The following is a 115,991-nucleotide window of genomic DNA, read 5'->3' as shown; positions in this document are numbered from 1 at the left end:
CTTTTTTGTACTTGTTTTTTTTTTCTGGTGTCCATTAGACAAGTGCATCGCACATCGCTAAAAGGGTGCTTTCAAGCCTGCTCTACGCATTGTGTGACGCACTCGAATGTAAATGCGTGATTTAACCAACCGCTCGTACTATTGAAGATAGGGTTGAGTCACGCTGACAAAACACATAGGGACCACGCAGGTTCGAGCAGAGTAAAAATACCTGCAGGACAAGGCGCACTAATTAAGAAGAATGCATATTTGAACTGTGAGGCCATGTCAATGAAAGAGAACTCACTGTTGTGTTCACATTATCACAGAGAGAGGGGCAATAGAGGTTATTGAGAAGCAGGCCGGTACGCATGCGTAAAATTTTTCACCTGTTACTCACGTTAAACATGACAACAGTGCGCGAGGAACAGAGACCTAGGAAGAAGGACACGCATCATTGTTTGTGTGTCCTTTGTTCTTGCCGTTCCTCGCGCTGTTTTTATTTTTCCTATGATTTACTAATATGCTGAGGTTTATACCCGTCATGGCTGTTAGTCTAGTCACCATTGTAAAATAACTCTTGCAAAAAAAAAAAAATCAGGATAGAACAGGGGTGTTCACGACGAAAACGGTGTCGCGTGAACTTTAACGGCAGGTGCTGTTCTAAGTCTCCAGTAGCCACTACACTCTTACAAGAATTTGATGAGGGCCTTTGAATGATCAGACCAACGACGTAAGTGACCAAGAATGCAATAGAACTTTTATAGCGAACAATTTACGCAAAAACTCTTAGCGTGCACGTGCCACAGAGATTGGGCAAGCTCCATTACTCACCAAGGGCCTACTAAAAATGAAAAAAGAGAAGGTGCAGTTCAAAAAAAAAAAAAAAATCAGTTCCCACGCTTCGGTGTCTCACCGGGTAACAACGGTGAAAGATATTCGAGGAAGATAGCCTAGTGACTATGAGATAGGCTATCTAGGCCTGAACTAGATGATTCTTGCCGTAAAACATCCTTTCTTCTATTTTACTCTGTGTCGCCTACCACGTGTCACCACCGCGCATACATAGTGTAAGCGTGGTTTATTGTTCTTTTAAATAAACTTCATTTGCGAGTTTAGCGCTGGTCCTGTGCCCTCTTTTTATCGTCCTTCGTTTAGTAACGTGTTCTTTAATTAAAAAGAACAGTAAAAGCTTATAAAGAATGTAAGATAACACACGCAGCGCTGACTTTCAACAACGATTAATTGCGAGTATGTATGGAAACATTCATTATGTGTTATGAACATGACCATGTTTCCACACTTTGTAGTGAAAGCTTGTACCGTCTATTGTGATTAACGCCATACTAAACACAATGAAACGGTCATTGCACTCCTCCATGATGGAGATAATGAGAAGCACAGCGTGTAGCATGTGAAATAAACACTGCGATAAACCCAAGCCAAACGTATGTGTAACGTCATTAAGAAACACAAACATTTATTGAACCATCGCGATTAAACCACGGATCAACACGGGGGCCACACGCTTCGGCTTTGCTGGCTAACAATCCATACAGATAGCTTGCGCGGTAACTTCTTTTGGCCACCAAGTCTTCTAATGAAAAGCATCAGAAAGCATTGTTGCCTTCCTCGCGACAGGTGTAACCGGCAAAGCATGTTTGTGGACGCCCCGGCAAAAGCGCCGGCTTGCACCGGCACCGCAATAATGGATAGGAACATCCGCATTTATGCAAGAGCTTTCACAGGACTCACTCACTGGTAAATGTTACCCGGTTGCGGGTAACATTAATAACTTCAATTTCTGCGGCACGTATACACAAAACTGAGGAACCGGCTCTGAATAGGATTCTTTCAACAGCGGCCATCTCAAGTAGCTGCGACGCACAGGCCACTGAACTCCGTGTTCAACAAAAATAAGCCTTCGCCGCCGACTCGAACGCCGACATCAACGCAATAGTCCCACGCAACACCTCACCTCTTGCATCGGCACAGAAAGCTGTGAGCGAAGGGCCGAATGCTCTATACTGTCTCTTTATTTGATTCTTTGATTTGCTTTCCGTGTTACAGCCTTGTATAGCGCTGTATTCCTAGGTGAACTTTCTTAAACTTCTAGTCCACTCTAGTTTTAGCCCATCATTGCATGGCATCCCATACTTGGCACATAACGATTAACGTATTTCATTGCGGGTGCAAGCTACCCAGTAGAGAATGTATAGCAGCGGTAGTAGAAAACATTTTTATTATGAAAGTGTTTTATGCTGGGGCCCACCAAGACTTCGGTGACGTAATTCCGTCACGGAAATGACGTCGAAAAAATGACATGATCAGATGGCAAATGAAAAACCTGGCAAGGAAAAAAGCTCCATTACCGTGAGAAAAAGAACTAGAAGAAAAAGTTCCGCCGCCGGCAATCGAACCCACGACCACTCGGTACACGACAGCAGAGGCCGGGCACGGTATCCAGTGCGCCACGGTCACACACCCTGGAGGCTTTACAAACGCGCCCTTTATACCTCACACATTCCTCTCTCAGTGCTCTTTTTCGGTGGAGTGGTGTCGTCGTATAGGAGCGGCAAAGTTAAGTAATGCATTCACATTCGGTGCGTTTCCAGTTGGAGAAGTGAATATTGTCACACTGCGAGGGTGGCAACTTTAGCCCCAGCCTCGGTCTCGTTCATAGTATCCATCCGTATTAAATATGGCTCTGCAACGGGCGCTTTTCCAGGGTGTTGGCCTGCCTCGCCTGGCTGTAACACCACGTTCCCCGCTTACGCTCGCTCCAAGAAAAATGGCGGCTGGGCAGACACGACGCGCGTTGCGTTTCCCTCTGTGGTGTTCAATAAATCATTGACGTGCGGTGAGACCAAGTTCTGCGTCCAATTAGCGACGCTCTTCTGGCTGTCGCACCGCTCTCTCAGATTACGCTCTCAACGTCAACTACTACAACTACTACAAAGGTTTGTTTATTCATTGATCATTAGTCGTCAAAATGGAGATGTGCCACCAAGTGTCAACGTGGGTGCATCCACCCCAAACGGTGCTATAGCTGCCAAACACCTGTAGACATTGTGTGTCAGTGAACATTCAACTACCTCTGTAAAGACACGTTTAACTTTCGTGTTATAGCGATTTCTATGACGGAGGGATCAACCATGCTTTTCTGTTTAGTTTTGCATGGGAATTGCCAGAGGGTGGCGCCCTCAGTCTACGGCCTCATTTGCTGCTGCGATCCGGCTGGCGTGGTCGAACAGTCGTCGCTGGTCATCCAGGGCTGTACGGACACTGCCAGAGTTATTCCCATAGTTATGCACACTTAATATAAAAAAAAAAAACGTGCTGCCATCTCTGGAGCAGTATGAAAAACAGATGTGAAATGATTTCACACTGCACGTGCAAGCTGGGCATGCGAACAATAGCGATTGCTATTTTTTTTCTCGCAACCCTTTTTTTTAAACAGCGGATATGTTTAAGCCGACCATTAGTCCGCGCAGAGCAAACAGGAAACTATCATCATCAACAACCGACACGCGCTCTCTTCGTCCTCTTCTTCATCTTCTGCTTCGCTCCCAGAACGCGTGCGCCGATTTGTCCGGCGTGGGATGCAATAACTATGATGAGAGAAAGAACGAATACAGAGAGAGAGAGAGAGAGATGTAGAAAGGAAGACATAGAAACGAATATAGAGCAAAAAAGGCAAAAAAGACAGAAAATCATAGAAAAACAGAAAGATATACACACAGAAAGAAAGATATAGAAAGAAACAGACAAAAGAAAATATTTAAAAAATATAGAGCAAGACAGAAAAAGAAAGAAATATAAAGATAGAGATACAAATAAATAGTGAGAGAAAGACAAAAATAGAAATAAACAAAGACAGAGAAGTGAGTAGAGAAAGGAAGAAAGAAAAGAGAGAGAAAGAAAGAAAGACAGAAAGAAAGAAAGAAAGAAAGAAAGAAAGAAAGAAAGAAAGAAAGAAAGAAAGAAAGAAAGAAAGAAAGAAAGAAAGAAAGAAAGAGGAAAATAAATAGAAACAACGCAGGCCGCCCAGTTCCGCACTTCCTTCAGGATTGGCAGCACTATATCAAAGCTGCCTTAATTTTTTAAAAAAATTGTCAAGACGGGAATTCGCTACGTTGTCTACGGCAGTCTATTTGTCTGTCAAAACTTCAGGGACACTGCCTATATAGAGGTCCTCCTCATTGCCTTCCAATCGCATTTATTTGTTTGCCGGTCTGAGTGGCCTTTACCGTTCCAAAGCCACTTCAGGTATAAAAGACGCTGTAGGGTAGGGCGCCCGATAATTACAATGACCTGGGGTTCTCAGCCTGGACTGACAGAATGTGTTGAGGAGCCTGCACCACTAATGTATCGCAGGTAGCCTGGACTGACAGTAGACAACACTTGGGCCTCTCGTATTTCACATCTATCGAAATGCATCCACAGCGGTCCGGAGTAAACCCGCTTCTTTAGGGTCAACCGACGAATACCGCAAGCACTAAGCTATCGCGGCGGCTCAAGCTCATTTATTATATCGTCGTCGAAAAGAAATCGAACCTATGTGATGTAGCAATAAGTAAAACAAAAATGATTATGACAGGCAGAGACAAGCTCTGTTGTGTATGTCGTTTATACTTCGCGATGTGACCCTTAGAGTAGAAGTATGCCAACTAGGCCATGCTGCCACCCTTTTAAGTCATAAAACCGAAAGTAATTTCTTTCTTTCACTCATATCCGGATTATACAAATTTTCTGTCATTTGAATGAATTCCACAACCAACCGTGTTTGGAGCATTTTGTCTCACCGTTTAAATTGCGAGCGCTGACATAACGGGCTAGACGACAGTACTTAGGTCATTAAGAAAATAATCATGATTTGAATAGGAGACAATGCGTTAACAAAACAGAATCCGGCACCTTGATCTGAAAACAAGATGCATAACCCCCCGCCTTAGCACACCCTCCTTTACAGCATATACACATATGTTCTTGATACAACGATATCGAATATACGCCGAGAAGAGAATGTCCTTGTTTTTGCTATCCAACTAACTTTTGGCTCACACCCGCTGCGAAGATTAACCAATATATTAGTTAAATATTGCATGATATGAACCGTTACTATTTGCTTTCTCTTGTCCCGTTCTCTTTCCGAGAATATACATTTTTTCAGATAAAAGCACGGCAAATAAAATAACACAAAAAGAACGGACAGGGACCCACAACATAGAGATAAAGCGCTGCGTCGCTTTTCTGTCTTGTCGCAAAGCATAGAAGCAAAGCATAGAAGCCGGCAGTTGAACGACTCTTAGCGAGGCCTTATTCATCGGCGCATATGATATTGGTGTGCCGGTTTCCTGCTTTTTATTATCTATGTTTCAGGGCTCTGTGTTCAGCTCAATGTGTGAGTATCACGTCTATTTATTTGCCTGTTCTCGCAAAAGTTCTCTACTTCAAGTAAGTTGGTTTGGCGTTTGTGCCACAATTATGCCCCTCGCTATTACAAGTCGCAGGCGACCAACGAGTCCTGCACCGAAGTGGACGCAGGTATACTATGTTCGTGGGATTTCCAGGGGCAGGTTGACGTGAAAAAGCTTGGCATCGGAGCTACGCACGAGAGCCTTTAAAGCCGCAGGAAACCGCGAGAAATTGGCGATGCAGCCGTCTAGCGATGGTCGGCCCCAGCAGGTTGAATCGGTGATTATCGGCAATATTTACGCAAAGTCATGATACAGCTCAATGAGCGCGAATAGTGGCGCATGTAACACCGGTACGGCACCCAAATTGCCACTGGTTGTGACGTCTCGTCACGTGCGCCCCTGGTTGAACCTCCAGGGGCGCACTCCAGGGGCAGGGGCAGAGGGGGGGGGGGGGGGGGGGGGGGAACGGCAACACATGCTTCCGCACGGGCGCTCCCATTGTTGCGTGAGGAAGAGGGCAGAACCGCTATGCCACGCAACCCTCGCTCTCGGAAGCTTGTGTTATGAGGGAGTTCGTTTCCCGCGCAAGCTCTCGTGTGCGTTCTAACTTCGCCTTAGTAATCGCTATAAAGAAAAAAAGTTGATGTGCAATAAACTGAACTCGAACGAAACAACGTTGTCTTCGTCAAATTTCGAAACTGAAAAGCAGAGTATTTCCCACGGGACTAAACCTGCACCTCCTAGACAGCTGGGGTGCTATTCTGGACATTGTCAAATTCCGCCATTGATCAACAGTGGTTCGCTAATTGGTCTGCTACGTACGGCCTCCGCGATTGGCTTGAAATGCGGCCATTAGGAAATCTGGCAATATGGCGGAATTTGATGGTGTCCAGGATAGCAACCATGGCGCCACCCCATACTTGCGCATTTCGACGATTGCGCCGATACGGAAATACACACCGACGCAAGCCGCGTAGGACTCGGGGCCGTCCTTGTGCAAAAGACTGACGGGCTTGAAAGGGTAATCAGTAATGCTAGCCGGTCACTATCCAAGGCAGAAGCCAACTATTCCACAACAGAAAGGGAATGCCTTGCCATCATCTGGGCTACGTCAATGTTTCGCCCCTACCTCTATGGCAGGCCCTTCAAAGTTGTCAGTGACCATCACGCCTTATGTTGGCTAGCTAACTTGAAGGACCCTTCAGGTCGTCTCGCACGATGGATTCTGAGGCTTCAAGAATTCGACATTACCGTCGGGTACGAGTCCGGACAAAAGCACTCTGACGCCGACTGCCTCTCTCGTGCCCCCTTCGACGCGCCGCCGCAAGACGGCGATGACGACTGCTTCCTCGGAACTATAAGTGCCGACGACTTCGCCGAAAGGCAACGAGCCGACGCGGAACTGGGGGGCCTTATGAAGTACCTGGAGTGCAAGACCGCCGTTGTTCCGAAGGTATTCGAGCGAGGACTGCCGTCGTTTTTCTTACGGAACGGCGTTCTCCTGAAAAAGAACTTCTCGCCACTTCGAACGGACTACCTTCTTGTCGTACCCTCATTGCGACCAGAAGTCCTCCAGGCCCTACACGACGACCCGACGGCTGGAAACCTCGGTGTTTCCCGCACGCTCGCCAGAATACAGGAAAAATACTACTGGCCACGCCTTGCTGCCGACGTCGCCCACTACGTCAAGACTTGCTGAGATTGCCAGCGACGGAAGACACCGCCGACTAAGCCAGCGGGACTTCTGCAGCCAATCGAACCACCTCACTGGCCGTTCCAGCATATCGGGATGGACCTACTGGGGCCGTTCCCGACGTCGACTTCCGGCAACAAGTGGATCGTCGTAGCGATTGACTACCTCACCCGCTACGCCGAGACAAAGGCCTTGCCCAAAGGCAGTGCCGCCGAGGTAGCCAAGTTCTTCGTGGAGATCATCGTCTTGCGTCATGGCGCCCCAGAGGTCCTAATCACAGACAGAGATACCGCCTTTACTGCGGACCTAACTCAGGCGATCTTGAAGTACAGCGAGACGAGCCACCGCCGCACCACCGCCTACCACCCGCAGACCAATGGCCTCACCGAGCGTCTAAATAAGGTCATCGCCGACATACCCGCCATGTACAGAGCCGTCCACTTCTACCCTGAACACCGCACCGTGCGGCCGGCGCTCCGCGGAGCGCCTCTGCCGGGCGCTTCGGAAACTAGCGCGCAAGCGCAATGACAGCTGTAGGCGGGGCCTTCGCCGCGTCGTCTGCTGGAGCGCGGCCGTTCGACCGAATTGCGCCTGCTTTGCGGTGAAGCAAGCATCACCCTTGTTATATGCGCACGCGAATTGAGAATTTGGTGCGGTTCTCGAGAAGCGCAGAGACTGGCTTTTTTGCAAGCGATCGTACAAGTAACAAACCTCGGCCCATACATGAGCAAAACTTTCAAGCGGCGCTGGCACTGCCACAACTGAGTGATTCGGCGGAACAGAAAGAATATCCCGCAGCTCACACGACTTTTTTTGATCAGCGCAATGTTGAGCGCCGCAAAATTGGTGATGAATATATCGTGTAAGTTCTGACATAACATCTTGGAATGTTTGAAAATTTTGATTAGTTACTAACCTGTAAACAAAAGAATGTGACTTGTCCGTTAATCTTAGAAAACTGATATTATAGCATTTATGCGTTACTAATAGCGCTGCTTTCATGTGCTAGCGAATTTAACTCGCCAATATTCCACCCTATTCACTGCCTACCGGCAGCCGTGTTTCTTCGTGCTATTGATGCATAGAAATTAAGAAACGTTCTAATCAAGTTTTCAGCAGAACTCGTACGGGGCAATCAGTGCACCAAACAAGCGCCGATGACAAATTTTTACTGCTGTGAGCAGGTGCAGAATAAAGCTTCATTCCTTTTTTGTCTCTGGGCGACACAAGGCCCGCTTATCGCTTCATATCTTTCTTGACTCGAAACGTTGCTTTGCACTTTGCTTTGCATCACGATGCTTTCACCAAAATTTTGACGTCACCGCGTTCGTCATGCCGTACTTCGTAATGTAAATTGCGGTACAAGTAGCCTTATGTTATGAAAGCGGAGTGCACTGGCCTGCTACTTACGAAGCGTTGCGCGTGACCCCTGTCTTCCTCCCTCTCGCGTTTAGTAGGCTTAGGTGCTGCGCCCGATTGGCCGCCTTGTTGGCCGCTGTTTCGTCACCGGCCTCTCGTGGCGCAGGACAACAGCAGCTAAAAACTCGGGCCACCGCGCATTCACAACTCTTGAAGGAGTCCTTAGATGTGCTCGTATCTTTATTGTCGATAGCCATGCCATGCCTTTCCGTACATGCACTTGTTCCCTTTGTGTGCAGTGTGGTTTTCTGTGCTCATACAAAGGCTGTTCCGGAACGTCTATTCCCGGCCTTTAAAATTACTGGAACATGAATCGGTGCTCTCCGTCGGAGGCGCCATGCGCGTTTTTTTATGCGCGTTGTTGCGATATACATTCGAACTGCCTTTCTGCTGCGATACCCAAAGCATGGAATTACCCGACTCAGTCAACTTCCTTTGATGTTCCCACTGTTCATGGGCACTCGAAAAACGCAGTTTCCGACACGCATGACGCTATGTAGAAAGCAGGAGTGAAAAACCGCCCTCACGTGAGTTGTAGAAAAATGCTTTGTGCGTGCGTTCCACTGTGGCTACAGGAGAGACCTCATCAATGTACATGCATTTTGTTTTTCAGGTCGTGCAGTAGGCAGCATGAGGAAAGTCCAGTGGCACTTTCTTGATCGCGAGGTTGAACATAAGGTAATCCCACGTCAACAAGGGTTTAATGTTTGCAATACGCAAAACTACTGAAATCGCTAGTTTAGAAAATGGCTCAGGTTGAGATGAAGTCTGTCAGGTTGCGCGGGCCATTTATTTTGTGGATGTTTGTTTATGCGTGTATGTGCGTTCGCAGAGGAAGGCGTTGGATTTGAAGAAAGAGTCGCAAGATATGTCGCTTCCAACGCTCTTGAAGCCATCTATGACGTCGATAAGTGGGCGGTATTACATTAGCACTAATATATTTTCGGACAATAAAGAAAAGACCAGCCTAAACAGAAAATATTCTCTCAAGATAGCTTCTTACAGGTAAGATCACCGTTATCTTACGCATAGAAGTGGCACATGCTCTATAATAATATGTCTGGGGTTTAACGTCCCAAAACCACGAGATGATTATGAGAGACGCCGTAGTGGAGGGCTCCGGAAATTTCAACCACCTGGGGTTCTTCAACGTGCACATAAATCTAAGTACACGGGCCTCAAACACTATCGCGTCCATCGAAAATGCAGCCGCGGCGGGCGGGATGCAATCCCGAGACTTTCGGGTCAGCAGTCGAGCGCCATAACCACTAGACCACCGTGGCGGGGCAGCTTAATAAGCTAAACACTCTAAGGTATATTCGGCTGGTACACAGCACGTGCAGAAGGAGCGGGGAGGGTTTGAGTATTTCGCATGCCGCTATCCCATGTATTCCTATGACAGCGTGGCCTGCGAACCTTTGGCCACCCCTGTATTTCCAAATAATGTGAACGCGCACGCTTCAAAGCTAACCGCAGCTGCTCCCTTGCAACTTTACGCGGTTCAGCTGGGGATTATTCCAGGCAAGAACGCGAGGCACAGCAGACAAGGAACGCGCGAATGGTTCTACAGGGTAACCATTTCTATGGATGCCCCCTGCGAGTGTTTCGTATGTGGCAGGTTATAGGCTGCGTCACGAAGCGGGAATGAGAGCAGTGTTCAAGTGTGAGGCACAGTTGTATTTTGTACAGCGATGTTCTGTGGCGGGGCGTGCGCTGTGTCAAAAGTCCTTCCGGAATGTGGACCAGAAGTCGCAGCTCTCCCGGCCGGCATTCATCTGGCTCGTCTCGGGACATGCGAAGGCCTTTGTGAAGTGCTGGGAGTTGCGCAGTGGGTTGTTGATGCTGCGAGACAGGCACGAATAATACCGCATTGCAAACTTAGCATGGCGCTCTAATAAGGACACGATTGCTGTAATCGAGATTGCTACCGAGCTACTATTTTACGGAATTATGCTTTGCAGTCGTAACTAAGCATTATACGTTAAACTATTCCCTTCAAGTATGCTAAAGATAATGCCAACCTTCTAGCATAGCAACGACTTATTTGCAAGCACCGTAAAGATTATCATAAGTCACCATCCTGCTACGAGCGTAAAAAACACTTTTGGTGAAGATTGCACATGAAGCTTTGCAATCATATACGCTTATCTACGAGGCAACATTAAAAAAAATATCCACAAAAGCAGATACTCTGTTTAGACAATTCGCAAACTGTAGTATCCATAGTTTGATCAAGAAAAGGTGCACTGAATAAATATTGTTAGGTGTTTTGACTTACGGGAAGACATGTATTCCCATGACACTTGTGTGATTTTCATTTCAGTATCCATTACTCGTATAATAGTTCTATTTAAAGGGTATAGGTTAAAAGTGACTACTCGTTGGATGTTGGTTTTGTCTGATTACGAGTACAAGAAGGGAAGTGCACGCTGGTCATATTTCTCAGAAAGAGACAGTGCCACATCGTATGCATTGTATGCGTTTGCATTACGTTCTCATTAAAGTATGTATCTATTTCAACACCGTGTGTGTCTCACAAAGATATACGTTTGAAATATGCGCACTTGCCGCTTATGTTGTAAGCATCGCCTGGATGTATTGAAATTCCCTAAAGAGATGCCGTCTTACAGATAAATACATTGTTTCCTTTTTTTATCACTGGGTCTTATTCCACGCCCGTAACCAGCTGACTTGACGACAACACAGCACAGGTGCTACTCTACAGGCTGACGTTGAGTTACCGTAACTATTCATTTAGGAAGCAGAGTTGGGCAGTTATTTCAGTTATTTTGTCTTGGTCAATCCTACTTTCTTTAGGCGATCGTGAGCACGTTCAGTATATACATGGTCACGTGGTTCAAGTTAGCGCTGAGAAACGGTCGCTAAGGTAGATATAAATAAAATAATCTGTAGCATTACAGCCAAGATGCCACAGTTTCTCCTCTTCTTGGACAGTGAATAATTCAGGGCACAGAAACACGACGCAAACTGGGCGAGCCAGCAGTCAGACTGACGCTGCCTGTCCTAGTTCCGGCGAACTGAGATTGCAGTGGCGCTCGTCATCGGAGCGATAAAACGAATGAGACATGCAAAGCTTCCGAGGGAAGTGTACCTGCGCACTTCGAGCCCTACCCGACAATGTTGCTCGCAACACCTTGCCTACCGGGTATAGGGCTGTGTTTAGGTAGCACTTTACATCAGACCGATTCAGATTGCAGGGAAACTTCCTCGGCCCGAGCCGCTAGCGTGTACAGGGCGATGGAAAGAAACGCAAACACTGCGGCACCTACGTTCTCTACCGTTTCGCATTTCTTTTCAAACGGTTGTAGCCTGGATGATGATAAAAAAGCCACAAGAGTCATCCGTGATACAATCAAGTGCCACTCTAGCATCGTCTTATTGCCACCAAGGTGAGATCGCACTGAAAACAGCGCACCCCGCTGTTCGCGTTTCTTTCCATCCCTCTGTAGATGAGCCCGGCGGGTAAATTCTAACCAGACAAGTACCCAGAGCTCTACAAGCCCACGTGGCTTAAGAGGGTAGGGATGTCCAAAATGCTTTTTTTAAGCAATAACCTCGTCATAATTATTCCTCTTTAAGACGATCACGTTTGCTCATGCGCGTGTTTCAAGAAGCAGATTTGTGATCGCACAGATTATCGGGCTACTGCGCAGGAGGACAGTCTTCATCGCACTCTCAGTCGCGCACCGTGGCATCAGCCAGGCAGACTTCCGCTGTCTTACAAAGTTGTTTGCGGCAATGCACGCAATGAAGCCGCAATTTGTAAAACAGCACGAAAAACTCGAGCTATCAGAATGTCATACCAGTGAAGGAGTGTATGAAAGCGTGCTAGTTAAGCGCATGCGCGTAGATGCCGGGATGTCAGAATCATCTCAATCTAAGTAAGTTATACAAGGGGTGCTGACGATACTACATCATTTCTTGTATGCAAGGCCATGTTTTAGCTCACACAACTCCCCTTCCCTAGCCCGCTTTAGTGAAGGTTGGTGATCGATAAACGTTCAATAGTGTCCTGGCCTGCTGTATTTACTTGAATCTAATCAGCACTGGTTAGCAGTTGATAATACGTGGTAGTGATCGATAAGTTTGGCCGAATGATAATGCTGCCTACTGGCAGGCTAGCGCTACCATTCCTTGGCTAAACTATTACTAGCGTAGGAGAAACATGATAAGTGTTGGTTAATGTTGACTAGGACTGGTTAATTTATGTCATCCACTGTTATTAAGGCCACGTTACCTGATTTCATTCCAAGTAAAACGATGCTAGTGCGCAATATACGGAGACAAAAATCAAGTTGGCTTTGTCCGAATTTAGTTACAACTGTTTTCCACTTTCATCACACTGTCCCATAATGTACATCGAGCGAGAAACTGATAGACCGTGACAGATCGCGCATCAGCACAGAAAGAGCAGTGACATCGTCTTACCGGTACTTGTTGGGGCTGAAGGTACCGTTGTTGATGAGCTCGTCCACTGCCTCGCGCGTTGTCTTCTCGCAGAAAGACTGGAATTGAAAACAAAGGATAACATAGTTTCAAGTATTTGACAGTTCCTGTGAAAATACATTCATACAGTCGCTCATGCGATAAAAGTATTCGACTTTCGGCAATGTGGATTAACATCGCGTTGTCACTCCCGAGCTCTGGTTTTAGCGGCATGGTATTTTGTGCTTGGAAATAGGAGATGACATCGGTAGATCAGAAGATATACAGTTCCATTTCCATCATTATGTTATAAGCTGCCTTAATGTATTGTGTGCTACGTCAGCAAGATACTTTACTACAGCAAGATACTTTATTAGAGGCGCTCACACGCTATTCAGAAACATAGTTTGCAGCTCACCTCTGCCAAGGAGTAGAAGAAAAGCTGGTCTGAGGATACGTGGTGCAGACCCTGCAGCCTGTAGTCTGGGAAGGGGTAGGCCTTCTCGTAGATGAGTTTCCTGAAGAACTGCAAGCAAGTCGAAAGTGGTCGGGGACATTATTATATTTTATTTTATTTTTCGATATTTCAGAGACAGTTACAAAACCTGTTTGACCATGGGAACGAGCGAGCGAGTAATATAGCGGGGAAACAAAATGTCCTAAAATGCGTACATTTCATGTACAGCGAGGCAAGAAACAGTGTATACAGTACACAAGAAAAAAAAAAAAACGATACGTTTAATACATTTGATACCAATAAAATATAATATTCGGAAAAGAAAACAATTTGAGAAATCATTTGAGCATATAGGGCACAATGGAAACAAACGGCATGACACATGCAAGGGAGCAACGCAACTGGTTATCGACTGAAGAGTAGCTGTTAAGATCACCTTTTCCTTTTAAGATGCCCTTCATGCATGCACTAAGTGCGTGTGTACATCCTTGCAATTTCTTTAGTAATATCGCGCGAGTTTTGACCCCTGGACGTTGCAGCGCCTAATATAGGCGAGAAGTAACGAGATTTCCTACACGATGCACGCGTGCAAAGGGCACACTCGTGCGCGAGCGCCGTCCGCTACGGTCTTCAGGTGCATACGCGCAATCAGCGCTATCCGTGCAATAATGTGTGCAGGAAGCCGGTGTGACGCTGATCGTCATATTTCCAATCTCGTTGCTTCTTGGCGACCTGTGGGACTACCCCAACCTGGGGTCGACGCTCGTGCGATATTAAAATTTTTGCAAGCATGTACAGGGTCTTCCACTCTTGGTACGAACACGGCGAAGCGTGACTGCGCTCCGCGGGGCGCCAGCGCTCGCGGTGCGGCCGCGCATCGAAGCTAATCAGCGCAGGCGCACCGGGGCTTGGAGGCGGTGCTTCGTTTAGATTGAAAAGCGTGGGAACGCGCCTTGCCTGCTTTGCTGTGAAGAAAACTTCTGCATCTGCGTTTCTGTAGCCGCCGAGAAAACCGCGAACGCTTTGCGGGAAAGCGCGCTTGGCGCACTGCAGCGTGTTGTGTAATTGCAGCGTTTTGACAACTGAGCGGTCCGTCTTTTCAGTAGCATAACAGCAGTTCAATGCCTACATTACTGCAAACTTCTGAGGAAAGCTTTCGCTTCGTCTGGGGTGTTTAAATTCACGGTGCGGCTTTGTGATTGAGACACCCGGATTTCCGGAGAGTGAAACCCGATGATCTTTAACGTGCACTGAAATTACGTGCGCGCGGGAGTTCTTGCATTTCGACTGCATTGAAACACGGTACCTCCTGCCAGGATAAAACTTCGGTTTCTCCACTCATTACAGCCGAGGGCTAACCACTGAGCCACCTAAGCGAGGCATTCTGTGGACTTGACTACATGTATCGAGGTTCACGGAGCAAATACCTATTCTTTGCGTGCTTGCAGCTGGTAAGGCCATGCGCCAGGGCTCTTTTTGCTAAGTCGGCGTAATAAAATCCTCAGTCTAATGCAAAGGCGCTGGCGGATCGCGCTTCATGCGACTTTGAATGAGACCGCCGACCTCATGGAAATAAACAACGCACCACGTAAATATAAAAAATAGGAAGTTTTCAGTTTACAATGTAAATGCACATGTTTTCTTACATATGCGAAGCATTGCTTGCAATATTAAGCACGCTCAATGACAAAACATTTCGCCGGAAGCTCCTGCCATCACAACAAAAACGTAATCCTATTGTTGGAATGAATTATAATGGGTAATCCAATCAAGACAGAAGTTCAACGGAACATGCAGGCTTGAACTGTTAAGAAATTTTTAAACAGGGAGTATCACTGGAGCCAACGTTTGCACAAGTGGCTTGTCTTTTTTGGGTGTCAAGGCTTCCTTTGCGTCCCCATGCCTTGATGAGGAAAAGTCCGCTCGTCGAAACGTTGTCTCTACCTGCATTCGATGTTCAACGATTTCTCACCATTTATAATGGGTTAGTCATTCTAGTGGTCTCAGCTGAAAGCTCTTCGCCAACACAGCTCTTTGGGGACAGGCGAAATGTAGCTCAATGCATGAAACAAGCGTAAAGAAGGTTAAGGACAACAAACATTTTGTTGCTAATACGACCACTGAAACTGCAGGGTTGCGTGGTCGCTTACTTTCGCGTGTGGGGTGCTTTTCCCGAAGTTTGCAATGATCAGGCCAATAGACGTGAAGACCAAGGTCGCGGAATAAAAATGCAGCCAATATTACTAAATCTTCGTCGACGCAAAATGCAAGAACTCCCGTGCGCACGTAATTTCAGTGCACGTTGAAGATCACCGGGTTTCACTCTCCGGAAATTCCGGGTGTCTCAATCGCAAAGCCGTACCGTGAACATCCTAGACGAAGCGAAACCACTCCTCAGAAGTTTGCAGTAATGTATGCAATGAACTGCTGTTATGCTACAGAAAAGACGGACCGCTCAGTTGTCAAACGCTGCAATTACAAAACACGCTGCAGTGCGCCAAGCGCGCTTTCCCGCAAAGCGTTCGCGGTCGCTACAAAAACGCAGATACAGAAGTTTTCTTCATAGTAAAGCCGTCAAGGCGCGTTCCCGCGCTTTTCAAACGAAAGGAAGCACCGCCTCCAAGCCCCGGTGCGCCTGCGCTGATTAGCTTCGATGCGCGGCCGCACCGCGAGCGCTGGTGCCCCGCGGAGCGCTGCCACGCTGCGCCGTGTTCGTATCAAAAGTGGACGTGAACACATTCGAGTGATTTTAGGGCAACGAATTTAATTTTTTGAAGGTGCGCAGAAATAATGGTTTCATACATTTGCTTAATTCGCTCTGGTATTCCCCCGTTCATCGGAGCTCCAGATTCGCACGAGGCATATCTCGAGATCTTACGCATAACGTAGATATCCTGGCGTGATAGAACATTCTCACAATTTGAAGTCATGCACACACTGGATTCTGTTAGGGGCCATCACCGCCCATCATCATTCTCATCGTCAAGATCGTCAACGGTGGAACTGTCGTTCGCCAGAGGGCAGCATCAAGCTACAGACCTAGCCAATAAGCGGTTATCGGAAGGAAAGCGTCATAGCTGAGGCAAATTTCTTCCTGGTCAACATGCAGTGTTCTTAAAGATTGCACCATCTCCCGCTGAAGGGAACCATGTGTGGATGCGAAGCAGTGGGGAGATGGTTCGCTTGAGCGGGAGATGGTATAACTTTTTCAGGAGCTGGCGCGCCAGGTTCTTAAGCGGGGCCGAAGTCCCGCGCCGTAAACTGCATCCATCCATTCAAAGCGTCGTGGAACGCGAAGAGGAAAGCTACGCGCGTGGTCTGTTCCCTCTAACCTGGCCGTTATTTCTCACATGGCGAGCGGGGAACGCGGTCGAAAGGCGCTACAGGGGAGGAGAGAGGGGGAGGGGACGCGCATGCGCTGGCGCTCATTGCGGCATTGCGCAGGAGAGAATGAGGCATGCGAGAGGGGGGGGGGGGGCGTAGGAGACTAGAGGAAAGAGAGTAGGCGCATGCGCAGTGGAGCGCAGACGACACCGCCAGACGCAGCCCCGAGCAAAAGCTGCTTCGCATCTAAAATCCTTGAGCGCTCTCAGTACCGCTATGCTATCTCGTTTACTTACTAAGTATGGCTTCACGAGTGAGATCGCAAAAAGGCGAGATGCACCTGTCGTTATTGCGTTCTACAGTAGAGTGACACATACAAAAATTATGTTGGAAAGCAAGCTTACCCTTAAAAGCGGCGTCACGATGGCGACGTCAATCATGTCTTCATCGATAGTTGCGTTGGCGTTCAGCTGCGAGAAATGAGATGCACAGTGAGGATGCCTTGAGATGTAGAGCAATAATACTAGACAATTCCAGACAACATTATTGTACTTACCCTCCCCAATTAGCAGTTAAGGCTTATCTTACAATATTCCCGTGCATACGCAGAGTTCAGAATATTTTGATACATTAAACTTATTTTCATTCTCTTTTCTACAGATGCGAGTGACGGGGCCCCAAGCGCCATGGGTATTTTCCAATGGCGCGTGTCATAACAACAATAGAATTTACAGAGAGAACTTGATTTCACGTAAACTAAGGCTTACTAAATAATAGTCATCGTCTGTTTATGCAAAGAAAATGGCTGAAATAAATTAGCAAATGGATGAAATAGATTATTACTCAAAGCTTTGTGACTGTCTAATACACGCTGAGGACACCTACGAGACGGTGTGCATTGGGCGAAAGCATGTGAGAAAAACCAATATATTACCATTGAAAAGCAGTATTCACAGAGTACAAGGAGCGGCAACATAGATATATGTCTTTTTAAATTTTATAGAAATAGCTTGCCGTAGTTAGCAGCATCCTGAACATTGAAATTGGTTTGTTGAAGAAGCTGGCGCTGTAAATATCGTAAATTGAATAGAATGATCAAAAGAATTGAAGCGGTTGAACTTGGTTAAACCACGTTTGTCAAGCGAAAGCTCGGTTTTGCTCGCTTCGGGAAAGAACAAGACCGTTGGTTAGCAGAGATTTGGCTTAATTGCATGCCCTGGTTGAGCTAATGTCGACGAGAAGTCCACACGTTTCAACTACACTGCGGGACAAAGCAGCCAAGGTGTTGCACTACAAGAAACGCTACACTACAACGCGTTGTCGCTACCCAAAAAGTAATCATGAAGGCATCAAGCACACATCGCTTGCTGTGTTCTTGTTGAGGATTTTCGGACGCATTTCTGGAAACATCTGGCATGCATATCCACGTGACATTTTTTCTGACCTTGAGACGGCTTTCAGGGACCCTCTTGCTGGTGTACTGCTTGAAGACGCACTGCTTGTTTGCCATGAGCCTCTGCCGGGTGTAGTAGCCCATCCAGTCTTCACGCGCGTGTTCGGAGTCGATGTAGCCGCCTGGGCGAAGGGAAACAAAGGAATATACATAACAAAATATGGAAGATTGTTTATTTTGACTACCGTTTCATGCGCTACGTATTGTGCAATCTGTCAGTGTGGTACGAAACCAACTTTTATAGAAATAATGACGCGAAGAGAACAGTATGTAGACAGGAGCCACGGGATTATTTTCTGCGCGCCCAGGACCAGAATAATGCTCTACTTAGGTGCGATAACACATTCCTAAACACTGCGGTGTGGTCAGTGGGTTAAGAAATAGCAAGCTGTAGCCGGCACTATGTGTCACCGTACCACGGGTGCACTCCTTTTTTTTTTTGTCTCGGCTCGAAGTGGAACGATTCACTGCTCTACCTTGAATGGCAGTACCTCAAGCCCTACCGTTTACTACAGGGCGCCGCAGTAAGCCTGAAATTGAACTACCGCTGTGCTCTTTAATTGTTCCTCGAAGTTTAATTAAATGAGCTTCAGATGGAACGGCCCTAGCGTTCCTTTTCACTATAGCGTATATTGTCACGTGGTAGTGACGGTGAACAGGGAGGCGGTCGCAATGGTAAAGACGAAACCTTTAGTAAAGACGAAACTTGTGCGCAGAAAAGCAAGTTGCACTCACTGTACAATCAAGCAACACTGGGAATAGACTGATAACAGGCAGGGTAATTGTCGGTTGTCCATAATCTGATCATTGGCGGAACGCATCGTCTTTTATGTATGAATGATCGAAAATTCTAGCGTTATCGCTGGGGCTCGCGTTAAATCGAAAATAAGCTCGACTACGCGTATCCTGCGCTCCATCGTATCATAATAGTCTAATTAAAATAATGGAAATGTTTCGCAAACATTGCGGTGTGACCTGCGCCAAGCGGTGGTAACAGTTCTTGTGGGCGAAGCCCGATCATATAAAAAATTAAGAAATAAGCGCACGTGCAAATATGGTACTCAGTCGTGCTCACATAAGCATTGGTGTAGATTTCCAAGCGACCGTTACAAACGCGAATTGTGTATTTTTTCTTTCCTGCCTCTTGCGGCAGAAAAACGTGTATATGTTTGGTGACCATTGATTACTTGATTCACTCCATATGCGCGATTCAATGGAGGACTGCTATATGGGGACGCAATGAATACGCGTTATCTAGTATCATCTGATGTTCTAACAGGGAAACAGAAAAAAAATGTGTTGATTTTGTCCAACCGCTGCATACCTCGAAGTGACGAAGAAAAAAAAAAAGAACAGAACACGCTGAATATCACTCCTCAGCAGATATCCTAGTAAATATATCGTCAGGTTTTCTGTTAGAGAACAGGGGAATGAGGAATGACTTGCTCACCTCTTTCGTCGATTGCTTTAAGTAGGTTCCTACCAATTCTGTAGCCGCTCTTTACCAAGTCCAAAATCCTGAAAAACGAAAAGTATTACAGGTGCCATTCGCGTAGCTGGATATTCGCGGTTGATCAGAAGTAGGAAAAAATGCTTCTGTGCAACTAAAAAGAAACATTTTATAGAACGCGTAACGCAACTTCGTAAAAACGGACATTGACTCAAGAAACAGGTGAGTGTCATCTAGTGTGAAACTCTTTGATACACTGTTCGTTAGTTCAACACAATGAACTTTGCATTAAGCGACCACACAAAAAGAAAAGTAGCCGTCTCAATTCATGTACGCCAATTTTGCAGACAGAAGGCTGAAATTATCTAGAGTTCTTTCAAGCTCGACTGTCTAAAATAATGCAGGATAGTGATGACGTTAACGGGAGCAACGACAAATCTGGTTACTGTGTTTTATGTCCTTCTGAGGGTCATTGCGCTTTGCGCCATAGAATATAGAACAAACATGGAAATATCAATGAGTGCGTTATTTTCCTTTCTTGACGAGCCATATGCCAATGCACGCGATGGAAAACAGAGGTGCAATAGCATGTTGCAATCCCGTTTAAAGATAACGGCGATTGGGCTTTCCAGCCAATTTACCTCAATGGGCAAGAACACGAAGCCGCGCCCAAAACGACAATTTTCCACGAATATAGTCTGACCATGTGTTCATATTAGTTAATGCTGGTGAATGCATGAGTGAGCATTCCAAAATTGTCGATGATAAATGACCTTTTCAAAGGCTATTTGAAAAAGGACCAGTTGCTTACAGACGGTTGTCCCTTGCGTACATGGGTCCGTGAAACGCGCCATGGGAAATGTCTGAAAGATATAAAAAAGCGTTGTGTGTGAAAAAAAGAAAGAAAACGCAAGAGCGTGCGCAAGCACAGTACACATACACAAACAAACGCAAACAAGAGCACACAAGCACTAACAGGCACACACATCTCATACACTCCTTAGCCTAACAGGATTATAGCGGATGTCGAGTTGGAGACGCTTAGTGCACATTTCTCAACGCGAAAGGCTTAGGTTAACCGCTCCTGGAAGAAAATTGCTATGCCGTGTAAGTTACCCATCTCGTCCTCAGTATGCGGGAGAAGAACTGGAGTCCATGGCTAAACAGGTACGTGAAAGGATCTTAGTAGCCCCTATTCCCAAAAACATGAGCCCACAATACCACAAAGGTCGTAGAAGCGCTCGAGCTCGCAAGTTACAGCGGCAATTCGGGGCAAATCCTGACACGGTGTACACAGATGTCGCCCGATGCGGCACCAACAAGTACGCCCTTGCAGTCGTAGGAGCGGCCGCAAGTCAAGGGCTTCTGACATGCGCCACTACTCGAGCTGCGTCCGCGAATACCGCAGAAGCTTCAGCAATCGCGCTAGCTATTAAAACTAAGAATATCTTGGGACAATCATCACTTATTCTTACCGATTCCAAGGTCGCATGTAGACTCTTTCTCACCGGGAAACTACCACACAGCACCATTCACCTATTAGGACCCGACCTAACGCAGGACCATGCGATCATCTGGTGCCCGGGTCACGCAGGACTCGATGGCAATGAGAGAGCGGACGGCGCAGCTCGTGCTTTTATCAACCGAGCGGCCGACCACTCCGACGAAAGCCCTTTCTTACCGCGAGACATCCTTGAGCACCAACGGCTTGAGCGACGACAGTACAGTCCACCCCACCCTGATCTATCCGGGCGGGACTCTTACGACTGGCGCCGTATACAAACACATACATATCCGAACCTTTCTTTGAAACATGCCATTCACCCCACAATGTACAGCGATAGCTGTCCGTGGTGCGGAGGCAGGCCCACTCTCGCCCACATAACGTGGGATTGCCAGAACAGGCCACCCGAAATTAACTCGCCGCAAATAGCCGGCAAAATTTCCGGAAGGGCAAAATTTCTGGCGTCTCTCATAATCATATCGTGATTTTGGGAGGTTAAACCTGATCAATTATTATATTAGATCGGAAAGCTGATAAGCAAAAAATAAAGTGAATGAGCTGCATTAGTGATGTAAAGAATATCGCAATATTCGTAAATTTTTGTCAACAAGCGACTACGTTCTGACAACACAATCGTTCGCGGCAAAAAAAAAATGACGTTGATATTTAGATTACGTGCTGTCCGCTCTTCTTCACTTGTGCCCGGGTCATTCAACTCTATTTTCCTTATGAGAAATGTACTTGTCTGCTAGGCATTTTGTGCTGGTCGCGCGACACATTCTTCCAATATTTTTACGATAATTGTACTTTTCTGGTAGGCATATCGTATTCGCCGCACTAGAGAGTCCAAAGCAAGTGTGCCACATTGGGTATTGTTAGTGAAAATACATTCCGTTACTCTCGGCAATTTGTTACTTGTAGTAACATAGTTACTATAGTAACCTAGTTTCTACAACTAGTCACATATTTATTAACATAGTTGTAGTAACATAGATACTTGTAGTACCCGCATCGGCGATCTAGTGGTTATGGGGCTCGACTGCTGTCGTGAAGGTCGCGGGATCGAATCCCGGCCGCGGAAGCCGGATTTTGATGGAGGCGAAATGCTAGAGGCCCGTGTACTCAGATTTAGGTGCACGTTAAAAAACCCAGGCGACCGACATATCCGGAGCCCTCTATTACGGCGTCCCTCATACCATATCGTGGTTTTGGGACGCGAAAACCTTAACGATTGTTACTGTCATTAGTTGCTTGTAGTACTTACACAAAGAATTTAGGTCGTAGTGGTACGTGCTGTAGATGTCGAAGATCGACCCTGTGTACCTGCAAACATGCGCGGAAGGCAATGTTAGGAAAGCTGAAAACAGGTGTGATGAAATTAGACATAAACGCAAGGAATAGACAGAGCCGCTGGCAACCAATTTTTCTTGTACAGACATTATTTTTTGAAGTGATATGATAGTCTGTAAGGCTACGAGTGTTTAAGCATTGTCTGTGCGCAATTTCTCTGCACGAAAGATCTGATAACAGGAACGGCCCCACATGTTTCATAACATTTGCTTCGGCATTGTGGACAGTAACAAGGTCACCGGCAAAACCCCGTTGCCTCTTTAGATTTTTGAAATGACTTAGAAAAAATTTCGCACGAACCCGCTTGACATCTTTATTGTTCATAATTGTAAGCCGACACCTTATGTACCCACATGTCGACGTAGATAAATCTCCGAGCTTAATTTAGCGAAGGAACAAGTTCTCTATGAAACTTTTCAACAGAGCTTCTTTCTGAGCGACCAAGGACACGTGACCAACAAATGTTGCCGTAAGACACCGGTACGTAGAACGGCATACGCAATCGCGACTTACGCAATGTCGAGCTCACGACCGTTTTTGCCAATGGAGAAGTAGTTGTTCCAGTAATGCTTTGTCATCTGGTAGATTCCTGGCACCGGAGCGTTGACATTTATTTTTGTTTCCTGTAAAATTTTTGGACACATCGCGTTTGTGAAATGTAATATGCTTAGAATAACAGAGAGCTGAGCTAGTTGGTACGCATTCATTCTAAAAAGAGACAGGGCGTGCAAACACGGACACAAGAAAGAGATCAGGACGTTGTGCGTCTCTTCAGTTGTTAGTCGGCGTTTGTGGTGTCCTGATCTCTTTCTTGTGTCCGTGTTTGCACGCCCTGTCTCTTTTTAGAAGTAATATGCTTCTCACCACGCGTTGGGTTACCAACCTGACCGCCGTAGAGCTTGAGTAGTGGATCTGTCATGGTGGCGTTAATGAAAAACAGCTGCAGCCGCACATCCTTCAGCTGGAATAGGAAAGAAATGTACGAGATTCTCAGGCTCTTCACGCGAGACTGTGAGCGATAATAGTTGCAGTATAAATACGGATATATTTTGCAAGTGATCAGCCTTAACTATTCACGTCTAGGTTACCTGAGTGCCTATGTCTGTCTCGCAGTCTCTGCGAGCGTCTTCAAAGGGAGGGACGGCGACTTGGACTCCTCACAATTCGTGAACTGCCTTCGCAAATGATATGTCTATCGCATAAATTGGCTGGACTTCTCTCTTACATCGAGCTCGAGCATGAAAACTTTTCGGGAATACAAGCCCTGCTTTTCTTTTTCAAGTGACTCTACGACGCGTTTTGCCTTGCATGTTTTTGGCGCTGTGCGTGCTTGCGTGCGTGTATTTCCATATAGGTGCTGTGTGTGCGAGCCTGCGTGCTTGCGCGCATCATAAATGAGTATGTTACGAATGAGCTATGCAGATTTGTTTTGTTCAACTTTCTCCGTGATTGAACCTTGAGTATTAGTACAATATTCGGCTTTGAAGTAATGGACAGTGCCACTAGCAGCCGAGATATTTGATCGTGGTAAGGATGCGCTAACAGAAATGACAGACATCTAATAGACTACATACATAACCTGACCATGCGCTACATGGAACCACCAACCACCTCGTACCCCTTAAGCTTCATCGTAAGTCTCGACGGCGCTACAGGTATATCTAGCATTGTATAAGAGCTATAGTGGGCTTAGCTCATTCTTTCGCTACGCATATAAGGTAATTTCTTATCGAGTGAAGAATGTTTCCTAGCTAGGCTAGTTGTTTTGGTTGATCTCAGAATTTTGCAGCCCTAACAAGTGAACAGATCACATGAACACAGGACGAGCAGCCGTCCCGCTGTCTTCGTGCCATCTGTTTCTTTCTCTTTTGTTGTTAAAGCGTCAAAGTGTTTATTTTGTAAAATACTTATTTTATGTGAAGGTTCAGTATGTCCGAAGAATAATAACGAAATGCATCATTAACCAACCTTGCGGTAAGCCTCGACTCTGGCGTCCGCAGTAGTCAGGTAGCTGTATGCGTACGAGTAGTCCACGCTTTCGTAGATCTTCCGGTACACGTTGAAGAATTTGATCCAAAGCTGCAACATATAAACAACGCCAATCATTACAAGACACGACGTATTATTGTCAAATGTATGGCATACATTACGTAGATGGTTTCGTCGGGGAGTACTAACGTGAAGTGATGTCAGAAAAAGACGACCAGCGATGATGTGAAAGCGAAAAAAAAACAGAAAAAAGCGACGATGTCTTTACAACTCTTTCGTCCTGCACTTTAGTGCACTGGTATTTGTTTAACTTTTCTTGAAATATGAAAAAGAAAGTTTATTATTTCGCGATCCATTAACGCCAATGAAAATATGGCCTTTTAACACCCCAGGCAGGAACAGCTTCCTCTACTGCGTTTTTCTCATGAAAACAGATTTGTGGCGGTATGCGTCGATGAGCGTCACACAATATCGCCTATGTGAGAAAATTTTGCGTGTTTCCTAATGCATCTGCTCTTGCGACACCGTGAAGCGTGTCGATGTATATAATTTGGTAACGCTCAAAAAGTGCTACTCGCGAAAAAAGAAATAACGGGGCACATTCTGCGTGTTGAGCGACACATTTCGCGCTCTTCATTTGCAGTACACCGATACTACATGTCAAGCTATGAAAGCCTCAAATGCAACAGACAAAATAGAGCTGGCGGTGCTTTCGAAGTTAATCAATAGGCGTAAAGTAGCCGACATAAGAAAGTATAATATGGAGAGAATTGAGCATGCTCTAAAGAACGGAAGAAGCCTCAAAGCTATGAAGACAAAACTGTGCATAGGCAAAAATCAGATGTATGCAATAAGGGACAAGGAAGGCAAGGTCACAAACAATATGGATAGAATAGTTGAGGTAGCGGAAGAGTTCTACAGGGATCTGTACAGCAGCCAAGGCATTCAGGATGATAACGTAAGAAGAAGTAATAGCGCAGAGGAATCTGACATCCCACCAGTATTGACAGGAGAAGTAAAGAAAGCCCTAAAGGGAATGCAAAGAGGCAAAGCAGCTGGTGAGGATCAGGTAACATCAGACCTGTTGAAAGACGGTGGAGAGATTATGTTAGAGAAACTGGCCACCCTGTATACGAAGTGCCTCTCGACGGGGAGGATACCAGAATCTTGGAAGAATGCCAACATCATCTTGATCCATAAGAAAGGGGACGTCAAGGACCTGAAAAATTACAGGCCCATAAGCTTACTGTCCGTTGTCTGCAAGCTATTTACAAAAGTAATTGCTAACATAATTAATACAACATTAGAGTTCAATCAACCAAGGGACCAGGCAGGATTTCGTACAGGATTCTCAACAATAGACCATATTCATACTATCAATCAGGTGATAGAGAAATGCGCGGAATACAACCAACCCCTATACATAGCCTTCATAGATTACGAGAAGGCATTTGATTCGGTGGAGACATCAGCAGTCATGCAGGCACTGCGGAATCAAGGCATCGACGAAGCCTATATAAACATAATGGAAGAAATCTACAGCAGATCCACAGCCACTATAGTCCTCCATAAAGAAAGCGACAGAATCCCAATAAAGAAGGGCGTACGGCAGGGAGACACGATCTCTCCAATGTTATTCACCGCGTGTTTACAGGAGGTTTTCAGGGCCCTAGATTGGGAAGAGTTAGGGATAAGAGTTAATGGAGAGTATCTCAGTAACCTACGATTCGCTGACGACATTGCATTGATGAGTAACGCGGGAGACGAATTGCAGCTCATGATTACTGAACTGGATACGGAAAGTAGAAGAGTAGGTCTGAAAATTAATATGCATAAAACTAAAGTAATGTGGAACAATCTTGGCAGAGAACATCGCTTTGCGATAGGTGGCGAGACACTGGAAGTTGTAAAGGAGTACGTCTACTTAGGACAGGTAGTAACCGCGGAGCCGAACCATGAGAGTGAAATAACTAGAAGAATAAGGATGGGTTGGGGCTCATTCGGCAAGCATTATCAAATCATGAATGGTAATCTACCACTATCCCTCAAGAGGAAGGTATATAACAGCTGCATCATACCGGTACTTACCTACGGAGCAGAAACCTGGATACTTACAAAGAGGGTTCAACTTAAATTGAGGACGACGCAGCGAGTGATGGAAAGGAAAATGATAGGTGTAACCTTAAGAGACAGGAAGAGAGCAGAGTGGGTCAGGGAAGAAACGGGGGTTAAGGACATCATAGTTGAAATCAAGAAGAAGAAATGGATATGGGCCGGGCACGTAGCACGTCGGCAGGATAACCGGTGGTCATTAAGGGTGACTGACTGGATTCCAAGAGATGGCAAACGCGTGAGGGGGAGACAGAAAATTAGGTGGGTAGATGAGATTAAGAAGTTTGCAGGTATTACGTGGCAGCAGAAAGCACAGGACCGGGTTGATTGGCGGAACATGGGAGAGGCCTTTGCCCTGCAGTGGGCGTAGACAGGCTGATGATGATGATGATGATGATGATACTACATGTACCAGCCGGACTTCAGAAGAGACGCAGTTTGGAATAAAGTGCAAAATGAATCAGACTTATTTTAAATTAAATAGTGCGTACACAGTGCAAATCACGAGTGGCTGGATGTAGCTGAGACACACTGCGGTCGCTGTGAATTAACGCGTCCAGGAAAGGTTGTTCACACGTGCGTCCAAAATGTCCTATTCTACAAGCTGTCAATATAATCTATTGTAGTGCCATCTACAAGCTCTGAATCGTAAGGGGTTTCCTGCGTAAGAAGCCGATTGCTTTTCGACCAAAAACGAACGTAAACATGAGCCACACGTAACCTCCACCTAGTTCAATTATATTCTTGAATCTAATTGACTTAATCTTAGCTAAGAATGGTTCAATACGTATGATGACTAATCCACTGAAGAAGCTTCATTTTCTGTACTTCGCAAAGGCACTTCCAACTTCCTTTGTCAGTACGAAAAGCTCACGCCGAAATTTTTTACCCGCAAGACAACAAAACTTATCTTCGTGTAGAGCGGAGCAATGTAACCCGCTGTGTGCAGATGCTCTTATTTCACACCTTCTTGGCACGCTTGCTATATACAGTACTTTTGGAGGGAGATTTGGATCGCGGAAAAGGAATAGAGAAGAGACAGACAGCAAAGTTCCAACTGCTATCTAATTACCGGGCTAGGCCGATACAGATAGAGACGACGATGACTATCGCGTAAATTAAACGGCGCAAAAGTCAGTTGAAGCCATACAGCGCCATGAATCAAATAGGGTATTGTGAAAGCTATGACCCCATTAATGGGTATTGGCAAGCGTAAGGTGGCTGCCACACGGGTGTAAAACTGTGTGGTCTACAAGTGCGTACAATAGGCAAACTATTTAAATTACGATCATGATTGGAGGAGTGGGCTATGAATATAAACAATTTATTAGGCTAGTAATACTAAACTTTGGTAACCAAACTGCCAAAGGATGTCAGTGTTCTAAGGCACTACTGTCTCACCAGGACCTGTGCATGTAAGATTCCGGAGGCTCGTGCCTAAAGATAATGTAGCGTCCCTCCCTAGCACCATCTGTAGCTACAAATTCCATGTGTGAATATCTTGCGAAAGAGAACCATCTCCTTAGTTTCTATAATAAAACAACATGTTATGAACCAAATAAAGTTGCTGTATGAACTGCAATGCGTTTTGCGTATGCTTCAAGGGCATACTTGTTTCTTTCACGTGGTTAATTGTTGGCCTCAGAGACACGCTTTTTTCTTTCAAATTCAAACTATCGACACTGCATCAACACCGCCTCCACACATCTACTACAAGCACTAGGTCCACCAGTGTGTAGGCAACTGTGCATGCTGAATGTGTCGCCTACCCTTAGTTCTGCGGAGGATTGTCTCAGTTTGTCGAACTATTGTTAATGGTAGCCAATTTCCTAAAAGTGGCTTAATTATACGAAGCTAATGAGGCGGTTCAGGTTTATTTTTTTATTTTGTGCAAAGGAGACATTGAAATGCTCGCTATACAAACGTGCCTTCTGTACAATCACTGACAAGTGCAACGTGAACAAGCAATTACAATGTATAACAGCTTTTGCGTGCGATAACCCGAGAGTACTATCTTGCCCCGCCAATTAAGTGGCCACCAGACATAGTTTAGACGCCACAAAAACCATGGAAGCTAATATCATGCCGAAGTTACGCGTGCTGGTGAAAAACAAAAAAGAACGCACGCAGGACGAGCGCGAGCTAATGCGTCACAGCTCGACACTTGAAGCGCACTGCTCAAACATACAGCAGGACGCACGAAACCAACGAACAGGTACACACAAGACGAGCGCGAACTAATTGTCGCAGATGTTACTTATTTCTGTTTGAACAGCGCGCTCCTTTCGCAAACGCGGCCGCTGCAGCGAGCGAAGCGAAGCACCCCACCGGCCGCCCCTTCTTTCCTCAATATAAGCGCACGAAAGCGACCACGCCCTGTAGGACGAAGAGCAACGGCATTCGCAGGAGCGGGGCGACGATCTTTAAAGCGCGCCACACGCTTCTCTACCACACGTGCGCACATCGCGCCATCTATGTGGCAACTAAGAAAGCATGCTGAAGTACATGGTGTATATAAATAGCTCGCCGTTAGCAGGCTGAAAGACTGTGCTGTCGTAGCCTAACGTCTAACGCGGCGGGCTGCAAAGCGAGAGGTCGCCCGTTCGATTTCGCGCGTCGGAAAGTATTTCTGAATTATTTTTCTTTGTGGATTTTCTCTATATATGCACACCTATATATATACTGTGAATGACGGCGACGGGGCCGCACATTTTCCAGCCGAGACTGTCCATATAATTGCTATCGCAATAATAGAAGAACAAACGCGTTTTAGCTATAGCCCTATTTTACTCGTATTTGAATTCTCCGTGCCCGTACGACAAACCTAAGCGTCGAATTGCCTAAGAAGGTTTATTAAACGCTCACAACCCGCGTACCTTGTCACCCTTGAGGCCGAACTTCTTCTTGATCCACATGTGGTAGATCCAGGACGCGGCTGTGGGCATGCTCTTCTCGGCGTAGCGCAAGCAGAGGCGCCACCGCTCCGGCTCCGTCTTGTAGCCGAGATGGTAGCGGTAGAACAGCGTCTTCACGTGCTTCTCGTGAGTCCGGTAGAGCAGGCCGAGGCGCAGCAGCACGCGATATCCCAGGTAGTTGTAGATGACGTCCCTGCAACGTGGCTCCTTTTATACCCGCCGAATATTTCTAAAAAAATTTATACGATGAACGCCAGTAGTTCGAGAGAGCCCGTTGGTTAGACGCAACCGTCATGCGAACTCAATGACTGTTTCACTCAAGGAAAACATAACGGCAATTATTTTTATTTTCAATTAAAGTGGGATAATTACGAGATGAACAGAAGATTAATGTGGACAACAGCAAATTGCTGCTGGTGGGACCCGAACGCACAACCTTCGAATTACACGTACGATGCACTACCAATTATGCTACGATGGTGGCCATACCGGGTCACGTTTTCTGCGTATTTATGTATGTGTGAACTTGGGAGTGTCTGCTGGCGACTGCTAGCCGCGATGTTGACGAATGTCGAACTTTTTTTTTTGCTAGGCGGCATCATGTAACAAGACACGGGACCTGGCTAATTCGGCGTCTAGCTAGACACTGATCCCAGTGTAGTTTGATGCGTAGTCAAATACGGTGTGCCAATTGAACGCCGTATTGCAGGCGGAAATTTCGATAAGATTGATAGCACATTCAGTCCTACTGAAAAAGAACGAATACATGAAAGGGTGCGGGGTTAATTATATATTGTTTTGGGTACAGAGGGAAGCCTATACATACGTCGGCAAGAATATTGACGTTCGCTCAGTCTCACTCAAGAAATAATTTTTGCTCTGAAGGCTCACTCAGACTAACGCTCACAAAATTTTCCTCAATCGGACTCACTCGGACTCAAACTCACAAACATATTACTCAGCCGAACTCACTCAGACTCACGCTTTGACCCGAGTCTGCGTGTGCCTGAGTGAGTGTACTCAGTCCGTTAGCGTAAAATTAGCTTTTTCGATCATGGCGTCAATGCACTTTTACGTCAATATCTCCCATAACCTGTGCCCTAAAATAGGCCTTTTGATCATGTAGCTTCAAATACGAGTTATCAGTGGTTACAGTCCAGTAAGGACATTTTTACAAAATATGTGACTCACACGAAATATTTTCATCAAGAACTGCCCGTGAAATAGTTTGCGGGGGTAAATTCACGACCACCACCCCCCACCCCCCCACCCCCAAATTCACGCCTCTCATCAATAAATACTTAGGTGGCGCATGAACGCTAGTGCATTCAGATATGCATGAATAGACCTGAGTGTAAACGTAAGCCGATATAAGGCTGATGGTAATGCTGAAGATGAGTAGGTAGGACCACAGGTCGGCAATAAAAGGTGGAACTCACTCAGACTCACTCAAGAAATATTTTTTGCGCTTAGGGCTCACTCAGACTAAAACTCACCAATATTTTCCTCAACCGGACTCAGACTCACAAAAATATTACTCACCCAGGCTCACTTAGACTCAGGCTCACGGCCAGATCTGAGTCTGAGTGAGTCGACTCATGAGTGAGTTTGCCGACCTGTGACATTGCTGCTTTTACTTATTCGATAATGTGCATCATGGTATACATATAGCTCTGTGCAAATACGCACATAAATGAAAGTGGAATGCGCTGCTTTCCTTTAGGTTGGGTTGTCAGTCGGCTAAGCCGCAGGAGTCCTCTAGAATATTTCCTACTATTGCTGTTGTCCACTTAACAGGCCTGCTCAAGCGGCTTGACAATAGGTCGGCGAAGTCACTCGTGAGTCGACTCACTCAGACTCACTAATACTCGTATCGAACCGTGAGCCTGAGTGAGTCCGCGTGAGTAAAATCTTGGCGCGCTTGAGTGCGAGTGAGTCCGGCTGACGAAAATTTTGGTGAGTGAGAGTCCGAGTGAGGCCTAATAATACAAATATTATCTCGGATTTAGCGTCCCAAAATCGGGATATGATTATGAGGGACGCCGTAGTGGAGGGCTCGGGAAATTTCGATCACCTGGGGTACTTTAACGTGCACCTAAATCTAAGTACATGGGCCTCAAACAATTTCGCCTCCATCGAAAATGCAGCCGCCGCGGCCGGGATTCGATCCCGTGACGTTCGGGTCAGCAGTCGAGTGCCATATACACTAGACCACTGTGGCGGTGCGAGTGAGCCCTAAGCGCCAAGTGTATTTCTTGAGTGAGTCTCAGTGCGCTCCACTTTTTTGCCGACGTACGGGCTTGACATCTTATGAACTTCTGTATTTGCTATAATTGTAGCCACACGGGAAAAAGGACAGCATAATGTTTCACTATCCAACTCATTCGTAGACGTAAATCAAGCCTTTTTAGAAGAATACGACAGCTGCAACTACCAATATATTGGTAGATGGGAAGGGACTTTCGAGGGCTTGTTTCTTTGTTTGACACAACCTTTATAAAAACCAGCAGATATTCATTAACTGCTGGTTTTCATTAAGAATTTTGGTTACTGTAACAATAAGAATTTTGGTTACTGTAACAGAGTACGACAGCCTTAAATTAATGTTAGAACGACACACTGATCGCCTTTCCAATATTCCAACCGAGAGAAAATGAAAGACAGTGATGTGATGAAAAAAAAACGAACTGAAAAAGAAAGACAGAGCGACAAGCGCAGTGCTTTAAGGAACTTCAAAATGGTAGTTAAGCGGCGGTGGCCACACCGACTGTTGTGTGGCCTATTCTCGGTGTCCTGTTTTAGGAAGTTTAGCAAACTTCCTAAAAGAAAAGCTTTTGGGAAGTTTCCTTGACTAGGTGATAATGTCCTCGATTTTATACTGCAGCGCAGTTAACAGGTTTTTGCAATATACATATTTCACTACGTAGATTTGCCACCATATTGCCATTTTTATAGAAAACAAGTGACGTATAGAAGGAAGAGGCATATATTTTTGTGATATTGTAATTGTCATTATCAGCTTATTCTAAAAATACGAAAAAAGACATTAGCTTTATTTCGCACCATGAAATAGGTGCTGTGCGAAGCGTTACGAGAGAGACGATTGACGAGCCTTCTTTCAAATATTACCAGCCGTCGTAGCTTAGCGTGAAAGATATAGCGTCGCCAAGCTCTAGAACGCGGGTTCGAGTCCCAACCACAGTGACCGCATTTCTATGAAAACAAATGATAAGAACCCCACTGCAATTGTAATGAAGTGAACGTCAAAGAACTCAGCTCGTCAGAATCAATCGGGAGCTGAGATTGTTGTTCGCTAGTGCAAAGGGTCTAAATGTGGACACAAAAGGGGAGAAACGCGAACGTTCAACTCGGGAATAGGAGAGAAGGAACCATCCATATAAGCATCACATATATGAAACAAAAACTGCAACAGAAGCGATTACGCATGGGTATCACGGAAGGCCTAACAGAGATACGACATTTGTTTTTATGCTTACATTCACATGCTCACAATGACTGGTGGATAGTAAATGACTAAAAACCTATCTCTCAGGATCCTGCATACGTTCTTTTTCAGCTCGCGTGTTGCTGCCAGCTCGGACGTGAAATTTGTGTCCTCCTTTGCAAAAGCGAACAAGAAACTCAACAGAAACCAACTAGCACAACTTATCATTCTTACTAAGGGCTCTTCAACTACGTTGTGACCTATAATCGCACCGGGGTCTAGGAACGTAAATACTCCGCAATTTCTTTAAGGCTTACTTGGACTGCTTCTGCAAGAACCGGGCCAAGCCGGAAACGTATTTCACGTTGCCGACGAGAATTTTCGTCTGTGGACCGATGCTTGTGGATGATCCTTCGAATACGGTCTTGAGAAATGTCATCCAATTCCACTGCAGGAAAAATAAAGAATGAAAATGTTCAGTGCAGCTGTATCAGCCGTACTGTAATGGAAAACGATATATCTGAAGCTCTAATATACAGTGGCAACGCGTCATTGATCACGAGCTCGCGACAGAACAATAAACTTAAGTCCTGCCATGGGTGTTTCCAAATGTTTGCTTTCTTACTGCCACTTTTAGCAACCGAAAATTCCAATGCCTAAGCCGCTTGCGTACCAAATAGGGTATGAAAACAATTGTAAACATAACAGTACGCATATTATTGCACGCCTTTTTCGTTCAGATGGCAGTAAAGTTCACAGTAAAAAAATTGAAGCTCACTCAGACTCACTCAATATATCTTGCTCTGAGGGCTCTCTAGGACTCACCAAAATTTTCCTCAACCGGACTCACTCAGACTCACTAAACGTTTTCTCAACCGGACTCACTCCGACTCAAAACTCACCAACATATTGCTCAGCCGGACTCACTCAGACAGACTCACCGCCTGACCTGAGTCTGAGTGAATCCGTTAGCGTAAAGTTAGCATTTGCAATCATGGTGTCAACGCTCTTTAACGCCAATATCACATAAATCGGTGCTCTGCCATACGCCTTTTGATCTCGTATATTCAAGTACGACCTATCAGTGGTTTCAATCCAGTAAGGACAATTTTATGAAATACATGGCGCACACGAGATATTTTTATCACGAAATTCCCGTGAAAGAGCTTGTGGGATGAAGTAATGGCATCCCCCCCCCCCACCCCAAATCACGCCTCTGATTGATCAATGTTGAGGTGGCGCACGAACGCTAGAGCGCTGAAGTATGTGTGAATATACTTGGGTATAAACGTAAGCCGATATATAAAGCTGTTAGTACTACTGAAGATGAGTAGATAGGCCGATAAGTCAGCAATAAAAGGTGGAGCTCACTCAGACTGACTCAAGAAATACATTTTGCCCTGAGGGCTCACTCGTTCTCAGACTCACCAAAGCTTTCTTCAACAGGACTCACTAAGATTCACTAAACTTTTCTCAACTGGACCCACTCGGACTCAGGCTCGCCAAAATATTACTCACCCGGACTCACTCGGACTCACGGCCCGATCAGAGTCTGAGTGAGCCGACTCATGAGTGAGTTTGCCGACAAACGACAACAACATATGTTTAACATTCGCAGTTAGGACAAAATACCACAAAATGACCAATACTACACAAAGGAATTCTAGGGAGCGGCGCCTTCAAGAATAATTCTTGATACAGCGGTGGAAATTCATTCACATCTGAAAGTGTTACAACTTAATCGGGAGGCATGCTTATTTTACAAATTCCCTGTTTTAAATAGCTTTATTTAGAGCAATAGTGAAAAGTGGCACTTCAGCAGGAATTTAGTGTTATGTCCTCGTCCTGATGAACTCAATACATGCTCACTTCCACCCACATGGTTTATTAGCGGGCACGCGAATAAAGACCTAATGCTTACAATTTATTGCAACGAGGTGTTTCGCAAATTTCAGCACAATTTGTAATTCTGAAAATCAATACATGCGTGCTTCCAGCGCATCCATGTAGGAGACACAAACAATATATTAAATAAACACGAAAAAAAAACGCTCGTAGCTTGCACACGTGTGTCCTCGTTCTCTTAGCGCTACACATACTGTGGGAAGCCTTCGTTAGCAGTATGAGCGGCCGACTAACTTGTGAAAACACCCATTTACAGTCGCCAGCTGCAGGGCCTTCTTACTTGTGGGGGGCGGGGCGTGCTGATGTAACACTTGTAATTCGTTCAAGTGCATACGCTTGGAAATTTTCTTGTGCTGAGAACATAATACCCTCGTGAAATACACGCGTCCTGTATAACCATAATTTCAATATAAACATGGTTTATCCCATTAAATTACTTATCTGTTGCCATAACATAAACATACTATATGACTGGATAATGTATAAACACACACGTGTGTTTTCCATGCGGCACTAGCATGCGTTATCGTACAGAGAAGTGCATCAGGATGACAACACTACGCAATGCGATGACTAACAACAAGCACACTTACGTAAAACGAGTTGTCAAGGTCTTTCAGCTTCAGCACTTTTTTGTCGTAGTACATGCCAGCGCGGTGACCTTCAGCGTACCTCAGCCTCTGCAAAAAGGCAAGAAAATATGAGCGACGAAGGCGGGCTAGCGTTCCACAGGTGGCTAAACTATTTTGAGTTACCACGAGCGCAGACGCACTTGGGAAACGAGCCATCTTCGCGCCGTACTAGGATGTTTTTGTTGAACAGACTTCGAGTAATATTATCGTTTGTAACGTGTTTCCAACTTAATAATCATTAGGGATAGAAATAGAATCGAAATAGAATCGAATAATAACTAATCGAAGAATTCAATTCGACTGTCGAATAGCTAGTATTCGAAGTTTCGATTAATTCGATAGGACAAAGGCCAATGATGAAACTTTGTTAGGGTGGGGTGGCTAAAACTAATGCTACCGACCTTACAAAAGGCCTTTCGTTAAAACTTCACCGATATGCTTGTTCAAAAGCGAGCGCATGTTTATTTTCAAGGAGATTATGTCACTTCCGCAAGTAAAAAAAAGAAAAAAAAAACACGAGAAAACTGTGAAGCCCTTCACAACTTCGCTTCCCTAAACGAAGGCACGGACTTCTTCCTTAGTTCAGTCGCGAATGTCGCAAGCGCCCTAAAACGTCCCTACTTTGGCCCGCGAAACCCTCGGTGATTGGCTTCACATGTGAAAACCTGTTCACGTGGTGCAGTCGCCACTGCCGTTCCACACCGCTCGTTCAGAAACTCCCATGCTTTCGAAGCGCAGTTAAAACGCTGCTGTGAACGGGCGACCGAAGATGTTTGGCCCCTAGCGAGGCCCGTAGCCACGGGAAGGGGGGGGGGGGGGTCCAGGGGCCCGGGCTCCTCCTCGAAGTTTTGGTGAAGTAGGTGTTTTTACCAAAAATAAATAATGAAAATAGGTGTTTTTCTCAAATAGCCCAGGTTTTCAGCAAGTGCCCCCAACCCTCCCCCCCCCCCAAAAAAAAAAAAAAAAATTCCTGGCTACAGGCCTGCCCCAAGCACTCATGACCATGAAGCACAACATTACCGTTGTCAGATGAGCCGTACTGCGCGACCATAGCGGGAAAAAAACTGGCTGCCGTACCCAACTCTGCTAGCCAAGTCTTGACCTGAAACAAGGTCATGTGGAGTAGCTAGTGTTTCTGTATGACAATTTGTAGTCATTCGGTAGCAGTCACTCACCGCGTTATGTGCTTGAGGGAACGAGCAGCTTTAATTTCTTAGTTCTTTCTCCGAATTTTCAATAAAATATTTTGTATTCTATATTCGATTAGATATTACAAACGTTTGTCCCCTATTCCGCACTATTCGATTCGAATTCGATTCCAAATGAAATTTTACTATTCGCACACCCGTAATAATAATATCTAGTGATTTAGGTGCTAAAACCTCGATATCATTATGAAGCGCACCGTAGTGGGAGGCCCCAGAAATTTCGACCATCTGGCGTACTTTTATGTGAACACGGGCCTCTGCCATTTCACCTCCACCGAAATGCGACCGCCACGACCGGGATCAAACCTATGACCTTCGGGTCAGCAGCCGAACACCGTAGGTGTTCGGCTGCTGACCCGAAGGTGAGCACCATAGGCATAAGCGTGCGCAGGGTTCCCCGTTAAGGGGGGGGGGGGGGGGGGGGCGAAGGTTCGTCGCAGCGCCCCCCTCCCGATTATGTCAATGTATGCGGCTGCCTTTGCGCCCCTCTTCTCGCCCCCCCTACAATGTATAGGGCTGACTTTGCGCCCCCCCCCCTTTCTCACCCCCTTGCTCCCCCCCCTGCGCACGCCTATGACCATAGGTGAAGGAGGCGTGTTTTTGTTCTGGTTTTTGCCTTTTGCCTTGCCGACGATGCGCATGCGCGGGAATTAGTCGAGCGTCAAGTTTAGATATATTTTCTGTTCAAGCAATAAATCTTTCAGTTGTGAGTGTGCGCTTTGTGTCGTCGGTTCCTCCCTTCTTATGTCCTTTTTCCCGTAGTGAGCCTTTTTGCTTTAAGATATGAACCGTAACAACTGTACCACCGCGGTGGACTGTTTACCACTTATTATAATCTGGAAGACAAAGACTACAAAATTCCTATATGCGCTCATGCAAACATGTCGCACAAATCAAGAATTGTAATTTAACAGGTGGACTAACCTAAGCGCCGACACCTATAAGCGCAATCGACTGCGGCAGAATATTTGGGATTAAACAAACCTAGAGCAATACGAATAGCATGCGCTTAATGTGTAATAAAATCCATAAGCCAAAAGACGAGCGAGTCGGCCAGCGTCACTCTTATCTGAGCCGCACGCACCTTTATGAGTTCAATGTCGAAGGCCTGAATGTTGTCGCACAGTGTGTCCCATTGGTCATTCGTCGGTACGATACCATACACGGACAGCATGGCGTCACAGACACTTTGTCGAAGCCAATTTGAAGATTCCGTGGTCGAGAGAATGAACTTGGGTAGCGCCGTTGTCTCTGGTTCGTCCAACTGAAAGGAAAGAAACAATAAATAAGAAGAGGTGGCTCGCTCAAATATGCGCGTTTCCTCAGCACACACACTAGAAGGTTAGTTTGTCTCGTAACGTACAGTAGAACAGAATAAGTGCTATTTTAGCGTTTTGGTGGACACGCCGATGACTGTACACCGGTCGTTCAACTGCTCTTAGACCCTAAATGTCCAATAAACGCCAAGTGACATCAACTAAAAAAAAAGCACGTGCGCTGCATCAATTGTCAAAGCAGGTATACACCACAATAAAGCTACCCTCAAATGAGGGTAACGACCCTCACGTGGGGGGTAGCAATATGACTAAATAAATAAATAAAACGTGGCTGTCACCTAAAACATGTTCTGTCACAATAAAACTTTCAACCTTGGAGGAACACACGTGAGCTTCAAGCCTAAGCTCACCGAGAATAGGAATATCTATTTAAAAGGAAACTAAAGTGATGAAACGAATAGATCTATATTGATAAACTCTACTCTGAGAACTCTTAATGTTGTTAATTTCACCATCATGAGTTCATTAACAGAGTGAAAAATCAAGGTCACATATTCATTTCCAAATTTCGCGGCGAGATCCCGCACGAGACGTCACGGACTTCAACGTGTATTTTTCGTATTTTGGTGACATTGGCCCCACTAAATTTTCTGAAACTTGCTATGTTAAGTCTATGGGCCCCTCAGAGGACAATGTATGTTATTTTTACTGATTATGATCTACGTAGGACCTAAAAGATGCCGTCAAAACATATGACGTCACGAGGTTTGGTGAGGGAATTTCAAGGTGGCGTCGCCACCTGCATTTCCTTCTTGCACGTTTTCTTGCTTTTCAGTCATCTCGGGGCAAGCATGAAGATGATTTTGGTATTGTGAAAGAGTAATTTACTGATATAAAAAGAATCTTTCTTCTCTTTAGTGTCCCTTTAATGCATCGCTAACAGCAGAGGTCGTTATTCTAAAAGCAACAGCACTGCATTTCTACTGAAGCATGCACTGCATACTACAATTCGTCGGAGCCATTGCGCAGTTATTTTTCAGCCAGAGATCGATGAACAGTGTCCAAAGAGCCTATGTAACATGCAACAGTTTAAATACTTGCTTTTCAACGCATAATTTTATTATTTGATTTTGCATTTGCACGTAATTGGTTGTTTCTCTCAAAACACCAGTCTTTTCCTTTCAAGATATCACTTAAAAAAGGGTATTATGTTGCACTAATCGACAATTTTATATCTCTCGATGACTGATTAATACTGGCCCCTTTGCTGCTCGTCATTCAACTACTTGCAATATTATCGGTTGCATCTTTCGCTCATTGTTCTTGCAGCCGGCTGGCAGTGAGACAAGTATGCGAACGTACCTGACAAATTAAGCAAACAAACGCACTGCGAGATTTATTGAATATTACTGTAAAATGAACGACGTAATTAGAACTACCAGAAATAGGACCCACAAAAAAAATGTTCAAATATATCTAAAAACGACGTGAAAACATCACTTCACTCATTTCCGCAAGTTCACCTTCTCATTGAACAAGATCCCACAGCTGCTAGTTCAGTTTGCCTCTTCAATCGTCAATTACCCGGGCAATTACAAACGATATGTGATGATGCAATTAGGAAGACGAGTGCGGTGCTTCGCGCAGCATTTGGGAAAACACTCCAAGTGCGTGTTTCATGTACTCACGTAGATGATGACCTTAGAGTAGTCATTGGGGTCTACTCTCATCTGGACTTTGACAAGCGGGAAAAGGCCGAAGTTCTTGGCCAGCTTAGCGGCGATCACGGAGATCTTAGGGTCGCCTTCAGGGTCTAGTGACGGAAAGTGCTCCAGTCCCAGGATGCGTGGCATCTTTTTGATGTCCTCCATGCTGCTGTTGCGTTCTGCGGCGAAGATTGCACACGATGAAAACTTTGATCTTAAGCAATATTTCACGCCTAAAGGTCGGCTATGATCTGGGCAAAATAAAAACAAAGGACCAAACTGCGGCCAGGAGCAAAAACAAATAAATAATAAAGGTTCTGCGGCACGTTACAAACACTGCATCGCTTGAAGGCGAAAGCCTGCTATACACTTTTGTAATGCATTAGGTTGTGCAATAGAAGACCACTATACTTGCGAATATGTACGTGCTCAGTCGATTGTATTCCCCCTCCCCCTCCCTCCTGCCGCTCAAGCTTTCTGCACCCTATGTGGTGTTGCGCTGCCTCCGTGATCAGCCCACATTTGACCAAATGATTTCGTCATATGACGTCATGGTAACATTTATCCACACATTTCGACGTTCTTTGACGTCATGATCATGGCACACGCTGACGTCACACCATGACGTCATGAGTAACGTAGGTCACGCGTGTTTTTTACGACTTCAGTCACCTGCCGTGGGTCACTCAAAGGGCCGGGAAACGAGACAGTTAAGGCTTTGGCCTTAACAAACTGCGTCACCATATTACTACAAACACCGGCCTCGGGAAACGTTAAAACAGGTAATGAAGGCGCTAGAAGCAGCAACAGCGTGCAGCAAAGAAAAAACCCCCAAAAACATTCATTTATGTGTTTGCTACAAAGAGAAAGCACTATTTACGCAAGGTATTTGCCTGTGCAGTGGCTTGTATTTGGGTGCTGTATGGAAATGTATATGTACACATACATTTCCATACAGCACCCAAATTAAGGTCCAATTCCCAGCATGGAGGAAGAAAACAGTTAGTAGGGCGCCTTACACAATGCGAAAGAAAGAAAGAAAGAAAGAAAGAAAGAAAGAAAGAAAGAAAGAAAGAAAGAAAGAAAGAAAGAAAGAAAGAAAGAAAGAAAGAAAGAAAGAAAGTAGTACGAGGCACTCGCACACAAAGCTTCCCTTGCCCCCATTTTCCCGACAGGACGAGGGTTCCTTAATATTATAATGAGGCACCGTCCGACCAATATTCATACAAAAAAGTCACAGTTTCACCGCAAGGGCGAAGCAATAAATGCGATAGCAACAAATTGCAACGTTATAGGAAGTGAGGCTGGCAGCTAAATCTTTAGGATCCGATCTCGCGTGACTCTACAAAACGCTGGTGTGAGAGGATAGCGCCGCTCCAGGGAGTGATGCTCTTGCCGCACAGTCTCCTCGTGCTGAGAGCGCAGCACGTAGACGGGTGTACTGGCCGCCCGCTGACGGCTGCCGAGATAGCACGCGCGCAAGCGATTGCGACCGCACCCTTACAATCGAAGTTCTAAGTTGCTGCTCGAGCGAACCCCCTCCCTCCTCTCCCTTCGCGTCTTTTGATTCTCGTTCAAGACGGGTGGGGCGTTTCCTCTCTACTTTGATGGCAGGCCTCCCGAGCAGGATTATGTTATCGCATGCGCCTTGCGAGCGACGGAAATGGGCCGGCTTGTTTGATCGCTGCTTCCGCCGCGTTCATCGCCCCCCGTTCGCGCGCTCTTACCCGCGGTAGAACATACGATGCGCGGGGGGGGGGGGGGGCGATGTTACCAACTTGAACTTTATACTGCATGTGACGGCGACGGCAAAAACCCGCCGAGGGTGTCCATACAATTCCTATCCCGATAAAAGGAGCCCAATAGCAGTAGCAGAGATGTAATTCAATAGTAGCGCCGTGTCTGGTCTTCTTTTTTTGCGTTCACTTGTTCGCGCCACATAGGTTATCAGATATGCGCAGCAACTGACCGGTCCCTTCATACCAGATGTACGTTTCCGCTGTGATAATTAGCTCGAGGTGACGATCTCGCCTCATTTGGTGGAAGCAACGCTTTGGAAGAAGATGGAATAAGAAACCTAGCGCCTAAACAAAATGTGCGTCCCAGCGTTTTCCCTTACCTGCGTTCTGACATGCTGCGAAGATTGCCTCGAACTTCCGGACAGGAATGTGAGTCATTTGGTTCATGATCTGTCCTTGCTCCGTGATCGAAGCTGAAATACGGGAGAAGCACCGTTAAAGGATACTGAACGCTTTGTATTTATTCCCCAGCAATGTCATTCGAAGACGTTTTATCATATTTGTATACCTGGAGAAAATGTTCGTGCTGGTCTCAAGATTCCCAGCGCGCGTGCTTGCAGTTAATATACATATAGCGAGAATGGTGTCTAGGTAGAAGTATACTACATGCACATTCCTAAATCTTGTGCTGACTATGCTATTACTGTGGCCGTGATATTACCTATCAAACGACCTTGTCTCTAGGTGTTGCGGGGCAACACTAGAAGACATGACAGTTTCATGCCTAGGCAGTCGCCTCTTTATGTGCTGCGCATGCTAAACTAACGCTTTAGGAGAGAGCATTAACTTAACGTACGAAGCACGTCACGCATTACGTACATGCAGGCTTGCACACACTACGCTAAATCTGAATGTGATTACGTATGTTGAAAGGTCGCAGTCAATGGCCCTATATACACAGTATAAGAACAATGGACGTAATTTTCCCAACATAGGTTAGTAAGCGCTATGCCCAGACTAATTATATATATATCAACGCGTGGAGATTATCCATTCATTTTTTTTACTTATTCTTGCGCATGGACATAACTATCCTAAAAATCAGCGTGAAATTCTCACTGGTGTCTTTTGTTCAACACTGATGGTGCACGTGTAATCGACAGTCGACAATTACAAAGAACAGATCTTGGAACATTATGCTGTTCCAGATATGCCTACCTAAATATGAGGAATAAGAATAAAGTTTCACATTCCGCATTTCTATCCGACCAACACTACGCCCCTAATTCATCTCTCTATTTTGCACAAAACCTTTCACCTTTCCTAAAATTAAATTAAATCCTAATGAAACCAACATGTTTTGCCCGCGTACGCGTATTCTGCCCTGAATTTTGTATGTATAAGTGTTTACGGCAGTGTTAAAAGTTAAGGAGTTCAGAATTACCTTATGGTCCACCACTACAACGCACCTCCCTCATATGGTGGTTTACACGTAAAACATAACAATTGTATTAGTTTGCAGGAGCATTTTTATCGTCTACTGCAATTATGCGAATTTTATTGTTGGCTGCAATTATGCGAAGGAAAATTTAATGGAGATACTGGAGAGCGCAACCTTTTAATGTTTTTTTTTTTCGCATAGGGCATATGGGGACGCGCAATTGGTACCACATTAACTGCAGACAAATACACATTATTCTCTGTCACTCCTCAATAACGTGCTGATCATTTCACATGCAGCGAACACGTTAAGGAAAACGCATAACGCACCCCAACCCCTATTTTCGAACATGCTGCATTGCGTTGCTAAAGCGCACAAGGGCACATTTGATCTACTACGCATCAAGAAAAATATACTCAGGCAATCTGTATATATATGCACCGCGATGACCAGGATATCGAAATACGGAGTATTTAAGCATTGAGTATCAATAAAACCACCGAGACAAGCAGCAGGTAGGCAAGAGTGGTGGAGAGTTGCACAGATCTGTTTGTTTACAGGATGCAGCGCTCCATGTGTTGCTACAGGAAAGGCAAATGTAAAAGAACATTGAAACACGCATGAGCAGTATGAAGAGTATTATATTCTCGAAGCTCAAAAGATCGTTGCACCACAAAATTACAGTGATATGATTGCTTCATGAGTTGTTGACGCAAAACTAGGACTGCCTATATGGAAAACGCCGCAGTATATGTTTCCAGTGTAGATGCGCATTACTGATTATAAGGCAGAACTAGAAGCAAGGCAGCTGCACGCATGTATGCTCCACCTTAGGCAAGGAGTCACCACCGAAATTACCATAGAGCCTATGGCCCATAATTGCTTTGGCCTACGTCACTGCTTCAAACAGGAAGCTGTGGTATGACACCTGACCTGCACTAGCAGGCATAGGCGTGTGCAGGGTTCGCCATTAGCTGGGGGCAGTGGGGGCATGCATGTTTCCTAGCAGCACCAACCCCCCCCCCCTCACCCGGTTAATTGAGCACAAAAGAAAATAACGTACGCAGTGGATGCAAAAATGAAAATGAAGCGGTGTGCTTTTCAGAACGACCTTCTTTTGGTCCCCGGCTACCCGGTGTTAAAGACGCGAAGTAAGCACTTGGCATGCGATACCAGAGGTCTTCGGCCTCCATTACCGTAAAAAGCCTATGTGGAATGACGGGGAAAGGTCCGACGGAGTACAGGTCTGGGGCCGACTTTGCGCCGCCCTCTGATGTTTAAGCAGGGGCCATCTGCCCCTTCCCCTGCACAACCCGCCCCCCTTGCGCACGCCTTTGCTAGAAGGCTGAGATATCTACGTTGCGGACGCCTTACCTTCGACCTCCGCGAAAAGCGTCTTCTCGATGTCCGAGACGATCCAGTCGTCGAACGAGAACTTTCTCGAGTACGGGGGAATGCGCGCGTTGTGCGACCACTTGCGGCACACGTGCGAGTAGAAGTCTTCGCACGGGTCCGTGCGTCCGCGCTCGATGATCGCCTCGTAGAACTGGGCTGCGAGTGCAAGCAGTTTTCAATGAGAGCCGCTAGAGCCGCCATCATATCGAGGCGCTTATACACCTTGGCGCACAGGCTCACAAGCTTAAGCGCTATAAATTTTGGGGAAAAGAGTCCGCCACACGTGACATTGGGTGAGCGATAGCCGTGATGGTTTACAGAAATAAAATTTTGCTTAAGGTAAGCTTGCGAGGAATTTATGCGGGAGGTAACCTTGTGATGCAGTTTTATACCTATAAGTCATGCTTTTCCCAGATAAAACGTGGAACAATGAAATCCCCGCTCCGGCCAAGCCAACATGTATATCTTGAAATAAGAAGCTGACAGGAAGATCCGTCAAGAACTACTATTAGTAAATGTCACCAACTAGAATTACTGGTCAGCTTTGACGCTGAGCTCGTACAAGATTATATAACTTCTTTGTTTTTCGTTTGGTCCAGGTGGTATTCCATAAAAAAAGGTAGTGTTGCTTTAAAGTGAATAAGCGAGCTGCATGTGGGCAGGCGAGCTGAGTGAAATAGGGCATAGAGTGCACAGCAATTTTTTTTTATGCTGCATCCTTCTTTTTCAGCGTGATTGCCTATTAGAGAGGGGTTCTCGCTTTTCGCGGTAAGTGAAGTCCTCTTGAGAGATGGCGTCAGAAATAGCGCTCGCATTGAGAAAGATAGGGTGGTAAAAATGGAAAATATCAAATCTATAGTTTTAGGGACACAAATAAAGAAAACATAGCCATCGAATATCGAATATTCACAATTTCCGTAGGAAAACGCCGTGAAGCGGGGCTGACAACAAGCGGTGCGTTCACGTGGATTTATTAATATTGCTTCTAACCAGTGGTTGTCAGCCCGTGTGTAATGCGGCTAAATTAGAGGAAAAAAAAAACAAGAGTAAGGTTATACCTTGGGCACGATGGCAATGACTGTAATGAAAACAAACACGCAAAAAACAGGACGTCCCAGATGCGCGTGGTGAAGACGCCCGTCGAAAGATATACAGACAATAGGGAAGCACCGCGCATTGTTTGGAAACAATGGAGACTTGTCTAGAACGGACTAAAATAAAGCGCTTCCACGAACATATAGCGAGCAACCCTAGGCAGCGAATGGGGAGACATGCCGACGTACTCGATGGCTTACAGCTCTTCCTCACGACTGCACTGTTGCACGTGTTTTATATTTCCAGGAACTTGAAACATCAGCTCAACAAACACAGTTCTTCTGCACCAGAATGGCTCGTGCATGTCACCGTTTCGTAGCACTATCTCCATATAGACAGTAAGAACCGTTGTGTTCATCCACCGTGCTCCAAGGAAAGGGACATTCAGAAACATTCGACAAAACGACGGTCTCGTATTTCACGTCAACAGTACATTTAACCTCTGCACGGTTTCATTATATTAGCAGCGACACATCAGAGTACTAATTTTTGTATTACCTCCCACTATTCATCTTTATTTGTTGATTATAATATCCTTTGAATGCACAAATGCCAAAAGACGCGAGAAATTATTGGGGCATCTCACATGAAAAAGAATAGGAGAGGCCTGTGTGCGTCAGCCATTCATTTCACTGTTGGACAGAGAATATGATTATTCCTCGGCACGTGCTTTGATGCGAAGTAGTTCGTCTCGTTTTCGAGTTCTTCGAGTACATCCTGCTATGATTATCTGGTGTTCCAGACCACGTGATGTTTGTCTGCATACATATCTTGCTATCACTTACGCATATGTTTCGTTCGCTTCAATAAAAGTTTAATTATGAATAGGGGCTTGTCCTGTCCATTTATTGTCTTTATCTTTGTCCCTTCGCGCTTAAATTTTCAACTATGCAACGCTGTATTGTCATGCATTTTTCTAATATCTTAAAAGAACCTATCAGTGTCCAGCTGCAATGGTCACATACAAAACTGCAGGTATCGAATAAATAAATATATAAATAAATAAATAAATAAATAAATAAATAAATAAATAAATAGATGAATAAATAGTGAATTCTCACATATTGAATCTCACAGAAAAGCCTGATAGGAAAGGCAGTGCCGCTCGTAACCAAGACAGTGTGTGGACCACTATCTTTGCCAGAAATCGTCATGTGGTGCGTAATGTTTCCACGAGGCGGCAGCTTGCCAATAAACCTTCGCAAGTTAACCGAAGGCATTAAGTCTGTTGGGGTGAGGCTGTCGATATGATTGAACGATCGAAGGGCATTTTTTTTCGGCGTGCTCGTTCCTTTGTTAGTCAGAGACAAATGAACCAACACACAATTACACCAAAGAAAACACAGGGAACAGTAATTGTTGTCTAAGTGTAGCGCAGCAATAGATCAAATGGTAGAGCATCGGACATGTAATTCGAAGGTTGTGGGTTCAGAACCCATAACACAGAGAAATTGTGATTTTTCGTGCACAGTTTTTTCATTTAAGTTGACGTCATAATTACGACGCTACACTTAAAGACAATTATTGTCACTTATGCTTTGCCTGACCTAATTGCTTGTTGAATTCATTTCCTTGTATATGCTGAGTTCATATGATACGCCATATGCTGGAGGCGTTTTGTTTTCCAGATGCCAGCTGCATCCGATCTACTACGCACAAAGCCAGACTGCGCTCTATCCTTCCTACGACAGCGCGCCACTTGCGACGTGACGAAATAAACTACTCACCGGCTTCCCTGCATGCTCGGCTCTCGCATATTCGTACTCTGTCGAACCCTGGATCGAGAGGGACAAGATGCAACGCCATTTTAGCTCAAGGATTTGGCAGTTATAGTGAAAGGCACCATACCAGTGTTTAGGTTTCCCGTGCGCCGTCAGTTAATTGCGTTCCACATACACGTAATAAAACGAAGGGACTCTGCGCAGGTCAGCCCGAAGGGTAAGGCAGAATGATAGCACAAGTATATATGTACCACCGACCAAGCGGTAAGAACTTTAATAACAAAAGTGAAAATGACTCAACAAGGGTAGCTTGATCACAAGCGGTCAAGATACCGCCACAAGACAGTTACGACGCAACGACCTATAAAAATTAGGGCAGATCCCACCAACTGTGGGAATCGATTTCATTCGCAGCAGTCACAGAGTGGCTGCATGTGCCGCATTTTTCGAGTTCGAACGTTTTGGGTTTTGGGTCGTACGAGGTAGATCGACGTCTTTATGAAAATTCAGCAGTTGTCTGCGTATTGTGAGCTTACCACGCATGCCGACTACGCTGGCGTCTAAAGCGTAGCTCGTCGCCGACGTTCGGCACTAACGTTACAGCACCAACGTCACGTTTATCGAAACGAAATTTAAGCAGCGTTCGTTGGCGTACTTCTACAAGCATGAGAAACGCTGTACTTTAGCGTGCCGAGTCACAGGAATACAGGTGTAGTGTTTATTACATTTTTTTTTTAAAAGCGTATGGCAAACACTGAAGCCAAAACTGACATTTACAAGCACTGCAACCACCAGGAAACCATTGACGTAATACATTTATTACGATCTGTACTGCGTGGTCGCTGGTTAAAGGCCGTTGCAGCACTTCTGGCAGCGTTTGTCTGCTACATTAAATTCGCCATCTATGCCGAAGGGAACTTTTTATTTCGTTTAATGTACGCAAAGTGTCTTACGAACGTTTTGGATGCATATTTTTGCCGTTCCTGGGTTGATAATAACTCTGAATCACGTATGGCGCATGCGCGCAGACGGGCCGTGGTATGTGGGTATGCGCCCCACGTGACGGGAGAAAAGGGTTTCATGACGCGCGCGAAATGCATATCACGTTGTTCATGTCAAGACCTTTTGATATTTGTTACAGAGAACGCTGCTGAAAGATCAACTACAGCTGATTTTAGTGGAGTAGTTGTCTGCTACCACCTGTGTCCGCAACCGCTATCACGCTTCATGAAAAAAAAATTAACCATGATCGAACGGGATTTGAACCCGGGCCCACTGCGTGACCGTCATGCGTTCTATCACAGAGCCACGCCGGTGCTTAAACAGCGTACAAAAATCTGTACTTCACTACTGGCCATGTAGCAGTTGCCCCGAAAGTGTTTACAACGGGCTCTAGAAAGGCAGCTCTTCCAGCTTTTGGTGTCACTGTGCTGCGCGTGCCGGGCCGGCCTGGATTTCTTTCTTTGTCCTACACTCATGACCTCCTATACCAAATTCGGTATATACCAAAGTTAACGAGACGAAGTACCCAGACGTAGATAGATAGATAGATAGATAGATAGATAGATAGATAGATAGATAGATAGATAGATAGATAGATAGATAGATAGATAGATAGATAGATAGATAGATAGATAGATAGATAGATAGATAGATAGATAGATAGATAGATAGATAGATAGATAGATAGATAGATAGATAGATAGATAGATAGATAGATAGATAGATAGATAGATAGATGCTCGGATATCTCTTTGATGACCATGGGTTTCCACTCACATCGTTGCATTGCGCTGCTCTCAGGCCACGCTCTGTAATACTTTGTTGATTAATTAACTCAAATCACTCAGTGAACATTCCCCTATGGCTCACAGCTGACAGCTGTCGTGGAAATGTTATGGGGTTTTGTGCAACACTCCTCACTGACTCTTGAACGGTACTTTTTTTCAGGATCAATACTAAAGGCCAGACTTGAAGAGGCCTAATTCTTCGTTGGCGACGCCGACAATAGGTGAGCCAATAAAACGAACTTATTCCTTTTATTTGCACGCTATAGACATGTCAACTACTCACACGCCGAAACGTTTGCTCGTAGGTGTGATGATCGTATTATGAACTGCGCGCCCGCTATGGGTGAGCGCCTCAACTGTGAAATCTTTCCAGACAGTCGTACCGCGTGAATGAAAGTAATGCCGCTAACTAGGAACGCCTCTTCCGCACTCACCCACGAAGCTCTTGAGGAAAGCGGCGATGGGTATGGTGACGAGCAGGAATGTGGCCACCGGAACGGCGCCAACCACGAACCACCAGTACGATGTGCCGCTTGACTGGCTCTTGGTGTCAGCCGTGCCACCGCTGCCGCTCTCGCGCCTGCCATGTATGACAGCATTGTTTCAAATTCAAATTAGCACTCTAAGAAATGTGATCAGTCAACGGTTCTTCATTACTATTTAAATAGCTGGAAATGTTTCTTCTGGACATCACAGACCTATTCGCAGCATCTGCATATATTTTTGAAGCTCTCCAGAAGCGGCACTCGAGTGCTTGTGTCCACATCAGAATGTTTGTGATCTCCTTACAAGTTAACCTATTCCAATATCACGTTCATTTATTTCGTTCCCTGTATTTAATTTTCACTATGCTCTTAAAGCATTGTGTGCCGCCGGGATAGTTGCTATTCTTTTACTACACACACAGCTCACAAGCAGTGAAAAGACGACAAAATAGCCACAAGGCCTAACGCTGCAAGGGCCAGCACTGGTTAATAATTCAATAAATTGCACGGCTCTCGTGTCACCGAAAAATACTTAAGGACGAGCCAGCTAGACAATATTACGAAGATGTTTTGAGGACTTGCGATACGGGTTTATGGAGCAGCCGGGCCTTTGTGCACAACCTCACAGAAACATGGTGAAAAAGAAAAGTTGGGCTTGCTACACTTCTACATTTTTCGTTCGTTCATAAATACTACAAGCAATCGCCTACCCACTTTCGCTAATAGTCAGTTTTAGAATAGAGTACGCGAAGCCTTGCGTTAGAGCTTGACGCGACTGCGCATAAGTTATACGCAAACCTCTTCGGCAAGAACTTTCTATAGTTGGAAAATGGCGTACGCACCCAAGCAAGGGAAACGCTACAAACCATATTCTAAACCTTGCTAATGACATACAGATCATCGGCAACGGAGAAAATGGCATTTTAGCAATATCTTAAGCTTACGTTCTTCTTGCAAAGGTGGGCGGACGTGACCATTTTACAAAAGTGACATAATGTAGCGACAGGGCGAGCTGCTTTGGGTTCATGTTAAAACGCAGCGCAAGGACACGGGGTGTACGTACTACGTGTTTTACGCTTTGTTGTTTTTTTTTTTTTGTCATGCCGTGCTCGTCTTGCCGTGCTCTTTGCAATGATTTATATTTGTAAGGCTCTCTGATTGTAACTGTGTTTTTGCCAACCGCCTAATCTCGTCAGCTCGAACTAGGCACATCGCGAGTGGCTAACACGCAATCTAACGGAATGTGGAAAAATAAGAAAAACAATTTGTGTGTGCGAGCGCTTCTGGCGCGGTACAGCTGAATTTGTTAGAAAACCTTTATTTGCTTCTTTCGCTATACACTCTTAATCAGGCGCTGGTTAAACGCTGCCTAAACCCAGGAAACAAGACGAAAACTGTCCAGTTTCCTGGCTCGATCTGGCACTTTAGGCGGGACCTGATTAAGAGTGTATAGAGCTGAAGGGTTGTGAAAAAGTTCGCTCACAATAGACCCGGCATCTCGCTTTCTTGTAATCAATAACAGTTGTATAAAGTGGACACCTAACCTGAAGCATGTAAAAATATCTTTGTCTTCATGACAGAAAAGTGCGTTGAAAGGCAGCAATTGGCAAAGTCGAATATATATGCCTGCGCATATTCCGCAAGTGCGCTTCCCTGCGCTGCATATTCGCCCAATTAATGGCGGCCCCTGTTCTGCTTCAAGGCAAGAGGACGTTCTAGTTGCACGTGCTGGGGCGTGCCTATATTATGTGTGTTTATATCAAGATAGCTCAATCTACATTTCCGGCGTCATAGCGCAAGCAAACTGCGCTTGAACATTATAAGAGAAGCGAGTTTGGCTAGTGGGTGCGTATTGGCTTCAGGCGTAAGTAATTAGCGCAAAAAAGACAGCGGACAAGCGCCGCGTCCTGTCTGTTGTCTTCACGTTGATCGTTTTTTTTTGCGCTAATTAGTTATTTCTGATGCCGACGCGCTTGAACATGCCATTTGCAGAACTGACTAGCCGCCATTAGCTGGGCTAACTGCTTCGCCGGAAAGCTAACTCCGCAATTATTAAACAGGTCTATTATATCCCTTATAAGAGTGGGCCATAAATATTTACTGCATCTATATTACCGGTATGGCTACACACACATCTTTGTCAAGCACGGGCAGTTTAATAACGATGAATGAAGAAGTTGCAGCTGCCAAGTTTATTTTATTGGCGCTAGTGGGGTGGTACCTGCCAGAATATTATTACGTCATTCTTAACTTAACACTGCTAAAATGCATTTCTATTTTTCTCCGATAAAAGAAAATAAGCGCTGTCATTAAACATTGCAGGGTGACGTACCGACTGCATCGAAAACCGATGGTATCTCAATTTTCAGAAAGGAAGAAGAAAAGGCACCTGCGTGTCGTCCAATCTAAAGAAAATACGCTGGGCCCGTATTCACGCAAACTTCTTGTGCTATAGAATCGTTCTCAAGAGAAATTTCGAACCAATCTTGATGTGGGGCACATCACTAACGAAGCCTGCCAGCCAGTGGGAAAGAGCACTTACGAACTAAAGGCTTCGTGAATACTGCCCCAGCTCCATACAGATACTGCGCTTTTGTAGTCGTTTAAAACGCAAGACACGTCACAACGAATCTTTCACTACAGTGGCGCAACCGCACTCACAGAGCCGAGGTGGTCAGCCCTGTGGTCTTGGCGGTGGTGGAGTACTTGGACGTGGACACTACCTTGGAGTAGGTCGTGGACCCTGTGGTGGTGTCTCGCAGCTCCAGCGTAGTGTCGCGGGACGTGGTGTCCTGCGGTTATCACACCGATCAAGTGGCGTCCAACTAAACACGCTTGAAGCTTTCTGCATGAGACTGGCTAGATAGACGACAGCCTAATAGCTACAGCGGGTAGAGTAAAATGGCTGCCGGCACAACCTTGAATACCGGTCTATACTTGATAAAGAACGTCGCTGAGTTCATGGTCGAATGTGAATTCACACCGACTTGTAAGAGTTTGATTCCCAGAATCAAACTCTTGCACTTCGATATTTACAATACCCGAAGCCTCTTCAGAAGGGCCAAGGCGGCAGTTAAAAATTACCATGCGCGAAGGAAGCAAAGCAATGCAAACAAACGAACGTGCATTTATTCATTGTCGTACCGGCGAGCTAACTGTGCAGAAAAAAAAGCACCTCGCGTGAGAGTTATCGCGACCTAGTAGGAAGATCATAATACAAATGTACACTAGAACGTGGCAAAACGTGCACGATACTCTGCAAACAATGCAACGCTCCATGTACACGAAACACTAAATATCTGGTACGGATATAAATCTTTACACGGTTGTGCCGGACTAAACGATATAAGTACATCGTTTTGCTTGTTTGTGTCTCTGGCGGTAGAGAACGTATCTACTCTACTATCCTACACACTGCCTCAAGTACAAAGCCATTATGGAAGCAGTTGCCTGTGAATAGAACACTTCTGTAGTGATGTCTTAAACGAAGCGAGAGATTGAGAGAATGCGAAGCAGCGCAATATGGACGCTTTCGCATGAAGAACATTACAAGCATTACAAGCTAATTATGCGGTAAAGAGAAGCGCAAGCTTGAGCCTCCCATGGAGTCTCACCTTGCAAACACATGTAAGGCTTAATGTTTAAAGCAGTGCTAAAATGATGAATTATCGCCATATAGAGATGCTGCATGACAATTTATACCACGGTAATTAACTTGTCGTCGGCACATGCTGGCCTGGTGCGCAGTTTGTACATTGAGCGTGAAGCTACGACACTTAGTGAAACCAGTGACCTGAATGTAGAAAGCCAAGCTGATACGCCCATTACATCAGGTTTTGCACTCATCGGTGAATAAATTTTCATTGTAAGCGTAGTGAGGAGAGCAATAGCAACCTGCAAGCTGCCCTTGTGCACTAGGGCGAACAGCGCGCCTTGCTTATCTCAACAACAAGCGGATCATCATTGCACGTTACTGTAAAAGACGCGCGCAGCCCTGGTGCAAAGGTAACGCTAGACACTACTCTGAAACGTGCCTATAAGGTAGCACGGCGCCGGCATGTAGCCTGGCGGCTACTGCAGCGGTACGGCAGCGCAATCCACCGCGATACCGGCGATCGCACTCATCAGAACGCTTGGGAGGGTCAGAGAAGCGTGATAGGCAGGAAAGCGTATAAGAAGCCACTCTGGGCTGAGGTACTCACCCCGGAGTAGGGATTCATGGCTGTTTATTGCATTTTTTTCCGCTCCGCTACTCAAACTCAGCTGGTTCTGGATACCACGCGCGCATGCCCCGGACCGCGCGCGTGACGCCCACTTCGTTGTCGCTTTCTTCCAGCGCCGTTGAAGACAGGCACGTGGGGAGGCGATGATGATATTGAGGCTAAGGAGGCCACTTCACTGGACTACCTGAAAGGTATTGCTTGCCTCAGTGCTTGAGGGGTGCTTGCAGGCTGTTTGATAGCGAGAAAAGTTGCGGCTTCACCTGTCCAGCGTGGTAGTGGCGCGATAGCTCAGAAGGCATAATGCCAGTAACGTATTAGGTTATGGAAGGTCCTGAAAGAGAAGACAGGAAATTGTAGTCAGACCTGACTGCCCTAATTATGACTATAAACGTGAAAAGAACGGTGACTCCATGGAACGTTATGGTTGTTATTAAAACGCACCTAGCGTCTGAACACCATAGCCTGCACGTTGGACATTGAGACATCGTAATCTGCCAGGCAAGGCATGTGCCTGTAGCATAGTAGCATCTAGGTTCCGCCCTAGATGCTCAGAGTTGAATTCGCGCTGTTGGAAGACTGAAATTTGGTACATCTATTTATCCGGTGTGCATATGCATGCTTTCGCTTAAATTGTGCGCGTATGCGCTTGTGAGGGTGAGTGAGGTGAGAAAGGGGCAAATAGTGTGTGCAGGTGAGGAAGGATCTTTAAAACCCTGCTTTAAATATCCTCCCCCAAGTTTGAACCAAAGCCTGGATATTAGGACTCTTAGGCACTGCACTGCTGGCGCTCCTACTCCAAAAATTTTTAATTGCTTATTAATTAACGTCGAGATAAGGAATCGATTCTGTGCTCGCATTACCACATTCGCGACGTCGATTTGTCATGAAATTCCTTAAAACTCCTTGTTGCGACGTTACCGTCTTTTTATCTTGCGTACTTGCAATGCTCTCGATATTCCACGCATGCAGAAAAGATGGTCCTGCGTTCTTGAATTGAAACCAGGACCATCCTGCACGCGCCATATTTGAATTATATGGCGCCTGCACGGTGTATAGGCGTCAAGATTTTTGCTCGGAATTCCGCAGCGGGATAATAACCTGGCAAATTTTGAAATCAGTATGGTTACCTTGCAAATGCGTACATTATCTGCTAGAAAGGGCTGCCTGATTGGGTGAGTAACAACTTTATTGAAATGTCCGGTGGTACTGAACAAGGTGGGGTCACAAGCCTCCCGGCTTAGGTAACGACCTCAACTCCTTGGACAAGGGCGGCTGCTTTGGTTTGTCGGACGCCCTACAGTTGATCGGCGAGGTCATAGCTGAGAAGGGCCACCTGCCATCGCGCCCGGTCTGTTACGTCAACCTGGTTTGTAGGGGACCCCTGCTGCCCGCTACCGGTGCACTCCCACAGCATGTGCTGCAGCGTCGCTCTGGTTCCGCACGCATTACACTCGTGGGATGTATAAATGTTTGGGTAGCAGAGACGAAGGTCCGCTTGGTTCAGACACGCGTGTGCCTGTAGATGTCTCTAAGCAACGTCCTGTTTCTTGTTAAGCTTAGCGTGGTGTGGTGGATAATTGCATCTGTTGAATATGTAGCGTCGCGTGGTCTCTCTGAAAGTGGTCATGTGGTCACCCCACGTCGGTCAACCCACTCCCGCATCACTCTAGAAGTCTGCGAGGCGTCGAAACTGCCGACAGGGTTCGCCGAACGAAAAAAATTATGACCCTTGGTTTCTAATTCAGAAACACATCGCAGGCAGCATCGACGAATTCTATCCCATCAGTTAGACGGTAGTAAGCCTCGTGATCAGCATAAGTATGAAACATAAACAGAAAGTACAAACGTACGCACCAACGGCCATGAAGACGAAGTAGAGCAATTCAGTGAGGATGTTATGGATCATCGGGGTTCACAGAAGAGGAATTCGTCTTCCAGTTTGGCCCTGCAGCTTGCCGTGAGTGCACTTACAATCTGCTGCTGGCCGAGTCTACGGCGCAGGCGCCGTTAACTCACGAGACGGCACGTGAAATGGCAGAAGCTCTCTATATCTATAAGGCAGGAGATAAATGTGTAGCACAGCCTTGAACGGCGCTGATAGAAGCAGAAATAGATTATCTCAATGTAAGCCTGAAATAACCGCCTCACTGTGGCCTGCATGGTTTTTACGGGTGTCACCCCGAGCTTCGTATGTAATATTCTGTTTCTTCAACAAATTTTCAGCTCTCAGTAAGAGCTAGTGTTCTGACATTTATCTTTCTTCGTTGTTTTCAGTGTTTCAATATGTAAAGGATGTCGGCTTCGCAAACGAAAAGATGCAAACCACTACTCCAAAGTCACGGGCGGCTTTCATGCGAACGTAGCGAAGATAAATGAAAGGAGGCGAAGCAATTGCTAACGACATCGACTCCAGAATTCTTAAAGCAGAGATGTTACTGGAATTCGCCGAGATGAATCGACTCCGTATCATGACTGCTTTCCACCGAAGCATCGAAAGGGGACATTGTCATGCAAAAGTCCTCACCGAGAAGGAAAGTAGATGGAAAGAAAGTACAGAAAAGTAGAGGAAGGAAAGTAGAAGAGAAAGAACATCCGGCCCAGCACATCATGCAGAAACAGTGGGCAAGGCGAAAGGTAACCAACATGGGTTAGTCACCCTTGTATAGATTAAAACGAATACGATGATAGCCACCGAAAACAAGCTAGCCCACATATAGGGCATAAACTGAAGAAGATAGCATTGCCCTTGAGAACAAATACGATGCCGTAAGACAAGCAGAAGCTATCGACAGAGAGGAAATTAAGAAACTGTAACAACACTGATTTATCAAGCAGGAATTGAAGTGGGACGTAAAGCGCCATGGTAGGAAAGAAACATGGCCTCTCAAACCATATAGTGCTTCATAAAGAAAGAACAAGAGATGAAAGTGACCCTTCAAAGGAACAAAAAAGTCAGTTTCGCCGCAAGGGCGAAGCAATGAATGCGACAGCAAGAAACTAATGCTATACGAAGTGAGGCTCGCCAATGGATACTCTCAGTTTGAACAGCGCTCCTGTTGCAAAGGCGGCCGAAGCAGCGAAGGAAACTAGCGTGCTTCAAGTGTCGAGCTGTGACACTTGATAGTTCGCGCTCATCTTCTGTTTGTTCTTTTAGCGGCGTCCCTTGAGCTCGAGTAACTTTCGTACGCTCCGTAACATGAGCGCGGACGTCACGGTGAAAGCTCGAAACATCCCTCTTCCCCTCACCACGAGAAAACCGCGCGAGCAGACAGCGGAAGGGCAAGGTTCTCCCTGCGCAAATATAAGAAGAAGCGAGCGAGCTCGCCCACGACCTTTAAATGCGCCCTTCGCGCTTCTAGCGCCACCTCGCTGGTGATGAAGAAACGCTTATAAGCGCTTGCCGTCTCTGAGTTCGTCCAGCGGTAAAGGGTGTGTATATAACGCTCGCCGTTAGCTGCGTGGAGGATCTGCTTTTCGCGGCGTAGTGGTTAGCGCCACTCGATGCGGAGTAAGTCGTCCCTGGTTCGATTCCGCGCTTCGGAAGCATTTTTCTGAATTATTTTTCTTTGGGGCTTATATATATATATATATATATATATATATATATATATATATATATATATATATATATATATATATATATATATATACATTGTGTGTGTATATATAAATATATATACGGTGCATGACGGCGGCGACGGCAAAATCCAGCCGAGACTGTCCATATAATTGCTATCGCAATAAAAAAAAGACTGCTTAGCTGTCAGAGGTGATAGACAAGAAAAATGTGAGTTAAATACGGAACTACAACTTGATATACATGGAGGTAGCAGTAAAACGTGGAGGAAATGAGCTAAAGCGAAACTCTGATATTTACCGTCCAAAAGTGGCTGAGGCTATGAGAGGCGCCGTGGTGGAAGGTTCCAAGTAACTCAGCAGGCGGGACACAAGCATGTCGCTTTCATCGAAATGCGAAAACCGCGGCCGGTAGCGAACCCGCGTGTTTGGCGTTAGCAGCGGAGCAACGTAACCACGAAGCTACCGCGGCGGCCGAACGCAGTAAAAGCTGAGCCGGCAGCGTTGTTGGCAATCTTAATGGCACAGTAAAGGTAATAGGACGCTTTTGTCCTGAACTATACCGCTCGCCTATAAGGCATCGATCATCAATTAAAATAAGTGTAGAATGGAAGAGGGAATTCAGTTACATGTCTAACTACCAATGAGGCCAGAAAATGCATAATATATGTGCGCCATAGAAAAGGGCCCGTAGGGGTGAACAATAATTGATTATATCAACGAAGGGGGGGGGGGGGGATCTCATATTTAAGATATTTACGATGTCTGTGACAATTCTAGGCAATGTCTGTAGACCTAAGATGGGCCAATGGGCTGCGCGACGCCACCATTAAATTATTACACAAGAAGAGGGAAGTAAAATCCTCGAAGAAACACACACCCATTGCCTTACTATCTCTTATGTACGAAAAAATTGAGAAGGTTTTTAAAGCAGGTCAAGAGACACAACTCGCATTAACCAACTCATAGAACATGCTCGCTTCAGGAAGGAGTATCTTACAATAGATCAGAGCCATGCGATCAATATGGTAAATGAGAAATTTTCTGAGTACAGCAAACCACTTTATAGAGCTTTCATACATAACGAACAGTCCTTCGGCGCATTAGAGATAGTGCAGCCTCTTAGGTAGTGCGTCACCAAGAGGTGTTTGAAGCATGTAAATACCTCCGCCAAAATTTACAGACCTCACAGTTATCTGGGTTCTCGAAAAGAAAAGTAAAATAATTGCGATCGAAAGAGGAGTCAGGCAAGGACATACGACCTTCAGTTTTGTTTATTTAACGCTTAGTTGAACAATTCAAGCGACCATAGACTAGGTAGAAATAGGAATAAAGACTAACGAATACTATCTCAGAAAGCTCCAGTTTTTACATATTATTTTCATGTGGTCGTGACGTCGACGAAGGCAGCAGTCGGCGTATCCAAGATGAAAGTCTTTACTTGGCCGAACTTGTGGCCGGGAAACAAAAAGTCAAACTACAGCAATGCACACTGTACATTGATATCGGCGAACAGAGTGTCGGCCGTCGATAAAACCGTACCGTGGCAAGGCGTGTCGGCATTTATACATGCGGCGTCGAACATTCGAGCCTTATCGCTGGTGCCGCGTTTGTTCGACAATGACCTCACCTGTTCGCGTTTGCGCGCTCAAGCATAACAGACGATCCTAAAATAATCTCAAATGTTCCGAGACATTCTGGCGCGCTTGGCCCGCCACGGTGATCTAGTGGTAATGGCGCTTGACTGCTGATCCGAAGGTCGCGGGATCGAATCCCGGCCGCGGCTGCAGCATTTTCGATGGAGGCAAAAATGTTTGAGGCCCGGGTACTTAGATTTAGGTGCACGTTAAAGAACCCCAGGTGGTCGGAATTTCCGGAGCCCTCCACTACGGCGTCTCTCATAATCATATCATGGTTTTGGGAAGTTAAACACAAGATATTATTCTTATCGTGTCCCCATACTTTGCTTTTCTTGTCTTCGTCAACTAGCATTTTGGAAACGATTGAATGACACGTCAGAACTCATCCATCCCTTGAATATGCAGATCGGTACACAAAAACTTGCTCGCGGAATTTTTTCTTCCGCTGCTCCTCAAAAAACTGCATAAAAGTGTTACTTCTCAAACGACGGATGTACCCAGGAGGCGCGATGGTTTCCGCATTCAATCGCTGGAATCCATCACATACAATGGCGCGCCGTTCGTTTCGGGAAAATTGGAAACAGCCATTCACAAGTCATGTACGAAGTTTGATCGTAGTTGCCTGGCCGCACGTGTTTTGCTGCGTAGCATGATCCTCTTATTCATTCCGTGAATCGGGAACCGCGTTTAATCGACACCTAACAGAGGAGCCCACTCCCGCGCCTTGGCTAAGAAGAATTGTTCGCAACCGAAAGCTTAACGTGCGGAACCCGCGACGACATAAAAGTGATTTGCAGTTCCATTGTGGCTGAACAGCGCAAAGAACGGGACATTGAACGGGCAAGACACAGCGCTGTATGTTCATTGCCCCGTGTTTTGCTCCGCCACAATGTTCATGAAGCAAATAGCCCACCTAAAAACACTTTTGTAGTTTCAGTTCACGAGCACTTTCTAACAGATAAGCGCCCTGACCAAAGGAAGAAATGCGTTTTGCAACCACCACTGTTTGGCGCTATTTGACATTACGGCGCTAAAGAGGAATATTTTTTCCCACAACCTATGTACAGCTCCGCAAAACTATCGATATTTGATTATTATGCTTCTCGGGAAATGAAGAAGAAAGAGAAAGCGCTTTCGATGTTGCAAAATTATCCCAGTTCAAGTGGTTTTTCTCGTCGTGAGCATGGTCCCAAGGCAAGAGGTGCAGCTACTGTTCTTCCTTTTATAGACGTTCCCCACCCTCGAACGTTCGGTATATATGAAGAAAGATGTTGCCAGGGAAAGATACACGTTCTTTCGTGACAAAGTGGAGCCCTGTTTACATTTGTAGCCAAGACAGCTGCGTGTTCTGCACGGCTATATAAGGCCACTGTATAAGGCCACTGTTCTCTGACTGTGGTAGTCATGGATGTCACACGGTGGGGCCTGGCTTTGTTCGCCATTGTTGGTGGTAAGCAAAATGATTAACTAGCAGAGGCTCAAATCTAGGGAGCGCGAGGCATATTAAACTTGACGTAGGGTTAAGTGGCAACCGTAGAATGAAATTTTCGCTCGAAGGTGCCGAAAGGCAGGTATTACTAATTTAATGATCAAACTGTACTAATGATGTGTGGCCACGGCAGATCGGCATACGTGATGTGCGGTGGCGTGATATTGTCGTTCGATGCATTTGCAGCGTTTAGGCGGAATAATAATAAAAAAAGAGCTGCAAGCACAGAAAGTAAAAGGGACAGTTAAAATACAGTAAGAACGTGTTTGCATGTTTTTTTTCCTATTTCGTCTAAGCGCTGTAAGTGCATCAAAGTTCAGCTTTGTAATTAGCCCAGCAAGCTGCTGTAAATAATATCGTCCATTTATTTATTTACAGATGTACAAAAATAGCGTAACCATCAAGGAAGGACTCTAGATATAATAGAATAGGGCGTCACGAGTTCTTCCTTGATGCTTACGCGTTTTTTTTTTGTATTTCTGTAACCGTGTAGCAAGTACCCCAGCAAGTTTAATTAAAATTCGCCGATTTTCAAGTTGTGTTTAGCATATCTCACCGCTATCAATGTCGGGGCGTTGCCAAGACTGGTTCCAGTAGGGTGCGTGCCCTTACCAATATTTTTCCCTCATGATACAATACGAAGCACAACAAGATGTCATAAAACCGCGCAGGCGCAGCCGTAACTTTTCTAAGCCGCGTAGACTGCGAAAAAAATTCGCTAGGCTATTAAAAATTCGCTAGGCCTGCTCAACACTGTCGGGACATAAATCTTTGGGATAGCTAGGAAATAGACTTCACTTAAACTGGCGCCCAGAAAGCAGGTGATCCTTCAAATACATGAAGCTCTCGTAACAATGTCATTCATAGCCTTATTGCTGTCAATTGCGAAACTGAAATGTTCTATCAAGAATTGTTAAGAAGGGCCCACAAACACTCACTCGTTATGGAGACAGTACTCAACTCATACTATTCTGGAAGGCAGCGTTAGCATATTTTGTGGGCTTCAGGTTTAAATAAGCTATATACGCCGCACTTTTTACGTTCATAAATTTAACGTAATTAGGATATTGCAACGTATAGATTTGTTGCTTAAAATTTCCAGCTTACGAATGGCACGGGAAAACAATATTGGATAACGACAGAAAATTGGGCGAGTTGCTTTACGTTCATGATTAGCAGCGCAAAATTACGTGAACAAAAGAGGATGCCAGGAGTGATGAGCGCTGTGATCCTCATTAAACATTCAGTTGAAAAACAGCGCTCGTGTCCTCTGGTCTCCCCTTTCGTCCGTGTATTTTTACGCTGTTAACCATGAAAAACATTATTGAACATGGCGCACGGGATTATTACGTATATCCAAGTCTGTCATCCTTCATATCTATGCAATTTTGTAGCGACGTTCTTAGCCTTCAGTCATTTATCAACGACACCAGCGGGGCATTTTTTCCGCTGAATTGAAATCTTCGCCGTGACACTCGGCTACAATAGCTCGCCGCTTCTATAAGTAATCGAAACATAATACCCTTATTAAATGTAGCGCGCAATGAAATGTGTACAAGTAAAAATTGTGAAAAAACGATTACACGGCCCTCTGGCGTTGTGTCTGGCGCTCAAATGTTAGTTAAACCAACAAAATAAGCTCGTCATTACGCTTATGATGTTTTATGATTCAGTCCGACACCCTCAATAGGTTTATGTTACGTGCCTTACTCTAGACCTTTTTTTACAGTCGTGCTTACCGAGGCCCAGGCTTCTCATTCAAGACCATTGTTCTGCCACCGATTGACCTCAAAGAGCGTGAGTAAAATGTTGCGTTCGTCAAATTATACCAAAATACAAAGCATTACGAGAGAGCTTTCAGAACTTATATCGTTCATGATTGAATTTTGTAATATCATGTGCGATGCATATGGAGTTGAGCGTTTTCATGTTTCCCTGTCTGAATGTTGGCGTCAGTTTTCGACCTACGTTCACGCCCAACAATTCGTACTTTTAAAATTGTTTTAAACGTGAAGCATTTCTTAGCGAACCTCTGGCACTTTGATCGTTTCTATCTACGTATCTATCTCTCTACTTATCTATCTAGCTTCCCGCCTACATCTGGCTGCTCCCGTGACCGCCTCCTGAACATGGTGTAGAACAAAATTGGCATGGGAGGGTAAAATGATTTGATGAATATGCCTGTCGGGTCATGACATGAATAACGTGAAAACGCTGTTGCGTACGTCGTCCAACGCTTTCCTCCAGACACGTGTGGCACATACCCGTTTACCACGGCCCGTGGTGTACGGGTATGTGCCACAGGTGATTGACAGTTTATATCTACCCAGAAACGGCTAGAGCAGACATTGGTAATTTAAATGCGAGAGCGTTAAGAAAAACCGACATCGGCAGCGTTGACCCGACGAATGGAAAAAATAATAATTAGAATCCCAGTAGGAATCGAACACAAGCATTCTGCGTGGCATTCAGGTATTCTACCAAAGAGCCACGCCCGGTCTATAAACTGCTTTGGAAAAACTGACTATGCAGGCGTTATGTCGGTGCAACTTCAGGTGTGATTGTGGTGTTGGCTATCTCATTTTACAAGACAGTAATAAACACTAGATATGCAGTCCTACGATACAGACGTCATATCAGATTAACGTCTGTGGTTTCAGTGTTGGCTCTGCTTTTACAGCAGTCTAATATACATTACATTTGTATTCCTATGATTCAGCACGCTATATTGAAGCATTACTCGACGTCGGAGGAATACATGAACGAACGTTACGTATAATATTCACATGATTTCACCATAAAGTACACTTTGTTTCGATAATACAGACGCATGTACTCTAGCGTGAGGGCTGACGTTACGTCGCACCATAAATTAACCTTTAAACGCCAGTGTTGTCGACTTGCCTGGTAAGCCCACTATGTGTACACAGCTACTACAATTACAAAAACACGTCGATCCACCTTGTACCGCTTGGCTCAAAGCCATAAAATACAGCAGACTGCTTCGCATGAAACCGATTCCCACAACGCCTGTGATCTGCCGAATGTTTTAACATTGCGTTTTCCATTTCATTTTTAGTTACTATTCTGTGCAGTCTTTCGTGATGTCTAAATGGGTGAATTACTGCCCTTTCGCGTTTTCAGTATATTAGTTAGAACATCATACCTCGAGCAACAACATTTTTGAGGTGGCAGTCACAAGGAGAATGCAAGTGAAATTTTACCAGAAATGCAGAATGGTACTTCGTTGGAAACAAAGTGCAAGTCGAAGGCTTTAACGAATGTTACGGAACAAAATGTGAACCTATTCATGTCATATCACGCTTTTATTGCCGAACATGCCAATTTCCATCACCTTAACTCCTTCAAAGTCAAATTCAATCTAACTTGCGGTCATTTTTCTCCCGCATCTCGTTTTGCTCACATCGAGAGGAAGCAGATAAGAAAGAAATGCGGGAAGTTTGCAATAAGTCGCACAAAGCTTGGCACAGCCCGTTACCGCTCGTACTACTACTACTACTACTACTACTACTACTACTACTACTACTACTACTACTACTACTACTACTACTACCACTACTCTACTACTACTACTACTACTACTACTACTGCTACTACTACTACTGTGGTTCATAAGGAAAGGAAAAAGGCACCTAATTTCTGTCTGCCTATAGGCGACGCGGCGCACTGCGTTATAGGGGTGGGGTACGGGGGGATAAAAGAAAAGTAGAAAGAAATAGGGAAGGAAGTGATCGGAAGTCGATAGGCGCGACGAAGAGAGAAGAGGACATGAAAGATTGGGGAGCCGGTCACAGGAGTTCAGGGACGGGACCGCGATCAGCTAGAGGCACGATGCACGTCGGTGACGAGGCGGCGAAGGCCCCGGCGACGAGAGGCGCACGAGGCAACTGTCACGGGGCGTCGACGGCGAGAGGCACAAGTACGTCCTTAACGGGCGAACGGGGCATCGCGGGCGACGCGACCGTCCTGCGTGAAATCCTCCGAGCGACTCCCCACTCGTACTCCAGGTCGACCAACTCGTCTAGCTTCGCGATGCGTGGCTTCCTCCTCGGGAGTACGCCCTTCCTTAGGACGCCGCATGACTCTCTCTACACGATCGGGCGCAGCCAGGCTATGCACAATAGAGCGGATGATATGCTCTATAGAACTAAGCCTCGTCCTACGAAGGGCGTGGCTTTGCTACAGCGCATGCTGTAGGTGGTGCGGTGTCTGGTCGCTAGACGACGCACAGATTGCTTCCTGTTTCCGTCTTTTAAATGCGAAGCAATCCTTAGAGAACCTTTGGCACTTTGAGCGTTTCTATCTACTTATCTATCTATCTATCTATCTAGCCGCCTACGTCTGGGGACTCTCATGATGGCCTCGTTAACTTGGTGTAGACCAAAATTGGCATGGGAGGGTAAGTGGATTTGACGAATATGACTGTCGGCTCATGACATAAATAACGTGAAAATCCTGTCGCGTACGTCGTCAAACCCTTTCCTCAGGCACGTGTGGCACATGTCCGTTTACCACGGGCCGCGGTGCACAGGTATGCGCCACAGGCGGTTTACAGTTTATCTCTACCCAGGAATGGCGAGAACAGACATTAAATGCGAGAGCGTGAAGAAAAACAGACATCGGCAGCGTTGACGCGACGAATGGAAAGAATGAAAATTAGGATCCCAGCAGGAATCGAACCCGAGCATTTTGCGTGGCAATCAGGTATTCTACCACAGAGCCACGCCAGACCTTTAAACCGGTTTGGAAAAACAGCCTATGCAGGCGTAATGTCGGTGCAACGTCAATAGTGGTTGTGGTGCTTGCTATCTAATTTTACAAGAAAGCAATAAACACCACATGATACTTGTACGATGTGTACTCCTACGATACAGGCGTCATATCAGATTAACGGCTGTTGTTTCAGCGTTGGCTCCGCTTTCATAGCAGCCTAATAAACATTAGATTTTATTGCTATGATTAAGCAAGCTATATTGAAGCATTGCTCGACGCCGGAGGAATACATTAAGGAAAGTTACGTATGACATTCACATCATCGCACCGTAAAGTGCACTTAGTCCGCCAGAACGACGCAGTGTCCTCTTCATTTCTTACGAGGCTGCGCGATGGCCTCGTGCTTACCGAGGATGATGCCAGATTGATTGACAGCTGCTTTGTAGACTAGGCTACCGTAGGACACATACGCCCAGGTAGTCTAGGAATACGACAAGCGCCATCCACTGATGTTGGCCTACGTAGCACTATCCAGACCTACCAGCCTTGACGGCCTATACTTCAGCGACTTCAGATTCCGACTTCGATTCCGACAAGGCGACTTCAGATTCCGACATGTCGCCGGCTCTATCTACAGAAAATTTGTCGACGAAATGACCGAGGCATCCACGATTTCCAACAGCTCTACTATACCTCATACTTGACTGCACATGGACCCCTCGCCACCGCGATCACGACCTGATCCGATAAGAAGTCATGACCACCTGCTGGTGCTCCCTGACCGTGAGGATGATGACCTTGTTCAAGAACTGTCAAGAACTTCTTCCACACATGCACACGAGTTCGTGAAACGTGCGTGCGTTCTCCAATATAAGGGATAAGTATAAGCACAACACAGCAGCTTACCGCTCCCGGTGTAGGTATAATACCCACGTTGCCGTTGGCAGCGTTACCCAACGGTAAAGAACTGGTTATATAACACATATGCGGCTGTTCAAGATGTATGTGTGCGTATAAAATTTATACGAATCTTTAGCGTCATTTTGTAACGTTTGGCTCAGTAAAAAAAAAGTTACGCCACAGTCACCTTCCCGCCGCATGCCTCGTATAACATCGACTCCCGCAGTACGTGGAATCTGCCGAATTTTTCTTTATCTCTCTCTGTGCTCGTTCTTTCACCGATCAGGATTATTACTGGCCATGCCGTGGCGGTGAGTAGTGGGATGTGCTCAAATTCTGTGGCACATACACATTCACGATGATAATAGTTTTCGGGCACGACCACAGATTTTACGGAGAGTAAAACAGCTAAAAAGTAATAGCTCTTTGACGGAATACTGGGTGCACTGCAAACCGTTTCACACCCTTATAGGTGTATTTGCGATAAAGCACCTATCGTACACCCTTTTTTCCTGTCAATATTATCCGGAAGGGTGTAATGTCTTCTTTGCACACCCTTCGCACACCCTTTTTCTATTTTTGGGTGTACAATGGGTGTATGTTCTGTTAAACACCCATGGGTGTTCTTTGAATTTTACACCTATGGGTCAATTCACGCATTGAATTCACCCATAGGTGTAAACAGGTATCGTTGTACTGCTGAATGCAATTAACTGAGACACTGAACACCACGGGCAACGCCTCCTGAAACCACGGGTCACCACCCTGTTCGACAGAGCGTCTTGGCACAGGAGCAAGGTGTCAATTTGGCACAGGATACTGTTTCACGAGGCACCTGAGTGTGAAGCTACCTGCTCGTGAATCAGTAATGGTTCACATTGGTTTGCTAAGCTTGCCACTAAATTTTCATTCTTTTAGTAGTGCATCACAAGTCAGCTGTAATTACAAAGACGCATGTATTTTGCCTACTTTATTAGGCAAGTGGTAGTGAAAATAAAATATAGCATTGTCGTGCCTGAGGTTCTGAATGCAGTGAGTCAACTGATGTTACTTATTTTGAGCTCACATATATTTAAGCCTTTACATCCCGATTTATTTTTGAGAAATCGTTTCCAAAATAATTTTATTTATTGCTTGATTGGATTGACACGTTGAATTAATGCCCGAAATACATTCGGAATAATATATGTATTTGTTTAGCATTCATAAGCATTTGTTCAGTTTAGAGATAGTTGGCTTCACTGCACTGTGATCATCGCAAACACCTCTCCTAACGCTTAATCTATAGCATACATATACAGTGAAATCTCGTTGACACGATTCTGCATAATACGTTTTTCAGCCTAATACGTTCTCCTTTTTATTTCCTGCCAACATCCCTTGAAAATATTGCATTTTCATGCGTTTAATACCATCACACTTTTGCCAAAACTGGATAATACGACCGCGAAAGTGGATCTTGACCGATATATCGAGAAATCCTGCGTTTATTCTTCGCTATGACAGCTCCCACCGCGTTCCAACAACTCACGATCTGCGCGTAGCAGAGCCGCTGAGACCACAGCAGCATCAACTTAGCGGCGAAAAGATCATCTTTTCTTTGAGATTATATATATACATATATATTGCCGCTTTGTGAGGGCCCCCCGTCCAGTGAAGGGAGACTTTAAGCCCTGCTTGTAGTGATGCAGCCCTTCGTCCCAATGCTTACTGCGATTCGAATACACTGTGTAAAGCATAACAAAACATAACACTGCCGCAGAAAGCTGCGCCCACGCGACCCAACAACGGCCGGGGCGCCACCTCCTCGGCCGGCGCAGCCGCCGCGGCCGCCGCGCGTGCGCAGCGCGCGGAACAGCTCTATCACCACGTGACTTATGCAACGCGCTCAGACACGCCGCCGGACTCATCGTTTTCTGCGTGTGTTGTGCGTCGCCTCCCGATCGGTCGAGTTTTGCAGTCGGTGTTTCGGTTGTTTGAAGTGTGCCTGCTCTGTGTGCTCGTCCTTTACCTTCTGCCAGTGCTGCTTATTACGAAGATGCACTATACTCAAAGGGAGACCTGCAGCTTCATATCGTGGAGCACTCGAACTGAAACGGTATGTACCACTATCACGTTGCTACGGCCAGCGCCTTGTTAACTCCGAGAGCGCGATCTAATGCCGTTAACTAAGCTTTTCTTAACTGGTTGACGATCGGTGAGCATTTGTTAACGTAGCGAGCATATGTGAGTGCATTGTTTCATCGGGATGAAGGCAAAGTTGTGTGACATTAGGCGCGGGCAGGCTTTGCTTTGTTTGGTGTTGAAAGCAGTGTGCGCATGCGCGGCTGTGATTCGGAGGGGGATTTGAACGCAGTTGTGGCGGTGCCCGCCTGTCGGCGGTGGTGTTGGAAGGGGGCCCCGCTCTCGATGAATTAAGAATAGTTGGCTTGTGACGGCGCCTCTTACCTCTAAGCGTCAAGCGTGTCTAAGGCGCGTATGCTTCGGCCTGTTGGTAATTCAAGTGCATTTTTTGTCGCACAAGAAAAAAAAAAAAAGAAACAGGACAGAAAACAACGACGTGGTGTCCGCGTCGTTCTTTTCCGTCCGTGTTCGTTTTGTGCGCTAAAAATACCGTGATGCTTGGGTTGATGTGTGTGGGTCATTTTAACGCAGCATGTTGCTTCGTTTTAGGTACGCCGCGCGAAGCTCGCCTAAGTGCTAATACATTCCGTTTCGTTAAATTCGTACCGATGTTTTAATTCATCCATAACATAGGTTTCCTGATAATGCCGGCACCCGTGCACGGGGAGCCGTTCGTTAAACTTGACTTGTGTTCGAATGAATTTTTCATGTCTATGTGTGGCCGAATCGCCTTAATTACCTGAACTGTGCTCGAGCATCTGTGTGCACTTAGACGTGCGCAGGGTTCCCCATCAGGGGGGAGGGAAGTAGGAAGGTTAATCGCTGCCCCCCTCCCCCCGCCTTACTAAAAAGTCACAGTATGGTGGCAGACATTGCGCCCCCCCCCCCCCTCTGTCTGAATTGACTAGGGGGGGGGGGGCGCACCCTCCCCCCTTCGTGCTTACGCCTGAGTGCCCGCGTTCAAGCACAATTTATTTTATTCTGTTTGTTTCCATTATGTCTAGCTTTCATTATTTTGTTGTGGTTATTAAGAGTTATATGCGCCTCGCCTTGCTTTGGCGTTGTAACTTCGCTAAATACTTTTACGTGTACAAACATTAAAAAACGCAGTTTGCACGACCACCTCCAATGATATTATTTGGTAAAAGACAAGCCTAATGATTTATAAGAGATTTTAAATTCTGCAATCATCTTCAAGGCTGCAACTTGCAGCCTTGAAGAGAACTCCTTGTGCATAGTTTTGTTTTATATGCTTTTTATCGATGTGCAGGAATCCTTCATGCCACTAAAGAATGCTCCGTTTTCTTTAAAAATGCGGATGATATTTGTCAAATAGTACTTTCTCTTTCCCAAACAAACTAATTGCACGTAGAAAAGCTGTTAATTCTCTCCAGTTCCATATGGGGCATCTTATGAGCTTCATATTTGGATGGTACTATCGTGAGCAATATGAGCTCGAACATGCGAGCGCGTGGCGAACAGCCTTGAACCTTACGTCGGCTGATTCGCAGCGGCGGCTGTCGGAAACAAAGCGGAAAGGGCGCCGCGCTTTCACTAGCTGTTGACCCTCCCGCTTCGATATTGTTGATGCGAAACAGCATCTTAGAGAGTGTCAGAGGCCGCTAGCGGTGATATGAATTCCCATCAACGCGAACAGCCACATCAGACTAGGTAGCTGCTGAGATATCGGCTGTGACGTAGCCTGCCACGATGCGCAGGCCATGCTTGCGCATCGTTATCTCGGTGGTGTCGGCTGAGGATTTTGCCGCGCCTCATTTATTTATTTTGTTATCATTGCTAGCGGTCATTGGCACGCAATCAGCCGACATCTCGCAGCAACGCTAGCGAGGCGGGAGTACCAACAGTCAGCGGAACAGCGCCCCCCCCATCCCCTGCAGTTTCGGCAACGCCATCCACGTATCATCCTATCTCAGTTTTAAGGCTATTTTCCACGTGCTCGCATGTTCGAGCCCATATTACTCACGATAGTACACGGTACAGAAACTGTTATTTACTGAAACAAATAATTGAAGTCTGCGTAGCGCTTTCCAGACAATGATCTTTTTATTTTTTATCATGCAGGGAGAGAGCGTTCCAATAACACCTTGCATTGTGTACGATGGCCCCGATCTTCCCTATGCAAGCAAGCTTTTCCTCCCTGTGGACAAAGAACTGCTCTTCAGTGTGTCCAATGCCGAAGAATGAGTAGCTGCACTCATGGCAGCACATTGGCTGTTAAATATCGACTGCTATCACAAAATGTTCAACGTTCTCGTCGCTGTTAAATGGCTCCTTCTTGGCCAGTGGGTAATGACTCCGAGGACACAAGTAGTAAAGCTCCTGAACATTTTCAAGAAAGCCTAGAAAATAGGCCTTAGCTTCTGCTTAAAGTATGTCGCCACCTGTGATTAACTCGAGCTTAAGCCATAAAGTTATATTTTCATATGGTAACGAGTAGTTATTTGTTTTACATTATACAGAAACGAATACTATGGCGGTACTAGTATTTCATTTCAATTTCTTGCTCATTTTCTTGTGACATTTTAATACAAGCCATTTTGTCTGCCGATTTCAACATGTTCTCGCAGGTCATTCCACTTTGTGGTTATTGGCTTAGTTTTTATATTCAAAGGACTTTGTGACTTTTTTGCAGTAGTTTTAATAATTGAGATCTTTTGCTATTTAAACTTTAGCTTAACAAAACTGCCAGTACTTGTCAGTGAAATTAGTGCATCGAATATTGTGTTAAAATTTATTTTTGAGCTATATGACAAGCTTTAAGTTTTGTCAATATTTTTTTAAAGAAATAAATACTCGTTTTATTCAATTACCAATGATTCTGTTGTCTTTGCTTGGAAAGGGATAATCTTTAAATTTCTCTGAACATGCCCGTGTAAAATTTGATTCCACTTTTGTTATGTAGGTAATGCTTCTGCAGGGCTGTCGTTGTCATAACGTCCCTATTCCCATGCATTTCCTGCATATTACCGCATTTAGCATGCGCTGCGACGTGCGCGTCATGGCGCGATTGCTCACTTTTTTGTGTTGGAGCCACAATCTATTGCTCTTGAGAAAGTGGGAAATATTTCATAATTTCAGCAATGTGCACAGTTTTCTACTTCACTCATGTACTTTCCCAGAAAAGAGATAATATGGAGGCCTGCTGTGGAAAACGACGTTCTGAGTCCTTATAATGTTGCGTGAGTCGTCACGGAGCATTGATACCCTGCTCGTGTATCAGCTACAGCTGTGTGATGGCAGTGTTTACCCTGCTAAGAAAGTCGACAACAGGCACAATAGTGTGGGCACTGCTGGAATTTTGAAACTTTATCAACCCACTTTCTCATCAAGGGATTGCACATTTCTGAACTATCTCCTTAACAGGAGAGCGACCAGACCGTACCTTGTGTGTTCCAGTTGATTTCAAACACATACACTGATGTTATGCAGCCCATTTAAGACGATGGCACCTTATTTTATCAACAGCATGAGTGCAGGTATAAGAAGTGGCACCAATATTTCCCTTCTTGGGAAGGGCAACTACAGTGGGAAAATTCATTCTGGGGTGTGGCCAAAGGGACCAAGTGTCTGTAGTGCCCCAAGGGGGCTGACAGGGAAGAAGGTTCATTTGTGCTTCTCCCTGTAACTGCTATCCTTTCGAGGGCGGTTTCATCTATTACACCCCACTCGCACGGGTGTAGCTTGTTCTAAGACCCATACTGCACTATACGGCTGTGTTACAATGAAGCATGTTAAATTGAATTCTTCATTATGAAGTGGAAATAACGCCCTTGCTTCATATTTTGACACAAACGCCTTGGTCATTTGTGCTCCTTGTTTGGCCGCATACGCGATGCCGCTCCGCACACTCGAGAAAGGTCATTGAATACCGTAGAATTTGTCTCGAATGTACGAGCTCTGTGTTTATTAAAGCTTGACTTTATTTTGTACTATTGGATAACTGTGTGAACATCTTGCAATATGTGTCAACACATTTTAGGTAATAACGTTGTATTCAGTCACGATTGCACTGTATATATAAGGGCCATATATGCCGTGCTTCATATGCATTATAAAATCTGTGCTGCTGCCAGGATTTTCCCTCTGTGGCAGGAGCCACTATAATAGGTCATGCGCCCTTGAAAGGACTAGCTAAAGGGTAAGCTTTCTAGCGTTTCAATGGGAGCCAACTGGGAGGGGCGAACCACTCGAATTATGGAAATTTTTGCCTGGGTGTTTGGGTGTAATTGTGCATAAACACCCTAACGCCCTTTTTCTCGTTTGGGTGTAATGTGCTTTTACACCCTACACCCTTTTTTCATTTGGGTGTAATATGCTTTTACACCCATTGGGTGAAAGTTTGAAATTACACCCATTGTATAGGTGTAATCCTGCTTGGTACACCTATTTTTTGGGGTGTAGGGGTGTGAGTTATAGACACCAAGTTACACCCATACGGGTGTAAAGTGGTTTACAGTGTGGCAGGTGCAAGGCATTTGACGTATTTTGTTGTAAGTGTATTCATTTTCATTTGAAGTTAACTTATGAAAAAATATATATGATTTAGCTTTAGTTGTACACGAGCCTGTGCTATGCTCAGTGGGGGAGCCTCATAATCATTCCGATCCCCCTGAGTGGGTAGGTGCCATCATCCAAGGAGCATCATCATCATCATCATTCATCCATGGTGAAAGGTGACCACCACGAAGAAAGGCGTCGACTCTAAAACAAGAACGACGCGATCAGCGCTGCTTATTAAAAAGGCTTCACTCATTAGGTATTGGCAACGGGAGGCTGCGAAAGCTTCACGACATGAAGCTTTCTCATATAGTGCCGTAGAGTAAGCGCACCGTCGGCTTAGGGTTTGTCTAAAGCCACTAACTTTCACATACATGAACCCGAATTCCGATTCACCTCGAGATCGTTTTTAAGGCTACTTCATTTTACAGAGGGCCCTTGTATTGTAGTCATTTTACGCAAAAACAATCAAGAAAAAAAAAAAACGTGGGCAACTTCCGCCAGTGGTGCAAGGCTGGAACCAACAGCGGATATAGTGTTTGGCTATGCTTTTGCTAGAGATGCGAAGTTTTTGCTAGTAGTATTAAGTAGGCCTATGTCTACGCTTGGCTATTCTTCTCCGGTTTCGTTCTGTTCTCCACGCTACGCACGTGTTAGGCGTATTGGCCTAAACTTTCACGCGACTAAATTTCACGTGATGTTGTATTTCAGTCACGGGACTAGCTATTACGTGTTTTGGCGGGAGCATGTCAGGTGACTAGTTGTTTCGTGATGTTAAGTGATTTTGGTCACGTGACTAGTTGTTTTGTGATGTTACGTGGTTTTAGTCACGTGATTAGGTGTTACGTAATTTTTAGTAACCTGACTAGTTGTTTTGTGATGTTACGTGAGCTTACACACGTCACTTTATGTTGCGTGATGTTACAAGATTTTTAGCCAAGTTAGTAGTTGTTACGCGATTTTTAGTCAGGTGACTAGTTGTTACGTGATGTTAAGTGATTTTTAGTCATGCGACTAATTGTTAGGTGACGTTACGTGATTTCAGTCACGTGAGTAGATGTTACGTGGTGTTACGTGAGTTTTAGTCACGTGACAAGTTGTTGCGTGATGTTACGTGATTTTAGTCACGTGAGTAGTTACGTGATCTTATGTGATTTTTAGTCACGTGATTAATTGTTACGCGATGTTGCGGGATTTTAGTTGCGTGACTGGTTGGCATGTGATGTTGCGTGATATTTAGTCCCGTAACAGACTCGCTAATTATAGTTATTGTACGGAGATATCGGCGACCTGTTGTGGTTGTGAAGCAGAAGATTAAGAAGAAAGAAAGCGAGCGCGTGCCGGTTCCTGATGACGATGATTTCTGTTGGCACTACCCGACGCGACGAAAAGCTTAACGAGCTGAGCTGGTAAATGTCTCTTCACGGAGCGAGCAAGATAGTTGTGCGTGCCCAAGTATAGGCAAGAAAAAAAGAAAGTCGACACAATGCGGCAACTTGCATCTCCTCTGTCATATTTGCAGTGATTCCACTCCTGCGCCAACTGCGCCAAAGTGCGCCAAATTGTATTTACTGCGCCATTCTGATAATATCGACGAAATTTGCGCCAAACTGCGCCAAAGTCTCGGGTTTGGGGGCGTCTATGACCGGCAATCGCACCGCCGGCGCGTCAGAACATGTGCAGCTCGATCTTGGGGCTGCCAATAAAGTCGCAATCATGGACCAAGAATTATTCCGCTGAATAAATAGCGCTAGCGCGTGCGTTCCGAGTAAGCCACGATGCCATGCACGGTGCCGACGCAGCTTCTGTTCTGCAAGTCGGCTCGACAGCAAAACGCGCTCTCCGCAGAGGCTCGTGACGTCTAGGCCTATCGGTAGCGAGAAAGTGCGACGGCGATTTATGGACGGACGTCGTCTGTTCCAGAAACGCTGCTGATAGCTCGTTTCAAGCGTCGCACGGCACGTAAGGAAAGCAATGTTCAGTAATAACTACATGAGTGCCGCTAAAATGTCTGTCACTTCTGTTTCCGAACATCGCGGAATGAAATCTGTGATCGCTCGCAGGAGATATGGGACAATATCGAATTTTCCTTGCTTCGCGTTTATGGAAGAGCACGCGAACGGTGGAAACGCGTTGACACTTTTCCTCAGATATACTTTATCCATGGATCTTCATCCAGAACAGCTTTTTCGTAATTCCTTCCGCCAGCACGTCCGAGTTTGTAATCACTCTGCGGTAAATACCCCTTAAAAGGCCCTGCCCTTTCGAGCTCATGTGCTAGGGTTCCAATTCGAATGTTTTGCTTGCTTTTTAAAAATGTCATCTCATTAGTAAAATCATATCTCCTGGTCGGAACAGCCGCAAATGCGCAGCTGTCAGTAGCGGGCCCGTCGCTGACGGCCCACAGTGATGCGGCTACGCCATATTACACGTCCGCCCCTCGCTTTCGGGGGTCAATAGCTAACGGTTAAAAAAACTCAGTTTCGCTTAAGAGCGAAGCAATGAATGCGATACCAAAAAATTCTGCTGTGAAACGAAGTAAGACTAGCAGCTAACTCTTTTGGATCCGATCTCGCGTAACTCAACAAAACGCTGGTTTAAGGGACTATGGCCCCTCCAGGAACCGAAGCGTTTTCTTGCTCCGAGTTCTCTAAACGCGAAGTAAGCGTTCAGAGCACAGCGAGTTTACGAGCTGTCTCCTGATGCCTCGAGATAGCGCGCGCGCAAGCTACTGCGCCCTTCGAAAGATGCGCACCCCCCTTCCGCTCCCCTGGCGTCCCTTCATGCTCCTTACGACAGACGGGCGGGGCGTTTCCTCTCTGTTTGATGAGCAATCGACGGCAGGCCCGCACGCGGGAAGATGTTATCTCATGCGCTGTCCGTGCGGCGGAGACAGACGGCCGGCTAGTTTAATCTCCGCTTCAGCCGCGTTCGTCGCCAGCGCTCGCGAGCTTTTACCCGCGGCTAGAATAAGCGTGGTGATGTTATTAATTTGGACTTTATACGGAAAATTACGGCAACGGCGACGGCAAAAATCCGCCGAGAGTGCCCATATAATTGCTATCGCAAGGGTCAATGTACGGGGCAGATTTTGCGCCCCCCCCCCCCTGCCCGCCCCTGTGCGCACGCCTATTCTCCTGAGATGATTTTTTCCATGAGATTTGCAATGAATCGAAATATTTCTAGCCTTCATAAGAGCCCCGTAATAATACTCAGGTGCTTGAATGTTAATGCAATATGCTTCTGTATTGCACTCCAGGATGTAAAATTCGTTGCTCCAAAGTGCTCCCAGATGCAAAATTATCTGCTCCAAAGTGCTCCAAGATGAAAATTTTGCTGCTCCAAAGTGCTCCAAAACGGAAATTTTGCTGCTCCAAAAATTGCTCCAAATCAGAAGTCCTCGGTAGCATCACTGTATTTGCATTTCGTCCATGCGTTTCTTCGCGTTTATCTTTGCTATATAGACGTCGGACTCTGGAGTTTTGCAAGACGCGTAGCGCCACGCGTCGCAGCAGTATTGGGTAGTGCAAAGTCCGACTCTTTTGCAGAGATTGCTATCGAACCAGGACCTAGCGTGTTCAAAACAATGATTGAATTTATATTGGGTGCGTTTGCGCATTTAACACTGAGAAAGAGAGCTGCGAATTTCTCTCCGCTAGTCGGACGCGCCACCGAACCGCCAAAGTGCTTGCTGGATCGCTCGCCAGAGCAATGGCGAAAACAAAAGCAGACGCGACAGCTCCGCACGCTACGAAGAAACGCCGCAACCGACGCTACTGTCACGCTCGCACGTGTTCGAACGCGTTCCCCACAGCCGGTCGCATGAGAAAGTGTGATAATGTGGCTGTGATTTTGTTGTCTTGAGTAGCCCTTACAGAGAACCGTGGTAACCTTGACTGTGAAGCTCAGCAGAGTCTCCGACCACGGTGCGTGCCGTGTAAAGGCACGTGCACACTGGCGGAAAGCATGCCGCGACGGCGTCCTGCCCGTCAGCACCTCCGCGCGGCGAGAAGCGGCACGCTGTCCACGTTGCCGGCACGCGAGTCACGAGACAAGAGTGGATATGTCGAGGCACGCGCGCCCGCCTGCTCGCTGCCGGCTCGAGATTTATCCCCGAAAGACGGAGACGGGTGGTGCGGGTGGTAAAGAATAGTGTATGGTTGCTATGACGACAGCCCATGTGAGAAGGAAGAGGCGATAAATCAGGCGCTGATTGGTGGTTTGCTTGCGCGGCAGCCGGTGGCAGCGGTGAAAATACGTCCCAGAGCGATTAGATCGGCGGGAGAGAAACTTTCCGGCGGCGCGGGAGAAAGAGAGAAAAGCGGCGTCGAGCGAGCTGTGAGAGGCGCGCGGGAGAGTGCCGCCCCATCGGTGCTTTCGTACCTTAACACGGAGTGAGCAGCTAGAGGCAGACTAAAGGCACGCGCGATGAACAACCCGCACACCGCGACCTCACGTAATCTGAATTGGTCGTAACCACAGAGGATCGAACACGTACGTTTTAAAGGTCAAAGTTCCGGTGCTAACTAGCAAATGCTAATACGTGCGTCTACAAGTAAATCGCAGAATGTTGGTCATGACTGCCTCCAGGTTTGCTTTGCCCATGGCCTCCGCGACTGCCGGAGGTAATCTCGGAGGCCACGGCTTTGTCCTGCGAAAGAGGCACGTATCCCCATTTTTAGTATATACAAACGGAAGACAACCCTAAACAGAACATATCTGTATAAAACGCGAAAAAAGCCACAACACAGAGAAACGAAGGGAACAGGACGACGCGCTTCATCCTGTTCCCTTCGTTCTCTGTGCTGTTGTTTTTTGCACCCTTTCTAGAAATATGAATTTGCACCAAATTGCCCAACTGTCCCTGCTGGTTCGTCACCGGAACGTTCGAGGATGCGCGATAAATCACTACAGCGCAGAGGAAGCGAGAGACGAAGGGCGAATGCAACTGAAAAGGCGAAAATTGTCGGGGCCATTCGTTCCTCATAAACAGAGCTTTGTACCACTTATCGTAAGATTCATAGCTAAATAAATTGATCGCGTATGTACTGCAACGCTTTCACGTTATGTATAACCCAAAGTTAACGAACTTGGGCGCTGCAGAACGGACGTCGGAGGGCTTGCCTTGAAGTCGATGTCGTGCTATGGTCGCTTCTACTAGCGGGCTGCAGCGCTCCGAAATAACTGAAACTTCTGCTGCGATGTACATACCCGCAGTTCACTTTCATGAGCTGCCTACTTTTGTGAATCGTGGATTGGCCAAAGAAGCTTCCCAGGTCCTTGATTTTCAGGAAACCATACCTCTACACATAAGAAAGAAGGGGCTGTATTGTGGCCTATGCACATTCGCTTGCGGACGGATCTCTGTGCACTACCCAGATAGAGCCAGGGCTGCGATGAGGGAGGGCACTACTAGCGGTGTTTTTCGCAGCGCCGCTTGGGTGGAATCTCACGTCAATGGACTGCCAAGACAACTATCTGGTCTTACCCATCCACTTATGAATGGCTACAACCAACACACTCTCGAGTGTAATCTACGAATGCACGTCGTTTATGGCACAGTCATAGGTGCGATAATCTGCCAAGAAAATTGTATGTTGCTCTTCGATTGGGAAAATACGAATAAGAGGCGGCGGCACGCTCTGCTTTTACCCAGATTTTGTCTACAAAACGTGCTATTCATTGTAGGTCATATATTATGAAAATAAAGATTGCAAGTTGAGGAGGAAAACTGTAGTTGTAAGTGCGGCAAGACTCACCCTCGACAAACTGCTAGTGGTATTTGATAAGGGTATCTTCAATGGTTTGCTGCAGATTAAGTTTGAAATGAAACCTTTATATGTTGCAGACGCATCACGTAACGCAGTGCACCTATCCGTGCGCTCTATCGCATGGTCATCCCAGTCGCAGTTATGGAATACTGTTTCTAGCGGAGGAGGACGGTACGCCGTGCTGTGTGAGTGACGCTCCTTTGTTCTTTAAAAAACAAGGTGTCACGTATTTCATGATGTATTAAACATTTATGATCGCACGTCGTCAGAGAAATTTTCGGAACATGCATGTAGAAAAACAGTTCGATCTCCTGCACAAATTAGGATTCACAGTTATGCTGTCCTCTCGCACCGCTGCACTAATGCGCGTTACAACTGTTAAACTATATTCTATATAACTAAGAAGGCAAGCGCCCGTTTCTCCAATGGTTTTTTGCGGAAACTGCGGAAAAATTGAAGGAACGAAGAAGTTACGGTAACCATCTTTTGTCTTGAATCTTTAACTGCCTTAAACTTCACCATTGTGATAAATTCCTCCCAATGACGACTATAAACTTGTTCTAAGACAACATTTAAAACCGGCCAACATGCGCAGAATCTGTTCTATCTTGTCGATCAAATATAGGTAACAAAAGCATACTGAGGAAATGATTTTCTCTGTAACAACAGATGCAGACTTGCTGTGTTCTTGTCGCGTTTATCAATAATAATAATAATAATAATAATAATAATAATAATAATAATAATAATAATAATAATAATAATAATAATAATAATAATAATAATTAATAATAATATAATTTAGCTCATTGCCAATTTATTGCATCATAAATATGCTTTGGCTTCAGAAAACGTGTCCGACAGGGCTAGCATAACACAGATAACAAAAAAACAGGCACAAATGGTTTACTAGTTCACAAAACACTATATTATGTCATAAAAATAAAGCTAGTTGACGGGAAGCACATACACACTATATTACAACAAGCTGTAATGAAAGGAAGCGAACGAAAATGCATCCCAGATTCCGTTCGTTTGCCCATCTAAGTGAACTGTGTGGAGTTGCGCATATGGTTTATTCCACGGAGCAAGAATTCTTGAGGAGGCGAAACTGCGCTCGCTCGGGCGCCCTAATAAAGTCACGAAATCGGGCACAGCGCTCCCGCGCCCTCTGTCGTGAGAGTCCGCCAGCGGAGAAGGAAAAATGCGCGCGTCCCTCTCACCGCGCTCTCCGACGAAGCTCGTCGGTTCAAGGCCATTCGTCACCGATTCGACGTTCGCGCCCGAATGGATGTGTTTTAACGCGACAGCGTTAACGAGCTCGTTTCGCAGAAATACCGGTGTCGGCGTCGGTGTCGGCGAGGCTAGCAATTGAGAAGGCGATGCGCACAGGGCCCGATTACGCTATCACGTTCTACTCTCAAAGGCGAAGCTCAAGCGCACTCCAAGTTTTTGCGGTAAATTAACGAGAAAAATGGCGTCACATACAGCAAAATTACCAGCGTGATATATTTTGTACAACGTGAAATCTATAATTTTTGATAACGTCAACTCAATTAGTTAGGTATAATTTATTTCAACGAATGATGGGACTTACCCTATATGCCATCAATTCAGATTTGGGTTGTTGCGGCGGCCGCATTTAGATGGAGGCGAAATGCTAAAGGCCCGTGTGCTTACATTTAGGTGCACGTTACAAAACCCCAGGAGGTTGAAATTTCACATTGTCTTTTTTTTTTTTAGAACAGCAGACAAGTATCTGGGACAGCGCGCGGAAAGATTGAGGGCATGGCGTCTCGAAACAACACTGGCCGTTTCGGTTTGTCAAGGAGAACTTCGCCACCAAGTTCTCCATAATAGCGCCGCCTGTCTATGTCACTGTCCGATAAGTGCTTCTCGCAAACGTAGTCACGAGGCGTCAGCTGTCGGTCATTTCTTGGTATGGCGCGAGCCCACGCTTCCAACCTCACTGGGTCTCTAGGAACTTTGAAGGTAATTACCTTCTCCTTGCAGGACGCGTACCCACTGCTGCAGTTCGGCACGACACATTACCGCCCCATCCTGAAGTAGCACTGGGCGAAATCTGCAAAGCACTCTCCTTTTTCGCGGCGTGAAAAGCGCGCGCAAACATCGAGGAGTCGGCTCCGCCGGCGCAACGCGCGGAAGCCACTGAGAGCATTAAAGAGAGAAAAAAAAAACAGCAAATCGCCAAGGGAACTTTCCCTCCCAAGGCCACCTACGCATGCGCGCGCAGAACATGCGAGCGAGGAGCGAGGGGCGTGTGCATGCGGCGGCAGACGTCGTCTGCTCATGGGCCGCTACTAGCAGTTCGTTTCAAGCGCTGTACGGCCTATAATTCCGGCAATATCGATTAGTAACTGCAGCTAAAATATCTGTCATATCTACCTATTGATGTTACAGGCAGAAATCTTAGAAATTTTATAATGTATGCGGCGCTATCACGATTTTTATGCGTCGCGCCCATAGAAGAGCATGTAAAAGATGGCAACAGGCCGAAAGCGTCATCTGTCGTGCTTCGGCGTAACCGCAATCCGCCGTGACGCTATCGCGCCGCCCTCGCGCGCTGCCGCGGCCGAGAGATTCTCCTCCTCAAATACTTCTTTCTCCGTGGGTTTATTCGGTGCTCAAGATATTTTAACTTTTAGAGCTTGGTCATGTATCCGTAATACACATTGCTCCCTTTTATTGCTACAACAATTATCAGGACCCTCTCGGCGAGTTTTGCCATCGCCGTCATGTCTCGTATATGTTTTGTTCATTTATTTATTTATTTGGCAATATTTCTGAGAGAGAGTAAGTCTTGGATGGCAAGACAGATATATATATATATATATATATATATATATATATATATATATATATAAGGCCTAAATGCGGAAGCGTTACTTCGATTGCCCCAAGGTTATAAGTATAAGACTATATGTATGCGCCTTCATAAAAAACAACGGTTTATTTTGTCGACGTTTCGATCGGAGACCGATCTTCATCCAGACGGTCTCCGATCGAAACGTCGACAAAACAAACCGTTGTTTTTATGAAGGCGCATATAGTCTTATATATATAAGCCACGAATAAAAATAATACAGAACAAACATTTTTCGAAGCGCGCGACCGAACCTGCGACCCCTCGCTCCGCAGCGCAGCAGGAACAAATTGGAATGGCACATGACGAACAGCAAGTAGTTCTAAACTTGCAGCGCGCCGCTCACGCACAAAGGACACACGAAAAGAACACGCAGAGCGAGCGTGAAAAAACAACCGGCATAGCTCGACACTTCCAGCTCGCTGCTTAACCCTTTCGGCCCTGGAGCGTCAGTTGACGACACCGCACAAAAGTTCCCCTAGCATCTCGGAAATGAAACCAAAACTGCTCATTCTTGGGGAAATACTTCTTCAATGATCCCCACTGTGATTGACACCAAAGTTGCGACATGCTTGCGTAGCTGGGAGCCACAAAGGAGAAGAAGCTTGACCGAAGTCATGGGTGACGCTGAAGCGGGTCAGGTGAGGTGGCTAAGCGCCGTTTTCGGGACGTCGTACAGAAGCTGTTTCAAGGAATATCACATTGAAAAATGAGACGTTCACATTTTGTGTGCTCTAGTGAGTAGCATCAATAAAGTAGCGATTTTCCTAATTTGATGACCACTGAGCCCTGATGATCTAATTTAATTCCATGCTAATTAATCCATAAATACTTGCACCACTGGCCTGATTTTTTCATTTTTGGCCTTCTGAGGTCCCAACTATTAGATAAACACGCGCAAATAATGTCTCCCGTCAAACTAAAAAATCCATGGCTGAAAAGGTCAAACACAAAACAGTACGCATAAAAAGAACGCACAGCTATACACAGGAAGAGCGCGAACTAGGAAGTGTCACAGTTGTTACTTCAACTAGCCCCTCTTTTGGCTCGTCTTGCTAGCAGCTCTATCCTTTCGCAAACGCTGCCGCTGCAGCGAGCGAAGTGACGTTCGTGCGGCCTGTTGTTTCAACTCAAACTTTGCGGTGACAGCACAATACGTACAAACCTCTGCCCTGAAGAGAAACCTCCCCCCCCCCCTTTCATGCCATGTGCAATATGCATTAGTAGTATTTCAGATATAATGGTTACAATGCAGGTATGTAGTGTTCTGATGAGTACTCAGTGTGTAGCATGACGCTGTCGTTTTTTTTGCGTAGTATCTTTGTATTCCCACTCCTGCTTACAGCCTTCTTAGGCTAGCAGTACTTTACAAATAAATATATAAATATATAAATAAAAGCGCACGAGGACAGGCGCACGAGGACACCGCCCTGTATGTCATAGTACAAATCGGAGGCACACATCCAAACTCCGCTGAAACACTAGAGGATTTTAGAACTCGGGATCTAAGGAGCTAGGGGAGCCAAGAAATTTGCGAGCCGTCAGGGCGTATGAGCAGAACCTAACGTACTCTTGGGCTCTTGAGCTCGCGTTGTCCCAAGAACCAAAAATCCAAAACTAGCGTTGGAATTGCCAACGAGGTGACGTAAACGAAGCGTGGACAACGACGCGGCATGGCCCGCCTCTCGCGTAATTTTAATTTCTCCACGTGTGGCTTCCCGTGCGTTTGACCCAACGTCGCCTGCGTTTGATCCAACTGTAAAACGCTGCTGCTCCTCCGAACACAAAAGCAGCCTACCCAAGACAGCCAAAGCGGGGCGACGGCCTTTACAGCGCGCCATTCGTGGGGATGATACTGAACACGCTGAAGCACCTCCGAGCTCTGCGTAACACCAGCGGTAACCGTGTATATGAATAGCTCGTTGGTAGTATGTTGGAGGAAGTGCACTGCGTGGCGCAATTGTGTGCAGCGAGCTGCGGTGAGAAGGGGTCGCAGGTTCGAATCCTCGCTCGGGCACATCTGCAACATTTTCTTCAGATTATGCTTATTTGCAGCGCTTATATATATATATATATATATATATATATGGTGTTTCAAGAAATGTGTCCGAAAATACTCAAAAATCAGGAAGATGCGATATTTGTTCCACACCTTCACAATTACTTCTTTTGTAGCTGCAGGCATCTTAAGATAACTAAAGACATCATTTGGGACACTAATTATGAAAGCTAGATTAATTAACCTTTTAATTAGCGGAGGTAGGTGGTTAAGTAAAATGGGAGAATTCAAGTCCGTCATGCGAAGAACCCATTGCAGCTTTGAGGTTTCGAATAAGCGGCCTCTAGTAATAATTGCGAAGTAATGAAATTTAACCAAATGCTGCGGCGAAACCGAAACTGAAACGCGGGAGTGCTCAACTGCCATATTCTTCTGAGACGTCCAGAATGAGTGAGCGTCGTTATATCGAGCATCAACCGACTTCGCTGTGCTTGTGTGCGGGCTGCGCTTGCTAATATAGCACGCATGGCGCACATACATTAACGAACGCTGAAGAACTACACCTCTGTACTCGTTGTCTTGAACAGTGACGTCATTCTGGTCGTCTGCTTGTTGCGCTCATCGGTGCTTCGGTTTCGGTTTCGCCGTTGAAATTGGTTGAATTTCATTACGCTGAAATAATTAATAGAGGTCGCTTTTTCTTTATCTCAAAGCTGCGATGGGTTCTTCGCATAAAGAACTTCAATTCTCCCATTTGACATAACCGCCTACCTCCATTAATTAACAAGTTAGGTAATATAACTTTCGTAATTACTGTCCCAAATGATACCTTTAACCATCTTAAGATGCCTCTCGCCACAGAAGTAGCAAATGTAAAGGCAGCGAGAAAATATCGCATTTTCCTGATTTTAGAGGATTTTCGGACTCATTTCTTGAAACGCCCTGCTTATATATATATATATATATATATATATATATATATATATATATATATATATATATATATATATATATATATATATATATACATGTACGTGCCATGACGGCGACGGCAAAAGCCCGCCCACAGTGTCATATCATTGCTATCACAATAAAATATTGACATGAACACGACATATGAGAAGACGGCGGAAACTCTTCTTCGTTTCTCTCAACTTTTTGGCCTAGACAAATGATTGGATACCACAAGGTGCGACTGTAAGAACTGGTGTCGTAAATGATGGTGACCTAGAACGTCAAGAAGCCATCTCGAAAACTATGATAGTTTGCTCGCCCCAAAACGAAATCACCAGCGCACGACGGCTCGGCTCGTCAAACGGTGTACGGATTCTTTTCGTCAGTTAAAAGCTGCTTAGTCCCATACAGGCCGGACTAGCATGATGCCATTTTCGACCTTTCGTACTAATGGTGAATATTTGTGAACAGATCGCTTTTTTTTCTGCGCCCACGCAGAAAAAAAAACCGAATGTTCTGGTAGTGAACCCTGGAAAGCATCAGGACAGACGACGCGTACATGTATGCTTGTCGAGTGGCTCCATAATGGCACAACATAGGGTGTACCTGCGTGTTCGTAGACTAGCACAGTCAGCGTGTATCACAATTGATGAAGGAGGCGAAACGTTTGGTTCTCGGCGACATCATGGCCGATGATTCCATCACAGACGCCTGGACAATTCTGTTCAAAGATCACGCCTCCGAAAGCATCAAAACAAGTTTCTGCCAAGGGACCGCCTGCAGTAGAAAGCACCTTGAATAGGTCGCCTAAAACGTTTTGCAGCCACTGCTGATGCCGAATTCATCATCTACTTACGGTGCTTCACAACACCATTACATCTGTGATAGCTGTTCGCCATAAACAAGCAGCATTAGCCGCAAAACCAATTTTGGAGGCTCTCATTCCATTCCTCGACGGCCTTTACTAAACCCCGTATTCAGAAACGCTCCTTCACTTGAACTTGGCTTGCCACCGCCTTCAACGCATTTCGAACGCGTTGCCTTTAGGCTGTGCCAAGGCAGCACAAACGCGTTTCGAACACTCTGCCTTTAGGCCGTGCCTGGGCAGCACAAACGCGTTTCGAACGCGCTGCCTTTAGGCTGTGCCAAGGCAGCACAAACGCGTTTCGAACGCGCTGCCCAAGGCGGTGGCAAGTCAAGTTCAAGTCGAGGAGCGTTTCTGAATACGGGGGTTACTAAGAGCAATATGAAGTCTTTTTGAAAGTCCCGTCTCTTTGTGCTTCACTGATATGTCAGGTGCTCCTGTCGCGTCCTTATGCGCCTCGTTATAAACACCAAGTCACATCTCGTAGCGCTTCAAGAAACCAGTGTATCGGTATTCAGGTATTGCAGGTCGATGCACAGTGCCGGCATGCGGTCCTTTCCAGAGAACGGAAGCCAAGCATTCAAGTAATGTTCTAAAAGTATTGTACGTAAAAGCTTACATGCATTTCACAGTTATTGACACAGGTAACATTTGTGACGCCGATTTTGGAGGTATTGTTGCTGCTGTCAGCCTTAGAAATACAACCACGACCGTGGCAAGCATATATTTTCGACCGACACGGTCTTCACACACCACATCACTGCAGTGCGTAATCTCTCCGTGTGGCCCGTTTTTTCTGCGATGCTAGGACTTTATTCCTCCCAAACCTAGCTGGTTTTCTAGTCCACAAGACAGTCGTGGTGTGCAGATCGATTAGCTAGGCCCCAAAGACTCGGGCGACAGATCACACGGCTCAACTGTGTTTGCCGAACCGGCGCGGCCAGGTGGTGCAGCAGAGCAGTAGCCTTCAGCGACGCCGAGGGTGTGCATTGGACCAGTCTGCTCCGAATCTGTGGTGTCACAGGCGTCACGGGACGCTGATATTGCGGAAAATGACGCGAGATGGGCAGGCATGCAAGAAGGACAACTGCCCGTGACGGAGCGAGGTTCCACTGGCTCTCCCTACAAAAAGCGCACATGAGAGGCAGGGACCGAGCATTGGAGGGCCGCGTGCCTCTCCTTCAACAGATTGACCGGCACGCGAACGCGGTCAATATTGACTTAGCAGCCGGACGCTACCTGTAAGGGAGCAATCCAGACTGGGCGTGAGGCGGAAAACGTCAAAGGAGGTCCAAACGAACCATGGGCAGTGTGGTTGGTCTCTGGCCGAGGGCGATGCTCAACGCCGCATCTCTGCAGCCCGGAGCGTGACTCGTTTCCTTTGATTAAAATCTATTCGCGTCTTCGCACACTTTAATCGAGTACCATATTTCCCCCCTTTTAGCCGCAACAAAAGACGGAAGAATGTGTTAAAATAAAGGGGAGGGGGGATGAGGGGCGGGTTATATGCAGCGTTTATATGCATGTTTTATTTTCCTTTTGTTGAGGTAAAGTGAAAGGGTGCGACAGATCACACGGCTCGGGCGACACATCACACGGCTCAACTGCGTTTGCCGAACCGGCGTGGCCAGGTGGTGGAGCAGAGCAGTAGCCTGCAGCGACGCCGAGGGTGTGCACTGCACCAGTCTGCTCCGAATCTGTGGCGTCACCGTGATATGCAGGGGCGATTTATATGCGAGAAAATACGGTGATGCAAACGCTTCAAGTTCGATGAGAGCTGCGGGCATACATAAGGTACATCTTCAGCTAAGCCTCCCAACTTCAAAGTCCATCCATCCGGGTAAGAATCCCTTGATTTCCTGGGCACACAAATATCCCAAGGAACGAGCTCTCTCATCAGTGAGCCTTGCATCATCAAAGCATCAGACAACTCGGGGATGCACAACGCGAGGTGGAAGTGTGCCTCGACGTTTATCTGAGGCGACGCCTATGAGGAATAAATGTTAATGAAACAAAGGAGTACGTGAATTACAGCGGGCGAGGCCGTTCTTCCAGGGCCTCGCTGGCCACAGCGGCACGCGGGCTCCGACCCGTGGTGGACAGCTGGCTTCCCAGGGACATATTCACAAGTCGCCCCTTCCAAGACCACGTTCGTTTTTTTTAAAGTGTAGAACAGCTTAAGGGACCGCCCTGCAGTCGTCTCATGTCTCGCGTTGGTGTCACGCAGTCTCCTATCTTGCGTTGCCGTCACGCAGGTCCCACGTTTGATTCGCATAAGGCGAGCAGGCGGCACGTTCGGAACGCAGCGCGCGGTTTCCCGGGAACGTCAGCTTCGCCGAAGAGCTAATTCCTATGTGCCATTGACAGCGATACGCCACCGTTGGGAGTAATACACAGATCTTCTGAAGAGAGAAGCACAGGCGAAACGCCAGCACCAGGAGCTAGACGCACCGTGCCGGCGGCAGCAACAGCAGAAAAGCAGTAATTAGATAATCGCAAAACAAATCAAATATACACAGGAAAAGATCTTACAGATATCGAATACCACACCATCCCACGAAACGAACAGAAAAGAGCAGGTAAATACAAGATAAACACAGGATAAGCATGCGAAGCAATGCTCCGCAGTTCGCACAGCTTTCATTTTTGGCGGTCCTGGCGTTGATTTTTTTTGTGTATTTAGAGTCGACCGAGATTAGTATCTCTATGTTATATGCGGTGTTGTTGGAGTGCCTCCGTACCAAGAACATACGTTCGTCTACCTGTCTGGACATATTTTGTGTAGGAAGCCAAATACCAAGCGAAAGTGCCGCACCGGCGAAAATTACGAGCAGCTCCAAACTCGATGCCCCTCCATCGAGATCCACCAGCGCCTAAGAGGTCATGCTAAGAAGACCGCAAACAAGAAGCCTTACAACAATGTCAGCGCTTCACAAGGAATACCCGACTACGTGCTGTGACCCCCATTCGTGTACTGTCAAGGCCCGGCAACCACGACGTAGAGCATGTCCTCTGGGTATGCCTCACCCACGAATCAAGCCCAGCCACTTTTATATAAGGAACTCAAAGTGAGCTACCCAAACCACAAAACACGGAGGAAACTGCCCACTGGATACTCTAGGATCCACTCATCAGAACCATGCTGAGCGTATCGCGCCAACCTTTTGCACAACAGCCATATTTTTCCCGGCAAAAACTAGCCCTACAAGATTACCCGTCTTAGGAATACACCTTTCTTTGTTTATCAACATCTTGAAAACAGCTGGCATTACGACACGGACAACAGAAGGCAGAAGACAGACCAGACCGCTCATCTTCTTTTGTCCGTGTCGTCATTTGCGCTGTTTTCAAGATGTTCAGAAGCTATTACCAACTAGCATAGCTATCAATTCTAAACCTTTGTGTATGTGTTATCTGCCCCATAATATTGGGGAAGCCAACAAGCAAGGGCACTATGTATAAAGTAAAATACAGTGTCATTTATTGATTTACTTGGAGTGGGCGTACAGCTAAACTAACGTTTCTCACGTTTGACTTCCCGAAGAACACCGTCTGTATTCCTCTCCGAGGATTTCCGCATGCGCGTTCGATGCTTTCTCTAAAATTAGCCAATAGCGACTATTTCTTCAGGGCGAGTGTTTGAATCGTCTTGCATAAGAGACAATTCAGAATATTTAGTATGAATTGCTATTCCGACGACCGCCTTCAACAACGGCAGTTGCGTTTAGCCGCGGAAGACAAATGCCCCGATTGAGTCCACAGGTACTAAAGGTATCGCCCTAAGCCGGTACATATGGCATAATCCATCCCCAATTGGGCACTTGGCGCACAAACAAGTTGTAAATATATCGTAAAAATCGGTGACTGCAGAAGCAGAAAGAGTAGTTCAGGAATCGAGAATCACGACCTTATTGACCATTGGCTCGCGCCTTCTATGTTTCAGCCTTTGCCTGCCAAACTGGTTATCACACCTTTGTACCAGTTCAATAAACTTTGAAGAACATCAGACCTGGCGCATTTACAGCCAAAATTATAGTTCAGGTACTGCTAAAATAATGGTCTTTACCATCTTCTGTCGAGAAATAATGGCAACCTTTTATGACTGTGCAACAGGTTTTCAAGGTTGACCCCGAATATGAGTGCATTCTAACATAGATATGAACTTGCACGGTGTTAGGCTATTTAACCTTTGCTATGCCATCAATGTTCCTGATGTTTCGTGCATACTTTTCATGATTTCCTTTTTATTTGAGTTAATTCTACGATTGTGCTGCGTTCAGGGATAGGTTAACGTGAATATACGGGAAGCGAAGTTCAAAAGAAACTTAATAGAATGCTAGGCAAGTCGTTATCGAATTCGTAAACAATGAACGTGATAACTTGGAAACTGAGGCACTCAGGCGCCGCGCCATTGAAACCTAAAAACGCCGCCATATCCGCCTTTCAGATGTTGCGCAATCTGATCGAAACGCTTGTTAAGGCGCGAACACACTAGCGGGAAAACCTGCTCGTGTGGGCCTTCACTGGTCGTAGCTGGAAGCGCTGCATGAGATGCTAAACACTTCCTTTAGAAACCGGTGCCCAGATTCGTTCCCTTAACGGTCAGACGCAGTGGTAGTAGTAGTAGTACAGCTTTATTCATAAGGGTTGGGATAAGGGGTCATGAGCTCGATGGGTGGGGCCCCAAGTCCAGGGCTCCACTGGCTACTGCTGCCTGCCTGACGTGACCCAGAAGCGCAAGCTGTACCTCTGGGTCAGAGCTGGCGAGCTGGGCCTCCCATTGCTCGAAAGTATTAGATAGGTTATAGGTTGTACTGGCCTAAAAAGGCATCTAAAGTTGGTGGTCGGTTTAGGCATCCCCACGAGATGTGATATAGAGATGGCGAGCCGCCACACCACGGACAGGCGTGCCCATACAGCGTTGGGAAAATTTTGTTCAATCTTTGTAGATTGGGAAAGACCCCCGTTGTGGTAAGCACACCGGGATTTGTAACGCATATTGTAAACTGGTGTGACAAGGAACTAGCTCCCAAAGCACAATGAACTGATTGTTCTGTAGCAACTGTGCTTGGTTTGTTGAAAATTGCTCGCTGATTTGGTCGAGTGTCTTCGTTTAGAAAGTGCACATTTCAAAGGAATACCTAAAGCGTCTCATTTCTCTTTTCTCTCAATGGGTTCCAACAGGTTGGTCACTGCATGAATGGCGTATGCGTGCCTGCACAAGATCACGCACTGAACCGACAGAAGCGATCCCTGCTCCTTACGTATGGCTTATCCCGTGCTGGAAAGAGGATTAAACAACTTATAACACAAGGAAGGGGAGTTTAGTAAATGGAATAAAAGGCTGTCAAGCGCATCAATGTGGAATTGTACGAACCATAATCTAAAATGAATATTTTCGCAGCAGAGCACTACAGGTGGAAGCCACAGCAGTATAGCAAGATATATATATATGTTTGTAAGGCGTGATTGTGTTATTTGAATTTAAGTTCATATATTTTGTCTATGAGGCAGAAATGAAAATAAAGGAGCCGTCAACTGTTACATGTTACCATGAAAATTGCTCACGGCAAACCACCCTATTGGGAAAAAAAAGGCAGGGTATCTAGTGCCTGTCAGCGCACTGGAAGCGCTGTTCAATGTGTCCCAGTGACTTACAGCGCACAGGGAGGCTTTGGAACACACTGTAGAGTGTTTGCATGGCTACCCATTGCGCTTTAAAGTACTCGGAAAATTGCACAGTGTGGCCCAGTGTCTTACAACGCGCTGGGAGACACTGAAGACACTGTACAATGTCTGCCCGTGCACATGGGAGCACTAGCGCCTCATTGGAGAAAACTGGGCGCACTGGGTAGGTTTTGTATAAAATTTGGGAAGAGAGAGATAAACATTTTAATGAACCTGGAGATGAAGCTGGCTGTTCGCCTGACATGCTACTCCAGGTGCTGGGCGACGATTATGATATATGCAGTGATAAACGCATAACACATACAGCCACACAAGTTTACAAAGTTTCGTTCAGGCTCGTGGCCCGCAAGACAGTCAACAGCGCTTTCGTGGCACGTAGCGTACAGGTGCTACTTTGCCATGGACCCGGAACAAGCAAATTTGGCATTGTACAGCGAACTCTCGAGCGTATTATTTATGAAATATTTTCAAAATATTATTCTATTCTGTGTTCAACACTTATCTAGTGTATCGAACATAATTAGGCGACAGACGTACATATACGCTGACACCATAATCTATAGAGCGTGCGCACTTTCTCTGAAATGTGAGAACGAGTGCAGTGAATTTAGTTCACACAACTCCACTAAAGGAACATATCATTCGCAACGTAAAGTGGCATTAGTATTAGTCCCATAATCAGCACCAATGTACTGTAACAGCCAGTCCTTCCATATGGGCTTGCACGGCTGAAAGCCCTACGTCACCGGCAACACTCATCCGCTGTGAAGAAAGGGTTGTTAACAACGCTCAATGTCTGCGTCTTTAGCTTCTGATTTGTGGGGTCTAATAAGCAATTATGACCTCGTTTGAGTCAGTTATGATCGAAACTACAATCGAACGGTGAATAAGTTCTTCGTAATTGAATATCCACGTTCTTCATAGCGAACGATGCGCTCGTAGTACAGCTCTAACCCCAAAAATGGTCAGTTCGGCTAGAATGGTCAGTTCGGCTAGAACTACAGCTACGGATGTAGTACTGGGTACGTAATTAGGAATGACAGAAAATATGTCCAAGCGGGTGACCGAAACTGAAGTGTTCAGCGTGCAGCTAATAAGGATGAAGTTTCCAACATCGAAATGAAAAACCGCGTAACTAGTCAGTGCGAATATATAGCACATATTCATTTACTAAAATATATTTTTCTACAAAACGTTTCCGATGTACGTTCTGATCCTGGGCAGCACATAACCAATGAATGAACTACCTTTTGTTTGGTTGGATAATACACGGAGTCAGTGAAACCTGCGTTTCTAAACAAGAAATTAAAACGGGCCGCCGATAGTATTTAATACATGAAGAAAAAGGCCAAAACTCCTTACCTTTGTGTGGTGTAGCGGTAACATGGCGGTGTCGGAATGTGTGATGCGTGGGGTGGTGCGTTCGAGTCACTCGCTCTGTTACTTTGTTTTTGTGACCTTTTTGTTGCTGTGCTCATTGTTCAGCCATAATTACGACCTGCGAACGATCAAAACTCTCAAAAACAATTTAAGAGTGCGATTTTCGGCCCGTAACTAGCGTCCCAGTGTGCCGCTCGAGTGGTGTGCCATTGTGCCTGTGCCCAGCGCCACACTGGTCCAATAATCGCGTATGGCACCGGGACAGTGCCACTGCATGGTTTTTCCAATAGGGCATCGGGTAGTTTCACTCATGCTATCCTTAGAAAATATGCGTTGACCGCAATTAAAGCGAGTGCCACAACTTGTACTAGCCCAGAAAGCACATCTCCATACAGTGACTGCAATTACAGTTAACGAAATGCTCTAGTCAAGAGTTCGGCGAAAGTTAATCTGGTCCTGTAAACTGGTGAGAAAGAAGATGCGGTTGCTGACCACGTCAAGGCGAAAACAGAGACAGTGCTGGACCCGTCGGGTTCTTTGATCGCACTAAGCAGGCAATAGCCGTAAGTCACTTTTTATCCTATGACGTAATTAAGGGGTGTAGCTGGCAGGTAGATTGCCATCTGTCCGGTTGATAGAATAATTCGTCGTCTGATTAAACACCGATTTCAAAAGGAATCTTGTGGCCGAATTTTTTTCCTTGGCTATTATAGCGGCGTTATCTCAATCAATGCAATGACCGTGATTATCGGGGTGGTTGTCCAGGGGATTTGGACGCTTTCTTGTTGATGCCGACGTTCCTTTCATGTTCCTATAATCTTCTGGTGAAGTTTCGAGTTTCGCCGATTTTTCTGCGGCTACAGTCTGTGTATAATACCTTGTAGACAACACCGGGGCAGCTCTTGCTGTCTAAGCGATCTTTCACATTGACGAGCTGATTCAGTGAACAACGCGAAGGTCATACCTTTAAAAGATACGGGTTAGAGCTTCGCTGAAACCAGGAACATAGGGAACGCCGGCGCGTCTTCGGAACGACTTGCCCTCAGATGGCCTGGCATTAAGGACACGATCTTCAATATTATTTATAAATTTTTTTTTCCGGTACCCGTTCATCAATAGTTCGTGATCTATCGTCTTAAGTTCTTTACTCATTTCGCCATCACTTGAGCAAATGCGTGCTGCCCTCGTCACCAAGAAAGAAACAACGGATTGTTTATGACAAGTGAATTGAAATTTCGGTAATGTCCGGTATGCGTCGCTATCCTGTGCAGAGCAAACGAAGGGTTAGTTCCAGAACTAACCTTTTGTTAGTGGCGCCAACGAAGAACCCAGAGGCGCTGTCCCAGTGCCACACGTGATAATTGGACCAGTGTGGTGCTGGGCACTGGGAACACTGGCACACAAGTTGAGACGAGTAAAGTGTGGATGTCTTGGGCTGGCACATCTGTTCATCAAACATTTGGTAAGGCGGTATTTTTCTTTTTGTATGAGGTAAGTGACCCCTGCTGACGGCGTACCAAACAAAGCTATACTCCGTTTCACACATCAGGTGCAGCGGTGTGGAAGCTATGCAAGAAGTTGGGTTAGCAAAATGTGCAACTCTGCGCGTCTCTTGGTCGGTTTTCTTCGTTGTAAACGCTCGCACGAACCTCCCCGTTGCGTGTCGCAACGACGCGCAAGTGAAATACAAAAAAAAACTAGAACAATAAGCCGCTAAGCAATCAAGCTGTACAATTATGGCCGTGCAATGTGGTTTGTTTATTTACAAGGCACGAAACATCTTCATTTATAGTTTAGCCTAAAAACGAAGAGAAAAAATTGTGTTCTTGGCGTAAAAAATTATTGAACTATTCCTTAGGCTGGAGTCCGGCAAATAATATATTGTCACGTGGTCGTGACGTCGACGAAGACAGCAGTCGGCGTTTGCAAGATGAAACTGTCTATTTGGTCGAACTTGTGGCCGGAAAATGAGAACTAGAACTACAGCAACACACGCTGTACAATGATAGCGGCGAACAGGGCGTCGTCTGTCGATCAACTGACAAGCGGTCAAGCGCGTCGGCTTTTATACAAGCGCTATGGAACTTTCCAGCAATATCGCTGGTGGCGGCGTTATCTCTCGACAAAGCTAGAACATTCGCGTGCGGCGCGCAATCTTAACAAAACGATCTACTAAAATCGCGAAGCCTCTAGAACACTGCTTCGCAGCCAGCGTCGAGCGCCGATAACCGTCCCCGCTGGTCACTCTCGAACACAACAAAATAAAAGAAGAAGCGGGCGTGGCATTGCCCCCCTCTGAAAAAAACTTTCCGTCAACGGATCGAACCCACGACCGCTAGGTTCGCAACGACAGATGCCGGGCACGCTATCCACTGCTCCACGGTCACACACTCCAGAGGCTTTACAAACGCGCCTTTTATATTTACCCCTCTTCCGGTTGGCGGGGTGATGTTGCCCTCTGGGAGCGGCAAGGTAAAGTAATTCGTCATTTCTATGGATTCCGCGATTAGTACCTGCAACGCGTTACACGTCCGTCCCATTCGGCGTGTTTTCATTAGAAATTCAAATTTGTCGATGCCTTAACAGACCGTGAGGTGGCGACATGAGCCCAAGCGTCGTAAAAGCGTCGGCCTAGCTCATAGCATCACGCTAATCCAAGCGAAAAATCACAGCATATCCACGGGGTGAATGATGATGAGTGGGGCGAAGCTACGGAGGGAATCATCTGTAAACCGTGAAACTCTTCCGTGAAATGCGCCCAGTACATAATGTAAAGAGTGTGAAACATGGTGTATATATTAAACATCAAACTTTTATTGTACTGTTGGTTTACGTGGTCCCTTCATTATCACTTGTGATCGGTGAAATGCAAGGAAGAAGTCCGCTCCCGAGCGAAAGAGCGCCAAGAGCGACCGCATTCCCCGCTCGCCCTGTGCGAATTAAAGGCAAGGCTAGAGGGAAGACAGGACGCGCGTTCCACGACGCGAGGTCGGTAGCATGCCCAACGAAAGCCAACGGAACGCGATCGTGCAAGTGCTCCGGCTTCGCATCGCCTCATGGTTCCATTTAGCGTCCCAAAACCAAACATATTGCTCAAGGTGTGCCTTGCGTTTTTGTAGAAATAATTTCTTTATCATGTACATTAAGACGAAAAGTTGAAAGCTCACTAGAGTGTATCGCCCGCAAAGTATGTCTTTTAGTGTGATTTAACTCTCGTACGGCAGGGTCCTCGCGCCGTTGCCGGTCCACCTCGCCCGTTGACGATCGGGCGAGGTGGCTACATGCAACTACTACTACTACACTTTAAGAAAAACATCTGGCGTTCTTTCGTTCTGCTTTTACAAAACATCTGGCGTCTTTCGTTGGTTTATTTCATCAATCAACGGCGTTTTGAACAAAATTTTTATTGTTTAATCACGCACAGGAGAAATCTCACCAGGCACTACCTTGGAGGTAAACAATGGCTGCTAATGGCAATGAGAGACAGAAGAAGTCGGCTTTTAGCTAACACTTACACTTCTACTTCTACTAACGTTTCCTACTGGAACATGCCAATGGCTGCTAATGGGGAATGAGAGACAGAAGAATTCGGCTTTTAGTTAACGCGCACGCTGCGAATTTTTTATTGTTCAACAACGCACAGGAGAAATCTCCCACCGGCACCACCTTGGAGGTCAAAGCGTAAGACTTGTTACTCACTACGACGACCACGACGACTACGAGGGACGAACGGGTGCCGCCTTAAGGAGCTTCGCCCCTAAAAAATCACACCATATCCACGGAGTGAATGATGATGAGTGGGCGAAGCTGCGGAGGTTCATCGGTGAACAGTGAATCTTCCGTGAATTCTGCCCAGTACATCATCACCGACGTGAGATCGGGCGCGTTTATACTAAAGGTTCGATGAGTTATGACGACTTGCAGCTCACTTTAATTTTACATGTACGCTGTGAATTTTCAGTGTTTAGAAAACCATTGCTTTAGAAAACATCTGGCGTCTTTCGTTAAGCAGCTGGCGTCTTTTCGTTTTGCTTTAGAAACATCTGGCGTTCTTTCGTTTTGCTTTTACAAAACATCTGGCGTCTTTCGTTGGTTGATTTGATCAATCAACGGCGTTTTGAACAAAATTTTTATTGTTTAATCCCGCACAGGAGAAATCTCACCAGGCACTACCTTGGAGGTAAACAATGGCTGCTAATGGGAATGAGAGACAGCAGAAGTCGGCTTTTAGCTAACACTTACACTTCTACTTTTACTAACGTTTCCTACTGGAACATGCCAATGGCTGCTAATGGGGAATGAGAGACAGAAGAATTCGGCTTTTAGTTAACGCGCATGCTGCGGATTTTTTATTGTTCAACAACGCACAGGAAAAATCTCCCACCGGCACCACCTTGGAGGTCAAAGCGTAAGACTGGTTACGCACTACGACTACTACGACTACGACCACGAGGGACGAACGGGTGCCGCCTTAAGGAGCTTCGCCCCTAAAATTGCCCCCCTCTGGTGGTGGTGCTGCTTCCTCCATGATCCGGACGCCCCCGCGAAGCGCTGACCCAAGCCCAAGCCGCGACGAGGACGACGGCAAAGAAAGCCCGGATCGTCGAGCGAGCCGCAGGGAGAAGCGACTGCAGCCAGACTACGGGCTCCTTCTCGAAAAAACCAGGCAGCCCCAGATCCCAATATCGACCGCAGCGACGATGACCGACCCCGTACAGCCTGCGCCGATCCTTCTCCGGCAGCCCAAGGAGCCGCCAACCTTCCGAGGGTCGTCATTTGAAGACCCGGAAAGCTGGCTCGAAGCCTACGACCGAGTCGCCCATTTCGATGGCTGGACAAGCGAAGACAAGCTACGACATGCGTACTTTGCTTTGGAAAACGCCGCTCGTACCTGGTTCGAGAACCAAGAGCGAACCCTGGCAACGTGGGACACCTTTCGCGCCAGGTTCCTCGCGACATTCACGAGCGTCGTCCGGAAAGAGCGCGCTGAGGCTCTGCTCGAGACCCGCGTGCAGATGCCGAACGAAAACGTGGCGCTCTTCACGGAAGAGATGACAAGGCTGTTCCGTCATGCAGACCCTGCCATGCCCGAGGACAAGAAGGTCCGCTTTCTTATGCGAGGAGTCAAACAGGAGCTCTTCGCCGGGCTGATACGGAACCCCCCATCGACAGTTCAAGAATTCGTCTCGGAAGAAACGGCCATCGAGAAGACGCTCGAGGTGCGCACCCTACAGTACAATCGCCGCGCATTCCAAGACAGCGCAGCAGTTCATGCCCTCGGCTCCGACGACTTGCGCAAAACGATGTACTAAAATCGCGAAGCCTCTCGAACACTGCTTCGCAGCCAGCGTCGAGCGCCGATAACCGTCCCCGCTGGTCACACTCGAACACATCAAAATAAAAGAAGCGGGCGTGGCAATATGTTCGAATGGTGTTTGGAGAATACGAAGTACAAAAGAATGCTAAGCAAGGCTAGTTGGTAAGCGTTCATAGTGAACTTACAGCTCGAAAAAAAACCAGAGACAGAAGAAGAAATGCTACACAGGACAAGCGCTGACTGCCAACTACAACATTTATTGCGCATAACCCATGCTTAAAAAACATCGCTGCGTACCGCATGAACATGAGGGCACGAAAAGGTAAAACCTTATTACCCCCAAAAAAAAAAAACAGATATTGTAGTAACTATCACCGTATGCCCAGATAGTCTATCTCTTTTTGAATTAAGCTGATCGAGGCCTGCGCGACGCACACATCTGTCAGAGAGCTTATATGCGCAGCCTCCACGATTTCCCGCTGCGTCTGCCCCCTGTGGCGTTACAGAATGGCCGTGGTACCAAATAAAGGCACACAACCACAATCGCGACAATGCAGCGGTAGATGCGAGCTAGCTTGTCCTTTCGGAGAATTATTGTGCTCACGTAATCAGTAAAGTGCAGGTCAAATAAGACACGTAAACAAGCACATTTCTTACTGTACATCCGCAGTGTACGCGAACCCACTTTTGTTTGACCGTGTGTATACTGGGCAGAGGGGGCGCTGCATTAATGTGCGACTACCTGAGCACAATAATTCTCTAAAAGGCCAAGCTAGCTCGCACCTATCGCGCACCTGCCGCTGCACTGTCGCCCCCTCATGTTCACGTGGTACGCAGCGATGTTATTTAAGCATGGGTTATGCGCAATAAATTTTGTAGTTGGCAGTCAGCGCTTGTCCTGAGCAGCATTTCTTCTTGTACCTCTCGTTTTTTTTTCGCGCTGTAAATTCAGTATGAACTACGAAGTAGGCGTGTTTGGACGGATATTGAGGGCCCTACTTCCCAAGCTAGATAATCTGGAGAGAATAAAAGTCAATTAAGCGCTGCACATCGTTCTGCTATGTGGTCTAGTCTAGTCCAGCAGAGCATAGGAGCCGAACCTAGACGAAGTTAGCGTCGCCCAGTAGAGCCATAACACGCAGCCTACAAGAAGCAGCAAAATAGATTCCAGCAGCGCATGTTTTGTGGGGTCACGCATATTTACAACACTGCAAAATAAATTATAGCCGCACCCAGGGAGCCTCCGTTGAAAAGGTGGAAAGAAGGAAGAAAATTGAGCCCATCGGTGTGTTCTGCGAGCGTCTCATTTTCTTGGTATCCCGGGATATAGGTCGACGAAAGATGTGGAGCTCGCTCAGACTGCCTCATGCAATATGATTTGCTCTTCGGGTTCACTCGGACTCAAACTCAACATGTTTTCCTCAGCCGGACTCTCTGGAACTCAGACTCACTAAAACTTTTCTCCAGTGAACTCGCTCGGATTCCAGTTCACAAAAATACTACTAACTAGGACTCACTCACGCTCAAACTCACGGCTAGATCTGAATCTGAATGAGTGAGTGAGTCTGAGTGAGTCGACTCACCAGTCCGTTAGCGTATAATTAGCTTTTTCGATTGTTTTGTCAATGCACTTTAACATCCATTTGTCGTATAATCGGCGGTCTACTTGGCGCCTTTTGATCTCCTACCTTCAAATAAAGTTATCAGTGGCTACAATAAAGTAACGACGTTTTTATCGAAATAGATGACTAACACAACATAGTTTTATGGAGATGTTCTTGTAAAAATTTTGCAGGAAGTAGTTCTCGAAAGTCACACCTCTGATTAATAAATATTGAGGTGGCGTATGAGCTCTAGTGCGCTGAATTAGTTGTGAGTAGACGTAAGTAGACGTGAGTATAAACGTGAGCTGACATAAGGCTGATAGTAATTCTGAGGTTGAGTATATAAGGCCATATGTTGGCAAAAAATTGGCCGCGTATCTGCGTGCTTCGCTGCAAATGTCGTCGAAAGACGATAGTCTTCTGCCGGCCGTACTACATGAGACCTCCTCCCCTATGTTGAATCGCCGCATCCGGCCCATAGCGTCGCATTTGCAGCACGGCCCACAAAAACACTAGCATTTTCCGCGCAGCCTAACAAACACTTGGGTCTTTAGAATTATGTATTTGTTCATTTTCTAGTATTGGAGCACACAACCTAAAATACTTACGTGTTGATGTAGCGCCTCAGATATGCGTAATATTTCTTTTTTGATCGACAATGTACACAAGTATGAACGCCGCTACCAGTTCATGATGGCTGGGCGTTCAGCAAGTGGTTAAACTTTGGCCGGATGGTTGAATCGGGTGAGAGACAGACAAACAGACCAAAATTTCTGAGTTTAAGTTCCCCAAGAAAGACTATCGTCTCTAAAAATTCGGACCTCACTGAGACTCACTCAAGAAATATGCTTTGCGCTTGGGGCTCACTCGGACTGAGACTCACCAAAGTATTCCTCAACCGGACTCACTCGGATTCAGACTCACTAAAATTTTTTGCAACCGGACTGACTTAGAATCAATCTCACTAGAATATACTCACACGGAATCACTCATACTCAAACTCACTGCTTGTTCTGAGTAAGAGCGAGCCTGAGCAGCACCTCTTCTATCTTTCTGTGCTTGGACGATGGAGAGGAGCGCAATGGGAAGCGGCCGTCGCCGTCAGTGCGGCTTTGAGCCGCTAGGCGCTGCCACCGGAGTAGACCCACAGTAACGTCGTCGCTCGCGGAAACGAATGCCATGGCTGCATTCCAAGGTGCTATATGGTTCAGTTTTCGGCTCTATTCGCGTTGTTTGAAGTATATTGAAAACTTGTAAATGGGAATCATAATGCACTTGCTCTGGGCAACCAGCCCATTTGAAAGGCTTGTGTCGTTCGCAGCTACTTAATCGAGACGTTCGCGCGTCGTCTGCTAGGCCAATGCCAGAAGCGCATGCCAATGATGGGCGGAAGATCGTTTTGTCACTGTTACGTAGCTTGACTGAGAGTCGGGGTCTGAATGTCTCAAAGTGAATTTTTGAAAGCAGCATTTGCAAGGAGCTAATACTGAAAACTTCGGCCCTTAAAGTTGCCCGATGCGTGCTGCCGTCTGCTGGTGTGGCACACTACACGCAAGCCTGGATCACGGCCGAACTGAAAAGACGCACGCCCGTTCCCGCATCTTTCCAGTCCGGCCGTGCCTGGATTTCATGCGCTAAATATCACGAAATGTCACTAGACTGCTTCCCGGGATATACGTGATCACCCGTTCCCTTCGTAAAGCTTTTGAGAATTACATTTGTTGCCGCCGAGAGAAAGCAACAGCGGGTGCCAGAAAATGAGGAATTATTCCAAGTGATTCCGCCATTTCAAAGCATAAACCAGTTAAATCGTGGTGGTACCAAAAACAAACAAAAGCAGCTACACATGCCGCACGTTTCCTGCAACGTTGGCCAATGTGTGTGAACAGACGCTGTTGTTTAAGTCTTAAAGTCGTGGCGCCGACTCTCAATTAGAGCTGTGCGCCACCGCACAGCGCCGCCTGTTTTTGCTCACGCCGCTCGCGCCGCCGCCGAAGTTCCGAGAGGGATGACTCCGCCGCCGCCGCCGCCGCCGAGCTATAATTGCGGCGCGCCGCCGTTAGACTTTTCATTTATTATGAAGGGGAATGTGGACACAAAATGCAACACATCACCGGTAGAGCTCTACCCGATGTGTCCATGTAATTGACTGTCCACAGCCGCCGCTGAGTAACGGGAGCTCGGCGAGCAGCGCGACCTCTGTTTCCAGTTCTTTTTTCACTTATACGTCACGAAATTTTCACAACTCGCAACACAAGTGTGAGGAACAGAACGCGCTTCAAGCTTGAGCTATAACCCTGCAGAAAAAAATAGGAGAGAACGCCAGCTGCTTTCATCTCTGCTTTAGCCATGTTCCTCGCCAGCGCACGCGAGCTTTTACTCGCGGGTACAACATACGATGCCCGCAGCGATGTTGTCGATTTGGACCTTATACGAAACAGTACGGCGACAATGAAAAGCTGTTCGGAGTGTCCCTATTAAAGGGCCCCAAACATCCCCTGAAAATACAACCTCGAGCTTGTTATTCTTGCTTGGCGTTTCTTGCCTTAATGGTGCACTTCGTGACGCCACAGATGTGATTCACGTGACATCATTAGGGTACGCACTCTCGATTGTTCCATATACGAGGAATATCAATTGTGAATTGTCTCCCACCCTGTTTTTTTATGCAGTCGCCCACGATTTCTTCCTTGCCTCGCCTGAGTAGATATCGTGCGCAATCAACTGATTTCGCTTCATTTTGTGCGTTTCCAACTGTGCAAGCGAAATAAGAGGGTGTAGCCGACAAATGCGAAATTCTGATAGGCTGAACGCTTAGTACTTACACTGTACGCGTGGTTTATGAAGAAATATGTGGGAAGGAGATATCGCCTGTACGAAGGGTATGGCGAGAACAAAACCAATGGAAAAGGCGTCGGATTATCTGATTCTTCCAACGGTTGAACACTTCACAGCGGAGACAATGCAGCTCTCGAGAAAAAAAGCGAGCCATATTCCACTGTTTTTGTATATTTTTGATTGCGATAACAAATATATGGACACTCTGGACGGTTTTTCAACCGTCGCCATACTGTTCCGTATAAAGTCTGAATCGACAACACCGATGCGCGCATCGTATGTTGTACCCACGAGTAAAAGCTCGCGTGCGCTGGCGAGCAACATCGCTGAAGCAGAAATGAAACAAGCTGGCCTTCTCTGTCGCACGGAGGGCGCACGCGATATTATCACGCCGACTGCAAGGCCTGGTGTTAATTGCTTTTCAACCAGAAAGTAAACACCCAGGCCGTCTTTCGCTGGGCGAAGGAGCATGAAGGGAGCCCGGGGTGAGGGGAAGGGCTGCGTGGCTCTAGACGCAACTTTAAACTTTGACTAAAAGGGCACAATCGCTCTGTCGGCAGACATCAGCGAACGGCTCGTATACCCGTCTATGCGCTGTGATTTCACCGCTTCATGCTGTGTCCACTGATACGAGAAACTGCACAAAAACCGCTTCTCTCGCGGGGGCGGCCGTATTCCCATGCACCAACGTTTTGTAGTTACGCGAGATCAGACCAAAAAGAGTTAGCTGATAGCCTTAGTTCATATATAACATTACGACATGTTGCTATCGCATTCACTGATTCGCCCTTTCAGTGAAACAGATTTTTTCCAACATTCAAGGGACAAAATTCTCTCCCCACGACCCCTTGATTCTACGCTCCCCCCCCCCCCCGCACACCCTGCGCCACGCCGCCGCCGATCCGATGAACCCCGCGGCGTTAACACGCCACTGCCGGAGGTGGAAACACCGACGCGCCGCGGCCGGCGCACAGGTCTACTTTCAACTTGAGCCACTGTGATAGGCGTGAAAAATGCGGCCTATGGTCAGTTGCTTGAGCTCGTTTTTGTATTTGTCGACGGATTGTTGTAGCCTCAGTATCTGGCTTCTCAGTTATGTTTCTTTTCTCTTCCATTTGGTCTTTTCGGTAGTGAGCAAAGTAGAGGCCGAATGGCTGTCGGCCTGGACGCTTTTGTCTCATGAGGCAGCCTGCTCAGCCTTGTACACGCATGCATTACGATCCTGTACATGATGATTGTCGGTTGTTTCGCCGGTAGCGCACGTGGTGTCCATGGGCTTCGATTCTTCGGCTTCGGGACCTGATCTCAGCGCTGCACATGGAAGCGATCGCGAGGCAGCGTTGCTACTGGTACTTGCATTCGTTCACTGTCCGAACGCAGAACAGTCACATTTAGTGATACTTACCATGCTTGGTTCAGTTGTTACCTTGGGCTGCAAACGTGAAGGGTAGTCTGCAAAGACTGACGCTACTGCATCCTTCTTAAGCCGCTGCTCCTTATATTATATGGAATCTTCGAGTCGTAAATGACTACTACATATTTTAGTATAGTTTGAAGATATATTAGGAGACCAATTATCCCGCCTAATTACTGCAAGCCACCTCTGCTGGACAGCAGCGGCAGCTGGAATTTGATGGAACGACAGCCGAACAGTGGATTAGGGCCTTAGATGACTTAGATGGCTCATCTAACGCGAAAAGTTACCGTCGGCGGTGTCAACGCGAGTGGTGCAAGAAATCATCATTACGTGATGACGTCACATATAATAAAATTTTGTGACATCATCGTGACGTTACATAACGTGACATTGTCATATTATATCTTCACTTGACCTAAATGGGCCGATCACAGAGGCAGTGCATAACCAGCTGAGGTACAGAAATCTTGCAGCGCCTCCGATACTTAAGGCAGGGGCGTAGGCAAAAATTTTTTTCCGGGGGGGAGGGAGGGTACGGGCAGGCAGATGTGGTCGAGTGTTATATTGTGCTCTGTGTGACATAGCCAAAAGAATATATCGGGGGGGGGGGGGGGGGAGGGCGCGGGCCCGGTGTGCCACCCCCTGGCTACGCTACTGCCCTGAGGCTGTAAGAAAACCACGTTAGATGCAGAAATATCTCGGAGGGAGGCAGGGGATGTTCAATACATTGACTGTGACGAAAAAGAAGAAGGCTTTTGCGTTTCAGTCGTCTTAGGGGAATGCATGAGGGACCCCGTGAGATGCTTTTAGGGGCGAAGCTCCTTAAGGCGGCACCCGTTCGTCCCTCGTAGTCGTAGTCGTAGTGCGTAACCAGTCTTACGCTTTGACCTCCAAGGTGGTGCTAGTGGGAGATGTTTCCTGTGCGTTGTTGAACAATAAAAAATTCGCAGCGTGCGCGTTAACTAAAAGCCGAATTCTTCTTTCTCTCATTCCCCATTAGCAGCCATTGGCATGTTCCAGTAGAAAACGTTAGTATAAGTAGAAGTGTAAGTGTTAGCTAAAAGCCGACTTCTTCTGTCTCTCATTCCCATTAGCAGCCATTGTTTACCTCCGAGGTAGTGTCTGGTGAGATTTCTCCTGTGCGTGAATAAACAATAAAAATTTTGTTCAAAACGCCGTTCATTGATGAAATAAACCAACGAAAGACGCCAGATGTTTTGTAAAAGCAAAACGAAAGAACGCCAGATGTTTCTAATGCAAAACGAAAAGATGCCAGCTGCTTAACGAAAGACGCCAGATGTTTTCTAAAGCAATGGTTTTCTAAACAACGAAAATTCACAGCGTACATGTAAAATTAAAGTGAGCTGCAAGTCGTCATAACTCATCGAACCTATAGTATAAACGCGCCCGATCTCACGCCGGTGATGATGTACTGGGCAGAATTCACGGAATATTCACGGTTTACCGATGAACCTCCGCAGCTTCGCCCACTCATCATCATTCACTCCGTGGATATGCTGTTTTTTTTCTTCATAAATAAAGAAAAATAAAAAAACACACAATTCGCTTGATTTGTTTCCGTTCCATTAGCAGAGTGGAACACAACAGTATGACATACTAAGGCATGCGAATGACGTGGTTGCAATATTCACCACTTCTTGCGCAAACTTTTATGTCACATTTTAATAATAAATTCAGTTGGAAGTTTGCGCCCGTCCATGCCTGTTTCGACCGTTGTCTAAGAAATTTGGCGCAAGAAGTGTTGACTATGGAGTACCAACTAGCTCGAACCCACACATGATTGCAATAGCCTGAAATAGAAAATAAAACGCGAATGCTATCAAACTGAAACGCAAGTAGCGAACCGGCAGCATGGCCTGACAGACTGCTTGCGGAATACGTACAGTGGGGATGGAAAGAAACGCGAGAATGTGGCATCTACATTCCTTGCTGTTTCGCATTTATTTTTTGAAGTAGATGTAGCCTGGAAGATTACGAAAAGACGAAGTCATTCATGATACAATCAAAGACCACCTAGCATATTGTTATTGCCACCACGGTCAGAGCGGGATGAAAACCATTTTTCGCCATCTCCCTGTAACAGTGAAAGCCTGCAAGAACCACGAATGCGGCTAAACTCGGATGCAAACATAAATTCGTGAGCTTCGTAATACGCGCGGCCGTTCAGCGCCAGCCTATCGTAGTCTACTCGCCTAGCGCCACCACACGGCAGCGGCGAGCGGGCGGGGGGGGTGATTCGATAACTGCCTCTCAAGTGAGGACACCTCAACCGATACACTCACGGGGGATTGGGGAATGAAGAGACAGTGAGAGTGAAAAGAGAATGGTAAAAGAAAAAGAAAGGTAGGAGTGGAAGAAAAAAAAAGTGAGGGGGAGGGGGCAGAAGCGGAGCAGAGGCGGAGCGCGCGCTCGACGGCCCAAGGAGAGCGTTCGGCCAAGCACTGAAGTGGAGGTGCAGGCCTGAGTGAGTAGACTCATGAGCGAGTTTGCCGACCCATGTCCCTGGCAGCCGATGCCGACTACACTGAGGTGGCAAACATGGGCTCCGTCGCGCCATCTGGACAGTGACGGCATGAGTGTTGCCTGCAGAAGCTTGACTCCCGGGAAAAACAGCGCTGTTCGACTCAAGAAGACTCGCCAGCACCTCGTGGGACTGCTCGACTTCTTGGCACTTGTCAACATTGCATGATCATTTGAACCCCGGCCCATGTGTCTTTGCCGAAACTGGTTCCTTCTAACGATGGTTGTGCTCGAACAGTGGTCAGTTAAATATTGGTGGTCACTTAAAATATTAAATATCAGCTTCAAAGATATGATGCAGCCCGCTACAAAGGGGCGCGTATTCGATCTCGAAACCGGCGCACCTTGAATTCTGAGCAACCGACGCGTCAAGCTTTACTGGATGAACAACGCGATGCAATTTCTAAAGTAATTCCAGACTTACACTCTAACGGTGCTCTTATAACACATACAAGAGACATTACTTTCAAGCTCGAAAAGTACTATGAAAGTTTCTCTAGTTCTCTCTCTGATGATCCTGACGTTCACCTGAAGGCTAGCTTTGTTTCGCTCTTGAGCCCCTTGAAGGACGATGATTGTGCAGTCAGTATTGGACCCATTACGATAGAGGAAATTGAGCAGGCAATTGACAACTTACCTTTATCGAAAACACCTGGCCCTGATGGCATCTCAGATGAATTTTACAAAGCTTTCAAAAAAAACGCTTTCTCCCATGTTGCTGGATATTTTTAAAATAAGTTATGACATGGTGGAGCGGGCACGAAGTATCTACACATGATAGCTAAGGAAATCAGTTCCAGCCTTGAAGAAGACAAGTCCACTTGTCGAAACGTCGGCTCGAGCACCCACCCCCTGTTTCCGGATTTTCTCATCGCAAGCTTCCATCTTCCACTTCCTGCCGTTTTTATGACATGGAGACACTCCCGCGATCTTTTTGTAAAAGCCACACTGAATAACGACAACATCTGAAAATGAAAAACTTCACTCCGTCGAAGGTTACAGGCAAATATCGCTGTCAAATGTGGACTACAACAATTTTGCGAAAGCATTATCACATAGGTTGCAATTCGCGAGGTCGATTCTTATTGGGTCTCATAACACATGTGGAATTAGAGGCCGGTCTATACAAAACAATATATATGTTGCTCGTAAAGTTCTTCAGTTCTGCTATGGTTATCAAAAACAGCTTGCAATGCTACAGGTAGACCTTGCGAAAGCCTTTGATCGTGTTAGTCATTCGTTCCTTTTTTTTCTGTTCCAGAGTATGCCAATGTTGGCACAGTTGAGCTTAAAGGCGTTAAACTTTGTTATAATGAATGCTCAACTCGTTTCATTCCTAATGGCCAACTCCCGAAGCCTGTTTCTATTTGCTCTTCACCCCGCAGGGGCGTCTGTGGAACCAGGCATTTGGTGTGTAGCGACACCACGGACCCGAGCTAACGGGGGGGGGGGGGTTCGACCCCCTCCCACGCCTAGCCGTGCGTGGCTGTGCCGTGTCCGGGGCAAAGGGGATCCTGGGGGTTTAGCCGACGCCGGGTGCTTGGACCTTTAAGGCCCCCCGGCTGAGGCAACACACCCCTTTGGCCCTTGCTTCACGTAGACGGCACCCCTGGGCTGACCCACCCAGGGGAAATCGGCGGTCACCTTTTCCTATCCCTCCCTCTGATCTTTTTCGTTCCTAGTTTCTTTCCTCTCTGTCCTGTCTCCTACTCCCTTCAGTTACTTCCCTGTTTTCGTAGGCGGCTTGGGTTAACCTTGTGCAAATAGCCAACCTCGGTCTATACGCATTTGGTTATAGTAGCGGTGTACGGCTGGCGTCTGCATGTTTCCGATTCAATGAATCTTGTAGCGTCCCCATGTTGGGCTCCGTGGTGGGTGGCCGCCATCGCTGCCAAATCCAATTCAATTAGTATGCATAGAGCATTTCCCCTCATTAGTGATCGTGCCGCTTCAAAGCGCGTACGCACCGAAGACCTGACTTTCCTTAGCCGACCCATAGAAGTATTGCCACTCTATCATGTGGTACACAGCGAGAAGACCGACAAAACAGCATGAACCGTGTCTCCTTTCATAGTATCAAGATCACTGACAGCCACCTTAGGTGCTGGCTATAAAGTTACAAAAATGGCAAGTGGGGACCTCCTTCTAGAACTCCGTGACAAGGCACAATTTGAGAAATTACACAACCTCGTAACCTTTGGCGACATTCCAATCACTGTAACACCTCATAGATCCATGAATTCAGCACGTGGAGTTGTATCCGACACTGATCTGCTTGACCTCACCGAGGCTGAACTACTGGAAGGATGCAAGGAACAAAATGTCACAAATGTAAAGCGAATCATCATCCGACGAAATAACCAAGAAATGCCCACCAAACACCTGATCCTTACCTTTTCCACATGCGAACCACCGCAGACTATAGAAACTGGCTACACAAAGACACCTGTAAGACCTTACGTCCCCAACCCTCGCCGATGCTTTCAGTGTCAAAGATTTGGCCATGGCTCTCAGAGCTGCCGTGGTCGACCTACATGCGCAAAATGTGGTGTTCAAGGCCATGCCTCGGACACCTGCAATGAAACACCACACTGCGTGAACTGCGACGGCGACCACGCTGCGTATTCACGCTCTTGTCCAAATTGGAAAAAACAAAAAGATATCATAGCACTGAAGGTCCGAGAGAACATATCTTTCAAAGAAGCACGCAGAAGGTGTTCGGTCTTTCACGGCCCAAGCTATGCTGATGCGACGCGTCAGGGAGCAGCGTCGCGTCGGCCACCGCCACTGTCCCAGCTCACGCAAAGTGAGCCACCGACCGTGGCGGCTGCCCCCACGGTGGCAGCAGTTAAGTCTGCTCCACCAACTAAGCCAGAGATCCCGGCTACTCCAGGGACGTCGGGTCTCACGACCACGCCTCGCCAGGCGAGGTCGGAAAAACAAACCAGCAGCTCGCCTACGCGGGCGTCCAGTGCTTCACACGAGGCAATGGACACAACTCCGGTACCCCTGGTACCGAAAGAGAGGCGTAGCTCCTTGGAGCGCGCCAAGAAATCTAAAAAGCCGATAACAGGGCCCAACGACGGCCCTACTACTTGAGTTCTAACTTTCCGATTAAACAACAGCCACTTCCTTTTCGTACACACAGCACTACACTACCTTCAATATGGAAACACAAATTATACAATGGAACGTCAGAGGACTGCTCAGAAACCTCGACGATATCCAAGAACTTTTACACAAACATTCACCAAAAGTGCTGTGTGTACAAGAAACACACTTAAAATACAAACACACGAACTTTCTACGCAGTTACATCATTTTCCGTAAGGACCGGGATGATGCCATGGTGTCATCCGGTGGTGTAGCCGTTGTAGTTAGTCAAGGACTAGCATGTACACACTTACCTCTTCAAACGTCTCTTGAGGCAGTGGCTGTTCGAGCGGTTCTTCTGAACAAACTCGTCACCATTTGTTCTCTTTACATACCCCCACACTACCACCTGCAAAAACATGAATTCCAGTCCTTAATAGATGAGCTACCAGAACCTTATCTGGTCCTTGGGGACCTGAATGCACATAGCAGTCTGTGGGGCGAATCTCGCTGTGATGCGCGAGGTCGTCTGATTGAACAGTTCCTTTTCTCTTCCGGTGCGTGTCTGTTGAATCTGAAAGAGCCAACATATTATAACCTTGCTAACAATACCTACTCCTCCATAGATCTCAGCATTATATCCCCATCGCTTCTACCCTTACTCAATTGGAAAGTAATTATTAATCCTTACGAAAGTGACCACTTTCCAATAGTTCTGAGTGCACCAACAATTAATGAATCTCCTCCACAAGTTCCCAAATGGAACATTGACAACGCCGATTGGGAAGAGTTCCGTAAAGTTGCCTGCTTAAGTTGGACTGATATGTGTGGTTTAAGTACAGATGCAGCAGTAGATTACTTTACAGCTTTTCTCATCGATGCTGCAACTAAGTGCATCCCACAAACAATTGGACCGCCCGGCAAAAGACGTGTGCCGTGGTGGAACAATGATTGTCGAAATGCGCGCAAAAAACAAAACAAAGCATGGAGGGTGCTTCGAGACTCTCCAACAGCCGAGAATCTTGACAATTTTAAAAACATAAAGTCTCAAGGAAGGAGAACGCACCGACAAGCAAGAAAGGAAAGTTGGCAGAGGTTTTTATCGGGCATCAATACATATACACAGGAGGCTAAAGTCTGGAACATGGTCGGTAGGGTAGCAGGTCGACAAGCACATTCACTTTCTTTAGTTAACACACAAGGCGACAGCTTGGAAGACCAGGCAAACTTCCTCGGCGAACATTTCGAACAGGTGTCCAGCTCGTCGCACTATACTGAAGCTTTCCAGCGATACAAAACAAGAATCGAAAGACAGAAACTAGATCGCAAGTCCAGAAAACACGAAGCGTACAATGAACCTTTCTGCATGGCTGAGCTACAAGCATCGCTTAATTGCTGCAATAATTCCGCCCCAGGCTCCGACCGTATTGTGTATGAAATGTTGAAACACCTGCCATCTGAAACGCAAAAAACCCTCCTTTCCCTGCATAATGCGGTTTGGTTTTCCGGCGAGATCCCCTCGGCCTGGAAAGAAGCCATCATTATTCCTATTCTAAAACAGGACAAGGACCCATCCTCCGTTGCGAGCTATAGGCCTATCGCACTAACAAGCTGCCTCTGTAAACTCTTTGAAAAGATGATAAACCGCCGACTTATACATTTCCTCGAAGCAAACAAATTACTTGACCCATACCAGTGCGGTTTTCGAGAAGGCAGATCTACCTCTGACCACCTTGTACGTATCGAGGTACAAATTCGCGATGCTTTTATCCACAAGCAATTCTTCCTTTCGGTGTTCCTCGATATGGAAAGGGCCTACGACACCACATGGCGCTTTGGAATATTAAGAGACCTGTCCCACTTAGGTGTACGTGGAAGAATGTTAGATATAATAGAAAGTTACTTATCCTATACAACGTACCGTGTTCGAGTGGGCAATGTCTTGTCCCGAACATTTGTCCAAGAAACAGGAGTGCCGCAAGGTGGCGTGCTGAGTTGTACACTTTTTATTATCAAAATGAATTCTTTGCGTTTGTGCATCCCGCGTAACATATATTTTATTGCATATATGTCGATGACGTTCAAATCGGTTTTAAATCTTGCAATCTTACAATGTGCGAGCGGCAGGTTCAACTTAGTTTGAAAAAGTTAACCAAATGGGCAGACGACAACGGGTTCAGTCTTAACCCGCAAAAAAGCACCTGCGTCTTATTTTCAAGAAGGAGAGGCCTCCATCCCGATCCGGACATAGACCTACACGGCCAGCGGCTACCTGTAAAAACCGAACACAAATTTTTAGGCATAATTTTAGACATGAAATTGACCTTTGTACCTCCCATAAAAAATCTCAAATACAAGTGTCTGAAAACTATGAATATCCTCTAGGTTTTGTCGCGAACATCATGAGGCAGCGATACAAAATGTCTGATGAATCTGTATAGAAGCCTAATACGCACGCGCCTAGATTATGGGGCGATAATCTATCAATCTGCGACACCCAGCGCCTTGAAAATGCTCGACCCGGTCCACCACTTGGGCATTCGTCTTTCTACGGGTGCTTTTCGCACCAGCCCCGTAGAGAGCCTCTACGTCGTCTCGAACGAGTGGTCGCTCCACCTGCAGAGATCTTACATGTCCTTTCTATATTACCTCAAAGTGAACGCAGACAAAGAACACCCGTCACACTCCACAATTAATGATTTGTCCAGTTCTGCCCTGTTTTACAACCGTCCTTCGGTGAGACAGCCCTACTCACTTCACGTGAGGAGCCTAACTGAGGAAATGTGTGTGCCGCTTCTTGAACACTGTTTGATGGCCCCTGCCGCACATCTCCCGCCGTGGCAGTGGCAGCTCATAGAATGTGATGTATCCTTCGTGAAAGTTACAAAACACGCGCCTATAGCACATATCCGTACATACTTCCTCGAACTACAGCACAAATACAGTTGCCCAGAATTCTTTACCGATGCATCAAAGTCCAATACTTCTGTGTCTTACGCAGCTGTTGGTCCATCTTTTTCCGATGCCGGCATTCTGCACCCGAATACGAGCATCTTCACAGCAGAAGCATACGCAATACTTGCGGTCGTCAAACACATAAAGCAATTAAAACTCCAAAGCGCAGTAATATACACCGATTCCCTAAGTGTGGTAACAGCCCTCAAAACTCTGAACAAACGCAAAAACCCCGTCCTCGTCTCCCTGTACTCACTCCTATACACAGTCTGCGCACTCAAACAGCGCGTCGTAGTGTGCTGGGTGCCAGGTCACCGCGAGATCCAAGGCAACGTGTTGGCTGACCAGCTAGCAGCCTCCGCCCATCAAAATGCTGCCGCCAATACATTCCTTTCCGTTCCTCCACTGGACCTAAAACATTTCGTTAAAAGCAAGCTCAGGGCTTATTGCAGAACGCATGGGACAGACACACACAAAACAAACTACATGTTATCAAGCCGCATCTGGGGAATTGGCCGCCAGTATCAAAATCACGCCACACAGAAGTAATACTTACAAGGCTAAGAACAGGACACACACACAGTACACACTCACGCCTTCTATCCGGTGGTGAACCACCCATGTGTGAGAAATGTGGTGAACCACTCACCTTGCTTCACATTTTAATTCAATGTACAGAATTAGACACACTACGAAGAAAACATTTTACATTACCCTACCGACAACAATTATCATTACACCCAGCTATGTTCATCGGTAGGGAACCTGTTTTTAAACATCAGTCGCTCTTCGCGTTTTTAAAGGAAGTCCACAGCTTTCACGTCACATACCCAGGCATTCCGTAGCACGACCTCTGAAAAGAGGTTGGTGCTACGGGAGCTACATTGGAGGAAGCACCTGCCTCCCTGCCTTTGGCCTCAAAGGCCCTGGGGAGGTATTCGTGCTCACAACATACGCTCATTGTTTTATCGTCACAATCACTTGTCATTCATTCTATATGCACATGCCTCACGTCATCTCATAATTTTACTACGTATATGTTTTACCCGCCTTTAGCGCGAGGAATTTTAGGCCCCTTTACAGCCACCTAACATAACCATTGTTCACTTTAGCTATCATGTCCTGGCGCTCTTTGGCTATCACATGGCCCTTGCGCCAATAAACAACATACATCATCATTATTTGCCCTTCAGTGAAAGAGGGATTCCCGATGTCACCACTTCTGTTTGCATTTTATCTATAGCCGCTGTGCTTAAGCATAATACAATCCAGTTTTATTCGCGGCTTCAGTATATTAGGCAGCGAAGTTACCGTATTAGCTGGTGCAGACGATGTCGTTTTCTTTTGCACAGATAAACCATGTGAAGAAAATGTGATATCTACAAATGAACAGTTTGACGTTGTATCAGCAGCTTGTCTAAATGCCTCTAAGAGTTTAAGACTGTGGTTTAGCTCGTGGCGTACCACGCCGAATCAGTTCTCAGGGATTATTTGGACACGAATTCCGCCAAAGTACCTCGGTGTACCACTGGACGCGTATAAATTCAGTGCGGATTACTGGAAGGAGTGCTTTCCTAAGCTTGAACGACAGGCCCAGACATTTGTTCCCCACCGACTTTCAATATTTGGGAGAGCTGAAGCTTGCAATACCTTCATAACAACAACGCATTACTACGTATTGCAACTTATCCATTGCGCAAAATTTTATGTAAAACGCCTTCATCGAATTTTCGCTACTTTCATATGGTCTTCGACTTTTGAGCCCATGCGTCGTGACAACATTTTCGGGCCGCTTAGTGAGGGTGGGTTGGGATTAGTGCATTTTTATCTACGGCAAACAGTTTCACGGTTCTTCTTTTTTCGAGAAAATTCCCATCCCGTAATTCGTTCATTCTCTCAGGTTACACTTGTTGATTGCTTGCCAGACCTAGTTGTTTCATCAAACTTCTGCCAACGCCCGTGTTTGTGGGGATTAATGCAGGAAGTTTACCTCGCAGTTCGGTTCCTTAAAGCTCGCTTTTCTATGAAATACCTGTACACAGTGTTGCGCAAAGTACTATATAAGGATTTACTAACTATGCTCTTCGCGCCTCCGTTCTACCGTTCATTGTACTCCGATCTTTCAGGCCACGATGTGTTGAAACGTGTGTGCAAAATGTATGTTCCTCCTAATTCAAAAACATTTTTCTAAAAACTCCACTCTGAAACACTGCCGGTAAGCACATGGTTAAAATGAAAAGGTATTTTTGTTTCTTCTGTTAAGTGCCGTATATATCATTGCCGGAAACAGAGAAGATTGCTTTGTTAGCTGCAAAGATAATATTCTGTTCTGGAATGTCCTTCAGCGAGCACTGAGGAAAAGATGTGTCATTAATTCTTACACCATAAGCTATGTTATACCAACACCGCTTGATGAAGTGCCATGTGATATCATTTTGCTCATAGTTATGCACAGCTTATGGAAGACACGTATGCAAGACCTTAACGCAGAACCCATCATTTTTTCAAGCATACACTTCATTCCTATGGCTATTCACCTAAAGAGCATTTATGACGACCTGGACTTTAGGCCGGACTGGTACCCCCTCTGGGTGAGGTGCTCGGCCTCAACACCTTTCCTGTAGAGCACGATGTGAAGAACTCTCACTGTTGTACTGCACGTTGTGTTAGCCATCGAGTGCGTCCTTAGTAACGCTTGAGCGCTTTTTGTCGCTATGAGATTGTACTTTTGTTTGCTTTGTTTGTGCTCTTATTGTGCAGTCTAATATTCAGTGCAATAAATACCATGAAAGAAAAAAAGAGCACCGGCATGGCTCTGAGGCAGAATACTCAGCTCCCCCGCAGATGGCCAAGGTTCGAACTTCGTTACATCCTGGATATTTTTTTTTCTTATGTCGCTTTTTTTCATGCGATAGTGGTTACAGACACCGGCGGCGGCGGCGGACAACTACGGCGCCAAAAACGGCCCTTGTGATCTCATAACAACTTTCGCTGTAAAAGCCTAACACATCCCATCTAGCATCGCATTGTAATACTTGTGGCTGCTCTCCGGTCTTCGTAGATACGGTAGTGGTTTCGAAGAACAGTAGCAAAGTAACCCGTGAAGTTATCGAGGCTTTTCACATTGAAAGAATGGGATACCCATGCATGAGCCATCCAGCGATTTTCTTGACAGACAAGGAGTTTGCTTAATTGCTTGGCTCATGCAATATCAGGTGACATGTATTATTTTTTTTTAAGAATGTGCACGTGTAGCAAATAATTTGCTTTACTGTCTTATGCGCATGTCTGCTTGACATGCTTTGTTTTTCGCGTTTTCTTTTTTCGAAATAAATCTTTCAGTTGCGAGAGAGCACTCGTCTTGTGCACTGTGTGTTTCCTTTCGTATTCGCGTTTGGTGCTGCATCAATCGTGAAGGACATATACTTTTCATCCTGTCTGTATGTTGTCTTTGTAGCACTTTATTTTCAAAATAGCGTGAAGTCTAATCATTGGATATTAGCTTTGCCTTGCAAAGGCGAAGTTTTTAATCCGTTTGAGCAGTCTTCAGACCAAACATCTCTACGAGTTTAGTGAGGAAAATGTAAAAACAAAAGGTCACGTGAAGGTTATGGTACCTGTAGCGACGGACACTCGCCATTGTCAAGTAAACGAAGCTCAAGGCTACAGGGGCTGCAGCGGAGCATGAAGAGTTGCAAGTTCATTTGCAACACGGTGTAGTAACTACAAACACAGTTCTTATTGTAGGTTCGAGGTTAGAAAAAAACCTACTTTCAGCCTGAGAAGTTACTGAAGAAAGGAGATGGACCAGTGGTCCAGTGTCAAAACAGGAGCAGGTCATGCTGAAAGAGGATATAAACAGGACAACGTGTTAACTTTTTGCAATATACACAGTAAACAACCTCGTTTCACCTTGTGATCATGAAGAGTACAGGCTATTAGAATCCTCCTCTTGCACAGCGTCTGCATAAATCATATATGCTGCGAGACAAAATGCACGTGCAAGCGTTGAACACTCCTACATATGATATATGATATATATCAGCTGAGGTAACAACAGATATGTGACCCTAAGACTACGATTGCAAGGGCACGTTTAGCAGCTTAAAAGTAACATAGATAACAGTGCGT

General features: G+C 46.1%; 2 protein-coding genes across 2 annotated transcripts; one reads left to right on the top strand and one right to left on the bottom strand.

Moving 5' to 3' along the window:
- Positions 1-10,167: 10,167 nt before the first annotated feature.
- On the bottom strand, positions 10,168-50,847 carry LOC119390723 (neprilysin-1-like). Its single transcript, XM_049415346.1, has 21 exons — positions 50,834-50,847; positions 49,300-49,445; positions 47,082-47,129; positions 44,239-44,415; positions 41,804-41,896; positions 39,667-39,863; positions 37,786-37,965; positions 35,455-35,541; positions 33,274-33,404; positions 29,473-29,704; positions 24,464-24,574; positions 23,379-23,456; positions 23,009-23,118; positions 22,410-22,468; positions 20,453-20,504; positions 19,642-19,709; positions 18,183-18,313; positions 17,143-17,208; positions 13,376-13,483; positions 12,961-13,037; positions 10,168-10,353 (listed from the first exon to the last, which is right to left on the bottom strand). Exons 1-21 carry the CDS (start codon positions 50,845-50,847, stop codon positions 10,230-10,232), a joined length of 2,289 nt encoding a protein of 762 aa, XP_049271303.1. The 3' UTR covers positions 10,168-10,229.
- Positions 50,848-60,135: 9,288 nt separating this feature from the next.
- On the top strand, positions 60,136-90,571 carry LOC119390722 (uncharacterized). The gene is made up of 4 exons (XM_037658407.1): positions 60,136-60,239; positions 62,008-62,075; positions 78,403-78,510; positions 90,212-90,571. The coding sequence occupies exons 1-4, from the start codon at positions 60,194-60,196 to the stop codon at positions 90,353-90,355; spliced, it is 366 nt and encodes a 121-aa protein (XP_037514335.1). The 5' UTR covers positions 60,136-60,193; the 3' UTR covers positions 90,356-90,571.
- Positions 90,572-115,991: the final 25,420 nt, after the last annotated feature.

Source organism: Rhipicephalus sanguineus, chromosome 4 (genome assembly GCF_013339695.2).
Source record: "Rhipicephalus sanguineus isolate Rsan-2018 chromosome 4, BIME_Rsan_1.4, whole genome shotgun sequence".
Taxonomy (NCBI): domain Eukaryota; kingdom Metazoa; phylum Arthropoda; class Arachnida; order Ixodida; family Ixodidae; genus Rhipicephalus; species Rhipicephalus sanguineus.
This window is presented reverse-complemented; position numbering and strand designations above follow the sequence as displayed.

Coding starts and splice junctions, on each gene's coding strand:
- LOC119390723 (XM_049415346.1), bottom strand. Junction 41,897..44,238: donor GCTTTTCGCGGAGGTCGAAG/GTAAGGCGTCCG, acceptor CCCGTATTTCAG/CTTCGATCACGGAGCAAGGA. Junction 13,038..13,375: donor TCTTCTACTCCTTGGCAGAG/GTGAGCTGCAAA, acceptor TTTCAATTCCAG/TCTTTCTGCGAGAAGACAAC.
- LOC119390722 (XM_037658407.1), top strand. CDS start 60,194: ATGGATGTCACACGGTGGGGCCTGGCTTTGTTCGCCATTGTTGGTG. Junction 62,076..78,402: donor ACCGATTGACCTCAAAGAGC/GTGAGTAAAATG, acceptor TATATGTTGCAG/ACGCATCACGTAACGCAGTG. Junction 78,511..90,211: donor AGGACGGTACGCCGTGCTGT/GTGAGTGACGCT, acceptor GGGTTCCAACAG/GTTGGTCACTGCATGAATGG.